Source organism: Sarcophilus harrisii, chromosome 3 (assembly GCF_902635505.1).
Source record: "Sarcophilus harrisii chromosome 3, mSarHar1.11, whole genome shotgun sequence".
Lineage (NCBI taxonomy): Eukaryota > Metazoa > Chordata > Mammalia > Dasyuromorphia > Dasyuridae > Sarcophilus > Sarcophilus harrisii.
In genome coordinates, this window is record NC_045428.1 from 497,478,753 (window position 1) to 497,622,931 (window position 144,179).

The 144,179-nt window shown below is 36.7% G+C and overlaps 1 protein-coding gene across 5 annotated transcripts; it reads right to left on the bottom strand.

Annotated features, from left to right (window-relative positions):
• Positions 1 to 18,791: 18,791 nt before the first annotated feature.
• EMSY (EMSY transcriptional repressor, BRCA2 interacting) lies at positions 18,792 to 105,828 on the bottom strand. Of its 5 annotated transcripts, none has more exons than XM_023499685.2 (22): positions 105,474 to 105,828; positions 102,846 to 102,954; positions 97,610 to 97,709; positions 92,855 to 92,929; positions 91,406 to 91,447; positions 87,294 to 87,469; positions 85,494 to 85,643; positions 83,589 to 83,848; positions 78,587 to 78,863; positions 69,578 to 69,832; positions 67,552 to 67,701; positions 66,074 to 66,247; positions 59,276 to 59,412; positions 52,649 to 52,822; positions 49,507 to 49,705; positions 36,328 to 36,492; positions 33,150 to 33,305; positions 31,887 to 31,928; positions 28,728 to 28,882; positions 25,299 to 25,874; positions 23,835 to 24,332; positions 18,792 to 20,495 (listed from the first exon to the last, which is right to left on the bottom strand). In XM_023499685.2, the coding sequence occupies exons 2-22, from the start codon at positions 102,913 to 102,915 to the stop codon at positions 20,301 to 20,303; spliced, it is 4,026 nt and encodes a 1,341-aa protein (XP_023355453.1). In that variant the 5' UTR covers positions 102,916 to 102,954; positions 105,474 to 105,828; the 3' UTR covers positions 18,792 to 20,300. The 5 variants fall into 5 exon arrangements, with proteins under 5 accessions (XP_023355453.1, XP_012400777.1, XP_023355454.1 ...); XM_012545323.3 differs by having other exon boundaries at positions 85,494 to 85,646; XM_023499686.2 differs by lacking the exon at positions 91,406 to 91,447.
• Positions 105,829 to 144,179: the final 38,351 nt, after the last annotated feature.

The following is a 144,179-nucleotide window of genomic DNA, read 5'->3' on the forward strand; positions in this document are numbered from 1 at the left end:
TTTGGTAGATCGACCTGCCTAAAGTACCCGCTGTCTCCACTTGGCTGCCTCTGTGAGACTCCTAATGCTGCTCTGACCAGGTCACCTGTCCCCATCTCAGTTAAACTCTAGTGACTGCTTGTTACTTCCAGGATCAAATGCCAAAGCCTCTCTTTGTCTTCTAAAGCCCTTCACATCTTGGCCCCTTCCTGGCTTTCCAGACCTCTTCCCTTTCCTTCATGTTCTATGCAATCCAGCGTCACTTGCCTTCTAGCTATTCCTACACAGTTGGGGTGCATGGGGTGTTCAGGGAAGAGTGATGTGAGGGCTTGCCCTTCTCTGCCCTTGAGAGGGCTGCTCTCAGAGCTGCTCACCCACTTTTGGTGTTTAGCTAGCACTCAACTCTCACCTGCGGCTCCAAGAAGCTGTAGCATGTGCAGAGGCCACACCTGGGAAAACGGTCTTTGAAAATGGGCTAAAACAGGTTGAAGGTGACCAAGAGCCCTCAGATCCATTAGTGCATTAGGGGCTGGCTACTCCAAGCATTCAGGGTGGGGGAGGAATGGGTAGATGCAAACAATTTGTTCCAAGGGCCATAAAACAGCTGAAGAAGTCTCTCTTACACTTAGAGCATGGTCAACATTGAAGACTCCAAGGTCATCCACTGCATCTCAGGCTATCACCAGTTGTCTTGTTACTGGATTCTTTTTCAAAAACAAAGGACAAACAACAACAGAGACCGTGTCTTCACTGATATCCCCTTTCTTTTTTCTTTCTCTTTCTTCCTTCCTTCTTGTATCTATCTCTTATATGTACGTGATCTGCATGCTGTCTTCCTCATTAAAATGGAACTCCTTGTGGTCAAGAACTGTGTATTGGTCTTTCCTTGTATGTCCAGTGTTAGCACAGTACCAGACACATAATGCCTGCTGACTGATTGCCTTGAGAGGCAGTGATTTCCCCATCTCTGTGGGCTAGATAACCACTTGTTGGTGATGAAACAAAGGGGATCTTTGCCCAAATATGGGCTAGTCACTACAGTTTCTTTCAATTCTGTGATTCTGGAATTTGGTGACCCTGGATTTCATCTTTGTAGATAATTCCTCTACTTATTCAAAAGCAATGTCTTTGTGCCTTTGTTGGCAGTTTCAGGAATTGCTTTAGCCATAGTTAAAAGATTTATCTGTAGTGACCAGCCTTCTGTGATGAGCCTCTTGAACTTAAGCTAGACTCCCTTCTCTCCATCCCCTCTTAATTAAATTCCTTTACAGTAAAACTTTAATACCTGCTCCACCCCTAGCTTGCTCATAGTAGAAGAATCTTTGTTATCATAAAGACAATAACTACAGTTGACAGGCCACAATGATAGAGCACTTTATAGTTTCCTAAATATTTTACAGAAATGGTCTCATTTGAGCTTCATAAAGAAAATGTGATTATCTTCATTTAATGATGAGGAGACTTAGGTTCAGAGAGGTTAAATGCTACTCCCTGAGTGACTTTGAGCAAATTATTTACCCTTCCCTGGCCTCAGTTTCCTCATCTGCAAAATGAGGAGGTTGGATGAAATGATTTCTAGGGTTACTTCCTAATCTAAATTTATAAAACAATGAAATTTTTCCAAGTTCACACAGTTGCAATAAGTGGTATAGCTGCAACCCCTGGGGCTTCTGACTCCAAATCTGGTGTTCTTTCACGGCATTAACATCACTTTGGCACAAAGTACATTCACTTTCATGAAGTAATTGATCTTCACCACAAGCTTGTAAAAAACAAAACACATGGACTGTTATTTCATTTTACAGATAAGAGAACTGAGACCCAGATAAGGGAAATGGCCCACCTAATGTCCCAGGCCTAATAAGGTCAGAGCCATGACTAGAAACTTAACACAATCTTATGACTGATTGTCTTGTGTGCTTTTCAGTCTACCAAAAATATTAGGATTAGAAAGGATAGTAGAACTCTTAAGGCTCTAGATAGTTTGTGTGAAAAAGATATGGGGTTTCTAGTGGTCTGCAAGCTCCATATGAAGAGACTGATTCAAAATGAATATGATTTTCAACTCTCCTGATAGAACTATACCAACTTCTAAGATATTTTACCTTTATCCCTTCCTTTCCTATCTGAAGAAAAAGGACAATAAAGTCTATCTGGATCCAAAATATGGTTGCTGATAGTTGAGGGTGAAAATTAGAGGGCTGATAGAGAGAAGAGGAAAGCCTATTGGGACAGACAAGGACATAAGGCAGAAAAGTTAAAGGATTCCAAAGAAATTTTGATTCTCATCTTGCAGAAGAGAGATGGCTTAAGCAGATGAGACTAAGCCTCACCTTATCTGAGAACACAGAAGACCTGCTTGCCATGAAGACCAACAGGAAGATACATTTTCTCAACTCTTCTCCAAGACCAAACCTGGTAATTTTGTATGGCGTTTAAATTCATTTCATTGTTGTTGGGTTTTTTTATACTGTTATAGTCATTTTGTATATATGTATTTTTTTAGTTCTTTTAGTTCACACTTGCTCAATTCTGCATCATTTCATATGTCTTCCCATACTTCTCTGAACTCTTCAATTCATTGTTACTGAAGACAGAGTAATTTTCAATAATATACCACAATCTGTTCAATCATTTCAAAATTGATAGACAAATAGCCTCCTAATTCCCTCCCTGCCCTCAACAGAGATGTGAATGAACACTTTTTTACTGTCTCCCTGAGAGTTACATTAGATTGATGCCAGTAATTGAGGGAGGGAAGGAGCTTTACTTGTACACTGACTCTTGTACACTGACTACTAGTTCAAATAAAAGTGCACTCATTAAAGAAAAAACAGACAAAATTAATGGTCAGCTATTTTTTCTAGTTCTCTGCTACCACAAAATTGCTACTATGAATATTTTGGTATATATGTGACCTTTCTATCTTTGATCTAGCAATGGGATGGATCAATGGATATGGACATTTTAGTCACTTTCCCCCTCCCCCAATATCGTGTCAATTTAATAAGCATTTATCAGCTACTTACTTATGTACCTACACTAAGCACTTGGGATACAAAGAAAGGGGAAAAGTTTTTTCCTTCTTTCAGGAAGGATCATTCTAAATTACTTTCCAGAAGTAGTTAGACCAATTCCTACCTCTACTACCAGTGTATTAATGTGCCTGTTTTCACACAATCTCTTACTTCTTGTCAACACCAACTCTTTATGTGCTTATCATCTTTGCCATTTTTCTGGATGAGAAGTTTGCCTGTCTCTTATTAGTGATTTATTTAATCTTTCATATGATTGTTAAATTAGTATATAATTCTTTCATATTATTGTTAAATCATATGATTGTTAAATTAGTATATAATTCTTAGGAAAGAATCTTCTATTTGATGAGAACTGCTCAGAAAAACTAGAACGCAGATTGGCAGAAATTAGGCTAAGACCAACATCTTATGCCATATTCCATAATACTTTCAAATTGTATGCCTTGAAAATTCAAAATCACACCATAAAAAATTAGAAGAGAAGTAGATTCTTTCACAACTATGCATTGGAGATGAAAGCTAAACAAGGGATAGAGATAATTGTAAAAATTGTACAGATTTTGATCACATGAAATCAAAGGGCTTTTGCACAACCAAAATTGACACATTTTGGTTACACATTTGATAACACATTGCAACAGTCACCTGGGAAGAAAGATGTATATAAAATATCTCTGATAAAGTCTTGATATCTGAAATATATGAACAACTAAGAGATATGTGACCTGAAGTCATTTCTTAGTTAAGAAGTGGTCAAAGAATTTGAACAAATAGTTCTCTCTCTCTCTCTCTCTCTCTGCTGAGGCAATTGGAGTTAAGTGACTTGCCCAGGGTCACACACCTAGGAGGTATTAAGTATCTGAGGTCATATTTGAACTCAGGTCCTCCTGACTTCAGGGCTGATGCTCTATCTACTGCACCACCTAATCGTCCCTCCCTCTCTCTCTCTCTCTTTCTTTCTTTTTTCTTTCTTTCTCTCTTTCTTTCTTTCCTTTTTTCTTTCCTTCTTTCTTTTGTGAACAAATGGTTCTCAAAAGAATAACTAAACTTCTGACCACTAAATGAAGAAATGCTACAAATCACTAATAATAAGAGAAATGCAAACCCAAAACAATCCTGGGGGTTCACCTCACACCTTCAAAATGGGAAAAGATGACAAAAAATAGGAACAATCAATATTGGAAAAGTCGTAGAGAGATTGATTCACTAATGAATTATTGATGGAACTGTGAACTGGTATAAGTATTTTGGAAAGCATTTTGAAATGATGAAATTAAAATAAAATTACTAAAATGTCTATAAACCTTTCACTCAGAAATGCCACTACTGGACATGTATCCCAAGGAGGCCACTGACAAAAAGAAAGGCTCCATACATATCAAAAAATTTATAGCAACTATTTTTGTGGTAGCAAAAAAAATGGAAACCACAATGATAGATGACTATCAATTGGGGAGTGGCTAAACAAAATGTAGCACATGAATGTAATGGAATATTACTGTGCTAACCTAAACAATGAATATGGATAAAGAGAAGCATAGAAAGACCTACATGAACTGATGCAAATGAAATAAGGAGGACTAGAAAGCAATACATGCAAAAATTACAACAATGAAAGTAAAAAGAACTACTTACAAACAATAGAGACTGGATGTCACAAAATTATAATGACTATACTTGACCCACAAAGAATGTTATGAAAAGATATCTTCCTAGTTTGGGTGTACCAGATCACAAACTGTATTACAAAATTTTAAGGACAAGAACTCACTATTTGACAAAAACTGCTGGGAAACATGGAAAACAGTTTGGCTGAATGTAGGTACAGGCAACATCTCATACCATATACCAAGCTAAAGTCAAAATGGGTAATGCGATCTAGACAGATGATACCACAAGCAAATTAGGACAGCAGGAAATAATTTAGTCTATAATCAGATCTATGGATAAGAGGAGAGGGAACAAAAGCTAGAAAACATTACAAGGTGTAAAATGGCTAATTTTGATAACATTAAATTTAAAAGATTTTGCACAAGTAAAACCAATGAGAAAGTAGAAATCTGGGGGAAAATATTTACTGCAAGTGACTCCGATAAAGGCTTCATTTCTCAAATATGTAGAGAACTGAGTCAACTTTATAAGATATGAGTCATTCCCCATATAAATGGTCAAAGGATGTGAACATGAAATTTTCAGAAGAAGAATTCAAAGCTATCTATAGCTTTGAAAAAAATTATCTAAACCACTGATCAGAAAAATTCAAATTAAAAAAATTCTAAGGTACTACCTCATACTTATCAACTTGATTAATATGACAGAAAATGACAAAAGTTGGAGAGGATGTGGGAAAATTGGGATATTAATGCACATTTGATAGATAGAGTTGTAAAATGATCTAACCATTCCGGACAGCAATTTGAAACTAATTCCAAAAGGCTATAGTTCTGTGTATACTCTTTAACCCAGTGATACCACTATTAGGTCTGCATCCCCTTCCCCCAAATTTTTTTAAATAAAAAAATTACAAAATGACTTATTTGTACAAATTTATAGCAGTTCTTTTTCATGGGGACAAAGAATTATGAATTGAGGAGATGCCCATCAATTGGAAATGACTGACTGTATAATATATTATATATGATTGTAATGGAATACTATTGTGCTTCATGATATATGATTGTAATGGAATACTATTGTGCTACAAGAAATGATGAACAAGATGCTTTCAGAAAAACCCGAAAAGCCTTACAGAACTGATGCAGAAGTGGGCAGAACAAGGACACTGTATACAATAACAGCTAGAAAGTATTGTATGAGGATAAACTGTGAGTATCTTAGCTGTTTTTAGTAATTCAATGATTCAAAATAATTCCAAAGTACTTATGATGAAAACCATTTTCAAAAAAAAGAATCGATGAGGTCTGAATGCATATTGAGACATACAATTTTTTACTTCTTTACTTTTTTCATGTTTGTTTTGTCTGTTTTCCTTCAAGACTTGACTAATATGGAATTGTTTTGAATGGCTGCATAAATATAATCTATATTAAATCACTTGCCTTCGCAACCAGGTTGGGGGGGGGGGGAGTAAAAGGAAGGAAAGGAGGGAATTTGGAACTCAAAAAAAAAAATCTAAAATTGTTTTTATGTGTAATCATACAAAAATAAAATTTTACTTAAAATAAAAAAGGAAAAAAAACCCCACCTTCCCTTGTTTCTTTGCAGAAGTCAGGGTCCATGGATGAGGAAAACTGCATACCATCAGGTTATTATTATTATTTTTTAATGTACTGGTCAGTTTTAAGTTTTTTTTCTCTCTTAAAAGTTTACATTTTTCTTACTTGCTTGCTTTTCTTTCTCTCCTCTCTCTCCTCCTCCCCAAACCCCGTCTCTGTCTCTCTTTCTTTTTTAAAGAACTTCTTGTTTATCTTATTTTAAAAATTTTTATACTCAGGTGTGTCTTTTGATCTATATATTAATTCCACATAAATATATATATATATATATATCATATATATATATATATGGGGGGGCTTCATACATACATATAGATATACATTTTAGAACTTTACCAGAGTTATTTAAAGATTTTGCCCAAATGATGTTCCCCTTCTTGTCCTAGTTGCATTGGTTTTGTTCATGCAAATGCTTTTAATTTCATTTAATCAAATTTATCTTTTTTCTTATTCTTAATTCTTGTTTAAAGAATTCCTTAGCTTAGATATAATTATGAAGGACATTTCTATCCATTTTCTTCCGAATTTTTTTTTTACTTGGTCAAATTTCCATTTGGAATTTATGATAATATGTAATTTAATATGCTAGTCTAAGTCTGTTTTTTGCCATTCTGTTTTCTAATAATCCCAGTTTTTTCCAGATAAGGATTTCTTCCTCAAGTAGTTTAAGTTCTTGGATTTATCTAACAGTTATTGAGTTCAATTATTTCTAATTCTTGCTTATCTAGTTTGTTCCACTAATTTATTTTTCTATTTTTAACCAGGGCTAAATAGTTTTGATGATTACTACTTTATAATATAATTTGAGATCTAGAAGTGCTAGTCTCTTTTCTGTGTGCTTTTATTTTTCTTTCCATTATTTAAGATTCTAGATCTTTTTCTTTCTTCAAATAAATTTTATTTTTTGTATAACTCTATAAAGTACCTGGTATAAAGTTTAATTGGTATAGTATGAAAATTGTAAATTAATTTACATACTATTATAATTGTTATTATACCAGGTCATATCATAACTAAGGTGGCAATCATTTCAAGGAAGTTTGATTATATCTTTCTAACATTAAAGAAATTTTAACATTAGTTGGGTCAGTGATCTGTGGGATACACCTGTGCACTTTAGAAAAATTTTCCACAAATTCTTCACAATATTTAAAATAAGGTCTTTTGCATACTAGCACTAGGTGTTTTATTTATTAGCAGAAAAGTAGATTGGGAAAAGTTAAAGACAGGAAGATTGAAATTTAAGTCCAACCTCTGACACGATGGATAAGTCTAAGATCCCAAGGACCTCTTTTTAAATTATTGGTAAACTATAATGTTTCACAATGCAGCCATGGTTGACTGTTAAAAAAGACAGAAATGATAGCATTATGTTGGGGTCAAGATACAGGTTGCCCAACTGTGGCTGATCAGACCGATATGAGCTCAGAAGGCTCCACTACAAGTCAGATACAAATAGTTTATAAGAACATTTGGAATGGAGATGTCTCTAAATTTGCACATTTCTCATTTCTTTTGAACTATTACAACTCTGCTTAGCTCATAGAACATAGCACCTTTTTTGATATGGGCACACCATACTGGGTGGTCCTGTGTCAGCGTCTTCCATATTTAATAATCAATTCCACAGTTCTTCAGAGAGACCTTGAAAGTATCTTTGTATCACTTCTGATCTCTATGGGAGTGTTTTCTTTGCATGAATTCTACATAAAATAGTCCTTTAGGCAAACATATGCTTATCATTCAAACAATATGGCCAGCCCCTAAGAGTTGAACTCTCAAACAGTACTCTGAATGCTTGGCAGTTCAACTAAAGAAGGGAGCTCAGTGTTCAGTACCTTACCTTGCTAGGTGATATTCAGAATCTTCCTAAGACAATTCAAATAGAAGTGATTGTTTCTTGGCAAGGCACTGGTAGACTGTCCAGGCCTACAACAAAAAGATCCACACAATAGCTCTGTAGACCTTCAGTTGAGCAGTTAGGCAGTTAATACTTCTCTCCTACATTTTACTTTGGAGCCTCCCAAACACTGTCCTAGCTCTCTCAATAAATGTGCCAACTTCAACATCTATATGTACAACCCTGGAAAGTAAAATGTCAAGATAAGTAAAGTTATTTACAGCATTCAAAATTTCTCCATTTACTGTAATCAATGGTTCCACATATTGTTCATGTGATGGTAGCTGGCAGAGAACCTAATTGTTAGTCCAAAAAAGCATAACCAGCAGAAAGTCAATCCATAGGTTGTTGCATTTTAGTCTCAAGAGGCTGCAAAACCTCTTCTTTAGTTGGAAGGTTGGCTAAAATGATTAATTTCAAACTGAGTTATAGAGTCAATGACTTAAGCATCAATTGAGGATAGTATCAAAATGGTTAGCCCATCTCTCCAGGATCATATTTTTACATCTAATCAATGCAGCTCCATCAGCATTGAGTAGGTCTTTGATCCATAAATATCTTTCAGAGAATCATAAATATGGTTTAGATTGTTACTATCAGTGTAAACTGAATTTCACCTGCTTTCTTATTGAGCCATGAATCCTGCATCTTTCTAATTTTCACTTGCATTTTATTTTTGATGGAATTAAAAGCCTTCTTAGAGACAGATAAACTATCTTGCTAGTTAATTCTGTGAAGTTTTCATTTTTCATTTATCAGCTTTGGAATTTTCCTATCATTTTTATCAAACCAATCTTGATGTTTATGGATATTCTGGTCCAGATAAGTAAATGTGATGCTGTACAAATCTCTTGATAGCTATCTGTTCCTGCTCTTCTGTTGCTAAGCATGTATTGGCTCAGCTTTTTCTCCAAGTTAGCCAAGTCACTCTTGGAAAAGCACTCTAATCTGCAGGTTATTCTAGTAGTAGTCTTACCTTGTGGTCACTGCTTTTGTTGAATGTGAATGTTTGGTTTAGAGAGGATAAGTTTATGATCCATCTAGCATTCTGCACCACACATTGCCTTTGTCACTCTCACATCCTGTTTCTTCTTATGATGACATAGTCCATTAAATGCCAATGTTTGCTGCAAAGGTGTACTCATAAAGTTTTGTTGCATTTTTGTAAACAGAAGACAGTGTTGGTGATGAGGTCATGAGTTGCACAATTCTTCAGTAATAAGTGACTGTTGCTGTTGCTGTCTCTGATTCCATTCCTCCCAAGAACTCCCTCTCATGCCTACTCTGGCATTTAAGTCACTAGAATTGTACACGTGTCCTCGTTTGGCACATCAAGGATAAAGGTGTCCAGATTTTCATAAACATTTTGACTTCCTCAAGGTGCTTCAAGGTGAGAGCATATGTTCTGATGATGGTATAGGCGGTAATTGCAATATTCCTCCTTTTGGTTGGCATACAAGTTTGTTGACTGGATTAGTTTCGATTTCAAACCTATACCACCTTCATGGTGCTTCCTATCACTACAGCCACTCCAGGAAAAATAAATGTATCCAACTCTTGACTTAGGTATGTTAGCCTTCAATTGCCAGCCTTGTTTCACTCAAAACTGCGATTTGGATGCAATACCTCCTGAGTTCTTTCACATCAAGAGCTCTTCAGTTTTCACATCTACCAGATTTCCTGTCCATAATTACAAGCACTCTCCATGTACTGATGGTGAATGGAAATAATCTTCGTTTTGTATGTGTGTGTGTGTGTGCGTTTCTACTACATGGTGGAATCCCTGTGTCACAGTAACAGGCCAGTTGAGTAACAGAGACAATAGAGTAGGTACTTTTTCTAGTCCCTTCCTCATATCAGGACTGAATAGTGCAGTCCTTTAAAAAGTTTGTTCAGAGTTAATTTCAGAAAAGCCTGGAAAGACCTACATGACACTGATTGAAGTGAACAGAACCAGACCATCGTTGTACACAGTAACAAGATTATATGATGATCAACTCTGACGGATGTGGCTCTTCTCAACATGCAGTGATTCAAGGTAATTTCAGTAGACTGGGTGGAAAATGCCAATCACATCCAGAGAGAGAGAGAACTACAAAGACTGAATGGGATTGAAGCACAGTATTTTTACCTTTGGGGCTTTTTCTTCTTCTCACGGGTTTTTTCTTTTGGTCTGATTTTTCTTGCACAACATGATAAAATATAGAAATGTGTTTTTAAAAAAAAGACTGCTTAGATATAGGGGGTTACTGAATCCCAATGCTGCTTCCATCCAGTGAAAAGACAACTCTATGACCTGGGCTGCTTGCGGGCAGGGCTGTGACTATAACTTCCCTGTGTCTGTTGCTTCATTGCTTGCCTATTGATACAGGGCTTTTAAAGATGGGTAAAAATGGTAAAATGGCATGGGGATTGTTTTTTGACTCACAGCACATAAACTGGATTTAAGTGAGGCAAGAGTTGCACAAAGTTGTTGTTTGCACTTTTCCAGAGCCATCAAAGCTCAAGAGTAAGCCAAAAGTCAAGATGCCTGGTGATGACTTGGGATGCAGTGAATGATGTTGGTGACCAAGTCCTAAGCACTCCCTGCATCAACCGCCTTCATGGTCATTGGAAAAAATTGTTCTCATCTGCCCATTCTGCTTGGGAAAGTCTTCATGTTTAGGATAGACACCCCCATAACTCACCAATGGGTTTGAGACTCTCTTAGTTACTTTCAAACCAGTTTAGCTTATCTGCTGAAATGGTTTATTTAGGTGTGGCCACTAAACATGCTATTGCTTCTTAGAGACACAGGTGAGAGTTGAGTGAACCATATGGATATTTTGAGTGGAAAGCAGCCCTGAAAAGGGTTTGACAGTCCTCATTCCACAGGCACTATTCTTTCCTGAACATCTTACACCCTTAATCTTTTGCTTTTAATGCAGTCATATAATAGCACTGGAAAAATATTGGTTTATAAGGATAGGCCCTTGTTTCAAAGAGAAACTCAAGATTATTTTAAAATTTTAGAAATTTCCCAAATATAATCTGACTGAATAGTATTCAATCATCCTTCTCTTCAACTTGGGGTCCAATCCTTTGCCTGCTTTTAGTGTCTAAGATATAATTTCTGATAGAGAAACTTTATAAGCTATCTATTCACCTACTATCATTCCAGATATCATTCTTCATCCACTTGTTTTTTCTTGTATAAATAAGTCAATTTTCAGAATGATTACTGATCTTATTAAGATAAAATGACTACAATTTTGCTTTGAAATGAAAAATCACACTTGAAGTGCTTCAATAACATAAAAACAAGAGTACCTACTTGGCAAAAATGTTTAGTTAAAATAGTGAGCTATCAACCATACTGGGAATTTTCCTGTTTCTTCATTTTCACCCCCAACTCTGTTGAGTGGTGTCCTCAGCAGCATCTCCAATCAAGTATCTTAAGGTCTGTCTCCTCTATAGCTCAATTAAGGGAATATTTTGAGTCACTTACCTGGGGGACAAAAACTCCTAGCTTTCTAGGATATCTTTGACAAGGTATACCTGACATTCTTGCTTCTATATTTCATATGCTTGTAATGATTCCCCCCCTCCATACACACTCCTGTCAGGTGCCAACTATCAATAATAATTCACATTTCTATAGCTATTTAAGAATTATAAAGCACTTTCTCATAGATAACCCTATATAGTAGGAAAAGGGAGGTATTGTCTCCCATTTTCCAGGGGATGAAACTAAGATACTGAGAAGATGAGTCTATGATCACACAGCAATAAAATTTGAATTCAGATCTCCTGACTTCAGGCTGAACACAATGTTACTTGATCCCTCCTTTCTGGCACTTTTTACTCTTTTTTGGGCACTTAGCACATTTCAATTTGAATTTGACCCTGGTAAGTAGGTCGATAATGGGCCATGGAATCAGAAGAAATGAATTCAAATTTTTCACCAGATATTAAATAGTCATATGATGGTTAACAAGTCACTTAACCATATAGGGTCTGTTCTCTCATGTGTTAAATGGGGACAATAATGCTTGTACCACCTCACCTCAACAGGAAAAACACCTCAACACTTCACAAAATTTAGCATTATAGATATGAGTTGTTCTCTCTATCCATGTCTTGTCTTTCTTTCTAAACTACAAGCTTGTTCGAGAACAAGGGCTTAACTAAGTCTAGTCCATTCTTACAACCTCTGCACTTATTCATTTATGCGCTGTCATTTTAAGAGTCGTGGACTTAAAAGAATCAGAAGATATTGGAACCAAAGACTCACTTCCATCTCTCCTCTTTGATTCTTTCTTCTCCCTTGTCCTTTTCCTACCTCCTCTCCAATCAGGTCCCAAATCCAGTCAATTCTACCTCTCCCAGTATCTTTTTTTTTTTTTTTGCTAAGGCAATTGGGGTTAAGTGACTTGCCCAGGGTCACACAGCTAAGAAGTGTCTGAGGTCATATTTGAATTCAGATCCTCCTGACTTCAGGGCTGGTGCTCTATCCACTGCATCACCTAGCTGCCCTCTGGCAGTATCTTTCACAGCCACCCTCTCTCCATTAACCTCAGTACTCATTCATATCCTTATTGTTCCCCTTCTAGACTACCACAGTCAGCCTCTTAGTATCCAGTCTTCCCTCTTCACATTCTGGGCACTTTCCCAAAGACTCACCAAGATTTGTGATCCTGAACAAATATTCTACCTCTTTGGGCCCCACTTGCTCTTTTGTAAAATGCAATTAAAGTATTTTGTAAATCCTAAAGCAGTAGAGAAATGGAAGTTGTATTATCTCCATATTCTGCAGTGTCTAGCATGGGGCTCTCTATATAGTGGGTGCTGCTTAAATACCAAATCAAAGGTGAATATTGTTTAGATGTCAAATTCTCTTTTTGAATAATTACTTGGGAAATCAAAATAACTTCAAAAAAAAATCTCATCAGAATCTTTGTTGTTTCAAACATCTTTTCCCAATTCACTGCTTTTGCAACTTAAGAATCTTTAGAGATTTACTTCCTGATTTAGTAAGGATCACACTCTGAGATGGGTGGATGAAGCAATTAATAAAGCACACTGGACCAGGAGTACAGAAAATCTGAATTCAAATCCAGTTTTAAATACTTGCTATGTGACTTTGAGCAAGTCACTTAACAGTTTGCCTCTGTTTCCTCAATTGTAAAATGGGAACAATACCAGCATGTATCTATCTCGTCAAATTGTTGTAAAGATCTAATGAGATTATATTGGTAAAGCGCTTAGCAGAGTGCCTGGTACATAGTGCTACACAAATGCTTATTCTCTTTCCTTCCAATTCCGAGATTTTCTAAATCTGTGACTTATTTCTATCTGGGTATATTAAGTCACTAGAATTGTACACGTGTCCTCCTTTGGCACATCAAGGATAAAGGTGTCCAGATTTTCATAAACATTTTGACTTCCTCAAGGTGCTTCAAGGTGAGAGCATATGTTCTCATGATGGTATAGGCGGTAATTGCAATATTCCTCCTTTTGGTTGGCATACAAGTTTGTTGACTGGATTAGTTTCGATTTCAAACCTATACCACCTTCATGGTGCTTCCCATCACTACAGCCACTCCAGGAAAAATAAATGTATCCAACTCTTGACTTAGGTATGTTAGCCTTCAATTGCCAGCCTTGTTTCACTCAAAACTGCGATTTGGATGCAATACCTCCTGAGTTCTTTCACATCAAGAGCTCTTCAGCTTTCACATCTACCAGATTTCCTGTCCATAATTACAAGCACTCTCCATGTACTGATGGTGAGTGGAAATAATCTTCGTTTTGTGTGTGTGTGTGTGTGTGTGTGTGTTCTACTACATGGTGGAATCCCTCTGTCACAGTAACAGGCCAGTTGAGTGACAGAGACAATAGAGTAGGTACTTTTTCTAGTCCCTTCCTCATATCAGGACTGAATAGTTCAGTCCTTTAAAAAGTTTGTTCAGAGCTAATTTCAGCTCTGGATCCAGACAACTGGAACAATCATCACTGGGACATAATATATTAAAATTCCAAGTCACAACACACTTATCAGACTAACCCCCATGCCTCTCTCCCTCCTCCATACTAACTACTGACTTTTCCAGCCTCTTTAAATCCCAACTAAATTCCCATCTTCTAAAGTAAGCCTTTTCTGATTCCTCTAAATTCTAGTATCTTCCCTCTGTTAATTATTTTCTATTTATCCTGCACATGGCTTGCCTTGCATATATTTGTTTACAAGTTGTATCCTCCATTAGACTGTAAACTCCTCAAGGGCAAGGACTACCCTCTTTTTGTATTCTGAGCATTTAGCACAGTGCCTTTCCTTACCATACCTATTTTTATTGATGTTTCTGCTGATGGCATTGCCATATTCCCAGGTACACAGACACAGGACTTCCATCTCTCCTCTTTGATTCTTTCTTCTCTCTTGTCCTTTTCCTACCTCCTCTCCAATCAGGTCCCAAATCCAGTCAATTCTACCTCTCCCAGTATCTTTTTTTTTTTTTTTTTTTGCTAAGGCAATTGGGGTTAAGTGACTTGCCCAGGGTCACACAGCTAAGAAGTGTCTGAGGTCATATTTGAATTCAGATCCTCCTGACTTCAGGGCTGGTGCTCTATCCACTGCATCACCTAGCTGCCCTCTGGCAGTATCTTTCACAGCCACCCTCTCTCCATTAACCTCAGTACTCATTCATATCCTTATTGTTCCCCTTCTAGACTACCACAGTCAGCCTCTTAGTATCCAGTCTTCCCTCTTCACATTCTGGGCATACAACTAAGAACACAGCTTAATATATTCATCACAGCACAACCCTAGTCAAATCTCCAAAAGCACCCCCTGGATCCACATATCAAGTCCAAACTCCTTATCCTAGTATTTAAAGCCTTCTCTAAAATAGAAATGATAGGGTGGAGAGATCAATGGACAGAGCAAGGACCTGGTTTGAAGCTTGACTGTCTTCTGGGGTGACCATGTATTTCACTTTCCATCTTCTAAGCCTGTCACACTGAGGGTGGAAGGGGATAAACTAGATCCAAAGGCCCTTTTAGCTCTACATCTTAGGATCTTCACTTTTGTTCTTATCTCATTATTACTCCTTTTCATAAACTCCATCCAAATGTGACTTCTCTACTTTCCAAATAAATCCAGTGTTTTTTAGGTCTCTCAAGCTCATACCATTTCCCATGACTGAACCCCCCCCCCCTCCCCACACACACACACTTCTATCCACCTGCTGAAATCTTACTCCTTCTTCAAAGGCTGGTTTATTCTGTAAGATGAGTATTTTAGATTAGAAGATCTCTTAGCTATCCCCAAGATTTAAACAGATCACAGGATCAGTTAAGAACTGGAAGGAATCTTAACCAACATGCTCATTTTACAACTGAGGAAATTGAAGTCTTGATTAGGTGAACTGACTCACTGAGGTCACACAAGCAATTAAAGTGACAGATTTGGGTTTAGAACTCAGGTTCTTTCTGATAATAAAATCAACACTCTTTCCACTGCATCACTCAATGTGATGATCCTAGAAAAAAAAAAGAATAGGAATAGAAAATAGTGAAAGCAGCACTATTGTGCTAAGTACAAATACCTTTCATAAAAGTTTTCCAGGCAAGTGATGGGGGCTTTATTCTTTCTAAGGACAGACTCAAAGGAGGTCCTTAATTCATAATGGAGAGGAGGAGAAAGTGGTAGGAAAATTGCATGGAGTAAAGAAGAAACAACAATTTTCTAACTTGAAACAACTTTTTAGGCAAAGATTCAGTCAGTCTGATACACTTCTCAGAAAATCCTCAGGCACAATCAGACCCCATTTGAGGTTCTGTTTCTAAATTTTAGGAAAAGCCTTAACAAGATGGGGAATGTTCAGAGGATGACCAGGTTAGGAAGTGGAGATTGTGAAACCACAAGGTTCAGGTAAGTCTAAGAATGATGGGAACAAGATTGTTATCTTCAAACAGAGGAATTAGGAACACCATAGGGGCAGTGAGGTGAGAGGGAAATACAACTCTGCTCTATATAAGGAAAGACTTCCTAATAATCAGAAATGTCCAAATATGGAAGGGGCTGCTTCAGAAAGAAGTTTAAGCTTGCCTTCACTAGACATGGTCAAGACAGAATGACCACTAGTTGGGATGTCACTGAGGAGCCTGATCCGTTGGATAGGAAGTTGGATGAAATGTCCTCTGTTCCAGTATTCTATGGGAAACATGAGACCACACAGGAAAAAAAAATAAATAAATAAATACAAAGCCATACACCCTACACAAAAAAAGGTGGAGGAGGGAAGATTGAATTGTAAGGAAAAAAATAGAAAAGCCAAACTCAAAGTTTAACAAGAAACACTTTTATGACTTAAGCAACTGTTTGTCCATTTATGGGTTGGTAATATAAATAACCTCACTATTTCCTTTTTCATAACCTTGAAAAGGGGAAGAACACTACTTGGTTAAGTCACTTAAGAGTTCGGCTTTTTAAACTGTGATTCGCTACCCCATATGGGGTCTTGTAACAAAATGTGGGGGTCATGAAATCGTGATCAGTATTTGATTTGTATACCTATTTTATAGACCTAGGGACACAAGTAGAAAATTTAAGAAGCCCTGATCTAGAGAATGATCTTAAGTAGGTAATAATAAAGTCATTATTCGTGAATTTGAAGTTTGATATAACCTATCTCACTTATGAGGACTAAGAGAATGTATGTAAAAAGTTATATACATATAATATAATGTACATTACCTACTTTTACAGAAAAGGAGCTATATAAATGTCATATATATGTATACTACACATATATATATATACACAAACATACACACACGTATGTGTATAAGGACCTTTGATTTCATTAGAAAAGGAACTCCCAATGTGTAAACTCCTTCTACCAATGGAAATATTCAACTTTTTCCTAATTTATACTTTTAGTTATTTGAGCTCCTGAGAATATGACTTGTCATTGGTCATATAGCTAATTAAATAACTGAGACAGGATCTAAATATACTCCTGATTCCAAGTCTAGCATTCTGATTTCTATTACACATTACTTCTTTTAACAGCATATTCAAGTAAAAAAAAAAAAAAAAAAAAAACCTGGACTGGGAGTCAGAAAACTTAAGTTTTGGTCCTAACTTTGTTAATGATTCTTATGGGCGTAACCTTATTCCAGACCTCTGTCTCCTTATCTACGAGGTAAGGGGAAGGCATCTTCCAAAGTCACAGAATTTTTGAACTGGAATGGACCTTAGTGGCCAACTAGTACAACCTAAACATGAAAACAAATTCCTTCTATAACACCCCAAACTAGTGATCATCCAATCTTTCATTAAAGATTTTCAGCAAGGGGAATCTGATACAGCTAGAGGAGCTCATTCCATTTTGAGACAATTCTAATTGTTTACAAGTTTTCTCCTTCAAGCCTAAAAATGGCATTGCATTTTCTATTGATTATTCTTTGTTTTAGGGACAGTTAGGTGACACAGTGAATGGAGTGCTTTGGTATGGAGTCAGGAGAACTCAGCTTTGGGAATTCAAATCTGGTATCAGATACTGTGCCATATGATCTCAGGCAAGTTACTTAAGCCTGTTTGCCTCAGTTGTGTCATCTATAAAATGAGCTGGAAAAGAAAATAACAAATCACTCCAGTATCTCTGCCAAGAAAACCCTAAATGGGCTCATGGAGAATATGATTTAATAAAAAGAAAACAATGGTTGTGCCTTCTGAAGTCAAAGAAAACAAATCTAAATCCTTCTTCCATGACTGCCTTTCAAAAAATTCTCATGTCTCTCCTATGCCCAGGCTTCTTTTCTCTAGGATAAAGATCTCTAATTTCTTCAGCCAATACTTGGATGACACAAACTTGAGACCTTTCACCTTCCTGGTTACCCTTTGACTTTATGCCCTTATTTGAATATGATGCTCGGAACTTGAACATAGTGTTTCACTGAGGTCTTAGCAGGGTAAGGAAGCATAGGACTGCTCCTCAGGATCTATAAATAAGCTTTCTTGGATATCACATTCCACTAGGGATTCTTCATCTCATATTTTAAAAACTGGCTTCATAGCTGTAAAGCTTTACATTGATTCTTACTAAATTTCATCTTCAATTCAAATGTTTGAGCCTGCCAAAGTTTTCTTAGATATTGTTGTCTAAGGTTAGCATTCCTGTCTTAATAAAAATACATTCTGTATTCTCTGATCCTTTCTATCCCTGATAATCTTTATCCTAAGGTCTCTTTAAACTTTAAGGTTCTATGATTCTAATCTGAAAATATCAATATTTTTTTTTAAATTTTAATGCCCACAGCAGTTCCATTTGGTATAATGATTTGAAATCAATTAAGGCTAAAGTTGATAAGTAGAAGATAATGTTAGAGTGTATTAATTCTTTAGAATCCCTTATCATATTTCCTATAATTAAAACTCAAACATGGTACAGTATAAATAGCCCTAGATTGGTACTCAGATTTAAATTCTTGTTTCATTGCTACCACTTATTAGAATCAAAGTTTCAAAGATTTTTATGACTAGTGTCAACACATTTAAATGGTATACAACAGCTCCATCTATAGGTTACTAAGTCAAATGATTACTTAATTAGAAATAGCTATAATCATCACCGAAAAACCAACAAAACAGTATATCTTCTGAATTCTTATAATTTGAATCCTCGGTGTTCCTTTAGTTGGAATTTATTAACTACAATATCACAGTTTTAAAAAAACAGACGCAAAAATTAGGAGACTGCTGATGAATTCTACTTACAGTACTTCAGCACCAAAAAATTGGGCAGTTATGCTGATATATGTATATACAGGTCAACAATTTTTCAAAGTCTTAAAATGCTTATTTATAGTGAAATCTATATAAAACCATTAAAAACTTATTTTATTTACATTATTTTAAAAAAATGAAAAGTACTGTTTCCTTTTCCACAACTGGTCAAAACTGACTCTCTAACCCTCCAAGTCCATTTCCTTCCCCCACCCACCCCCTTTCTATCTGTGACATACAGTGATCACAAGACCCAAACATATTGCTTGAAAAGACTGTGCCCTAAGAAGGTAGAACACCTTTAAAACATAGTAAGCTTAGAATAGCAACTGAACGTTTGTACATTCACAAGGGGGTAGACAACCACATGAAAGAGGCGAATGTGTGAGTATACATATGTATGTGTGTTTTCTCAAATCCTTAGTTCAATATAAATGTGCAATTTCACAGTAAGAACTCATCCTGTAAATAATTATGATATTTTCCTAATTTGAATGAACATTTTCTTTAGGCTCAAAGTTTCTTTCCCTCCACATCACAGTGAAACATCCTCTCAGGTATATTCCAAAAATGTGTTCCTAAAGGAATTAAAAGGAGTATGTCAAAAAGGGCAAGGCCTGTTTTGAAATCTTTACATTTAAACAGAAAGTGAATAGTGCTGCCTGTGGCTCTAAGAATATTGTTTTGTAAATAAATTAGCATACAACTTGTGAAAGTATACAAGCCTCAAAGACAGCCATCAAATCCACATGTGACCAACAGTGAATGATCAAACCTCTTTTAAGGATCCCAAAAGAACTTTAGTGCTAATATATTTCTAAGTTTTTAGTAATTCAATATGAATTGGGCCAAGTGCAAAATCGTCACCAGCTCAACATTTCCTGGGGCTTTGCAAAAAATATATATATTTAAAACTGTCCCTGGTGTGCTTTTCTAAAAACACAATGTCCATTCATAGTCCTTTCCAATGGTATTTGTTCAGCAGATGCCAACTGAGAAACAAAAACAGGAAAAGTCTCTCTTCACTGCTGGACAAAGTTTTGTATCTGATTATAGTCCAAGAGAAGTTCAAACATCAGATCTCAAGTTGTTGCAGATTTGAATTTTTTTTTCCTTTTCCCTTTTTTTTTTAAACTTTATTTTATTCTTTTTTTTTTTTTTTAAAAAAAAAGGACATTCCACCCTTGTGAGTTTCAACTCAAGTTTTAAAATGGTGCTTTGGCAGCAACACCTTGGTGAAATGCACCTGTCATTTCAGGATTCCATGGCATAACTAACTGCAAAGTGCTCTCTATACATCAAAATACAAGGGATTCCCTGGACACCTGGGAAGGGAACCCAGCAGGTTTTTAAAGTGCACTCTGGTGTCCAAAACACTAGGACCGTTCGGCTGAATTCTGAGAAGGGCTGGGCTCTGTCCCCTCCTCTGTGCTGCTGTCCAAGTCCTGCTCCAGTACCGTCTCATCTTCATCCAGCTGTTGACTAGTGAAGTTATTGAGTTCAAGAAACCCACTGGGCTCTACCACCACATTGGAGCTGGAGTGACAAGGAATGGAATACTGAGGAATGGTCTGTAACAGAAGACACACATGACAAAGTTTTAACCTCTGCAATAGGCCAGGGGGTAGAATAGGGTGGGGGTCTTGGGGAATAAAGACTAAAGAGATAGTGACCACTAATAGGAGATCATCATGGAGGTTGGATATTGAATGTTTTTCAAAGGCATTTGCTAGAGGAATGGCATAAGATTAGAAGAGAGGAAAAGATCTGGAGATCCAGTTCTGACCTTATAATCACAGAATCTTAGAGCTCAAAGTGATTTTGGAGATTTAGTCTGATGGTCTCATTCTAGAGATGAAGATGAAGAAATTGAGACATACAGGGGGAAAACTCGTCATATAATGAGATGATAGCAGAGATAGACCAGATTAGATATTCTCTAAGATTCCTTACAAGCCAAAATGATATTTTATACTTTATATATGTGGGCATGTGTATGTTATGTCATAAAACTGAGGATGGAGTAACTGTGTTTAACTAAAGAAATATGTAAATAATCTTTTTTAAAAATACTATTATAATAGCATTTACTAAGACTTAACTTAGCTAACTTTCTTAGCTCATTTTTATTGATAAGGGTACATTTAAAGTAAAAAAAAAAAAAAAATCAAACCTGAAATATGCAGACTGCTGTGTGGGGTCAGAGACAGTTCGTGATATAAGAAATTATATATTAGATATAAGTAAATTATTTATTACATCATATCCTGATGGCAAGTGAACACACTCAAGTGCTGGTTCTATTTTGTTAATATCATTCTCCATAGTCAAAGAAAGGGAAAAAATCTAGCACTGGAGAATTACCACCTGCCTGGGAATCAGAGTTCTAGTCATGTCTATCCTACTAACTTGATTATGGAACTTAGAAGAGGGGCTAACGTCCTTTCTCAGGATCTCAGTATCCACATATATAAAATGAGATGATTGTGCTAACTTAATTAGAAAGCCCTTTAAAGTTCTAAAACTATTATTTATGGTCAGACTAACTACATATTTATAAAATGGCAATATGCCCTTTTAAACTTATTAAAATGCTATTCCTCCTAAATATGTAGTAATACCACATATTGTCTGAATAGCACTTTCAAATGAGATTATATATATATAGCATTTTCCAAACCTGAGAATACCATAAAAACACCAATAATTATTATTATTCCCTTAGAGAAATCAAAGTGTTTTTATAAATATCTTTCATTAATCCTTAAGGATCTTTTACTAAATTCTAATTTAGTGATTCTACTGTTTACAGAGACTATGTGTCACCAATATCCCTATGAAAGCTGAAGCCAATTCATGGATTGGTTAAGAACTGGAAGGGACCACAGAGCTCAAAAACCCATTGCTTTTAAAAGGTAAGCAAACAGAGGAGCCAAGTGGGGAAAGGACTTGTCCAGTAGGAGTAGCATGGCTATAACTGTGCCACAACTAAAGTCTTTTTAAGTCTCAACTCCCAGCATAGTCCTTTTTCTGTAACATAAAGCTCCTTAAAACATCTATTACAAAGAGGTAAAAACAATGTGGATAATTCAAATTATTTCTATTTAGTTTTAAAATAAATTATGAGTCTTATTTCCCCCATGGTCCATTTACCTACTTTGTTCCATTTTTCTTGAGCTAACATTAGTATTTTCACAAACTGACTGATGGTGGGCAAGGACCAGAAGAACAATAAGAAGGGAAGGTCTTACAACTGCATCATAGAGCATGACACAGAATGAATAATTATGGCTGACATTATTCTAAAATCTTAATTAACCAGAATTCATTATCCAATCTTTGACTAAATACTCCTAGACTCTTACTATTCTATGTCCTCTGAGAACAATGGTTTTAGAGTCAGAGGAGTTGGACTCAAATATTAATAACTCTGCCACTTAATGGCTGGCTTGCCCTTTATAAAACTTAGTTTCCTCATTTGTAAAATAATCATTAAGGTTTCTTTCAACCTTAAATCCAATGAACCAATGAGCCTTTGGTATTCTAATTTAAGAGCCATAAAGCTACAAATCAAAAGAAAATAAACAGGGTAACATCAAAAATTGAGATTGCTTCCTCCCATCCCCACCTATACACATAGCCCTACATTCTCTCTCACGCAGACACACACCCCTGTATACTTTCAGCCTTTTCTATTTCTCTTAAATCTACAATCACTGTACAATGATAAATAATGCCTAAAGTAAAGGATCAAAGGAACTGCAAGATAGCCATTCAAGAATAATATTCATTAGCCTATGTTTACCAGGCCAAGAAGTAAGATGCAGACACATTAAAAGTTAATATAACAATTAGAATTGAAACAAAAATATTTTATGGCTAGTTCTGGGTATAACAGAAATTTCTGAGTTAAAACTCGGGTCCAACCAAAAGAAGAAGGCCAGAATGAGGAGGGGACTCAAAACTATCTCATGTAGGAAACAACTAAAGGAACTGGGGAATATGCTATAAGGCATCCTGGAGGTGAGCAAAGGAAGTAAAGTAAACAGCCGTCTTCCCATGTCTAATAGATTGTCCTAGGGCAGAGTACATATATCTTGGTAAAAGTCAGAGGCAAAACCATGAGCAAGAGAAGCTGTTCTAGGGAGGTGGGGTTTAGTTCCAGAGAAGGAAGAACATTCTAATGACAGCAGCTAGCCAAAAAATGATTGGCTGCCTTCAGAGGCAGCATCTCTTCACAGATCACATCACAGTCTTTCAACACTGAAGGTCCTCACACTAAGATTAAAGGAGCCATAGTCAAGAAAGTTGTACAAGAATATTCATGCATTGATAACTGATTAGACTAGATAAACCTTGAGACAGTTTGATTCTGGGATTCTAGAATCCTACTCATCTATTCTCCAGATCAGTTAAATGACATTTCTACTGTATAATAAAATGCAAAAAGGCTAAGAATTAAGGTAATGGTACTTAAAAAATGCATGTAATTTAGTTCTCACGGAAAAAAAAGCTGGGGGACCACCTAAAAGGGTCTTAAACACTAGAGCTTTTTTGGCTCATATTAGCATCAACTTGCTGAAACAAGCTGAAATAAGTATGATGGATGGCTAAGTGTCTAATTATATAAACAAAGTCCTCAGTTCCCAAGAGTACTGTGGGAATTGAGTAACAGCTACAAGGTTTTTTGATCTTTTTTTTTTTTTTAAAAAAAAGGGGTTTATAACTAAATGGCATCTTCATTGATATCCTAAAAAGCACTTTCATCACATAATTTTTTTAAAAAACACCCTCTCTTTTCTCCTTGCTGCCACGGATTTAAAAGGTAAGTTTGTAACTTTCTAACAACACACATGCACAACCATTCTTCAAACATCCCCAGACGCTCTCACTTTCCTGCCCACTCTTACCTGGATAATAATTTCTGCAGGGCTTTCTTCAGCTTTCTTTTGGCCTATATTCTGAATACGTATGAATTGGCCTGTTGTAGGTACTCCTGGTGCTTCGATTTTCCGTGTTAAAGATGGGCCAATAGAAGAAGGACTTGAACAGGACTCTCTACATTTCTGTTGCTGAGGAGTAGAAGTCGCCAGCCCTACTGCCACTACCTGGGTAGAGGGTGATGAGTCTGCTTCACCAGGGAGTTTATTAGTGGCAATAGCCTTGTTGGGGGAATCCACTACCAAATGTTCTACATTTGTGTCAATCTGAGCTTCCATCATAGACATTTTCAAAATGTCTGAGACTGCTGTCTTCTCAGATGCCTGCATGGGAGATATGCCTGTCACTGGCACTGCCAGCTTAGGCACAGAATTGCCACCAGTTATCTTTGTAACAGTGGGAGGCTGCCGCCCCTCAAAGGTTATCTTTGTAACAGAGGATCCTTGAGTTATAATTGGCTGCTCCACCTGAAAATCAAATTTGGGTTTTGTGTGTTACAGCTAGGTCTCTTTGATTTAAACCTAATCAATATCACCTGGACAAAATGGCAAAATAAACATTTGTGACACGAGGAAGACAGTCTGAAGCTCAGTGTTTTAAATAAGGATAATATTTTTTAAAAAGAGGCTGGAGAAGGAGGGAAGAGGTTGAAAAACCCCTTAAATAGCCAGCCAAGGCTCCTAACAGGAAAAAGTCATAGCAGCCTCGTTTTCCTTTGGGATTTACATCCCCAAATGGAACACTATTGTCCCCTTTAAAAATAATGTCATATATGTTTATATATGTACACACTTTGGCCTTTTCAATAAAGGTCAAGAGAAGAGTTAATTTTTGATTTTGCCTTTTTTAAAAAAGATATATAGATTTAATCATGCCAAAGTCACTGATTTTTCTCAGTCTAAATTTTTTTTTGATTGCCCATATGTAATATTGCTTCTGCATAATAGGAGACAAATTTACTAGATGGTGATGTAAACTACAAAGGAAGACATACAATGGAGATCCTTAGGAGACTGCAGTGTACTCAGCTTTATTGCCACAGAAATAAAAATTTATGGGCATAGAAATGAATAATATTTTATACCTAAAAAAACAAAAATAAAAATAATTAGGGACATGGATGCCATGCACTGTTGGTCAATGTTGAAGTAATTTCATAAAAAAACAAAAAACAAAACAAAAAAACAAAAACAAAAACTGAAAAAAATCAAGTTCTGTGCGCTACCAATTTTTTTTCTTCCTATATTAATGAGTACATTTCTTTCCTACTTTCAACCTCCAGGCAGGACAAGTATTACCAGCGCAATGAGGTTGTGCGTTTTTTTTCCTCTTGCCAGGAGAAAGCCCCGCTACCATGCTTGGGCCGTGCGTGGTGTTTTCATTTTTTCCTTGAAAGAGCAGGCTAACTTTGCATGCTATCAATATTCCGTTACCTGGCTCGCCGGCTGTTTCTCAGAAGCTGTGGGGAGCTGCAGGGGGCCCTGTGAGGGCGGGGGCTGGGGCTGCACGTAGATTTTTGGCTGATTCGGTGCTTGCTGGAGTTTGGGGAGCTGCTGCTGCTGCTGCTGCTGTGTGGTTTTCACAGCCAGAACTTGTACTACAGTCTGTTGGGGCTGTGCCATTAGTGGGGGTAATTGCCTTTCCTTGACTCCCGGGTGATGCGAGGTGTGCTGTACCTCTGCCTTGATCTGGGCTTGTTCTGGCTGAAGGGGGGTGAGCTTTTGGTGTCTAATGGAAAGCTGGGGCATCTGTGGAAGTTTATGCTGGAGCTGATCAGCCTGCAGGTGGATGGTCTGCTTCTGTTTAGTCTGGAAGCACTGAAGGGTTTTAACTTGCAGTTGAGTCGGCTCCAGTTGGGGCTTCTGTGGTTTGGGGGCTTGTGACTGAGTCAAGGCTGATCTGTAAAACAGACCTGTCTGAGGGTCTAGAGTGTCCATCTCTTCCACCTCGCCTTCTTCAGTTCCAAGTTCCTCACTGTGTTTGGTAAAAGCTGTATGACTGCTTAATGCCTAGGGGGAAGGGAGAGGAACAAATTAGAAGCAATAAAAACACCTGCATTGCCACTTCTTCAGCTTCAAAAGGGCTGTGATTTCATCATTATGGATGTGTCCTCTGCTGATGCAGACAGCAACCCTTTAGAAGTCTTATTGGGCTGTCTTATGAGTTGCTATGGCCAAAAAGATTCATCTTCTGCTGGCGAACCCTCTGATGAAGAGCCTTCTACCCTCAGCTAGGCTTGTTCCTCCAACAAAGACACAGGATGTCACTGGGCTCATAAGCAAAGCTTCTCCAACTTGGTGAGAACTTGCCAGAGCCTGAACACCATTGGCACTATCTCTGAGAGCCCAGGTGCCCCTCTGTTGTACCCTTTTTAGAGACACAGAAGAATCCTTTTGTTCAAGTTGCATTACTACAAAATGTATAAAAGCCCTCAAATTAGTGGGTTAAGAGAGTCACTCAAAATTTGTCCAAGATTTGAAATCTTCAGAAGTCATAAAATGAGCCTTCAAAAAAAGTATGGTTTTAGAAGGAAACTGTCCCACTTATGTCAGAAAAATCATAATTTCTGCTGGGATCAACCTATGTTCTCTTTATTTCAAGGTGCATCCCCTACTGTATTTAACTGAAATGCATATCTTTGCCAGTATGAAATTGGCCAAGTCTTTGGGAGCTGTATTTTAGGACAGTGACAAGCTGGAGACTGTAGATGATCAGGGTGGTGAGGGAACTGGCAATTATGTCCTAGGATCAATTGGAGGAACTGGGGATGTTTAGTATGGAGAAAAGAAAACTAACACAGAGTTATGAGGGCCATCTCCAAGTATTTTAAGGGTTGTCTTGGAAAAGAGGGATTAGATTTGTTCTGTTTGGCCCCAGAGGGCAGAACTAGGAAAAATAAGTAGAAGTTGCAGAGAGATAGAGTTAGAATTCATGTAAGGAAAACCTTACAATAATCAGAGCTATTTTAAAGTGTGACAGGTTGCCTCAAGATATCATGGTTTTCACCATCACCGGAGTCACTCAAGCAGCAGATAACAGCTGGCTAGGAATGCTGTAGAAGGTAGTCAAGCAAGAACTATTCTAGACCATCTCTGAGGCCCCTTCCAACTCTGATTTTCTGATTTTCCCTTCCTGAAGCTGTCTCCTTCCTCTGGAAAAGGGGAGATCTGGATTAGAGGGTTTCTAAGATCCATTTCAGCACTGACATTCTAAGAGTTATATGTTATTATCACTCTGACAATACAGTTTCAAGTCCAAGGCTGCTTCTTTATTTTTTCTAAGGAGTTTATTTTTTTTCCCTTCTGTGATGTAGCTTATTTGCAATTATGATAAGCTACAGCAGGTGATACTATCATTCTGTGATCCTAACAAGAAGACACCTACCAAGCCCTTGCATTCAGGTTAGAATAATAGATGTATATACCACCAATGCTAGGCAGCACAGTGTAGTAGAAAAAGCAGTGAATTTAAAATCAGGAAACTCTGCCTCTCAGTGTTTTCTAAGAGTCCTTAGACAAATCATTCCTCATCTTTGAGCCTCAGTTTCCTTTTCTGAAAGCAGGAATAATTCTTGGAGTATCAACCTCAAGAATCAGCTGTAAACAATAAAGCATCTGTCAATTATTTTCTCAAGAGTTATTATCATTCTGATAAAAAAAAATTGGAAGATTTTATCTGAAAAATACCTTGACGTATCTAATTAGTCCCTGTTTTCCTTGATTTTTGAGTTACTTCTTCCCTGGTGGTCACCAAACCTGACAATGCTTTTTTTTCTTTAAAAAAAAAACAGGGTCTTCCATCTTGTCCAAGTTAGTTTAAGTACCTGTCATGGACTTCAGTCCAGCACCAGTCAGAAACAGTATAAGAGCCCTAAGCCGCTCCAATTCTGATCTAGACTGGTTCATCCCTCTTCATACAACCTTACAGTCACTTGCTCTTGGAAACTCACCATACTGATGCTTGATTTAGTGCAGTGATACAACTGATCAGTTCAGTTTGTGCAGCTCAGAATTCCTAAAGCTAAAGAAATCTACCAGCCTCAACTTCCCTAGTAGCCAGGATGATAGGCACACGCCACCACTGTGGATTAACTACCAAGGATTAACTATCAATTACAAAAAACAGCTAGACTATCAGACAAACCAAATGCTATTATGTTTTAGAACTTTACTCACCTCTAAGCTCCCTTAAGAGTAAAATAAATATAGGTTATCAGATCAAATGTGGGTCATCAGAGTGGACTTCATGATTTATTGAGCAGTAACAGCTCTTTAAAATATGAAAGCTCACTGCTAGGCAGAAAAGACTCTTCAACTACTAAATATTTTCAGGTTATTTATTTTCAAGAAAGTCAACTCTTCTATCGCTCCTCCTCTCTTTTGAAATAAATGAGTTATAGACATCACTGAATCATTTATACTTTCCAAACAGAACAACAGATATAAAGATATAGAAAGGTTGTAGGATCATAGATTTAGAGCTGGAAGGGATCTCAGAGATCATCTTGTTCTGTTTCCCCATCTCCCCAAACACAAGTCCCTAGAACAACATCCCTGACAAGATGCCTCTGATTTGTCAGCTTCAAGTAACAAAATATTGACTACTCCATGAGTCAGCCTATTCCAGTTTTGCACAGCAATGATTAGTTGGAAGTTTTTCCTTACACTGAGCTGCCCTCCAACTTCCACATACTGCTCCTAGTGCTGCTTTCCTTGGCTAAGTAGAGTAAGTTGATTCCTTTTTCAAAACATAACTTCTCAGATACCTGAAGACAGTGATCCTAAAGCAGGATGAAATCTTAAAACAGGGAAGGATTAGTTGCAGATGGTATGGAAGAGAAGGAATAAGGGGGTAGTTACAACCTGCTGCATGATGTGGGTAATGGCGCCTGTAGATGATGCAGGGATGGACTTGACCACCACCGAAGTCTGTGTAGCTGTTTGAGACTGGGCCACATGCTGAAGCAGAGTCCGCTGGGGCTGGGAGGACTGCTGATGGGGCTGGGAACGATGGCTAACTGCAAATACAGTAGGCAATGGTATTTCTTCAGAAATAACCACAGTATCTGAAACCACTAGTAGTTTTAAGCAAATGTACATGAGATTACATGGCAAAGGAAAGAAAGGCCCTTTGTGTTCCTAGCTTGGGAGAATAGATGTTTGAATGATCATTCCTCCAATTTTTTCAATGAGGCTTATTCCATTCACCTTATTGAGAACATCAGTCCCATATTGCTAAATACTTGCTAACCTGAATGTTTCCAAGATTAGTGTGGAGCTACATGGGCTTTAACTTTCTCAACACTCACCCCAAATTTAACTTTGAAATAGTTGGAAGTTTTTCCAAGCTGACTTCAGCATGACAATGCTTGGCATTCTCAGAGCTCTTGAAGAAGTGAGACATCATAGTGTAGTGGAGAGAACAGGGAACTTAAAAGAGTCAGATCTGGTTTCTAGATGTTGGATCAGAGGATTTAAATCTGAAATGGTCCTCAGAGATCATCTAGCCTGAGCCCCTCATTTTACAGAGAGGAGAAACAGAAATACAGAGAAAGGAAGTAATTTGCCCAAGCCACAAAAGGAGTAAGTGAAAGAGCTAGGATTCCAACCCAGACCCTCAGAATCCCAGTCTTGGGTTCTTTCCAGAATTCTGGCTCACCCACTTAATCAATGAAATGGCCTACACCTGTCCCTTAGACTCCTGGAGTCCCAATTTCCTCTTCTAGACAGGACAGGAGTAACGAATGATGCCTGCCCTGATTCCTTTAAAAAGCTATTGTGAGGAGCCAATGAGAAAATGGGTATTAAAAGCACTCTGGAAACTAGAAAGCCATAATACAAACAGGGAAAAATAAATGAGATGTGAAACAGCAGAAAATGAACTGTTCTTTCTTCTGATCCAGACAAAGCTCATTTGAAAATATAGGTTAAAGAAAAGAAGTTTGTTAAAACAGTAGTAGGAATAAGTTAAAAGTTCACATCAAAAGATGTTGATCTATTTTCTTTTATCAACTTTGATTTAAAAGTTTGAAAATAATTGGTAATATCTGATGCTTGCTGTTCTATGGGTTTTAGAAATATTTCATAAGGTATAGAAAAAGTGCTTCTGTACACAAAAAGCCCGTAATTTTTTTTATTTCATCTATATTCTGATGGTAGGAGTGCCCAGATTGCTATATATGTATATGTGTGTGTATGCATGCTTGTGTGTACACACACAGACACATATATACATATATACATACATACACATACACACACAGAGCACAGAGAATTGGTTTTATTCTTAGAAAGGTAATGCTGGGATATCTAGGAGGGAGGCAAACATAGAGGAAATTAATGTAGAAAATACCATTCTTATGACATTAAGATTGAAATCTGAAACCTCTCAAGTATTCCAGCACAATGAGAACAAAGTTAATCTATCCTTATTACACATTCCATATAAATTCAGGTGTATTTTTATATTAGTGGCATACAAAAACTTATACCATATAAAATTGTTAGCCTACATGATTACTGCTTTTATTTTCTTATTTAAATAAACATAGCAGAATTTTACATTTCACTGTGATACACACATATTTTTAAATTTATGCAATTTAACCAAAACTGTCATAGCCTTATGTCCTCAACCCAAAATAAATATCTGGGTTAGAGTTTGCATCAGAACAAGAACTCTTCTAAAATACTACTACAGTCACGCATATATAAAAATAAGCAGCCTACCCTAATGAACATCTCTAATAAAACATCAGGAGACATTAAAAGAAGTGGGGAAAAAAATAGATTATACTTCTGATAAAACCATAAGATAAAATGGAATGCATATTTGTGTCTTCTTTGCAAAATATTATTAACCCCTCTTAAAATAACTTTTAGTACATATGTGGCAGGAGAGACAAAAAGTACCAATGGCTAGGAAGTACACAGAAGGAGATAAAAAAGAGGCAGTTTAGTGTAGTGGTAACAGCACTACATTCAGAGTTAGAAGATTTGGTTTCCCATCCCAGTTTTCATAATTGCTAGCTAGGTGACATGGGCAAATCATTTCCCATCTCTGTGCTTCAGCATCTTCCCTGTATCCAACAGAGTTGTTAAGAAGAAAAGACTCATGTAAACTTTAAATGTTATAGAAACATGAGCTAAGACAAGAAGCCCAGTGGAAAGAATCCGAGATAGAGTCTGCTGACTTGGAGGATTCCAGTCCTTACACTTACAAACGGTATGAAAACAAGAACTAATGCTTCCAGAGTACTCATAAGGTTTGCAGAGCACTTCACAGATGTTAATTTACAGAATCCTCACAACAACTATGGGAGGGAGATGCTGTTATTATTCCTATTTTAGAATTGAGGAAACTGAGGCAGATAGAGGTTAATATTTGCATAGATAGCTTTACTAATAGCTAGTAAATGTTGGAGTCAGAATTTAAATTCAAGTCTTTTTGACCCCAGGCCTAGAATTTTATTCACTACATCACCCAGCTGCCTCAAAAATCTTTTATTAACTTTTCTAAGCCTTAGATGCCACATTTGTGTGCTAATAACCTCACAATATTGTTGTATGGAAAGTTTTTTGCAAATTATTAAACATAACACAAACATGAGCTGATATTATATAAATTTAAACTATTACTATTATCACTGGATGCTTTATTAACAAATCTTTTTTGGCCACGATTGACAAATAAGGGGAAAGTGAGTGTGGAAACAAAGAGAAGAAGAAATGAGAGCGATCTTAATTGAGCCACGTAGAAGGCTTACTCTGTTAATTAACATGCATTTGCTAAATGCCTACTATATCTAAATACTGTGATGATAGCTTCTTTCAAAATGGACAATGTTCATTTTTGAAAATGTCTTCTACTTCTTTACTTACAGTATTTCTTGCTCCCTTTCTTCAGGAGTTTATTCTTCCTCTATCTAATCAAATTAGATAGAATGTATCCATACAAAATATCTATTTTAACACCACCACTTTTCATCTATTATGGGACTAAGAGAAAAGTGTACTACTTACCTAAAAGGGGAAAAGCAACCTCTGTTCCCTCATCAGTGCGTTCTGAAAAAAAAAAAAAAGGAAAAAAAAAACCCACAGGTCATTTTCTATCTTTACTGTTATGTCATTTAGTTCTTCCCCAAGCATTTAGACTGATCCCCAAGCAAGCCTGCTACTGTTTTCTCAATCCTGATGTTAAATGTCTCCAAAGAGAAGGCTTTAAAAAAATTCACCTTTCCCTTTATGATTAGCATACATTCTCTCATTATTAATTTACTTTATTTTTTTTTAAAACAAAGTTTTTACTAGATTTTCTCCTTGGCGTAATTTCAGCCCATTATTCTTAATTATGGGTTCTGGAATAATGCCAAGTAATTCCTTTCCTTCTTTGGTATTAACATCCTTCAAATATTTAGAAGTTTATGTTCTCCCTTAATCATCACTTAAGAAAACCATGCAGACTAGAGTCTTTAAATATTGCCTCATAAGTTATTCCACTTTGCCCCTTAATTATTCACATTGCTATTCTCTGAACACCCTCCAATTTGCACAAACCTTTTGGGCAATGAAGTGTTCAGAACAGAAAACAATATTCCAGGTGTGGTCTCAACAGAGAAGGGGAAAGAGAAGCTATATTATCTTTCCTGTTTAACCTTTCTGTATATGCCATCCAAAAATCTCATTAGCTTTTTTGCTGCTAAAATGCATTTTAATCAAATATTTCATTTGCTTTCCACCATAACCCTTAGGCAGGTAGGGGGATTTGTGGCTATCCAGATTTCTCCTTTATATTAAATAACTGTGCTAGGATTTATTTGTTTTTCAATAGCTATAATAAAATATTTGATTCAAAATACTATTTTTCCCCCTGCATCTACGACCCTAAATATAGGGATTTGTTTATGATCATCTCACAATCTTATATTACTCACAAACTACATTAACATACTATCTGTCCTTTCTAGATGTTAATAACAGGGCATATTCTAAAACTGATACAAACTAGCACTGGAAGTATCCTGGAAGGAATACATGAATATTTATCCTTTCTTTCCTCCAGAATAATCATTAATACCATGAAATCCAAAACACATAGTATTGACTATGTGTATGGCACTGGGGATATAAATGCAGATAGAAGATAGACCCTGCTCTTGAGGAACTTCCAGTTCAATGAGAGCTAAAAACCTATTTCCACAGGTTTATAGTAAAAGGGAACACAAGGCAGGTTCAAACAGAAGAGGTGCTTTTCCAGTCTTAGGGTATGACTTTTCTGTCACTCACCAGTGGTGATATACTCAGTGACAAGTTCTGACTCCACCACAGCAATTGACGGACTCTCAGGAGAGCGCCGCTTTTCTTGGGCCATTTGAATAGGAACTGCCATTTGACTCAAGTCAATAGTGGCTTGTCTTGGTTTGGATTCCAATTTCTCTTTCACTGTTCAAGAGAGTTAGAAGGAATTTCATTTGCAGTTCAGACAAATAACCAAACTAGAGCAGCACCTGGGGATATGGAACAAAAATTTTCTAGAGCAAAGTCCTGGAAACTACTCAGTCAGTGGATAGAATAAAGAAGATCCTGAAGCACAGATATCAGAAACGATTTTTACATGTCACCTTAGCTAACAAGTATCAAAGCTGGGGTTAGAAATCAAGTTTTGTAACTCTGAATCTAGTGCCCCTGCTACTACTACCTATTAAACAATGCATGTTGAAGGAACTGGGCCATTTAGTTTAGAGGAACAACAATTTAAGGAGAATATGAACACTGATTCAAGTATTCAAGCACTGTCATGGGCAAAATAGTACAAGTTTTAAAGAGGCAGATGCAGTCTCAACATAATGAAAAACTTCCTAGCAATCTAAGAGTTATCCAAAAATGTAATAGGTTACTGAGGAAGTAAAGAGGGGTTCCCTCTGATCACAGGGTCATAGATTTAAAGGCAATTTTGTACAATACTCTCATTTTACATATGAGGAAATTGAGGCTCAGAGAAGTTAAGTTAACTGATCAACATCATACAGGTTGTAAGGAATACAGGTAAAGTTTTAACATAGGTTCTTTGATTACAAACAGAATTCTTTTCACTACACTCACACTTAACTCTTCAGGTAGAGGATGGAAGACTATTTGTTAGGGATATTACAGAGTAGATTTCTATTTAAGGTATAGTTTGAAGAAGATAACCTCTGAAACCTAGTCCAACTCTAAGACATTATGGGACTGCTTCTGGTTTTTCAAAAGCACACATCATGGCAAAATCTGGTGTGATTTTTTTCTTCTTTAGCTCTTCCTAGGGTGCCTGCTCCTGATTTTATTTGCCTAAAATCCTGGAGACCATATAAATGAAATTTATGTCTGCCCACAACTTTTTGAATTAGCCTTAACCATTTGTTTTGGTTTGTTTTCCTAAAACATAAAAATTAACCTCAAAAACAAATGAATAACAAGTCAGTTTTTCACATAATAGTATGTGTCAATGAATGAAAACATACAATTAAAAATAGCAAGTTTCTCAGTACTGCCAAGTTTTGTAGATACAGTGGCAGACAGGAAAAAAAAAAAAAGATATAGAAGAAGATCTCAGAAGGAAAAGTTATATTCCCCTTTACCTTGGTCCATCCACTGGACTTTGCATAATAAGAAAGCAAAGCAAGGGCTGGAGTCAGGAGAGCTGCATCTGACTCAGCTCTGCCCTTAAGGAGACTCAGTTTCTCTGGGGATAATGTTGTTCACATTACATCATGAGTTTATGATGAAGATCAGCATATGTAAAGGACACAAGGTTCACTGTGGGTATATAGCACTATACAGACTGTTTTTTATTTTTTAAGTCTGTGCTTATGAATTTGGATTAGGAATGCTGTAGAGCTAAGTGAGATGGGGAGAAATCAATACACTGGTAAAAAGGATTGTGTCAAGCAGGGCAGAATAGATAAGGAGTTGTTGTGTCTTGTTCTAGGCAAAGAATTTGAAGCCAGGCTATACATAGACAATAAACAACAAATAATAAACAATTAAATAATATGCCCATTCTTGGGGTTTCCTCAATTACAACTCTCCTGTGACCCAGAGCATAGCACTCTAAAGCTCAGAAGACAATTTCTGTGAAGTGCTGTGGCCAAATACAAACTCCCCAACATACCTAGTCTATTGTCAGGTTCATGTTCCCAGTCTTTCTAACATGATAGGCCCTGTAAGAACTCGTGGACCATGGCCACAGCCCTCAAAAAGACAGAATGACTGCTGCCACAAGGAGGCATCAAGACATACTGTGGCAGCCCAAGAATACGAGCTACATTAAACTAATCTAATCCCACAGAATTTTAATCCAAAAGACTTGTTGGATGCTTAGGAAAGACAGAAAATTCTCTCTATAATAAAACATTCACCAGACTCAGGTATGAGAGAGAGAGAGAGAGAGAGAGAGAGAGAGAGAGAGAGAGAGAGAGAGAGAGTGTGTGTGTGTGTGTGTGTGTGTAACTTGATGCCACACTAAAAGTAACTGAACTTTAATAACTGAACAAGATTTCACTACTCAAACTACTGGAAGACCTCCTTTGTCAAAGTTCTACTTTATAGATCCAGAAGAGTGTTTATATCAATAATACAATTTCTCTGCCATAATCTGAAAACACAGAGAAACTGGAGTCTAACAACAAGTTACTATGTGCACAGGAGGAATAAGAGTTATTCTGCATTACCTCAGAGGGCAGTCCTAGGACAAATGGGGGAAATCAACAAGTCCTCACAATGCACTGGATGCTGTCCACAAAGACCAAGATGAAACAGTTCCTGCACCCTCAAGGAGTTCATTCTCGACAGGGAAGAGACATGAACATAGATTTCAATTCAATGTAAGGAACAATTTTCTGATAATCAGAACTTTCCAACAAGGGGATGAGTAACCTTGGTAAGAAGGGACGTACCTTATGCTTGCTTGAGATCTCAAGTGGAAACCATCAATCAAACAGGCTTCACACATCTCAAGAAGGGGTAGGACTAACCAAGCTTCTGCAGTGCCTCTCCATCAAGAGCCTAGGCTAGGGGCAGAGGCTGCTATGGACGTAGTTTTAAGACTTCAAAATGGCTCAGATAACATCAGAAGAAAGGGAAGGAGACCCTCCATTCCTATTTCTCTATTCCTCTTGATTAAAAATAACAACTATCTTAAAGCCAATACCCAACAGACAGGCTCCTCAGTGTTTTGGAATATAATAGGGTTGCTCTGTTGAGCAAGAAGAGAAGAGAAGACTTTCATTTTTTTCTTTCTTCTGTCAACAATTTTGTTCTTTGTTCCTTTAGAGAGAACCTGCATGTGTCAGAGACAAACAGGTTGGATCAATGATGACAGGTGAGTACAAAGGAATGAAATATGCCCAAGATGCAACAATGAAAATATGACGAAAACCCATGAAGAGACGATGTGCTTCATTCAAGATAGCATGTGGATTCATACCTGTTGTCTGCTGGAGTTCTAAGAGAGCTTTGATTGTTGAAGTAGCTGACTGTGATTCACTGGATACATCCTGATAAATTATAGTAGGGCTAGTCTCCATTGCAATCTCATGTTCTGACCAATCCTGACGCCGGGAAGCAATTACATGAACTACAGGCTGGGAATCTGTTTTATATTAAGTTATAAAAACAAAACAAAAAAATCTTCATAAACAAAGATTTTTGTATAAAATCACTGGGTTGGTGTTTTTTTAACTTTTTTTTTTGTTTTACCTTGATGTTAGATGCAAATAACACAGAAAAAATAATCAAATTTATAAAGCTAATTTAGGGCTCACTAACTTCATTTCATACTTTATATGTGAGTGTTCACATGGATGTGCCTGCTCATATATACATGAAGACATATGTGTGGATAATAAATTATTTTTTATATTACCAAAATCTCTTTCTATTTCTGAAAACGACTTGTACATGAGAAGCAATGAAAGATGTTATTAAGGATACGCGTAGCCAAATAAGAAGGGCTGATCGTGTAATAACAAAACAATAATTGGCCTAAGTGAGAAAATGGCATCCTGAACATAATAAAAGAACCAGGAGAAGGAATGAAGCAGACTGTGGGACGCTCTACAGAAAACTTAACAATGAAAGTTATCTGGCAGTAAGCATATGGACAAGAGTTGAGAATGAAGTAAAAAGAAAGTGAAAATATAAACTCATAAAAATACTTAAAACATCTATTGAATAATATAGAAATTAATCAAGTTATTAATTGTTTCTTCTAGGGTAGTTGAAAAGACACTGTATTAGGGGTCTAATGCAGAAAAGTGCAATGTATAACTCCTGCCTCTTAGGAATGCAATTTCTCCACAACTGTGCAGCCCTGTGCCCCAAGGGCCACCACACAAGGGCACTGTAAAGTTTTCAATATCTGTCAGATATTATGTGAACAATTAGATGGAAGAAGTTCATCATTTTAACATTAAATCATACTTTGTTCTTTTTAATGATTTTTTGAGTATGTGAGATATGTTTTTGTTTACTTGTACTTTTGGCTATGTCAATAACTTCTCAAATTTTCTTGCTTGCTACATCATCTTTGTGAAATTGGATTTTTACTAAGCTGCTGTGGTTAAAAAGTTAGCACTGCAGGAAAACCAATAAGGAATAGGAAATGAAGGTGACAATGTCCAATATGATTTCAAAGTCTGAGAAGCTGAGCACTGTCCAACAGAAACCCATATATCAGTAGAAATTCTGCTTAAGAAGGAAAGGAAACTGCCCTTTTTTCTTTCACTTTGGGTGCATTATTTTTCAAAGAACTTATATTAGGACACAAAAATTTATTAAGCTGTTTGGCTCAAGTATTTCATAAACAAAATGCTTAGGTATTTCTTTTGATCTAGAGGCACTGTAAAAAATTACTAAGACACCACTAAAGGGTGCCAGAAACCAAGAAAGTTTGGGAACTTACATTAGAGAAGATAAAACATGCACACATAAGGATACCTAAAAATACAAGACATCAAGGGGTAATCATTCAGTGAACATTTATTGAGTACACTCTACTCTAGGAATCATTTCAAGTGCGAGGGACACAAGGGAAGGAAAAAGACAATCCCTAATCTCAAGAAGTTCTGAATCTGATGAGGGCAACAATATGCAATCAACAATGTACAAAAAAGCTATCTACAGATTAAACCGGAGATATCAACAGAAAGAAGGCCCTAGCATTAAAGGGGATGCAGGAAAAGTTTCTCATAGAAGATGTGCTTTTAATTAGGATTCTAAGCAAACCACAGAAGACAGGAAGCAGAGATGAAGAGGGAGAAATTTCAGGCATTCATTCAACCACTAACTGAGGCAGCAAGGTGTCAGTCATATAGTTGCTACAGTGCTGGACTTGGAGTCAGGAAGACCTGAGTTCAAACCTGATTCTAACACTTATTAGCTGTGTGGCTCTGGGCAAGTTACTTAATGTCTCTTAGGCTCAGTTTCCTCATCTGGAAAATAGAGGTAATAATTGTACCTATTCTACCCCTCAGGATTTGGGGATAGAATAACTGATAACATGTATAAAGTGTTTTGAAAATCTTATAGTGCTCTATATAAATGTTTGTTATAGTACTTGTTCCTGTATGCAAAATATTTTATTAGCTCCTGGGGGAATTAAAAAGTTTTGATAAAACATTCCTTGCCTTTCATAGAGTTCATAGTCAAACAAGAAAGAAGACATACAGATAATTAGAACACTGAATATCACATGCTAGATAAATGAAGTTGCAAACAAATTGCCATGTGAAGTCCTAAAAAGAAGGATCCAAAGGAGTCAAGGAAGGCTTCATGTTTTAAAAAAAAACATTTTAGTTGAGCTTGAGTTTGAGAGAATGAGTAGGAATCCTATAAGCAAAGGGAAGGAAGATTTTTCAGAACAGGATAGCCTGAGCAAAGATGAGGGTACTTAAAGTTTGGAGGTCAGAGGAAAGAAGTGAAAGGAAATAGCAAAGAACAGAATGGATCAATGATATTCTATTCAGCACACATAGGTGGGTAAATCCCAAATTGGCAGAGAAGTGTTATTCTGAAATGGAAAATACCATTCTCTGTGATGAAGCCAGAAGTTCTAAATCTCAAAAGCAAAATGAACTGGGTTCAACCCAGAGAGCTGTTGCTAAAGATAATATAGCTTAGAAGCTCTCTCACTCTCTCTTGATCTGTCTCCCTCTCTCCCTCTTTCCTTCTTTCTCTAGAAATATACTCATTGTCTATATTGTATAGAAATTACAGAAGTAAGAAAAGAGGGAAAAGACTTCAGAGTAGGGCATCTGGTTATGATGAAAATAAGAAAAGATGAAAGAACAGGAAATTAAGAACCTGGTACAGCAATTCTCTGAACTCAGGGAGCCAAATCTCAGGGGTCAGAAGAGTTGAGACCTCAGTTTGGAGCTGAGAAATCTGGGAAGATTCAGAAATTAGTAAAAATGAAAGCACTAAGATCTGGGGTAAGGATCTATGATTGGTTCCAAGAAGGAAATGGGATTCTTGGGAAACTAATTACACTATCAAGACCTAAGAGGAATGAGTTGAATGCTTCAGAGAGGTAGGCCTTACAAGGACCTTGAAGGAATCACAGGATTCAGATAAGCAGAGAAGAGACAGATAAATTAGCTCTATCCCACAGGATCTGACTTTAGAATCAAGTCATGGGATGAGATATTTAAAAAAAAAAGAAAGAAAGAAAGAAAACAATGGCAAACTTTCAATCCTCTAAGTATCGTTTATTTCTGAAAGCCAAAAAGTTCCCAAATGAGGCAAAGAGGAGGTAAAAAGACACTGAAAAATTAAACAAAATCAACACATAATAAGGTCTAGAAAATGTAATTATAGTTTGATAGTTCTTTCTTATTTAAAAAAGGTATTTTTTCCCATAACACTCAAATATCACATTCTCCTCTGAGGATACAAAACTTCCCTTTATTTGCAATTCTGAAATAATGTGCCAATATAGGAGATTTGAAATTTACAATCAATGCTAACAGTTCTGAATTCCATGTGCAAAATGTAATACATATCATTTTTTCTAAATTAATTGAACATATAAAATTCAAAGAGAGAACCAATAATACAGGGATCATAGGATTTATATCTAGAATTTAACTCAGAGATTAACTAATCCAATTCTTGAATTTTACAAATGAAAAATTAAACCCTGAGCTTAAGTGACTTGTCTAAGAATATCAATAATATTGAGTCAATATTCAAACCCACATCCTTTTATTTTAAATCTTGGGCCCTTTTTACTACATTATGGCTAATTCTTTTCATATAGTCTAAAATCCCTAACCTCTGGAATGTTCTGACTATTGTACCAAGTATTTAATGGCAGCACAAGGCAATACTGATTGGCAAAGAGTGATATTATGATCTAATTGTAGAAGTTACTATAAATATCCAAACAGAAAGAAATGGAAGGAGAACTAGACCATTAGTGAAACTGTGGGAGAGGAAAAGCATTGGAAATGTCTACATCAAACAATATTTTTTTAAAAGATTATAATGCCAAAATGAAATCTGGCATTCTTTCTCTAGTATATGTTGAATTACATAGTTTACACAGAGAATACTATAAATAATTCAAAAGTCACATGTTAAAAGTCATTATTTTTCTCTTGTTATATGCTATCTTGTCAATGAGAAAGGTAAAGGGATTTGGAACTATGTCAGAAGGGACAATGGATAGTGTCTAAAGAAGAGCACACTGAGAAAAGACAGAATAGCTGCTTTCAAGCATTTTAAGAGTTGTCATGACGAAGAGGAATCAGACTTGTTCTGCTTGGCAGTGGAAGGCAAAAGTGGGAGAAAATGGAGAAGGGGAGAAGTTAGACAGAAATAGATTTCAGCATGATACTTCCCAAGAACTAAAAGCTATCCAAAAATAAAAGGGGTTGCTTCAAAGATGACTTTCCAATCACAAGAAATTTTCACATAACCACTGAAATACTGCTTATCAACAGTATCATAGATAGGACTCATGTTTCAAGTTGGAGTATAACTAGATCACTTGAAGGTTCCATCCAATTCTAGGATTCTATGATCCTCTCTCCCAATGCTCAGTACAGCAGGTGGTTTTATAAGTTAGGAAAGCAAGAACTAAAATATTTCTGGCACTATTCAATTATAAGTTCTATTAGAGTAGAAAAGCAGCTTATTTAATTTTATTCAAGTTCTTCCCAGAGTCTAATATGGAACTTTGTACATAATAGACACTTAATAAATGTCCACTGAATCAACTTGCCAGGAAACAATAAAAAGTCATAAACTCATCTGTCTGGAGAGAATCATATTTTCATTTTTTCCAGATGATCACTTATGGCAAAGCCCAATCAGCATCTCCTGCCTAGCCTATTAGTCAGATTTTTATGCATCTCCTAAAAATGTAGGTAAGTTTGGCACCAATTAAAGTTGGTGGCTACTTGAAAGAGTCCCCTGATTAGAGAGCACAACCTGGACTGTATTCCTAGCTGCCTCTGGTAACATAGCTGTTTCCTATTGAGTGTCTCAAGGGAAACCACTTTCGACATGGTCCTAGTTTAATTACGCTTAACACCTTTCTTCTTTTTATTATTATTATTTTTAAAATTTTAATAATAGCTTTTTATTTTTAATATACATGCAAAGACAGTTTTCAACACTCACTCTTCTGTTGCAAATTTTTCTCCTTCCTTCCCCTCTTCCCTTAAACAGCAAGTAATCCAATATAGAACTCCTTTCTTTATGCTGTTTATTTATCTACAATTATTAGAGTCTTCTTTTGACTTGTCTTCCCAGAGTCACTGACTCTTAGTTTGGCTCTTGACACTAATCAGTCTTCCTTGTCAGGATCCACTGCTTACTACCTTGATGCCGACAACTTCAGCACACCAAACACCTTTGTCTCTAGCATTCCCTGAATTCTATGCTGACCATGATTTTGCTAAATGCTTCACAAATTCTGAATTTTTCTTTCCCTGCTGCTGCCAGGTAATTGATCCTAGATCCAGAAGGATTCCTAAATGCCCCAAAATGCCTAAGTCCACACCCTTGAAGACTCTCAGACACCAGAACAAACTGAATACCACCTAAGTCCTTTCTTCTAGTCTTATCTCCTTTTCTTTCTTTATCCTCTTGCCAGTGGTTCTCAAAATATGATCTAGAGCAGGGGTCCTCAAACTATGGCCTGCAGGCCAGATGTGGTAGCTGAGGATGATTATCCCCCTCACCCAGGGCTATGAAGTTTCTTTATTTAAAGGCCCACAAAACAAAGTTTTTGTTTTTATGAAAGACCGGCCCTCCAACAGTCTGAGGGACAGTGAACTGGCCCCCTATTTAAAAAGTTTGAGGACCCCTGGTCTAGAGAATCCTGGGGATCTCTGAAACCCTTTTAGAAAGTCTACAAATTCAAAAATAGTTTTTATTTCCAATATGCTAAATGTCTATAAATATAATCCATCTGGATATATTTGTTTATCTAAACAAAAACACTTCGGAGAGATCCTCAATAATTTTTAATAGGATAAAGATACTCGAAAACAAAAGTGTGAGAACCACTGCTCCTGACCAAAGGTAGACTCAGGATTTTCTGCATGAGAGAATGGCCTATAATTTAGGGAGCTAAATACATATTTTTTTCCTTACTAGTATGTCAAAAAGGAAGCAGGAGATTTTAGAGATAGAAAGGACCTTAGAAATCATCTTTTTTAATTCCTTCATTTTTATGGATGAGAAAACGGAGGACCCAAGTCAAGGTCATTTTTGGAAGTAATGAAGCCTGGGTCTCTATATTATCTTCTCATTTTTCCTATCTAGCTCAAGGTTAATCTCTCATTATTAAAGTTCACTTATTTTGAGAATATTAAGACTACCTCAGCACCGGAAACTGGAATACTGATAGCAGGTCAACCTAATCTAAGTGCCCACAAGTCATTTCATATGTTTTGCAATATAAAATCTTTTCTTGAATGGAAGATATGAGACACTCACTCTAATCAATAAATGTTCAATAAAAACAAATAATAATAGTAGTAACTCACACTTCTAGAGTGTTTTTGCCAAAATACCATGTTTAATTGGCAAATGAAGTATAACTATCCCCATTCTGCAAATGAGCATAATAAGGTTCAGAGAGATGAAATTACTTTGGCAGAGTCATAAAGTCAGTATCAGAATCAAGATTCAAACTCCAATGACTCCAACTCCAGTATTTTGTGCTTATATCTCAGAGGGCATCTGATGATGCCCTTGCCCATGCCACATAAGAGCACTGGGGTCAACCAAAAGGCCAAGCTAAATGTAACACAATAGCCAGTGAAGAAAAACCAAATGTAGTTTCATACAGAACAGGGGAGTCTTCAGCCTCATTTTGCATCTTTTTTGAAAGTCCCCTACTTCATTGAAGATCCATCTCCTTCCTTGAAAGATAATGTTCAATCTCACTGAGTAGTTTTTTAGTTGTAGTTTTTTAGTTGTAAACCCAGGTCCTTTGCCTTCCAGAAGATGGTATTCCCAGGCCCTTTGATTCTTTAATGAAGAAGCTAGCAAGTCCTGGGAAATCTTGACTGTAGCTTCTCAGTACTTGAATTGCTGTGGATTGTTTTTTTGTTTGTTTGTTTTCTGGTAGTCTGCAGTATTTTGAGATGATAATACTGGAGCTTTGCAGCAATATTTCTTTTTTTTTTTTTTTTATAGCCTTTTATTTACAGGATATATGCATGGGTAACTTTACAGCATTAACAATTGCCAAACCTTTTGTTCCAATTTTTCACCTCTTACCCCCCCCCACCCCCTCCCCCAGATGGCAGGATGACCAGTAGATGTTAAGTACATTAAAATATAAATTAGATACACAATAAGTATACATGACCAAAACGTTATTTTGCTGTACAAAAAGAATCAGACTCTGAAATATTGTACAATTAGCTTGTGAAGGAAATAAAAAATGCAGGTGGGCATAAATATAGGGATTGGGAAGTCAATGTAATGGTTTTTAGTCATCTCCCAGAGTTCTTTCTCTGGGCATAGCTGGTTCAGTTCATTACTGCTCCATTGGAAATGATTTGGTTGATCTCGTTGCAGCAATATTTCTTACAATTTTCCTTGTGGGATCCCTTTTCAGGGGTGATTGATGGATTCTTTCAATGAGAATTGTGCCCTCTGGTCCTAATACTATATCAGGGAAGTTTTTCTTGACAATTTCTTGTGGAATGCTATCCAGACTTTTTTTTTGGTCATAGCCTCAGGTAGTCCAATAATTTTTAAGTTGTCTATCCTAGATCTATTTTCTAGATCAGCTGTTTTTCCAATGAGATGTTTTACATTTTCTTCCATTTTTCATTCCTTTCAGTTTGTCTGACTCTTGATGTCTCATAGAATCATTAGCTTCCATTAGCCCAGTTCTAGTTTTTAATGTATGATTTTCTTCAGTTAACTTTTGTATCTCTTTTTCCATTTGATACTACTTTTAAAGGTGATGTTTTCTTTAGTGGATTTTTTTTTTTTTTTGCATTTGACCAATTGTGTTTTTTAATGAAAATTTTTCCCCCTTTCCAAGCTGTTGACATTCTCTTGCAAACCTTTCATTTCTTTTCCCATTTTTAAAAATCTCTCTGATTTTTTAAAATCCTTGATGAACTCTTCCAAGAAGGCTCTTTGGGCTTAAGACCAATTAATATCCCACTCTGAGGTTTCATATGTAGAAATGTATTTCATCCTCTTCTGAAGGGTATTTTGATCTTCCCTCTCACCATAGCAGCTTTTTATGATTAAGAATGCTTTTCTGTTTCTTGCTCATTTTCTTTCTCTCTTGTTTTTTTTTCCCCCCTATTTCATGACTTTTAAAGTCAATCTTTGCTCCTGGGGCTCAAGGGGCAATGTTTCAAGCTTCTTGTGCTGCTTTCAGCCTTGGCTTTGAGCACAGGGGCCACTTCTGTTTGGTGTCTTACAGTGCTGGGGGTAGCTTGACATAATCCTGCCTGTTGTTTCCTGGTTTTCCAGGCTCACAATTTGTCTTCTGCGCTGGGACTGGAGACTGTTCCAATTGTCTGCTCTGCTACTGTTTTACAGTCAGGACCAAGGATCTCAGTTGCTGATTTATTGTGATTAACCCCCTCCCACTGGCTTTCCTAGGCAATATCTGAGGTATCTGCATACCCCTTTCATCCCAGTGAGACTGACCTTTCTTGAAGTCCTTCCATCCTATCTTGAGCTGGAAAATTGTTTCATTCTGGCTCTTTGTAGGCTCTGTCATTCCAGAGTCTGGGCTTCCTATGTTTTCCAAGGAAAACTGGGAGAGCTTCAGCAGCTTCCTGACTTTACTCTGGCATCTTGGCTCTAACTCCTAATCCTGCATTTGGTTATTCTTTTAACAATAAGGTGCCATTATGGAATCCCAAGAAATCATCAAGGAATGAACTTAAATTCTTCTCTTTGGGGCCATAAGAGCAATTACTGAAATTCCATTTTATATATAAGGGAAATCAAGGGACAGCCAGACATAAGAAAAGGTCTTATCATCTAGGAATAATGCTGAGATCTTTACAAAAGGGAACATCCTGGAGTCTAGAAAACTTGCAAAATAAGAAAATCAGTTCTAATGGAGACTCAACTACTTGGTGAATATAATTCCTGACCAATGTGATTCTGTTGGTATAATATTTAATTTGTCCTCTATGAAACTGCTAGCCATCACAGAATCATATGATTTAAAATTGGACTTTAGAGATCTACCTGACACAATCCTTTTCATTTGACAAAAGAGGAAACTGAAATCCATGGAAAGAAAATTATTTGCTCAGGTTACACAAATGTTAAGTAGCAGAGCCAAGATTTAAACCTTGGTTTCTTGACTTCAGATCTAGTATCTTTTCTATACAGTATCATGTTGTGTCCCTTTCTCAAATCAAAAATATAATCTCCTTCTTACCCTATCCTCTTTGCTCCAAAGAAAAAACAGTAGATTGGACATAGGATTACCAGTCAAAAAACTCTGGTCCTATTTGCCAGAACATACCTACTCCCTATCATTCAGAATGCTTATGCTCTCTTCTACACAGTGAAGAATTAAGCAAAGAAGATTTCAAAAGTGGGAGACATCAGTTATGTTCTAGATAGTTTATGATCAAATGAAAACTGTGGGAAAAACAAACCATTTCAAAGAAATAACCTATTATGGAATCACAATGTCAAGGATAGAAGACACTTCAGAAATCATAGTATAACACATTCAATTTACAGATGGAGAAAAGGAAGCCAAAGGAAAGCTAACACAGGTGCCTAAGATCACATAGCAAGCTAATGGTAAATATAATAAAAAATAACAATAAGAAGAAAAATCAGTAATGCAGAATTCTGAAATGCAATAAATGTAAAAAACATGAGAGATATTTACCCTAAGTGTAGAAGAGTTACCTGCAAATGAAAAATTTATATTTGAAAATCACTGGTTTGAGTATAAAGGCCAAGATTATATACTATGTAGATGCAGAACTTTCAATTCTCCTTTTTATTCTCATGTGGGAAATTTAAAATTAATTTTATCTGCAGAAGAAAAGCTTCTATTACAAAGATTGGTTTCTTACCAAAGATGCTACAGGGAGTTCTGTCTAACTAGAGATCTTTAAGATATCTACTTGCTGGTAAAGCCAACGGGATAGTCATACTCCAAGTGGAGTTTGGATTAACTTGCCTCTAAGATCCCTTTCAATTCTAAAATTTTATAACTATGATCTTCTAATTAAAAAATTAAATATAGGATATAAGTAAAATAGGAAAACAGTTTGCTTGCTAGTCAAACTAACAAGAACTTATTAAATGCCTACTATGTTTCAGGAACTGTACAAAGGGCTGGGAATATAAAGAAAGGAAAAAGATAACCCCTTATCTCAAAGATTTCACAGTCTAATGGGGAAGAGAACATACATACAACTTTGTAAGACAAGATATCTAGAGGATAAGTTGAAGATAATCAAAAGAGAAAGTACTAACATTAAGGGAGATTGAAAAGCCTTCTTACAAAAGGTGGGATTTTAGTTGGGATTTGAAGGAATCCAGGAAAGCCAGAAGGCAGAAATGAGGAGGGAGAGAATTCCAGGCCTGGGAAACAATCAATAAAAATGCAAAGGATCAGAAGATGGAATTAAAGAAACAGCAAGGAGTTCATTATCACCATATTGTATAAAAAGCTGGAAAGGTAGGAAGAAGTCAAGATATTATGTATTTCTAAATACCAGCATATGACAAAATACAGAAGATATTTGCTGGATTATCAATATTCTATCATATGTCGTATAAAATAAGCATATAATCAATTGCAGTTGCGAATAGATGTTATAGTGGAGCCAGGAAGAGAAAATTTTTGAAGACTTCATATTCCAGAAATTACTCAGAAAGGGGTGCGTATGGTTGGGAAAAGAGAAGAGGTGGCAAGACACAATAAGATTTAAAGTGATGTCTCAAAGAGAAATAGGAATGAGTAAAGCAGATTATCTCCCCCAAATTTTTTTTCCCCATTTTCTAGAGTGATTTAAGGTTTGCAAAGTACATTTCTCACAACATAAAAGTAGGCAGTGGAAGGATTTTCTTCTATTTTACAGATGAGGAATGATGCAACTTGCCCATTGAACTAGAAAATGTTAGGACAAAGATTCAATTCCAGTTCTTCTGACTCCACTGCTAGTGCACTTCCCACTAAACCATTAGGATTATTTAATGCAAAGCTAGAAGGGATTTTAGAGAGATCATCTAATCCAGTGGTGTCAAACTTAAATAGAAATTATGGCCATTAATCTGTATATAAAGATCCCTGAAAGCTGCATACTGACTTAGTTTCCACATGGAATATTATCTATATTTGATTGCATTTTGTTAAATATTGTTTCAATTATATTTTAATCTGGTTTGGGGTATGATCAAGAGTATTGAGGGCCATATGTTTGACACTTTTGATCTGGAATACCAAGAGAGTGGAACTGATTGCCCAAAGCAAGTGGCAGAGCTAAGATTCAAATTCAATTGCCAGACTCTAAGCTTAGAATCCTTTTTCTATTACAACATTGCATAAGTGGACCAGAAGATCTAAACATGGGCACAATGGAGCCAGGAGGGCTTTGGTAATTGGCAGACTTGCATAAGGAGTGAGAGACTGCTAAAAGGTTTTAAGATTATGATTAGGAATTTAATTTGATTCAAGAAGCAAGTTGGAGTCAGTATAGACTTCTGACTTTTCAAGATGTATATTTCTGTGTAGCTTAGTCAAACATTTGCCTCTTTCACTCCTCACCCATGGTCAGACTTGTCCCTCTTCAGGTCCAAGAATAATGGCTTCAAATAGCATTCGATTCTCCTCTCAAACAGACAGGAAAATAGATTTAATGCTAATCACTTGTGAATTATGTCTCTAAATAGATAAGAAAAAACCTGTCAAAAATATGGCCTAAAATTTCATAATTCCTTGGTAAGTATTGTCCGGGAAAGGAGAGAAAGTTTCATTAAATTCATTACCCATCACATGGGATCATTTCTAGCTCTGTGACCTTGAGCCAGTCTGTCCCCTTCTCTGGGCTGTAGTTTCTTCATTTGTAATAAGGGGTGGACTAGATGATCTCTTGAGACTCCTTTCCAACTCTTAACATTCAGTGATCTTGCCTCTTATCAAACATTCGAACATGTTGAATAGACTGAGTTCCCCATGCCCTCTAAGAAAACCCCAAGCTTCTAAGAAACAGTTTTAAATACTTAGGTAAAAACCATGACAAGACAACAATAAGATAAAGGCTAAGACCAATTTAGACTGTGAGACAAGAGGCCAGGACTAGGAGACAGGAAACCTGGGTTCTAATCCTGTCTCTGCCCCTAAATAGTAATATTACCTTGAGTAAATCTCTGAGTCTCAGTTTCCCATCTGTAAAATGAAGAGGTTGGACTCAATAAATTACCTCCTAGCTCTATCAATCTATGAATTCAACTCAATTCAGTTAGCTGACTAGAACATGTGAAGGGCTTATCATATGCCAGGCACATTACAGAGAGAAAGACAAAAAACAAACCTGTTCTCATCTCTCCGAAAGACTGTACTCAATGGAAAGGCCAGGCAAGGAAAGCCAAGAGCCAAGTTCTAGTCACAGCTCAAACCTAATGGCTAACACAAACAGCAGCTCATCTGGGCAGTCATTAAAAACTCAAAGGCTTTTTCTCCAAGCAGCTCTAAGGGACAGATCTCATCAGGTTTTCTATCTTTATTGAAGCAGGGGAAAAAAATGAGATTCAGTAAAAGGACAGGACTGGCCCCTGGCCTAGAGCCAGGATCCTGGCAATGTTCTTGATTACCTCCTTTTTCTGAAAGAGAGGCTCATCTCTAAAAGGAGGAAGATGGATTACATGTTTTCTATGGGTTTTTTCCCCCCAGCTTTGATAATGAATGCATTTATTTTGAGTAGGAGAAGCCAATTTTGTTTATCATCTTAACAGCTTAAAAATCTATGCAAGCAGTTTTCATTAGTATGCATAATAGTACTTCATTTTGGTCTTCACAAGCTTTTGAGGTGGGGAGAGAAAAAGCAGTAATCCCACTTCAGAGCTGACAAAGCTGAAGTTCACTAAGACTAATGAAAAAAAAAGGAGAAACTGGAAGTTAAACAGCTCTTACCTTGGGAGCTTTGGGAGGATTCGGTGGAAGAGGAGCTACTGTCTGTATAGTTCTGTGGTTCTTCTTTCACCTCCTGAACAGAGGCAGCTCCAGCCTCAGCAACCCTGGAGGCTTGCTGGAGGGTTTCTGTTACAAGCTGTCTTGTTTGTTCACTAACAACTGTAGCTTGAAATGTCACCGGTTTGGGTTTGATGAGAACCTGTAAAAAAGGTAAAAATCTGTCCAGTTGCAATTTTGGAGTTCTTTAAAGAGCTAAGCATATATTTAGGAAGTCTGAGCTAATCTTGATTTAAAAAAAAAAAATTAAAACAATATAAACTAAGTACCTAATGGGTTTTGTGCATAATTCCTACAAAATTAGGGGAATGTAACTTATTCTGTATTTCAAAGATATAAACCAATATCCAGCTTACCAAATAACACTTCTCATATAAGTAACCAAGATTCCTAATAATATGCTCAAGGAATAAGATTTAATCTTGACCTGCAAAGAATTAACTTTAAGCCTAGCAGGATAGAGAATCAATAAACCATCAGAACCCCAACAAACATTAGAAGAATTATTACAATTTATACCTATCACCCATCTAGTATGAAAACATTCACAGTAAATAGAAAGAGGGTATAAATATTTGGGCTACAGCCAATGTAGTGCAAGGGAGAAGTGAGCAATGAAGTCAGTGAGATGAGAAGTATATTCCTTTAAGCTGAGTCATGATCATTTTCTTGACAAATCTCAGAGTGGTGATGAGGTGGTTTTGTTTTTTCTGAGTTGACACTTCAATGGGATTTTCCCACTAACTGCTATGTGACCAAGAGCTGGTTAGATAATCTCTCTAAATCTGTTTCCTTATATGTCAAATGACAAGTCTGGCCTAGATGATCCCTTATGTTCAATGTTCCAAAATCTCTGCTTGTACCAACACAACATTCACAAGATTCCTTCTAGCTCTAACATCCTTTATTCTAAGGTCCCTTCTAGTTCTAGGCTTCTAATACTCTAGATCACTTTCTAGCTCTAACATTCTGTGTTCTTTTTTCTAAGATTATATATGAATTTATGAATATAAAAATTAAATACTAAAGGGAATAAGTAACTAGGAGACTTTGGAGATAAGGAAGAAAATTTTATATAATTTTGGGAAAATTATGGGATGCTCATAAATTTCATAAAGGGATGGATGTGTCACTTTTTGATTAAAAGAGAAGACAAATGCTTTATGGGAGAGGGAAGGAGTTTAGAAAAATTTTAACTCAAAATTTTATTTTTAAAAAATTGTTAAAAATTGTCATTAAATATAATTGGAAAAAATAAAATATTTTAAAGGAAAAAAATTAATGAGAAGATTAAAAATTAAGTTGGGGGGAGGGAAGTATACAATCTAGCAATATACAAAAAAGCTACAAAACTGAAACTACTCTTTAATCCAGCAATCCTACTTCAAGAACCATAGTCTAAAGATGTTACCATAGGAGGAATTGCCAAAGTATCTGCATTTGCTTTATCTTTAAAAGTAGAAAAATTAAGTCAACCTACATAACTGGTACAAATGGTTGAATAAACTATGGCGCCTGAATGTTAATGGAATACAAAGTGCCTTTTTAAAAAAAAATATGAATAAAAAGAAATATAAGATATATAGACTGATGCAAAGCAAAGCTAGAAGAATTCATACACCCAACTCACATTCCAATCATACCTTTTCAAATAGATTGACAACAGATCTTTACAAATATACAGATGGAAGCAATCAGAAGGGAAACAATCACTCAAGTTGTGATTATGATTTTATTAAATTCTAGGAGAAGTGACTGAATCTATGGTTTCATTGCCATACAGAAGTTCTGATGAAGAAATTCCCTCTACTAATACAAACAGGAACCTTATCTGCCACTTAGGGTCTTAGAGAGGGGCTTAGGGCACTCAGAAGGTTAAGCAATTTCCCCTGGGTCACACAGGAGACAGAACTTGATCCCAACTGTTCCCAGCTTCAAGGCTGGCTCTTTTTCCTGTAAACAGTGTGTGAATGTATATACATGTACAGATCCAAGGGCAAATGCACACATCCATGCATATACATAAATGTACCTTCCCACAAAATAACACTCGTGGGTAAATATTAAGTTACTATGTATACAATGTGTAACATGCGTCCACAAAAACACATTCATATCTACATATACAAATTAAATTATTTTCCTCACATTTTTCAAGCAAAAATGTAAAGAGTTGAGGTTTTATTGAGGTCCATATGCATAATCTATTTTTAAGTGTTGAGAATACCTAGTATTACCTACAGTGTTAAGGTTCAACTGAAATAATATAGAAGTAAAATCTATAAATTGTAGAGTGCCATGTAAATGTCACTTCTATACTTCTCTTGATTCAATTTTGATACCATTCTTTTCATATTTGCCTTTGAAACTTTCCAGATATCTTGAAATCATATTTAGATATTTGGCAAAATTTGTTTTCATTAACATGCCTTTTTTTTTTTTTTAAAGAAAAAAAGTACCATCCTCTAAATGTTCTGAAGGGACTTGCTTCAATTACTGGTCAAGCAATGGATGGTGTGTCTGTGAGGTAAGGACTGGCCTAGTTTTGTGAAGAAAGGAGAACCACTGGTGGGTGAACCAACAATGCATACATCTGTTCTCAGTAAGCAAAGATGATTATCTAAGAAGACTGGGGAGATATGATTAGCATCTATTGAATTCATAATCACATTCACAAAATCATAGTTTTTTTGAGGAAGTAACCAAAGGGAACCAATCTTAAGGGCTGAGACATACTAGCTTTAAGGGAAAAAAATCACATATAAATTTTAGTGGACTCAACCACAACTTAAAGTAATTTGCTTGGATAGAAGATTTAGAACTGGAAAGGATCTTGGACATCATTTAGTTCAATCTCTTCACTTTACAGGTGAGAAACCAGGGTACAGAAAAGTAAATGGCTCAATGACACAAAGCAGCAGATCAAGAATAAGAACTGCAGTATTCTGATGATAAATCCAGAGCTCTTTTCACTGTGATGCAAATGTTGGAATATTGGATATGGTAGAAACTTTTGAATTCTCGGATATCTCTGACCCCAAGAGAGAAAACATAGAAATGAAATTATAATATTTGACTGTTATACCTGTGTTTTGCCTTGCTGCCCATAAACAATTTTTGTTGGGATGATTTTAGCTGCTGGCTGAACTGTAGAGCCTATTCCTTTTGGCTGAGTCACAATCATTTTTGTGATGGGTCTTGTAGCAGTGATGATAGCTGGTTTTGCTCCTGCTGGCACTGCCTGAATGGTCTTTTCCCCCTAAAGCAAAGCCGAAGTTTGCATATTAGATTTGAACCTTTATAGGAGAAGCAAGGGAAAAGACAAAAATGTTATGAAGCACAGCACAGTGTTTTACAATGACATTAAAGTTTTTCCATAATCTAGTCCCAACCTACCTGTTCAGCTTTTACTTCACACAGCTCCTTGCCATGTGCTATACAATATCCAGTGTTACTGATGATAAATCCTCAGGAACAGGATCTGGATCACATATATCTTTCTATATCCAGGCCTAGCATAGGATTTTGTACATACTAGGTGCTCAAAAAATGTTTAATGAGTTGAACTGAATTTGAATTGAACCAGAACTTTTAAGATGTTCACAGAATCAAACCATTAATGGAACAGAGCTCAGAAGGTAACTAGCATCTCTTGCCACCCCCTCAACTTGCACAACCCCTTTCACAGCATCTCCAACAAGTGATGTTCCAGCCTCTGCCTGAAGACCTCTGGTGAGATGAGCCTGCTCCACTTTTGGACAACACTGTTAGGACGTAATTCTTCACATCGAGTCAGTCTTCCTCTCTGTAACACCCACCTAATGCTCCCAGTTCTGTCCTGTGGAGCCAATCAGGGCAACTCTAATTCTTCTTCCACAGGACAGTCCTTCAAATACTTGAAGACAGATACCATGTCACCCTTAAGTTGTTTCTTTGCCAAATCAAATATCCCCAGTTCCTTCAACTGATCCTCCTAAGTTGTGACCTTGAGTATCTTGATGATCCTAGTCACCTTTCTATAGATGTACTCCAGTTATCAATTGTCTTTTCTAAAAGAGTAGGACTGACAATGTTCTACACATACTTTTACAAATTTTGCATCACTTCTAACTCAAACCTTTGATCATGTCGCTCTCTATACCAAATGTCTTAACTCCATTTTAACCTGTTAAAATATTACCCTGCTGGCTTGAACACTAACTCTGCAACGAAGATTTTCCCACTTCTTTTGACAGGAATGCTCACTCTTTCCTAAAGACTTCCTGCATCTTGCCTGAATAGTTGCTATAGATACTATTGAATTGTTATGAATGACAGAAATTTAAATGTATAATCTCATGTACTAGAATGTAAGCAATTTAAGGGCAGAAGCTCTCTCAACTTTACCTTTATATCTTTGCATCTCAGCACCAAGATATACATCTTGCACATAAACAGGCACTCAACCATTTGTTGGAATTTGAATGAATATTTCAGGATAAGAAGATCTTATTAGAAAGGACATTAGTAATAACTACTTCTCACATCTGTAGTGCTCTAGGGCACTGATTAGGGTCATAAGATCTGAGTATAATGCCTAGCTCTGCACTTCCTAAAAATGGAGTGTTGGCCAAATGCCTTCATTCTCTGAGATTTGAGAATCTTCCTATGCAAGGAAAGAATCCTTCAACCTATGATATCTTCCTTTATTTGGATGATAGAATATAGGCTTTAAGATAGGAATAGTTTCATTAGTGTATTTATATCCCTAGTGATTAGCACAATACACAGTAATATACATATACTAAGATATATAAAAATATCTTTGTAGGCCCTTAAAGCACTATACAGGGCATCTTGTATATTATATATTATATATTTTTATATATAAAATCTCATTTGATCTTCACAACAATTTTGTAAATTAGGTGCCATTATCATTCCCATTTTCAAGATGTGTAACCTGAGTCTAAAAGAAGTTAGATGTACTGTCTAGGATCATACAATTTAGTAAGCGTCTGAAGCAGGATTTGAACTTGGCAGATTTCATGCATAGTATACTATCCACTATACCACTTAGCTGCTCATTTTTATGGTACTTAATAAATGCTTGTTGATTGATGGATGAATTTATAATAAGACTATTAATCCCTTATGTTCATATAATACTTGACAGTTTTCAAAATAGTTTTATATACACTGACTTATTGATCCTCACCACAACACTGTTGGGCTAGAAAAGTATTCATATTCCTATTTAACAGATGAAGAAGCTAGAACTGAAAGAGGTTAAGCTATTTGCCCACATTCGAACAGCTAATAAATGGCAAAGCTGGTATGATAACTCAGGTTTTTTGTATCCATTCTATTTCCCCACACTGAAAGAAATCACATCATATAATGTGCCAGACATGTCCAAAATTATCCATTGCTCAATTAACAGACTGAATTTAATATAAAGAAATAAAGCAGAATTTCCTCATGTTCTCATAATTAAAATACATTGTACAATATACTATACAGCATGCCAGTTATAAAATGTATTAGATATAGAACAAATCCTGATTAAATGTTCCCTACTCAAAGGGGAAATACACTGAATATCTAGATAATGTATAGTTACCACTGGAGTGCTACAGAAAGGAAAGGAAGGAAACAAGCATTTATTAAGCACCTATCGTGTCAGGCACTGTACTAAGTGTGAGAGCTAAGAATAATACTCAGAGCTAACATTTAGAGAGAGCGTATTGTGTGTCAGGTGTTTTGCCAAGCACTTCACAATTATTATCTCATATGATCCTAACAACAACCCTGTGAAGTAGGTGTTATTACTACCCCTATTTTATTGGTGAGGAAACTGAGACAGGCAGAGGTGAAGTGACTTGACCAGGCTCACACAGCTAAAAAGGGTCTGAAGTTAGATTTGAAATTCGGGTCTTCTTTTCTCCAGGTCTGGTGTTTTATACACTATGCCATCTAGAGGTTTCTAGTGAACAAATCACTTCACTATACCACTCAAAAGTCTACAGACCTTTTCCTCATAATATTTCTGAAGTAGATAGTCCATTTTTTATTTTTGTAAACTAAGGAATTAACAGAGGCTGGAGCTGGGATCTGGTCCCTCTCTTGTGATTCTACATCAAATGCCCTTTCCACTTTCTAAGTCTCAGGCAATGATAGAAGGATGAGTTCATGAATGGAGAATGATATCCTTCCAGCTCTTTTGTGGTCACATAAAATCATAATGAGCCAAAAGCAGATGGGCCACTGTCCTTTCAGGTTAGAACCCTAGAAGGAGGAGTCCAAGGAAAAACTCAAGATACTTCCTTCCTTTGTGTAGGTATCACCAGGGCATTCTGAGTATGACCACTAAAGAATTTACCACTATTCTCTTGTCACCATTTTTCTCTCCACAGACCAAAGCCAAGTGTATTCCAAAGTTATTCACAGCTTCAGTGACAGTTCATTTAGATTTTAGTACAAGAAAAACCTAACCAAACTATTTTCTTATTTGAAATTTTAAAAACATGGAAAATGTGATGCCACAGATCACTATATCTATCTTGATCTTTACTTTTGCCTTCATTTTTAAAACTTTGCTTCTTCATTTTTAAATTGCAAGGCCAGGAACTAAAACTGCTATTTTGATAAAATTTGAAAGATCTGTAAATAAAGATTTTTTTTAACTGAATAGATGATTTAAAAGTCAGAAGTAACACTAAAAGATCAACTGGTGCAATTATCTAAATTTAAAGAGGGAAAAACCAAGGCCAAGAAAAGTCCTGGAGATTTGCCTAAAGTCACATGAATACTTAGTGGTAAATGTGGAACTAGAACTCCAGTCTCCAAGTTCCCAGTACAGTGTTCTTTCCACTATATCATGCTCCAGAGTTAAAGGTTAACAAAAACAATGTGTTTGACTATGAGGCTAAAAAGCACTAATTAGTTGCTAGTTATTTTTTTAAAGTATCAAAAGTTATTGCCATATATTTCTACCCCCACCCTCAACCTCCAACCTCTCCCTCTCTCTCTGTCAAACATATACATACACAAACAGAGCAATCTTTACTGAAACAGCTTTGGGCATATGTGATATAGCCCATATGTAGGTATCTACTCATTTCCAAAATACACTTACCTATTATTTTGGCCAGGGGGATCTTGTCCAAATACAGACAGCCATTTATATCCACTCAAAGTGAACTTGCAGGATGTTTAGTAGAAAGCCTGTTATACATGGATGCTAGTCTTGTCCCTCCCAAGTCATTTGTTATATGAGTATTCCTAATATGGATATCAAGCGGCTACTACACGTAAGTCTGAAGTCGCAAACTCACCAAGAGCTCTCATATTTTTGCTGCCCCCAATATCCTAGTGGAGTCATGGGATCCAGGGAAAAAGTTTCACATTACAATATGTCTGGATCCATACAATTACAAAAGGGACTTCATATTAGATTATAAGCAACTTATTATCAGGGCCTGTGTCAAACATATCTTCCTAATCCCATAGCACCAATGGGCCCTGTGTGCACACAGTAAGGGCTCAGTCACTATTTGAAGAATGAAGGAATTAGTATTTGATTAAGCATCCCTCCCATATTGCTTTACATTTAAAAAAAAAAAAAAAGGTTGATGCATTTCCTCAAATGCTCAACTGAATCAGAGAAACTCCACAGAGTTCTCCAAGATCTCAGAGGGACATTTAGTGTAATCCCTAGCAGGAGTTTACTCTACATTCTCTATAGTGATTAGTCAGCTTCCACCATAAGGCCCTCCAGGGATGGGGAAACTCACTACCTTTTGAGGCAAGCCATTCCATTTTAGGACAGTTTTAACTGTGAACCAGTTTTTCCTTTTACTATATCAAGTAGAAATCTCTTGGCAACTTCCACCTACTGCTTCTAGTTTTACTTTCCAGAGCCAGGTAGGACAAATCTAACCTTTCTCTTGCATAAAAGCCATCCAACTATTTAATAATGATCATGACTTCCCTAAGTCCTCTCCAGTATAAATATCCTTAATTCCTTCAATGTTTCTCTTACAGTGTTGGTTGTCCAGTCCCCTAACCATCTTGGTCACCTTCCTCTGAATGAAATCTAGATTATCATTGCTATTCCTAAAATGTGAGCCTAGAACTGAACACAATACCCTCTATCCTGGACATTATACTCTTTTAACATATTCTAACATCACATTAGTATAATTTACTAATCAAACTGTTAAATCATTTTGAGCTTTCAGTTCTCTAGAACTAACAAGAATTTCTCATAGAAACTATTATCTATTCATGCCTTCCCTCTCTATTCTATACTAATACAGTTTTTTTTTTTTTTTTAACTCAAGCTTTAGGCATAAGACAAATCAGGTTATCATGAAAATCTGAATGTCCAGAATAAGAAAGAAACTCTAGCAGATAAAATACTAGTTAGATTCTGATTTTCCTTAACTTCTGGGAGACAGACAAATCACAACCTCAGTTTCCTTGGATATAAAATAAAAGTTAATGTTTGACTGCTAGTTGCCTCACTCAAGATTAATGTTATGCCTTAAAAGTTCTTTATTATCCGTTTAAAGAAGCTATTACCTTCTATTTTCTACCCATGACTGATAAGTGCTATCTCAAGGCTAAACCTTTAAGTGTACCTTTTTATACCAAGCCAGATTTAGTCTCTCATTTACTCAACCTTTAGAATTAACCCAGAAAAAGTAAACAATAGGGAGATGGAACCAAATAATTAATTAACTAATTAATTAATTAAATTTTAGAATTATGGACTGTCAGAGTTGATCTGAGAAAACATCTAGTCCAAAACTGAGGAAAAATCTCCTCCAGTATCCCCAATGGTCTTCCAGGAACCTCTGCTTGAAGACCTTTGGTATTAAGGAGTTCAATACCTCCTAAGAAAGCCAATTACATTATCAAAAACTGATCTAATATGGTACCTAGAACTGGACACAATTACTCAGATATGGTCTGATCAGGACAAAGCACTGTAAGGCTATTATCTCCCTTGATCTGGATACTAGCTATCACAAAGCCCAAGTTGCATTGGCTCTTCCAATATTATACACATGAATTACCATGAAACCTATTGGGAATTTAAAGGAATTGTGACTGCTAAAATATAGCCCAGGGAGATCTGAGTCCTGTGCTCAAGAGTCAATGTGGTCTCAGGCCCAGCCAGGGCTGCCTTCTCACAGCTCCCCTCTTTGTGGGACTGTGTCTCTCTCTTTCCTGTATTTCTCTCCTTTCTGAGGCTGTCTTGTCTATCTCTTGGTATCTCTCTGCATCTTTGTCCCTCTTTCACCCCCTGTTTCTGTGTTTCTTCTAGCCTCTATCATTCAAATACTTTATTTTCCCTGCCCAGGCCCTCCTTCCTCCTCCGCCTGGCCTCTGGTCACACCCAGGTACAGAGATGCCCTCTGAGAACAGTTCCTATGCCCATGAGACTCTCCATCTGGAATCAAGCAAAGCCTGTGAAACCAGGGCTCATGCTTCACAATCTAGCAGGCTGCTGCAGGACCACCACAGCAATATTCAATGGGCTTTAGAAATTACTTTGAAAAATGGCATCCGTAGGTGGTGTCTTTATAGTTATTACAGCGCAACAGTAGGGAATCAAAAGTTCAAGCCATCGTGGGATTTTGACTTCTTTAAGCAAATATTTGGATAGCTGGCCCTTTAAGATCCTCGGTGGATTGCGGAGCCTGAAGGTCAAGCTCTTACTTACTCCAGCGTTTAGCAATGTTGTGACAACGTTTTTGCCCGGGAGGCCTTGAATGGTCGTTCCTTTTCCTGTGGTCTTTTGTACAACAATCACATTGGGCTTGGAAGTCATTGGGATGGTGGTGATTTTGGTGGTCGTTCCTTAGAGAAGGGGGAAGAAAAGGAGGCCCAAGTTAAGAGTGATGATGTTGGATCGATCTTAATTAGGTTGCACATAATTCCTACCCTTAATCATATGTCTCCTTTAGATGAAGACAAAGGTTTCAAATATCTTACAGATCCAATTATAGTCATCTAAATTTTTACCCCCAAATTTGGCCCACAAATGATAAACCTGATATGATTTTATTCAATTCCACAAACATTTATTAAGCATTTTTTATATGCAAAGCACTGTGCTGATCTGGGATTGAAAGAAACCAGGGATATTATTCAACCCTTTACAAAAAGAAATGGTGACCCAGAGAGCTTTGTTACTATCACATACAGAGTAAGTGGAAGACCTGAGATATGCACTGAGGTCCTCCAAATGCTCCTATCACTACACCATGCTCCCTATGGCCTACATATTTCAATATTTCCAAAATCCATTATTTTTGTATTCCCACTACTAATTTAGATCCAATCCCTCCATGCCTTAGCAGTCTTCCAGAGCTACTATGAATGAGAACATTCATTAGCATTAACCTTTTGTTAATACTAATCTCTAGATGCAACAGTCATTCAGTCTATTTCTAGGCAAATATAGCCTACAACTGATTTAAGTTTTCAGAGTACAATTAATTATACTTTATTCCTTCAAAGAAATAATAATAGTTTATATTTATATAGTACTTTAAGATTTACAAAACATTTTGTAAACAATCCTGTGGGGAAAGAAGGTAGTCAGTACAAGTATTATTATCCATATTTAAAGATGAGGAAACTGAGGCAGAGAATTAGTGAAAGGAAAGGAAAATGACTACTTTGATCTTTTCATTTCAAGACTTTTTCTATTACAACATGCTGTGTCTTTTTTCTCTAATTTTAGAAACACATCTTAAGTTCAAGAACAGTTTATTTTGAACAATTTAGTATTAAGAAAAAAAATCTTTCCAACATGGCAGGATATGAAAAATTAAATTGTCAAATCAGTCGTGCTGACTGGAGTCAAAAGGCCAAGGCATTTTCTACAGAATCTACAATAATAACTTGAAACTATATATCCCTTTCACCAACAAATTTTTCTTATCATTAAGTGATAAATCCTTACATAAATTCTAATTAGCAAAATTTCATCAAATCTGGTTTGATAGCTATGAAATTTCAGGTGAGGAAAATGCTTTCACTGATGACAATGATGATAACAATAAAATAGCATATACTTACATAGTGTTTTAGAATCAAAAAACATGTTACATATATTCTTTCATTTGTTCACTATAGGAGTCCTGTGAGATAAGTAGTACAAGGACTATTAACCTTTTTGGGCCCTACTTATCTCATTTATAAAATGGGATAAGTGACTCATCCAGGTGTTATAGTTAATAAGAAATAAATCAAACTCAAACTTAGTTTTTCTGACTCTGAGTCCATGAATCTCTTATATAAATCAGTGACACAGGTATTTAAGGAGTTAGCAATATTCTACATACAAAGGATAATATTCTACATCAGGGGTTCATAACCCTTATTATATCATGAACCTTTCTGGCAGTCTAGTATATATATAAGGGATCCCTTCTCTGAATGTTTTTAAATACACAGAATTACAAAGAAAACTTATTATGTTGAAACAGTTTTCAAAATTATTTTTTTTAAAATTTCAACAACTTCAAGATAAACTTGTTCTAGAATAACTCAATTATCTATTTTTTAAAAAGGGACCAAATAGAGAAATCAGTAACTATTTATCTTATCAGCATATCTTGACATGCTGTAAAAGTTTTCTCAAATACCTCACTGAAAAGTGGAAGTGACTCTAGGTTTTCAAAAGTTATTCCAGATTGATTTTGAAAAGCCCTTAAAATTCTAGTTCCCAATTAATTTATTCTACCATATTTCTACTGCACTCTAACATATATTCTTCACTTTCAACAGAATATAAGCATACCATGTTTGTTCCTTCCCTTGCTTATATACTTCCCTGCTTAAAATACCCACTCTTGAACTTCACTTTAACTAATTCTACCTGTACTTCAAAGCTCACCCTAAGTTCTATGAACTGAAACTTTATGAAACATTCTGCACCTCTTCTACTCTTTCCCTGCTCCAAATTCCTAAGCCACAACACAGTTTTGCAATAGAGTTACTATTTCATGTGTCAACGCCATCACTCAATATATGCCTAGCAAAGAGGTGAAACTGCTATGCACATTCCCTTGCTCCCAAAATCCAAAGCTTTGGGACAAGCACAAAGTCCCAGGTCAGTAACTAAAACCTGAGAGTTGAATAAGTAAAATATTTGCAGGTATAAAAAATTATATATATATATATATATATATATATATATATATATGAGAACAGTTCATGGGAAGCACTAATATGACCAAAGACCAAGAGTTTACAAGATTCTGTGACCAGAAGCAACAAAGGCAAAGGAAGAGAATTCCCTGAGAAAGGCCCACAGTGGGAAACTTAGAAGACCTGAAGAGCAACAATGTGGCCAGAAATTAGCAAGACAGTGCTACAGGGCTCAAACTGAGATCAGGATGGGACAGGGGGTCTCAAGGGTTCTAAGTTCTCTAAAACTGAGACACCAGAGAAACCCTAAAGATCTGGTATTCTGAATCTTAAAGATTCAGGCAGGGCAAATGACAGGAGGAACAGGCCATCACAAGGACCTAGAGGATCCAGAGCAAGAACAAACATGGCCAGTTACAACACCCAAAAGTACAACAAACTTTTGGTCCTAACACAAAGTCCCAGGTCAGTAACTAAAATCTGAGAATTGAATAAGTAAAATATTTGCAAGTATCAAAAGTTATTATAAATCCAACTCTACAACAACCAGCAATGGCTCAAAGGAAAAGTAGATTTTCCAGGAAGATGACACAAAAACTTAGAAGAAACATAATAAAGTATTATATAAACATAATAAAGTGGCAAATATTAAAAATCTAATAGCTTAGAAGAGAAAATGGTTTTGTTACAAGGATTGAAGAGAGGGTAAAAAAGAGGAAAGTATTAATACAGAAATGAAGAAGGGGTAGAGCTTGCTATTTCCCAAAATTAGAGTGAGAATAATATACAAACATGGAGAAAGTGGGGGGAAGAGGTATCATATCAGTTGAACTTCCTTCCATTTGTTTTTAATACTGAATCTCTCTTTTACCTAAGCCATATGGAAAATATAGCAGCCATTCACAGGACTGATCCCATTAAGGGTCAGTAAAGAAGTTTTGAATTGTTCCATTTCCAACCTGAGAGTTCAATCCTCAATAGGCAGGCTGTGGACCCACCACTCCTGGAGGCTCACCACATTGGTAAAGGACTTAGTGTGATAATACAATTAATTTTCATCCTACTGCAATTTATAACTCCTGAACACACACACTCTCTGTCTTTTTCCTCCCTCTTTCTCTATGTGTGTGTGTGTGTATATCTCTCTCTGTCATAATCTCTCTCTGCTCTGTCTCTCTTTTCTCTCTCTCTCTCTCTCTCTCTCTCTTTGTGTGTGTGTGTGTGTGTGTGTGTGTGTGTGTGTGTGTGTGTGTGTGTTTCTCAGATTCCAATAAAATACATCAAACTCAACAGGGGGAAAACGCAGAGATGGGGAAAGGGAAGACATTAGAAACAAAATAAACCTTTTGATCCTAAATGGACAGTTAAATGGGGATGAAAAAGAAAAGAACAAGACTAAGGGAATGCCTTAGATTGTCTTTTAGACAAATGGGAAAAGGCTAAACAAATCATGGAATATAAATGAGAAGAGAGATAATTTTAGGTAATCCAGATAGTATAAACTGATGAAAAGTAAAGTGATCAAGAACTAGGAGAACAATTTATACAAGGACAACTTTGTAAAGAAAAATTTTGAAAGATATAAAAAACTGATGCAAACAATGACCAACAACATGTCCAAGAGATCTCTGATGAATCACATCACCAACCTCCTCACAAAGAAGTAGTACACAAATAGTAGGTAAATCTTTTTTTTTTTTTTTGATATGTCTTTGTTTTGTTTAACAGCATTTATTACAAGCTTTCTTTTCCTTCTTTATTTTCTCTCAACTAATGGGGAACAGAAGGTAGTGAGGAAGAAAGGGAATTGGCAATAGTGATGCCAGAAAAAAATTAAACATTTTAAAAATGCACAAAAATGAATAGAAGTTCAGAAGGAAGCACAGACAAGCAAAACAGTTTTGAAAATACCATGTAGAATTTATTACATAGTTTTTTAAAAAGCAACTACTGCAAGTAGAGATCAGTTTCATATAGAATTCTCTTTCATGTTCTAATGTGTATATAGAAATGTTCTTTTTTTTATGTTTAAGTTCAAAATAAAATTTTTAGAAGTAGAAAAGAACAATCTGCACAAATACCACAATGATGTAAAGTAAAACATTAAAAGATATCAGAATTCAGATCAATACAACAGCCAATCTTGATTCCAAAGGCTTGAGGACAAAACATACATATCTCTTCTCATAAGAGAAGTAGTGCAGAATGAGGCATATTATTGATAGAAATTGTCAATGGGTCATTATCTTAGACTATTCTGTTTAACTGTATTCATTTATAACTAAGTGGATTCTCTTCTAAGGGAGGGGCATCAGGACATCATATCAATGTGGGGGGGAAAGCACCAAAAAAAAAAAAAAAAAAAACTAAAGAAAAAAGTATCCTCCATAAAATCTACATCTTTTTGATGTAGATCAAAAAACTTTTGACATAAATGATGATGAGACATGTAATATTACAAAAAGGCTACCTACAACAGTGGATTTTATCAATCATTATTGATCCATGGGCCTAGAACAATTAGAATTGCCTATGTATAAGAAGACTGGCAAGACCCTACTGCTTGCTTCAGTATCTACTATATAAAAATCAGAAATAAGAGAATTTTTTGTTTTATTTTTAAAATAGAAGTGTCAAAAAAAGTTTGGGGCCCAGATAAAATGCATATGCATTATAGTTTATCAATTAGTCTTTTTGTTCTCATGTGCGTGCGCAACTCCCCCCCACACACACACACCTGCTTTATCTTCAATTATCAAGGCCAAGGAAACATACACATGTAAACCACCTCTCTTCCCCTAAGTTTAAAGGTAGTCATTTTACTCTAAAATAGTCAAAGAAAGGCCCTGCCAAAGTTACTAGAGCATTAATACATGTTCCAACAGGTCCTATCAAATTGAAAAGGCCCACGGAGAGACTAGCTAAGGAACAACCTCATTTATGTGCAAAGGTATATATCATAATAAATACCAAGAGGCTGATCATCAAGAGGACTAGCCACTTATTTCAGCTCCAGCAACATGACCATCTAAGGTATGGAGAAATTGTAATTTGCATCAATGGAGGGAATACTAGACCCAAAAAATTAAGTATCCTTGCAGTAAGCAAGAAATTTGGCACACCTGAATCAGGTACAATATGGGAAAAGAAATCTAGTTTACCTCACAATATTTCTTCCACTCTTCTAAGAATTCATATCTCAAAATTTATAAGAATTTATAATTCAAAAAAATAAAAACCTTTAAGATCTTAAAAAATTTCATACAAAAGCAGAAGATGGGACAAGTGTTTTTAAATGAAATAAAATATTGCACTATTTCACGTTTTATTTATATATTTGTGTGTGTGTGTGTGTGTGTATATATATAATATTATAAATTGAATTTTAACAGATTTATAAAATCTTTCCTTAAAAGATAGAATAGGATGATCTGCTTTAAAATCTGACCCTCACCAATTTGACAAAAAGTAAACGTTCTCACAGTTATAATCAGGCCAAAATTCATAGCTCAGATTATGGTGCCTTATGCCACCTTCATGCTTTTTTTTTTTTTTTTCCATTTCTACCCTCCAGTAAATAAAAAAATGTCAATCCAAAGCCAGGAATCATATTTCCTGACTTTACCAGGTTAAAGATACATCAAGATTACAGAAAACACTCCTCATATGCAAAATGAATCAACGGGGATTGCCTGATCAAAGATGGTTTATATCATTTCAATATGATATATTGGATTCAATGGATATGGCTTTCATGAAAACATTCCACTTTAGAGGATATAACTCAAATTTGGTAGTACTTGATAAGCCAAAAGAAACCAGAGACAATTCCAAATTATTTTTTAAAAGTAGAACAAATAGTAATTTTTCTTTTCTTGGTGAATTTCAATTATAAGAAAAAGATCAGCATAAATGGGGGACTGTAAATAGGATTTTCTAATGCTTTAATCTTTAATAATGAGAATTGAACAATGTCCTTTTAGTTCTTAACAAAAAAGATGTAAATATATCTTTTTTAAATCAAGTTTAATATAGATCAAGTACTAAGTGATCCCCATGTCAGAATTAAAGTCAGAAACTTGACTTTAGTCATTCAAATTAGAGACTAAAAACCAAGCTTTGGATTTGTACACTAAAGTATAAGCAGAAGTTTAAAAAATTAGTCAAAGTTAGAATTAGAAGGGTACTTTTTAGCTCATCTAATATAACCTTTCCTTATTTTACAAAGAAGGAAGCTAGGACTCAATGAGAAGGGTCTTGTCCAAGGTCCTATTCTCAATCTCTTCACTTGAAAACAATGTTTTTTAAATCCTGTATGAGGTAATATATACCCATGCCATAATATAGACTATATACCTACCAGAGACTATATTACTGCTAATTATCTTGCCCCCCAGGGTAGCTAATGATTTGGGTACTACTGTAATGATGCTTCCGCTGGTTGTTTTCACATAGGTTGCAGCTCCAGGGGTTGCAGTCATTCGAGCCCCTATTGAAGGACTGACTGTTGGTCGAGTGTAGGTTGCCTGTGTGCCTAAATAAAGAGAAACCAAAATCTGGCATTATTTAAAAGAGTTACAAGTACTAATCAAACACACTAGATTCTAACCAAAGTAAATTAATTTCCTCAAATTTCATCCTTTGATCACATCTCTGTGCATTAGCACAAGGTATCTCTCATAACTTATTTTTCCTATCTCTATCTGCTGCTATTTTACTTTTTTTCTGGGTCTAACTCATAGGCCACTGCCTCCATGAAACCTTCCCTTAAATTTTTCTTTCTACCAAAATTTTGTTAAAGCATTTTGTTTGTATCTTTCTTTTGCTACTATCACTTTCTACTTTTAATTATACAAACCATATTTGCCTCTCCTCCATTAGATTTTAAACATTAACCAGCTATGATTCCAGAGCACTAATGATGAAGCTTGCTATCTACCTCCTAATAGAGTGGAGAAAGACTCAAAGTACAGTAGAAGACATATATTTTTTGACAAGGCGAATGTGGGAATTAATTTTGCTTGTATATGTATTTATTACAAGGGCTTTTCTTGTCTTTCTTTTTTAATGGAGTAAATGCAACAGAAGAGGGTAAGAGTGATAGGACAGCCAAAAAAAGGATATTAACTATAATTAATTTTTAGTTTTAAAAAATAAAATTGGTTAAATGGACCCAATGATAGATTTTACATTTTAAATGTAGGTATCAGGATTAAATGTCATTGAACAATATGACAAATCAAGCACTAAAATGGAAATGAAACATTAAAGCCATGAGAGGATTTAGAGAGGATTTTTTTTTTACTGTATCTCACACTTACTTATATTTCACCACTTAAAATAAACAATGATTTATGATGACTCATGAATTATATCACCCAGAAGGAAATTCAAAAATATTTTATATTGCTTTTTCTAGAAGGGTCATCTGAAAGAAGAGGAGGGTTGTAAGATAAGAGACTGTTCAATACTAAAGATGAAATAACTATAATTTCATGTTGCTTCTACAAAGAGAACCACATGAGCAATGTTTCTATTCCAACACTTAAAGTCAGAAACAGAGAAAGTTAGAGCTTAGAGACTACATAGCCCAAATCCATCATTTTACAAAGAAGGAAGCTGAAGAGCAAAAAGTGAAGTGATTTGGTCAAAGTCACAAATGTAGAAAATGGCAAAGGCAGAGCTGAAACTGATGTCTCCTGACCTTGGATTAGTGCTCCTTTCTTTACCCTAAGCCACCTCTTGCTGCAGTAAAATTTATATAAATTCAATATATTTATTTCCTAATGAGATAAACAATTTATATAAGTGACCTTTGAAGACAGACTCAAGACTTACCAGTAGGAGTTGTAACCAGTTTAGTTGTCATAATTGCTCCATTGCTGCTCACCACCATTATGGGTGAATTGCTACTGGTGGGCAGTGTTGCTGTGACTGGTTTAGGAAGGATTTTACTTGGTTGAACCTGCTGAGTGATGATTTTAACACCTATAAAAGAAGAAATGTTTAAATACATAATATATATATATATATATATATATATATATATATATATCACAGTTTTAAAAAATTCTGAAACATTTCCTTCACATGAAGAGTAGAGCAGTAGTTTCACCTGTTCTAATTTTAATTAAGTATATTGTGTCAGCCTCTTATCACCCCCTAAATGGCTTTTCCAGAGGAATAATCTGTAGACAATTATTTTATGTTACATATTCCATGTAAAAAGTCTGAAATAGGAAAACTGTGATAAGCAGTCAAGAACAAAGTTAAAGAGAAAAAAGGGGCTTGCTTTTACAGATTTCCAAAATAAAAGTGTCTCTTTTACTGAAACACTATCATCAATTTCATCACTGAAATAAACAGCTACTAAGATAAATTTTAAATATTCTATTTTATAGGTGTCAATCTGTCAGTTCCATTAAGAGTAACATTCCTCTTCTATAGTCTGACATTGGGCCATTCTCATGTTACGAAAGTGGCCTCTTCTTCTCCAAGGCTATGTCCACAAAGTACAAACTCTATTCAAGTAGAAAGCTTCAAGCAGAAGCCAAGGGATGGCCTGCCATGTCTGCACTTTAAGGACTCATTTGACTGAGGATTGAGAAAAAGAAGAATACTGGATTTAGGGGGCACACTGCAAATTTTCAGGGAAATTACATAATTTTTGAAGTATCTCAGGAAAATACCCAAGTGTTTATAGGAGATGCTTGAAAAAGACTGAATCTTAAGGCAAATTGCAACCTCTCAATATTTTAGTAGAAGGCCTTAAGAACTGGCTTGAACTGAAAAATTCCTTCCTTTTCAGCCCCCACCTGATAATAAGTCTCCTTGAACTAAGCTTAGTTTAAAAACTAAGTACCACCTCTATGAGAAATACAAGTGGAGAGTTTCAATCACATCAAATTAAAAATTGATTGAAAAGAATCCTATTTGTAATAATATTTATTATAAAATTAATAATTACCAAAAGCAAATGAGAATGAAATTGTTAGGATGTTTCACAGACATCAAAATCATAAAAGGAATATATTGCTGTGGAAAGCTAAGAACTATATTACTTTTTAGGGGAAATGACTTGAATTGACAAAATAGGAAAGAAGGACACTCTGCTTATTTAATAGTATTAAATCATTTCACCACACTGTAAGCAAACAAGGTTAAAATTTTTACACAAAATCTAGAAAATTCCAGATTCAATCTTCTTAACTTGATAGAAAAACTAAAACAATGAAGTTGTGGGAAAGAATTATCTTTTGATATCTCATGGATGTGTTGCAGATGGTTGAGTAAAAATATTCCCAAATCAAATCTTAATAACTGCAAGACCTGCAATTGTTAAACTGTTAAACAATTGTAGAAATATAAAGCATTATTCATTAACCAATCATATGGATAGTAGGATCTCTTCACCAATCAAAAGATAATCATTTCAAATGTGATTTTATACTTTCAAAGATATGAAGGTAAAAACCCTGGTATTATATCTAACTGTTCCATCCAAGGAAGCATGAAAAGTCATTTCTTTTCAAACATTTGAGCCATAGGACACTAGGGCAAAACTAATACTACAAGGAATATTTACAGATCACTCTTTAAAAATGCTAATTTCCCCCCATGAAATTTGTGAAGCATTGCTATGCCCTGCCAAGCTACAGACATTACCAACCTATCTCCACAACTGCAAACCATAAGTTTTCCAGAATATTCTTTAACAGTAAACACCACACATTTTTTGGCAGTAAAATTTAACAACTGCTTTCATTAGAATTTAAAAACTATCACTGGTTTCTAAAACAATAGGGACCAATTTTAAAAGGTAAATTCAAGGTCCTGCCTTGGGTTTGATATATTATCCACTTACCTGATTCCTGTTTGATCTGGATGGTGGGCTTAATGCCAGGTGGCAACTGAGATTGCTGAGGTTGTTGCTGATGAGACACTGGTGTGGGCTGGGCTAACTGCTGTTGGGTCTGTTGCTGCACTTGATGAAGTTGCTGTTTTGGGGACTGTTGATGTTGTTTAGGGAATTGTGCTAGAATTTGGGTGGGAGTGGCCACCAAACTTTTAGGAGAAGGAAGTCTAGTTGATGCCACCTTAATTGCTGATGTGGATACACCTATAAAAGGACAAGAGAGGGGAAAAAAAGGGATTTTTTTTAAAAGGTGAAAATTATAATTGGGTATGATGATAGAAAAAGCATTTACTGTTGATTTCAGTAAATCAAAAAAGAAACAAGCGAAATATATGTTTTAGTCACCTTTTCAAAGTTTTTTTGTGTGTGTATTTGTGATAAAAAGCGAAGAGCAATTAAGAAATTCATAGTATTTCCTTACTAAAAGTTAGATTATATAATTTCTCAGATCCATTTCATCTTCTTCCCTAAATAGAAATCTGATGTCTTATTAAGCATTTAGCATGTGCTAGGCACTATGCTAAGAACCGGGGATACAAAAAGAAGCAAAAGACAGTTTCCATATTCAGACTTCTTATAGTTTAACAGGGTACAAATATGTTCAAACAAGCAATATAAAAAATAAATAGGAAATAATTTAGAAAGAGAAAGTACTAGAATTAGGAGAGGTTGAGGAAGGTTTCCCACAGAAGATAAAATTTCAATCAGGACTTAAAGGAAGCCAGCAAGGAGAGCATTCTAGGCATGGGAAACAACAGAGAAAATGCCTGAGTCTGGAGATAGTGTGTGGCACATAGAATAGCAAGAAAGAGTCACTAGATCAAAGAGTACATGGCAGAGACTAAGATGGAAAAATGGAAAAATGTGGGAGCAACTAGATTATAAAGAGCTTTGAATATAAAAAAAAAAAAAAAGATTTTATTTTAGATCCTGGAGATGACACACACTGGAATTTATTGAGGAAGGGATGACATGTTTGGAGCTAAACTTTAACAAAATCATTTGGGTAAATAAGTGAAGGATGGATTGGAGTAGAGAGAGAATTGAGAGGCAGACCCACCAACAGGCTGTATGTGTGATGTCTTCTCTAACAAGACATACTTACTTCTCCAATGCCTAATACAGTGCCTAGCATATTGTACATGCCCAACAAATGTCTGTGCAATAAATGCAAAAAATTATCTCCCTTTAAAACACACACACAAACACGCAGAGATTTTTCTTCTCCAGGCTTTTTGCTCTTTAGTCATCTCAACTGTATCTGATCATTTGTGACCCCATTTGGGGTTTTCTTGGCAGACATGTGGAGAGGTTTGTCATTGCTTCTTCAGCTCATTTTACAAATAAAGAAACTGAGATAAACAGGATTACGTGACTTGCTCAGAGTCACATAGCTAGGAAATGTCTAAGATTGAATTTGAAGTTAATTAAGATGATGGATCTTCAGGCTCAGCACTCTATCCATTGCACCACCGATGATCCAGGCTAAACAATCCCAAACTTTCATTGGTCATTTGTTTAGATGGTTTCCAGTTTCCCTCACAGACTTCCCGGGATGCATTTCTAGGTATATGTCAATCTCCCTCCTAAAATGTGATCTCCAAAGAACATACCATGAGGCCTCATCACAGTAATATACAATGAAATCAATATCCTCTGCATCTTCTCTGTAATTTAAGAAGGCATTAGCTTTTCTGAATGCCTTTGTCATATTAAGAGCTTATGCTAGGAAGAGGAAAAGAGGAAGGTTTGTACTTTTTATTTCAAAGGCTTAGGACTTTTTTGAGGAAGAAAGTCTCTACCAACACAAAAACTGTCCTGCAACTTACAACCTTGGAGAGTCTCCCCAGAACCCAAAAAGATTAAGTGGCTTGCCCTGCTTCCTGTGGCCAGCACAAGGCAGAAGCAGAACCTAATTCAGGTCATGCTGACTTTAGAGCCAACACTGCACTTGATAAGTCATATTCTTTCTCTTATTATAGTTAATTAACCACTTTATTGGTTGATGTAGGTAGTCTTTTAACAGCAAAAGGAGGAAAAAACAAAATTTAAGGGTTAAAACTGATAAAAATTACATACAATTAAATAATATATAAATTGTGAGATCTTCAAATTGATTACCAACAAACCATAATTGTATTTTTTTTCTTTTTTTCTCAATACAATCTCAAAGTAGACTGCCAAAGTTAAAGCATGATAGAATTGATCTTTGGATCATATTATTATGAATGTATGTTATGAAAAGTTATACCTTTAGGTTTGAAAAAAGCCAATTCATAATCTGTATCAGAAATATAAAGTTCTAATTCTTTAACCCTTGACACTCTAGGAAAATAAGCTCACGAAACTATTCAACATAACAAATACACATTATTGTCAATTCATTTAGTACTACCTTGGTATATGTTGTTTTATCTAATATTTGGTTCCCCCATTTGAATGTTTATTCTAATGTGTTTTCTTTATAGCTCTTAGTTTTAATGAAAAATGTTATTAAAAGCCTTAATCAAATAACAAAAAAGAATGGTTAAATGTATACTTCAAATGTAAAGAAAGAAGGTAGTTAGATAAGCTAATCTAAAATGAACACATAGTATAGAAGAAAAAGTAAGTAAAAACTGAAATTTATAACATTATAAAGTCTAAGTATTAGTCTATACATTAAAAAGCCTAGCAAACAATATAGCTTTAAAATCCTACTAATTTCTCTCCATGTGCTACTAAGGCAAACAGATTCAGTACATGTCTATTGGGATTACACTTTTTGGTAGCGGGATAGCTTTGAATATATTTAAATTTTTTGTTTTGGACTAGTGAGTCTAGAGAAAGAACGTACATGAATGCAGCAAAACAAAACAAAACAAAACCTTTTACATGAAAGTGAATATTAATGGAATTAATGAAATTGGGGAGAGAGAGAAAAATCTATGAACACAGACTATAACTGATAAGAGTTCTTAGTACTTAACTAGTACATAAAATCAAAAAAATCATTACATCACCCAATATCTTGGATTTGACAACAATGCAGATATCCTGATTTAAGAATGCCTACCCATCCTTGAGCTAGAAAAACAAGACAAAGAAAGATTGTCTCAGGGATAGATTGCTAGAAGCAGGGACCAGGGAACAGGAATGAATAAGAGGAAATTAGTCCAAGTAAGCCACAGAATAAAATATAATTGAAAACAGTGTGACAGAAATTAAAAAGAGAGGATAACATGAGATTAGGAAGTTAATAATAAATGCTAGTGCTAAGCTGAAAGAGTAAAATATAGGAAAATCTGGAGGAATATAAGAAATGTGCAGAAACCCAAAAAAAATTTCAAGGAAAAGGATGAAAAAAATAAAATCACAGAGGTGAAAGACAAAGGTAACATGATTTTAATTGAGAACTAAATTTAATAGAGAAGAAAGATTTTTTTGTCATCATGATTAGAAATAACTCAAGAATAGATAACTTTTAATAAAGAACAAGTGAAATAAGTCTTTAGACTTAACAACAGAGTTAAGATATTTAAGACTACATAGTTACATTGCAGAAAAGGGAAGTAATTAAATATCTGTAAAACATATTCTCCAGATACTATGTTGTCTATTTTAATGGCTTACTGTGATTAAGGGATGATACTAAATCATCACTAATGATTGGGAGTTTTTTGAATCCCATCACCACTGGATTTTAAAAGGTTATGCCAACAATGTTGAAGCACAGGAAACTCCTACCAAAGCTAGAAAGGCTTCAGTTATTAACACCCAACTTTGGGTTGTGCATCTGTTGTTTTGGAAGAAGCCAGCTTGGTATGGAAAAATTCATCATCAGAGGTTTGGTTACAAAAGGATGAAAATGTTGATCACAACTACTCGTACACCATATAACTACTCGTACACCATATAACTAGTATAAAAGTAAAAAAGTGAGAATAATTTACAATATGCATGAGTGGAGAATTCTGGCTCCCTGAAATACTGGTGGGCTTATAAAATATGATGCTTTTAAAATGAGGATTAGATCATTTTCCCCCGCATCTTTTCACTATGTAATAGAGTCCAAAGCAATATTTTATGCATCAAAATGTCCCAAATATTAGATATCGTTAGGGTTCACCAAACACACTAAATACCAGGATATGGAAATAAAAATCATTGTGCTTCTCCAAAAACCCGACTTTTCATTTTAAGTTACAACATAATAAACAAGACTGAACATCCAGTCGTTCTAAAGAAAGGTTCATTGAGCTACAGGGATATTTCAAGTAAGAATTAAGAGAAAGACAGTTGATGATTTAGGAATTCCCAGCAGTCTCTAGAGATTTCTGTAGTAATACCTTTTTCCTGGAAAAATACAAATAAAATATATAGACACGGAATGTGCTTTTCTCTGCTGTGAGAGTATCCCATAAGACCCTTATAAAAACCACCTGCTAGAGCCAAAAGAATAGTATCATTCTTGGATAAAGAGTAACACAGACAATGTTTCCTTTCTTTGTAATAGATGGATATAATTTAACAAACCGTGATTTGAACTGGAGAAAGGAAAAATGTCGCAACAGATGACAATTCACATTAAGATAAAACTGATAACCAGGTGGGGAATCAGTTACTTTCTTTCCCCCTCACAATCAATTCTGAAAAAGCAAACTTGAAGTATGGTCATAGCAGAAAACAATGAAAGAATATTTAACTGATGCTCTTTCCTTAAAATAGTTTATAACATGTATCAGGTTGGCTAAGATATCAGGAAAAGAAAATGATAAGTTTTGGAGAGGATGTGGAAAACTGGGATTCTAATGTATTATTGGTGGAGTTGTGAATTAGTCCGCCATTCTGGAGAGCAATTTGGAAGTATGCCTAAAGAACTATAAAACTGTACCTACCCTTTGATCCAGCAGTGACACTAATAGATCTGTACCCCAAAGAGATCATAAAAAAGGGAAAAGGATCCACATGTGCAAAAATGTTTCTAGCAGCTCTTTTTGTGGCAGAAAGGAATTAGAAATTGAGGGGATGGCTATCAACTGGGAAATAAACTGTGGCATATGAATATAATGGAATACTTTTGCTTTACAAGAAATGATGAGCAGGCTGATTTCAGAAAAAACTGGAAAGATTTACATGAAGTGAAGCTAAATGAAGTGAACAGAACCAGGAAAACATTGCACACAGTAAGAATAATATTGTGTGATGATCAACTATGATAGTCTTAGCCCTCCTCAGCAATATAATCTGATCCAAGACAATTTCAATAGATTTGTGATGGAAAATGCCATCCACATCCAGAAAAAGAATTATGGAGACTGAATACAGATCAAAGCATACTATTTTCAATTTTTTTTTTTTTTTGCTTTTTTTCTTTCACATGGTTTCCCCCTTCTATTCTGATTTCTTTCACAACATGACTAATATAGAAATATATTTAAAATGATTATATAGATATAACATACATACACACATATATAGATATAGCTATAGAGATAGATAGAGATAGATAGAGATATATATAGATATATAGATATAACCTATCTGATGATTGCTTGCTGTCTTGGGGAGGAAATAGGAGAAAAAATTTCAAAATCAAAATCTTACAAAAATGAATGTTGGCTACACATCTCTCAGACTGACTAAGATGACAGGAAGGGATAACGATAAATGTTGGAAGGGATATGGGAAAATTGGGATACTAATACATTGTTGGTGAAGTTGTAAACTGATCCAACTATTCTGGAGAGCAATTTGGAGATAGGCCCAAAAGACTATTACACTATACTCTTTGATCCAGCAGTGTCTCTATTGGGTCTGTATCCCAAAGAGATCCTAAAAAGTGTTAAAGAATGCACATGTGCAAAAATGTGTATAGTATTCCTTTTTTGTAGTGGCAAGGAACTGGAAACTGAGGGGATGCCCATGAGTTGGAGAGTGGCTGAATAAGTTATGGCATATGTATGCTATGAAATATTATTGTTCTATAAGAAATGATTAACAGGATTTCAGAAAGGCCTGGAGAGACATGAAGTCAGTAGAACCAAAATAACATTGTACATAGCAACAAGAAGGTTACAAGTTGATCAACTGTGATGGACTTGGCAACTTTCAACAATGAGGTGATTCAGACCAATTTTAATAGACTTGTGATAGAGCCATCTGCACCCAGAGAGAGGACTAGAGGGACTGAATGTGGATCACAACATACTATTTTCACCTTTTTTGTCATTCTTTGCTTGATTTTTTTTTTCTTTATCATTTTTTTCCTTTTTGATTTGATAAATGTGGCAATATGTACATGTTTAACAATATTGGATTACTGGCTATCTAGGGGAGAAAGGTAGAAGGAAGGGAGGTAAAAAAATTTGGAATACAAAATTTTGCTAGAGTGAATGTTGAAAACTATCTTTGTATGTATTTTGAAAATCAAAGCTATAATAAAACAAAAAAATTAATATTGAAAACCATCTTTACTATTAAGTGGAAAAAAATAGGTTATGTAGAATATTATTTTTTTTTAATTATGGGTCAAATTAGCAAGGTATTTGTTTTTCTCCTTTATTTGTTCAGGACATAGAAAGGCTTTTCAAAAGTATTTCAAAAGAATAATTAGGGTCTGCTACTTCTAACATTAATAAAGATATCTGATAGAATTTACAAGCAATTAGTGATAGAGGCCCTCAAAAGAACTTGCCAGAGATTGCAGATGAAGGAAGCATATTATATTATTACTAGTTTCCTTTTTAACACTACTCTGCTAGTCACTGAGTATTAATGAAGCCAATCCCAAACCTTATTTAAAAGCTTTCTTTTGTCTCCCATCAGAGCTCCATGCAGTACAAAGTGTAATATATTTAGAAATGAGGGTCTGCATTCAGATGCTGGAACAGCCACTTTCTAAACATATATAATTCTGGGCAAGTGATAAAACCTCTGTGAACCACAGTTCCTTTATTTGTAAGAGGAAAAGTTGGAATATAGAACCACTAAATTTATGTTCCTATGTCACATATCACTTGTTTTGTAGTTCAATAAAGATTTATTAAGTTCCTACAATGTCCTGGATGCTAAGGACATAACGATTTATTTAAATGGTATTCTTAACCCTTAAGGAGTTACCATTTTATTGGGAGGAAGCACAATATATTATATTATATATATAAAGTATAACATAAAGTTGATTAAGATGGAGGTAAAGGAGAGAGTCCCACAAAAGATTGAAGAAAATGTGAAAAAAGAGAGAACACATTTAGCCAGAAGAATCAGATAATCACAGATGTGGTGGTACCTTGATCAAGCCAGGAAGGATTGTGAAAGCAGAGATGATAAGCAAGTTCTTTACAGGAATATAGAACAGGGACTATGGAGTCTGTTAGAGTCTATATGGATTCTATGGAGTTTTTTCCCTAACAAGAAAAAAAGACTTGAAGGTAGGACAATATATTGTTGAACTGGTTAACTAAGGGAGCACATTTTAGTGTTGAAAGAAATCAGAACACAAGTAATAGATTCGGAACATCTAATATTTTATATTTTCATCTTTTTGTGCTTATTCTTAGCCACACAGTAGACTAGAAGATGAATTAGAGTAAAGAACACAACTAAAGCATATCTACAGCCACACCACTCAAAGTTAATTTGAATGAATTAAAGTTATTAAACTAAATACATGCAGCAGTGTAAGTCAAATGCTAGATCAATAAAAAGTCTCCAATTTAAAAAACAAAAAAAAGACTCAAGTCCTTGCCCACTAATTTCAAACAGTATCTCACAATTTACAAACATGTAAATAAAATTAAAAGTATGTAATTAAAAAATTAATTTAAATTAAATTAATTTAATTAAACAGTAAAGTTTAATTAAATCTAATACTCCTCCAAATAAGTGTTCTTATTCATCAACTCTATAAACCTATACTGAATACCTACTAAATTCACGTCATTGAGTGGAAAAAAAAAAGACAAAAGGTAACTAAACAGTATCTGTCCTAAAGATTCTCATATTCTACTGAAGGGATATAATATAAGCAAAAATAATTAAAAACAAAATGATTTTGAGGACAGAGACAGTACTAACAATTGAGAGAATCAGGGAAGACTTCTCATAGAAAATAAAGTCAAAACCAAAGCCAAAAAGTGAAGCCAGTGAATGCTTCTCATCACCAGATGGGAAGAGGTGGTAGGAAGGCATCAAGGCAAGCCTTCTGATGTAACAAAGGAAAGGGCAAGACCAAAAACTCTTAAAAGGCCCGCTGAGCTGTAACATGGAACTTATGAAGGGCAGTAAGGTTAAATTAGATTGATTACAAGGGATTTTGGTTTTATTTTGCAATGGGAGAAGCAGGAGAGATAAGAGGGGGAAAAAGTGGTTACTAAATGAAACAAAGTAAAAGTCATACTAGGAAAAAAAATTAAGGAGAATTCAAGGGCACAGATAGTAAAGATGATCTTGGTAGGAAAAAGTACTACCCTCTTCTTAGTGACTAGAGAGCAAAAAGGAGAAAATAGGGAAAATGTGAATCAATAGATAACCTTAATTTCTTCTGTAAAGATATGAAATCTTTTATGAAGAGGGAGAAGAGTAGAAAGCTTTGAATAAGGAGACAACTTCTAAATCTCTCCAGGTTAATAGTGCTTGATTGATCCTTTTGTGAATTCTGTATAAAATTCAATCCTAAGCAAAATTTAGTTAAGTTGAAGCTGATTTTTTTCTGTTACTAAATTTAAATGACACTTCCGTTTGGCATCTGCCACCTCTCCCCATATCAAGTATTTCAATAATTCAATTCAGGCAAACTCCCAAATAATCCAATCAGATAAAATACAGAAATAAATAAGAAAATGGGAGATAAAAGGTCAGAGATTAATTAGTCCGTTCTCCAATCCACTATTGAAAAAATACACCCCAAATTCCAAAAAAATATTTCTCCCATTATCATATTCCAGCAGTATAAATGAATGTTTGGTCTCCTCTTACCTTGTGCTACTGTTGACATAACCACAGATGGTGTTGAGGACACCACAACTGTTACGGCAATGGTATTAGGAACAGGGGATGGAGTGGAACTACTGCTGCCACTACTGCTGCTACTGACCAAAGAGGATTGGGAAGCAGTTATGACCACAGGCTGCTTCTGAGTGGTGGAAGCAATGACTGACGTGGGGACAAGTTTAGTGACTGCAGCATAGTTATGAGATTTCGAAAGAATATTGGGTACAAAGGTTGAGCTTGGAGATGTGGTCACAATGATCACCTAAAAAAGGAAAAGAAAATTAGTTTTTTCACATATATATTCAAACTGCATCACAATATGAATTATCAAATACAATTTAAAAATCATAACATTTTATTTTGTAGTGCATATAATTAATGCTGAGCCAATGCAAGAATGTTTGTGTTCCCTTTCAATAGAATGTCTTGTGTCTACTGAAGAAGAGAATCAGAGTAAAATCAAAAGACAGACAGAGAGAGCCAAATTCCTTTTGGCTTTTATAAGCTTATAAAAAGCTTAATTCTATATTTCACTATATCTAAATTTGATGGATATGTTCACATGTTGTTATGGGCCAGAACTTGAAACAAGGTACTAAGTGGAACTGAGGAGACAATGGTTAAATCTAGTTTAGCATTGATTTAATCCTACAACAAATAATGGTTTCCTAGTGATATAATGATTGATTTATACTCAGTGTAGAGCATATAAGCTAGGAGCCTTAGCCAGGATTCATTGGAGAAGCTGGAAGAGGCAGAGAAGGCAAAGGACTGGCAGCAGGAGCTTAAGCTCTCAGAACCAAGGAGAGAGAGATAGGCCTCTAAGAAAACTAGCCGAACCCCAAGTGAAGGAGATAGGACTTTGAAAGAGACAATAAAGGATTTGGACTTTAACACCTGGCTACACTTGTGGTGATTACTGAACTGAAATGAAAGCTGCTCTCAGAGACCCCAAGAAAACCCAATAGGAGAACATTACATTTTGGCGAGAACATTACAACATGTAATAATTCCTATTGGTCAGATAAAATACAGAGAAATATCCAGGAAAAATGAAGATTAAAAAGGCAGGATTTAGAAGTAGCAAGGTTCCCAAAAATTAATTAGTCCAACTCTTCATTTATAAGGAAACAGGTCCATAAGAGTACAAGTGACTTGCCCAAGATCATATCAATTATATAAGCAGCAGAACCAATATTTAATTCCAATCCTACTGACTCCAAATTAGGTCTTCTTTCTACTTCAATAATGTGCCTGTCCAATGGGGCAGTGTAGTGTCACCCCCTTTCCTCTAAACTTCAAAACAATTATTTTTCATAGTTGGCTCAGCTAGGAATAAAATTTTTATGTAACTGTGTATCTAAATTAACTTATTGGGGCCTATCTGCTAACTCTTATGTGGGGTGCAATGTTGCTAATAAAAGGAATTCCTGTACAGAAGCTTCCACATTAGAGAAATCACAGCTTTTCACATACTCATATAAAATTATTATAACAAAGAGAATCTGAACCATTCCCTAGAGTCTTCCGTAATGAAATTTAACAAATAATTCACAAAATCCAACTTCCTGAGAGCTTGTGAATTACATAGAAATGAAAATCTGTTAACAGACTTAACTACCAAAAGTCAGGAAGGTAAGCTGTGACAATTTAATGGGAAGAACATGATGTTCTCCCCATTAAACCACATTGCCTCTAGGGGAAGGTTATATTTCTTCAATCTTTTAAGATTTACAAAGCACTTTAATCCTTGAAAGATGTGGTCACGTCAAATTTCTCTAATTTTTTTTTCTATTTTTTATTTCCAGAATTACAAAATCTGAGACTTGAAAGGGTACTTATGGGCCATACAGCCTAAGCCATACTTGATCAAGCAATCCTCCTATATCATCACTGATAAATAGTTCCTCACTCAGCCTCTGTTTGAAAATCTTTTTCACTGAAAGTTTATTTTATGGTCCCTATCTTTTTTCAAATTATTAAATTACACAATTTTTTTTTAGAAAGCTTCCTTTTTTCACAGGGAACCAGTTATTTGCTTATTTCCATAACTTCTTCCTTCAACCACCCAAAAAAAGCAAACATACCTTTAGACTTTACTTGTAAATATTCCATCTCCAAGAAGCTGAATCCTAAAATTCCCTTTATGGATCCCAATTCTATGTCCTTATCACTGCCTCCCTACTCAGGAACCTGTTCTCTGCCTTTATCACAAGTCATCAGCTCCTTGTACCTATGGTGTTTTGCTAATCCTTTAATCCTGTACTGGTTTCATTTCTCTCCCTTCAAAATCTTGACTATATTGTTAGCCATTTCAACAATGCAACATCCTTCACCTTTAAATCTCTAGCCCTCTTAACCTAAATAGGATGAGGGTTATACAAAAAGCTTCAGTCATTCATATCCTACTTATTCTCACCCTCTATGTTAACCCTGCTATTCTCTTTCTTGTCATTTCTAAGGCACTGATTGCTTAAGTTAAAAACAAACCAACCAAACAAAAACCCATGCTGACTGCATCCGGCACAAATTCAACTATTCTCACTACTGCAGAGCAAGCTTTCTAGTCCTTCCCGGTATATTCACACTCCTCTCCACCACTGTTCCAAACGTTCTGCTTAAACCTCCCCCCAATACTTTACTCTCTCTAAAATGATGGCCACCTGTGGGCTGTCTAACAATGTTTTCTACTGTTGTTCCTTCTCTTTGTCTCTGTTCTTTCTCTGGACTCTTCTCTTGTACCCTAGATAAGAATTTTCTCTCCAAGTCCTCTACTTGGCCCTTTTCTCTTCTTTTTCTGCATTCGTCTATCACTGAAGAGGTTTAAAATCTGGCATCTTTGACTCTTCCCTTTCCCTCAAACTGGGAATCAAACTTATTAAGTCTATAATATTTCAGCAAAATGTAAGCTCTTTGAGACTAAGAATTGTTGTTTTAATCTTTCTAACTCCAGTATCTAGTTCAGTACCTGGCATTTAGTAAGTAGGCTTGATGATAGCCTAATATTCACAAGCTCTCCCATATTGGTCCCCTGTTCTCCATTCAAAGTTTTCAACCCAAGAACAAACATTTACCTTTATTTAGACTACTTTTACAATGTCCTAATTGATTTCCCTGTCTCTTCTAATACATCCTTCATGTTGCTGCCAAAATAATTTTTTAAAAAGCACCAGTTTGAATATGACATTCCCTGCTCAAAATCCTTCAGGGATTTAGTACTACCTATGGGAGTTCCTTAATCTAGCATTTAAGCTCACCACATTCTGGCTTCAACCTTCCCTCCCCAGCTTATTTCACTCTAGCCCCCTTTTCACATTATGCAGTCCAATCAAACTGGATTGCTAGCATCTCTCAGATAGTTCTCTCCCAATTCCATTCAATCACATATATCAGTCCTATCCCTTTCAGATTTCCATTGTTAAAATCCTCCTTATTCATAACTATAAAGTGTGAATGGCTCTAATACCACCCACTTCCCCCTTAAAGTCTTAAAGTTTTTCCTACTACTTCTTATAACACTTTGTCCAGATACTTTATATTCTACCATATCACACTAAATTGTACACATCTTATCCCCATTTAGGTGGTTAGCTGTTTAAAGGAAAGGATTTTTTTTCATCCTTGTATCCTCATAGATGAACATATGATAATTAATAATTGGTAAATCAATAATTAATAAATTAATAAAAGTATAGTAAATTAAAATTAAAGTGCTAAATGAGGAATGTGTCCTGAATAATGATATGCCAAAAATGCAGTTTACTTTTCTAAACGTCTATCTAATGTTTTTTAACTTCAGAACTTATAAATGAAAAAAGTTTTAGAACTTTAAAAAAAAAAAGGATTCTTTTCAGTCACAAGAAAATGTATTTCTAGAAAAACATCATTTTTTGACAATGAGTTGCTGTAAAAAACTCACATGACCCATTAGACTATTATTAGCGGATAAATGGTCTAGCATAGCCTGAGTGGTTATAGCTTTTAAATATGAAGGAAAGTGCCACCATATATGGGCATATGCTGCTCCTAGTACCAGGTTCAAATGCTTATTCTGCCACTTACTACACAGCTCACCATGAACACAATAATAATAACAAATAGCTACCTTGTATATATATTATAAAGTCTGCTAAGCTCTGTACATTTTACCTACCAGAACCTCCCCACAATTCTGTGAAGACAGATTATAGAAGAGGCTGTTTTTTCCCAGAAAGAAATCTCAGACAAGGATAAGAACATAGTCTCCCTGACTCTTAAGTCCAGTCCTGGAGGAAGACACATGCTCCATTTCCCCACATGTAAAATAAGGTGCTTCTCGATTCTTTTGAGCCTATAAGGAAGGCAGTGCGGTCACATGGAAAGTGTACAACTTGAGACTCCTGTGACCAGAGCTTCTGATTCTCCATGAGCACCAGCAAACCTGCTCATCATTCCCTTCCTCCAGACATTAAGCGGCCCTAGGCCAGGCACTGCAGGAGATACAAAGGTTACCTACCTCCTGTCTCTTACCTTTTTGAAACTTGCAAATCAAAGTAGGGGATATGATATGACAAAAGAAGTATGATACAATATAATAGTACATTGGAAAAAGTCAAACTTACAGGATGCCCAAGGCAATTCACTAACAAGTAGGGGGAAATCATGGAAGATTTCATGGAGAAATGGCATGTGAATTGGATTTAAAGGGTTGAGGAGTCATTCAAATGGATGAAGAGGTCAAGATGAAGGAAATAATGGGGATATCCCCAAAACAAAAGCACAGAAAATTCTCCCCTTTCAGGTGCCTGAACTTTTGGTACAACCTATTTCAATCATTCTGAGAAAACAAACACTGAGATTCTCTGGAACAAAGCCAATATCTAAAAATGTGAGACTGAGAAAATAGACACGTATATGTTTCAAATTCATCTTATCCCTACTGCCTAGAAAAGACTGAGGAACAGAAGGCCTAGTGGCAGTACTTGCCGCCTTCCACGTGGGTCCATACCTTTTGTGTTGTGGTGTTGGTCGTCTGAGTGGAGGGCTTCGTGAACGTTATTTTCACAGGAGACATGTGGGGGGGTAAGGAATTGGCGATGCTCTGCATAATGTTGCTCATCTTGGGGCTGCCACTTACAGGCACAGTGATAGTCTTTGAGACAGGAACGACAGCCTTAGGAACTTCCTTTAAAACAACGGGGGATGAGCTTGATGAGTTTGTTCGTCTTCTTTTCCTGGGCTTTTCATCTTCATCTGAACAGCTAACACCTGAAACAGATGCGATTTTGATGTTAATGTTAGCCTGGCCCTAGGTGTAGTCTGTTATTCAGAAACCACTTTAAATGACTCCCACTGACTTTTTTGGGGGGTCTATTATCTCTGCTTTTATTGGTAAAGGTATCTTCCCAGTGAGGAAATTCCTTCTCCCAATCTAGATAAACATCTGTTCTTCAATTTAGAATCTTAACAGAACAACCTGAAGTCCTGAGGGGCTAAAAGGCCTCCTCAGGGTCACACAGCAAGCATGGGCCAGAAGCACAATTCGAACCCAGGCTGACCTGACTCCAAGTCCAGTGCTCTAGACATTACAGCACACTGCCTCTCAATGACTGACACAACGATGCCTCCTAAAAACACAGAGCTCACTCTGAATGATCTAAACTGAACTGGGTCAGTAATCTTTTACTAATTGCCTATTTTGTACAAGTCCTTTGTGTTACCTGTGGGAACATAATACAAAGCAAGGCATATTCCTGTCTGGGGGACAGCTGCATTCCAGCAGGCGAGATGAGGTATGGACAGATATCACTAGAATGTGACCTAGACATTAGAATGTGAACAGCACATAGAGAGGGTTCAAATAAAATACAGTAAGTGACTCAAGGATCTCAAGCTCTATGACTGGACTGTTTCTTCTCTAGATACTAAGAATATTCAACTGGCAACTCAAAAAAAAAAAAAAAAAAAGTCCAAACATAGGTCTTTACATTGAAATAGTCTCAACTATCAGAAAGGATAATATTACTACCACCACACAAAAAAATGAAAACTCAATTTTTGGGCTCTCTTTATTCACTATAATCCATTTACTTTTGCAATGTTTTTTTAAAAATCAAAATAATAACTATTAAACCCACCTAGGGCATTACAGTAATGCAAAGACCAAAAAAAAAAAAAAAAAGTAATTAGCTCAATACAAAAATCCTTTAGATCTCCCCCCAGCTTTCTCCTTTCCATATAACTAAAACTAACCTGGAATCAGATCTAAACACTGTGAGCTTAACTCCTGAAAGGTTGCCAAAGAGTGATATGCATTAGAATCTTAATATTGACAATAGATGACAATTATCTATATCAGTTATCTGAGGCAAAATAACACATAGTAGCAATTAGAAGCAAATACAATTAAAAATCTAACCACCTTACAAACTTATAGTAAATGATGAAAAGATCTTATAAGCAACTGGAAATGTAATGATGAACTAAATAAAAAATTCATTGAATCTTTAAGAATTTATAGAATTTATTATTCTTAGGATAAGAATATCTTAGGATACTAGGAATTACATTAATTGTAGGAAACAACTATTAGGCAAAATAAATATTAAATAATAGGATATTCTTTGTCATTTGTATCAGTCACAATTCCTTACCATAAATGATTAGGCAAATAAATACTTACAATTAAATACTGTTCAAAGGAAGGTTTCCCACAGAGAAAAACCATGAAAAGAAAGTGACTTCTCTAATACCAAGATAGATTGAAAAGTATCACACCTAGTCACATCTCATAAGCATTAACCCTGCTGAACACTGAATAACAAACCAATAATTTACTCCAGGAGGGCCAATCCAACCCAATGCTGTAGTCTGCAGGCACGATGGCCTTAGCAACACAGTGAGTATCACTTACTTTTGACATAAACAGTACTTCCACTTGGCAAAACAACTACATTGGAGGCAGGACTGGCAGGTCTTGGTGACTTTACAGTTGCAACGCTGCCACTTGGAACTGGGGTAGAGGTTGGGGTTGACGTGGTACTCGTGTAGGAATAGCAAACCACTACTAAACAAATAATAAGAAAGCAAATCATGTCAGCTTTCACAGCATCTATTTTCAACAATTTCAACATGACTAAGCTAGAAGTCAATGAAAAGAACTTATCAGCATTAATTGGTACCAAAAGCTATATGGTAATGCCCTGCCCCTCCACAGATGTCTTCTGGCCTAAGAAGTCTCAACCCAGCCCCTATCGCAAGAGGAAATGAAAGGGAAAGTAGAATTCAGTAGCACACTTGGGGACAATATAGACAGTGTGGTACAATATAAAGAACAACGGATTTGAATTCAGGAGAGAACTGCATTCAAATTCTTGCTCTGCCACTTACTAAATGTGACCCTTTGTGTGTCACTTCAATTCTCTGGATCTCAAACTCTTCATCTGTAAAATGGAGAGGATAATTCTTGCACTCTCTACCTCACAAAGTTGTGGTAGCCTTAAGGTATCACATAAATGTGAGCAGTTATTGTTATTGTTATGATTACATTACCTTTTTAGCTTTTTTTAAACTGAATTCCTTTTAGTAATTTTAGTGACCTGCCACTGAAGGTACAATGGACAAAGCTTTGAAATGTCCAACCATCAACTAGCAGGCAATGGCAAATTTTTATCTAACAACTAGTGGAGATCTTGGGCCAACTTCTTTCAGAAGTGCCCATAGTAAATTGATCAGGAAACTCTCAGAACTAGATTAATAGGTTTCTACTTTCAACTGCCTTATCATCTGATGAAGAAAATAAATGGAGGCAGTGACAGCAAATCCCAGAGCTGGTTAGCCAAAGAAATGGATGCAAAAAGCGAGATGTGATATCAGAAAGGTAACATTCCCATAATAAAAAAGAAGAGAAGAAATTGATGGAGGTCTAGTTCAAATGCTAGAAAATATCACTCCCTAAAAATATCTATTTTTGGCCATTAAGCCAAACTCTGACATGAACATAAAAAACCACCCAGTTCTTTTTCTCAGTTCTACTATTAGGCAGGAAAAGACAGCTGCCTCAAGTACGCTAGTAACTGCATTTATTTCTGAGGATCATTCTTACAAGCAAACCATCATACATATCTAAATAGAACACCCAATCTAAGCATCATTATTGGTTATCTAAGAAATATATCTATATAAAATAGTTTATTACAATAAACTAAAAAAGCTTTTTGATCAGAGAGGCCATGTCTTTCTGATACACTCTGAGTAGATATATACACTGGGTGAAACAGAAAAACACATTATTGACTCCAGAAGATTAAGACAGATTCAATTTGCAGGACCAGCAGATTAGCACCTTTTGCCAGTGGCCAAAATGTCCTTGCTATCACTTTTTTTTTTTTTAAACATTCCCCTTGCATTCAATCAAGAAATCAAATAAGTTTCTCACCAGTGTACATCAGTTAAAAACCTCATTACAAACAGGATTTCTGTTATTTGTTAAATAGCAGGTGATTTACCTCTCTTGCCTTTTATTTGGACAAAGTCTCAAATTCTGCAAGATCCTAATTTGAGCATGTTTTCCTAAATCAGAATGGTCAATCTTTCCATCTTGTAACCTTTAAATATCTAGAGCAAAATGCTTAGAAATTCAGATCAAATTTTCATAAAATGAAAAAGAAATTAGTCAAAACCAACTCCCTGGGAGAAACATTTTTCCTCTCACCTTCTTTGCTTCCTGTTTCTGCAGGCACTGGAAGAGATGCGTTGTGCTGTATAGCTGCATTAGCAACAGCATTAGCGGTAACAGTGAAGGCAGTTTGGGGAACTAGCCGGGGCATCAGTGGTACTAATCGACGACCTTCAATAGACCATTCTGAAGAGCTATTGGGTCCAGACATACTAAACAAAAAAGAAGAGGACACTGCAAGTGTTCTCCATTACTAAAAAAGCAACTATACATTTTCAAACCAAATATTACTTTTGAGATAAGACAGTTACCCAATAGCTAAGAGTTGTTCTAGAGAAGCAATACCAAAATCAATGACCATAAGTAAGATTTCAGGTTATTTCATACTTTACTTAGGAAACAACAAATTTTGTTTTTTAAACTAAACCTCAAAATGTCCAGAATTCAAACTATGAATTTTTTTAAAGTTATGTTCCATATTTGTTTAATTTGATTCCAATTATTTTTGTTTTATATTTGATTTCATTAATGATAACTTGTTTTTTCGGAAATTCTTAAAACTTTCTGATATAGTTTAATTTACCAACAAAATGAAAAAAATCAACTTTCAAATCAGATTTATCAGATGTTCATTGATGCTGATAAAAACTAAACTTTCACTAAGCCTTGTCAAAGTAAGCGTTCCACAGCAAAGACTAAGGAAGAAGGTGTCTTAATTTGGTGTCTGCCAATAGATTTAGGGAAAAGAGGAACTAAATGGAAAGAATCTCTATGAACTTGAATAAGAAAAAAATTACATCTTTATTTTCACTAATATCTATTGTGAATAAAACCCCAAAAGGTTGTATTCATAACATAACATAAGAAACTTAAAATCTCTTTCAATTATGAATTTGGTTTTAAAAAAATGGTTTTGATAAGTGATCAAAAGGCATCACTAGACTTTGACACAAATAAAGTGAAGACCTCCTGCCCTAAGGCAGTAACCGAGAGGGCAGGGTTCAGAGGGGCAGAGGACTGCTGTGTCTAGCCATACATATTATATTATCTTTTTCACATTCAAAGCTGACTCTGGATAAACCTAACAGCCCTGAAAATAAGCAGAAATCATAATGAGTTATCCACTAAAGATATTTCTCACAAATGTCTTCCCAATAATACTCAAATTGGGAGAGGAGGTGTCAAATGAAGCTGGGTCACTTTTCTTGAATTAGTTCAACAAAATGATTTTTACTACTGGCTAATTTAAAATTTTAAGGCCCACCCATAATCAATTAATATTGAATTAAGACTTTTCACATACAAGTCTTTCTAGATCGTTTCAAAAATAGACATTTCACAGAATAGCCTAAACAAAATCCAAGTTTTATATTTATATATATGTAATATATACATATATTGTAGATATATATATACACACACACTTTTCTTCGATGCCTGATAAAAATGTATAAACATTGAAGTTTTAGAAATGGATAGTGAAATACTCCCTTCATTTTAAATAGTTCCTCTCCACTAGTGATAGCTTAAAATACAGCTCCCTAATAAAATGAATTACTCTGTACAATCATTAACTAGGAAAGATATATTTTTAAAATATTCACTTAACTTCACTTTCAATTTATTCATATTGATTTGGACATTGCTATTATCTAACTGATATTCACTTTTACAGTGCAAAATGAATAATCATACAACATGAAAAAGGCTGCATTGAAATTAAAATTAAGTTTAGGAAAGTGCTTCTTGAAAGCTGTTCAATATTCACACTGAGAGAAAATGTGCAAATCTCCTCTGGAACATTTTAAAATTAGTCCCATATAGCAAAAATGAAGAAATGAACTTTCAGGTTCATTTCTATGAACCTGAAGCTATACCGATAAAGTCTAATCTCTGTTTGAAGCAAGAGATTTAAAAGAAGGATGGGAGAAGGCAAAGAGGGGTAAGAATAAGCAACAGATTATTTCTAAAGGAAAAAAAAGATGTCTTTCATAAATTATTCCACTTTTTTCCCCTGGTGTTTGAAAAAAAGCTACTATTTAACTATCAATTTTATTGGATATCATCTATTCACTTTATTGTTAAGTGTCAGATAACAAAGATTATTCTTCACTTACCTTTTAAAGCAGGAGGTTTTCATCCTGCTACTTCCTAATTAAATTGTGGCCAATTGCCAAAATTTGTGGAAGATTATGAATTCCAAGAGCATAAATTCAGAGAAACACAGTACAAAGGGCACTATAACTTGAGCATATAAATCTCTAAATATTTCCAACATTGCCAAGGAATGGAGATATAGCCGAAAAAAGTTTTTTCAATGGAGCAGATTTTCGGCAAATGAAATGTTATATACATAACAATACTTAGGCTCATCAAAGAGAAATTCATAATTATTTGGGAAGGAAGTTATATAATCAAGGGTTCTGGAATGAAACATTAATCCTGAGAGAAATACCAGAGAAGGCTGATGGAAATTCCTGACCTCTCTTTGTTATAGAAAAATTTCACAAGAGAGCCTGTCAGCTATGCTCCAGAGGCAGTTTGGTTTAGTGGGCAAAAGAGCTGAATGTGGCAAATCACTTAACCTCGCTAAGTCTCAATTTCTTCCTCTATAAAATGGGATAATAAAAACTATATAGTACCCACCCCATGGAGTCAATAATAGGCATTTATTAAACTCCTACTATGTGCCAGGCTAAGTGTTTAAATTAGGTAATGTAAATAAAATAAATGACTAATCTTAATAATCTAAAATAAGAGTTATTTTAAAAGTCTCTGGCCTGCTGGGCCCTGAAACATTAAGAACATTAGGAAATTGATCTCTAGCTTTGAAAAGTACTTTGTATATATTCTGTGCATGCACAACTCCTGGAGGAAAGAAAAGAAATTTCAGATCCTTCCGCCACCTCCCTGTTATTCCTAGAATCACAACTGAGTGGAACTGACTTTGTTAAAGGATCCTAAATCCTCAGATTCTGAGTTTTCTAATCATACCACTGGGACCAAGCATGGTTCAGTATGATGACTGAATTAAAATACTATCCCTGCTACTGACTAATTATTGTGTGACCCAAAACAAGTATCTACACCCCTCTGGCATTCTTCTCTACTTTATAGAATGAAGAGAATGGACTAAATGATAACTTTAGGCTTCTAGCTCTAACTCCTTTACAGGTTCTAATAGAACCTCTCAATTAAATTCAATCCAAACATTTATAAATGACAAGGAGATAACAATGTCACCTATTTTGGCTCTGCTTAGAAGAACAAATGAAGCTTTTCTTGGATTTTAAGCATCCTGCCCTCTCCCACCTCACCCTCCTCCTAGCCTTCCCTCCTTTTATGCTTAATCTGCTCTGGTTTCTCCTCGCCTCTGCATCATTTCTCCTGACCTAGGGAGAGGAATCTGTGAATGCAAGTCTCCCTGGCTACATTCCTTCTCAGCTCTGGTTGTTTTCTCAGGCTCAGGGAGTACAGAGACCTCCTGCAGGTAATCTCAGGAAGAACTGCAGGAGCTACAGTATACTCTGCTGGCACTTCTAAGGGAAGGGGGAGGAGCTATTGGGGGTGCCATTCATTCCTTCCATTCATTAGACAAGCACATCTGGGCAAGCTGGTATTAAAATATAAAACACTAAATTAAAAGTACTAAACATCCATGGGGTTTATATGTACACACTAAAATAGAAACTTTAAAAAGAAAAAGTCAAATTCATATATAAAAAGAAATCAGAATGGGAGAAAAAAATAAGAAAAAGGAACACAAGGCAGGTAAAAGCCAACTCTCAATTATCCATGCTAATGGAGAGAGGAGGGAAAGGGAGAGGTCAGGCAGATTAAAGAAACCCATGACATTTTGGTAATTAATTTTTTCCTCCTCCACCACACTTTTGCCAGGACTACTGACTAATTTAAATTTCAACTCCTCTCCCTTCCCACCCTCTGACTAAAAATACTACCAAGCAACAAAGTGTCTAAAAAGTGGGCAGCATAAGGAAGGAAGAGAAAAGGGAAAAAAGAAGGAATAGCAAAGACCCTGACTAATTCATACATTGAATAATATGCCTCTGAATAATTGAGAGCTATAATTTTGAATTTTTAAATAAAAACAAGTAAAAACCTGAAATAATAATAACCTATTTGCATACCTGTAACTTGGTCTCTCACCCAAATATAAGGATAAATTCATTCTTTGAGGGGGAAAAAAGGAAAAGGAGACTAAATAAATGTTATCCTTTAAGTATGAAAATGACGCATCAACTTAACGACTAGCTGTCGAAAAACAATGCTACCAAGACTCTCATTTTGAGAGATTTTGAAAGCTATTTTTCTTCACTTTATTAACAATAACATCATCTTCCTATTTTACCCATTCTCAAACTAGAATCTAATTCACTAAACACTGTTTAAAAAACATTCCAATTTTAAAATTTATAGCTTTGAAAGGAATGAATTAGTATATGAATGCTGAAACTAGTAAGCCAAATAAACACAAAATGTCTCTAATGAAAATGTTCAAAATTTCTATACTGGCTACTTTTTATGTATCTTAAAGTGCTAGTAAATCCTCAGAGCATTACTAAATAGGAAAGTAATATCACCACAAAAATCTAAGCCTCAATTTACCTTTCTGTAAAATGTGAATCACCATTACGGTGATGAGAGAGAATATTTCTAAATAACTTAAACCATGTTGTTTAACAACTCACATTATATTGCATAATAATAATTTACTTTTTAATCTTTCTTTTACACTGATATTAATTAAAAATACACAAAATACAAGTATATCAGTAAGCATCCTTTACTCGATAAAACGATATGCCTCTGAAAAGTTGTATGAAAAACAAATGTTTGTATATTACTTCACATTTTTTCCACTGCTTTCAATCACCATGGCCAAGCAGCTCTATCTTTACTCATGACTCATTTTCAGATGGCAGCAGCTCCTACAACACTCTGCCAAACCATGCCCGAGCTCTACCCTTTATTCCTTCATCCACCCCATATCCTCTTAACAACAAGTTCAAAATTCAAAAACATTTAAAAGCACAAGGTTACTTGCTATAACTGTAATTATTCTATGATGTGATTTATCTATTCCACAACTTCTGATGTTCATAACTCCAAGTGCAAATCTCATAAAGAAGAACACCCCACACCTAACAAATAAGAAAATACATTGACTACTCATGAAACAGACATCAGATAATTTGTATTTCCTACTTATTAAATACTATGCAAGTGAAATCCTATTACAGAAAATGAGGAACCATCCAATTTTATAATGCATTGAAATTCTGTTGAATTGAACATTATTCTATATAATTGGGCTGTCAGATTAAGCTTAAAAATCTCAAGTTACATGGAGGTGTTAGTGCAATAGGATTTAACCTGGGTATGTTTATTTTCCTGATAAGATATTGATAAACATACTAGTTAAATAACAGTTAAATACAGTTTTAATTTTGTAGTTAGTTTCTCTGAGTAAGTGAAGACATTACCACAAAGATAAAAGACTCAGGTGCCTACTATATAATGGGAATACTGTTTCCTAGCTATTATGAAAATTATGTGTGATATGACTAATAGCTTACTTATGTGCAATTGTTGTTAATCGTTCATCATTTACTGCTCTCCGTACTTCAGCACGGTGGCGTTCTGTTGAGATGCTGTCAAAAAAAAAAAAAAAAAAGTCATTATGAATTCTGCTAATCTGTTTCTTATTTATATCTATGTTTTAAAGTAACAAGGTATCTTATTGATCAAAACAAATCCCTCCTTCCCTTCCCCTCTGTGAGATTTCTCTGATACAGGCACATTCCTGTATTCCTGCTCACGGCCTGCAATCCCTTCTTGAGATTGTGAATTCATGCAGGCCACCTGGATGCAAGCCCCTCTCAGTAACACTTGTTGAAATCTTTTTACCCTTCAAAGTTCTATTTGGAAATTTCCACAGTTTTCCTTAATCTCTAATTTTCTCTTTCCTTCTCAAATGTCCAGGAGTCCTTTATATGGACCTCTCTTTTAGGTCTCTCACATATTATACTCAATCAACAAACAGTTATTAAACACTGTTTCAAAAATTGAACTAAACAATAAGGATACATCTATACTACAAGTAATTCTGCCTTGAAGAAGTTTACATTCTAATGGAGAAGACATCATCTATATACTAGATAAATACAAAACTGATACAAGGTAACCTTAGAGAAGACAACACTAACTAGCAGCTGGGGGCCCCAAACAGCTAAATCATCCTACAAAAAGTACTACCATGAAAGCTTCTAAAAGAAGCCAGGGATTCTAAGAGATGGAAGAGAGAAAAGAAAGCCTTTAGGCACAAAAAATAGCTAGGGCAAAGGCATGCAGAAGAGAAATAGAGGTAGTGTACAAACGACAATAAGGACTCCAGGATGGCTAGACTATAGTGTGGTGGGAGGGAGAAATGTTTAAGGGTACAGCAGACAGGAAGAGGCCAGGTTGTAAGAAGCTTGAAAATGCCAAAAGATTTTCTATTTGATCCTAGAAGCAATGGGGAGTCACAGGGGCTGATTTGGGAGGGGAAGAAGGAGAAAAGGAGTGGTTACATGATCGTACCTGTGCTTTAGGACAATCATTTTGGCAATTGTGGGAGGGATGAACTGTAGTAAGGAAAAGCTTGAGGCAGGGATACTAATCAGGAGACTGTTAGATTAGTATTCTAAACAAGAAACTATGAGAGCCTGAACAATAGTAGTAGCTGTGTGAGCGGAAACAAGGGAATGTATTTGAGAAACTTATAAACTGAACACATAATATAGAACAAGGATACAGATTGGAGAATGACACCAAAGGAATGAACCTGATGCCATCAACAGTAATTTAAAAGTTCCAGGTGTGGAATATAAGTATAAAATGTTATATCATTCTTATCTGTGTAACTGTATTTACTTTATTAAGTTATAACTTCTAGAGGAAAGGACTGTCATTTTTCCATCTTTCCAACCTTATTACCTAGAACAGTATTTTCCACATAAGAGGTGTTTAATGTTTACTAAAGAGCTGAAAAATAAAAGTGTGTGTGTGTGTGTGTGTTTATACATACACCTCTGTGTGTATATACTGTGAAGAAAAAAGAATATAAGTTCAATTCAGGTTTTAAATCATTCAGATTTGGAGGGAAAAGTATAGACTCTACTCTGACCAAATAAGTAGCTGATGTAAGCACAAAACAAAAGGAGAGTTTAGTCTAAAAAAGAGAAAACTTAGGGGTTACATGAATGTAGTTCTTCAAGCACTTAAAAGGAATTAGAATAAAAAGAAAATAAAGCAAAGCAGATTTCAACTTAAATTAAGGAAAACTTTTTAACAACTTCAGCTTTCCAACAATGGGGTGAGCAGCTTCATCGGATACTGAGCTCCTGATCGGCAGAAATCTGATGGAATTTAAAATGGAAGAAATCTTAGAGACCACTATCTCTGACTCATTTTATAGAGAGGACGCAGAAAGATAAAGGTAGTTTACTATAAAGAGATAAATGTACTAAACTTAAGAATTAGAGACTAGGGCTCTTTACCCACATCTGAAACTCAATAGCTCTGTTACCCTAGGCAAGTCCCTTCATCTTTTGAAATCTCACTTTTCTTTTTGGTAATACTATGTTGTAAAGTTGTGTTTGGGAAGCGCTATAGAAATTAACATATCATCATCATCTTCATCACTACTATCATCCCCATCACTACCACCACCACCCACCACCACCACTACCATATCATCATCCATAGTCCCAGTAGTAGCAACAGAACTCAAGATTTGAACACAGACCCTCCAGATCCAGAAATCCAGTGAGGCTGCCATTATACCATGTTACCTTTTTGTTCAAAGGGAAGGGAGATGATCATTTAGCCGGAAGACTGTGAAGAGGATTCCTATTCTAGGTGGGATGATGGGCCACCAGTTCAGAGAATATTCAGTTCTATGCCCAATGAAACAAAGGATTTGAGAGAGTAAGACATTCTACCTACTTTTAGGGGTAAGAATGTAATCCAAATGTGATTCACTGCTCTGAATACTGACATTAGGACAATAACATCTTACTCAAATCACTGGTTACCTTCTGCATCATATCACATTACTAATAATTTTTAAAGTGTTCTGATCTAAATAAACTAATATGAAATTAATACTGAAAGATTAAACAGATTATATTTCACAAATAGTCTAATAACTAGTCCTAAAACTTTTTTTTTATTGTTGATGATGAAACTAAGGAATGAATTAATAATGTCCTCAAGTTCATGAAAAATACAAATAAGAATTACTCACATTTTCATTGAAGAAACAAGAAAAAATAGTTTTAAATTTCAGGGAGAAATAATAGAAAAGTTTCTGATAAAGAGATTATATCAAGATAGGTTATAATAGAATCATCTTCATTATAAACTATTTAGCTTATCTAAGAATGGTCCAAATGGGATGCAAGTAGACTCTCAGACTCTTAACTAAAGAATCTAACTGGCAGGAGCTGAAGCTCTTTTGTCATATCAATCATTCATCCTCAGTTGGATCCTTTAATAACACCCATTTCACTTCGTGAGGTCTCTATTTCCTCAACTATAAAAGGAGGGGCTGAATTAAATGATATTGAAGATACCTTCACATTCTACATACTGACCATCCTACATTTTACACATTCTACATCCTGAACAAGTATTCATCTAGACCTAGTGTGAACATCTACCTGAGAAGGAACTCAAATCATTACTGCTAATAGCAGCCAATTTGATTTACAGAGAACTCTAAATTGTATGTAAATTCTAGCTTTTATACTATCCCAAAAATCATGAAATTTCCATTGATTAGGTCTAATTCTGCCCCCTAGACACACACAGAAGCAGTTTACTTCCTCTTCTGAATAACAATTCAATTCAACAAATATTTATTAAGTAACTATCCTTCCAAAATTTCACATCACACAGTCTACACTGCAGACAAACATACCATTTCCACCTTTCAGAATTCTAATCATCCTTCCAGGTTCAATTTAGATTCTGCCACCTCTTTTTTGCAGTCTGCTAATACTTCTTTTTCTCCCATTACCACCAATGTCAATGCTTAATGTCTATTCAGGTGAATTCCAACTCTGGAACCATCACTAAATCATACCACAAGTGCTACTAGAGAAAGTATGATCACATGTGGTGACTCATGCTATGGGAGGCTGAGATCTGCTGATCACTTGAAGCTCTGAGCTACACAGGGTTAAAACCAACTGGGTATCTATGCTAGATCAAGCACCAGAATTATGTGCCTACAGGAAGCTAGGATTCACCAGGCTGCTTAAGGAGAGGCAAAGTGGATCAGGTCATAAACAAAGCTGATTAAAACTTCCAAGACAATGAGCAGTGATATTGGACCTGTGAATGGCTGCTGTACTTCTAGCCTGAACAAGATGGAGAAAAGGAAAAAAGTAGAGCAAAAGGAAGATAGGGAAAGAAAGAAAACCTTTGGAACCTCAAGTTTCTTACTTTGTGAAAGAGCTAATAATGCTTGATCTACCTTATAGAATTGCCACAAGGAAAGAACACTGTAAACCACAGGCAAAAAACCTGACTTCCAAAGCATCAATTTCCCACAAGGGGAGTTCGTCTAGGTAACTAAGGTCTGGTCTAGTCCTGAAACTATTATCACATTTTATCCTGATGTTATGTAAGATCTTAATCAAATAGCAACTTCTACCTTTTGCAGCCATCTTCCCCCACTCTTTGTCTAGATCCAAAGACATCTCAACCCACCAAATGTCCTATAGACCTAACAAAAACCTGCCTCAATACAGGCTCTGACTTGGAAGTGATAGCTCCATGATGTAACAAAAAGAGGAGTAAATACAGAATCAGAGGACATAGGCTGGGATCTTGGTGAGTACTGCCTGTCTGATCTTGGATAAGTCACACTCCTTCTCTGGGGGCTTTTATTATCTGTGAGGGGACTAGACTCAATGATCTCCAAGGTCCTTTCCTAGCTTCAAAATCCTATAATCCCATAACTAATCAACATTCCTACTGGAAAACTGGCCACAAACCAAGAATAAAATTTGAGACTCCCTTAGCAACCCCAAGGATGTGAAAATACAAGAATTTGTTTCACAAAGTATTTTAGTGAATATTATAATGTTATAAAGCTTATCTTATATGATCTTATATTACTCTAACTGAACTCCTTAAGAGTAGAATCTGTCTTTTACTTTTTCTTATATCTCCAGCCTTTAACATAGTCCCTGGTACACAATATATGTATTTAATAGATGTTTATTGACCATAACAAAATCTGAAGATGAAAATTTGTTTCACATTTAAAATAAAGATATTACCTAAGAACTTTTGAGAGTTCCCCAAGAAGATCTTTCTTTTCCTTCGTGAGGTCCCCCTGTGCCCGCAAGGCACTGATAACTCCAGCGTATGCCTCCAATTCTAGAAGAAGAAGAAATCAACTTTTATCGTAAACTTTTAATGTGCTTATTTAATTCAGTAATGTGTTCTATAAAAGTTCACTGAAAAAAACATTCAAATCAACTATGAAGTAAAAATAAAAAGGTTCTTTAAAATCCTATTGCTAAAACATCCTAAATAAACACATAATATTTCCAACTTGATGCAAATGACTCTTGTTCAAATATAAGGCAAAAAAAAAAGACACTTTAAAGAGTAAATCTGAAAAGAAACATTCCATTTTATGACATTGGAACCAAGATAACCAAGACTCAAACTCAATGAGTGAATTACCAGAAGACAATTTAATTCAGTGCAAACATTTATCTTTTTTTTTTCCCCTGAGGCAATTGGGGTACACAGCTAGGAAGTGTTAAGTGTCTGAGGTCACATTTGAACTCAGGTCCTCCTGACTTCAGGGCTTGTGCTCTATCCACTGCGCCACCTAGTTGCCCAATACAAAACATCTGCCATGTTTGAGTCTGTACTAGGCACTGGGAATAAAAATTTATAAAAGACAGAAAGACAGATTAAGAAAAGGGAGTGACAGAGAGAGAAAGAGACAAGGAAAAGTGGATAGAGTGATGGGGAAGGGAGAAATTGAGGAGGGGAGGAGAGAAGAAATTACTTTCAGGGATTGGGGGGGTAGGAAGAGAAGGGCTAGAGAAGACTATCTGGCTAAAGTGGCACCTGAGTTAACTTAAAGGAGAAAAGAGATTTCAATAGATGGAAATTGAAAGAAACTATTCTTAACATGAGGACAGAATGATAAAGAAAATCAAAAGAAAATCTGTACAGACAGAACCGAGAAAGGGACTAGTATAAGACAAGGCTAAATGGGGAAACTGAAGCCTGAAGCATGGAGAGTCTTGACGGCCACTTGGTAGGGAGTGGAAACCACTGAAGATTTTCTAATAGAGGAATGAGAGGATGCGCACAGCTCAAATGGATATAAATGAAATGAAGAGGGGATTGGCTGTAAGCAAGAAGTTGAGATGTTAAAACTGTCTAAGCAAGAAATGATGAGGGTCTGATAAGGGTCCACTTGGAATGAAAAACGGTTGAATTCAACAGACATTTCAATAACTAGCCAAATGAATAGCTCTATGGGATGAAGAAAAGGAAAGAATTAGAGAAGAACGTAGACTGATAATCTTGGGAAGATGATTGTGCCATTAAGAGGCTCTATGTCTGATGCTAAAGAATTCCAAAAATGCTCTGATAAAACTATAGGAATCTCACAGAAGCATTCATTCACAAACTGTTTTACCTGCAAATGCTCCTCTAAGTACTCCCTAAAAATGCATTTTCATACAGTGGCAAAAGCCCTTTGTAGGCCTGATTTCTAGCTCTGCTTTTGCCAGTAATCTGTTGTGTGGCTTTCAAGACATTTCTGCTCTCTGGTCCTTAGTCACCCCATTGATAAAATTAGGGGTTGGGTTAGACCATCTATAAAATTCTTTCCAGGTCTAACAGCCTAGGGTTCTAAACAGTTTCATCTTGCTTATTCCCTCTTAGTTGATGGCAAAATGAGCACCAAAGAGAGACTAGGAGGCATCCTCTACTTTCCTCAGATCAAAAGAGCCTGAACAACCCTTCTAGACAACTTCTGCCAAGCCTCAGTGCCAGGCAATTTCATTGTACTCTCCTTCCAGAGAATGAAACAGCATAAATTTTTGTATTCTAATTTCATTTCAAAGATGGAAAGGCATTTAATGATCCCCTACTCCATCCTGTTTATTCCACAAAAGGAGGAATTGAGGCAAAAGGAGATAAAGTAAGATATAAACATAAATAAGATATTGGCTTGGGGCTTGAAGATTTTACATGCTAGTAAGAGAGGTACTCATATACACAAAAAGCAATGCAAATAGGTATATAAGTGCTGTGGGAAAAGGTACAAATAAAAAGAGCAATTGACATGCAATGAGAGAAGAAAACTTCTGGCTGGAGAATTAAATTAGTTTTAGAGGGCAACATTTGGCTAACATTTCAACTACCAATAATATGGAAAAGCATAATCGACATAGAGAGAAATGGAATGTGGAAGGATACAAGCAAAGGTATCCTTAGAGAAAAGCAAGTAGTCCAGTTTTACTGTAGAATAGCATGGCTAATAAATGAGGTTGAAAGGTAGGTTGATTCAAATAGGAGAAGAGTCTGAATGCCAAACTAAAGAGTTTGCATTTTACTCTGTAGTCAACAAGGAGGCCACTGAATGCTGAGCAGGAAAATGACATAATCATAGTAAAAAATTATATAATATCCATATGCAAGATGAACTGGAAGGATGAGTAGAGTCTTGATAGTATGGGGACTAGAAAGAATCTTTGTGAAAAGTAATAAAGGTCTAAACTGCAATGCTAGCACAGAAATAGGAATAAAAAGAGTTGAATTTGAGATATTATGAAGGTTAAAAAAAAAAAGTAGGGACTTGGCAACTGGAAAGTGTTTAAAAAAAAAAAAAAAAACAGGAAGAATCAAAGACAATTCCAAAGATTGAATTCTAGATGATTAAGAGAATTTTGAGACAATTAGCCGAAGTAGAGGAGTCAAAAAGAAGAATTTAGGGAGGACAAATCAATTTAGTTTTGTAATTCTAAGTTTTAGGTGGCTAAAGGGAACAAAAATAATTAAATGCTGCCAATATTTCCGCACAGTTTAATCCTAACTTAATCATCATGCATAGAAGCAGTCCAAGGAAGCTCACACAAAGCCAAAATACTGATTTCAGTTTTGCATTCCAATTCATTCCCTCTTCCTCCTGTGAAAAATTCTAAAAATCCACCTGTACTATAAAGCTTTCTACTGTAACACCATGATTTTTCCCATACTGTTTAGTTATGTCTGATGAGGGCCATTATGGGTACAGCATCCAGGGTACAGTTATCTATTTTCTATTGCTACATGGTTGCCAAACTATCTCAAAGTGTTACCTCCAAAGACATGTAAGTATTAATTGGCTTCTGGAACCACAGCATAAACACATTATAAACTAAATTGTTATTAGTGTTTATATTACATAGCCCTAAACATTTTAATTTATACAAATCATCCATTTAATTATACTGTAGCACTTCCACAATACTAAGTTCTCTCTTAAGCGTGCTTCTTTGGGCATCACTTAAAATACATGTACTGTAGAAAAGGGAGACTTTACAACCTCTACAGGTGCAAAAGAAAGACATTATCTTGCAATTTATTTTTACTGAAGTAAACTTGAATTTATTATCCTGCATTAAACTTAATTTTAATAATAAAAAAAAAAGAAATGAAAGTTTGTTTTAAAATTACTGACCATCGAAACAGTGCTTTTCTCCTAAAATTTCCAATCTCCTAGTGTTTAAAAGCATTGCAAAGGTTTTCATTGTTATGATAATAAGTAGGAGGAAGCTGGGGGTAGAAATGGCTGCAAATTCTTGCCAACCCTCACCCTCCCAAAGTCAAAGATCACTTATTTATAAATGACATTGCACTCCAGGATCTGTTTTCTTTTATTTAGCCCCTGCTCCACTGTAACTTTACTGACACTGCTCTAACTGTGATTAGGGATATGTTTAGAGCTAAAGGTCATACTTTTATATTTAATTTTAATCTCTTGATGAAAAGCCAAAAAATCCTTTAAATATCAATCTGATCTACTGCTGTCGTCTCATATGGCAATGTTTTAGTGTAGCTATTATTTGTTCATTATCATTAAATGAAATAAATAAAAGCATATATTGTGAAATAAAATATGATTTCCTATGTACACCAAATCACCATAACATCAATATAAAGCATTTATTAAGTATCTATGTGCAATAAAGGCTGTTATACTTAGCATTGAGGGTGCAAATATGAAAAGTAACAATGTCTAAACCCTCAAGAGGCATACAGTCTAATGGAGTGTTATACAACATGTACATAAACAAAGATGACATAAACGAGAATATGATGGGGATAAAGGGGAAGTCAGAACAAAGTGCTTTCAAAAGAATCTGAGAAGGCAAATCGCTTTTATCTTGGGAGTGGAGTATACAGAGAGATCAGGAATAATAGAGGTGGTGGAGAGAAGCATTTCAATAATCAAATACAACAATATATTCAAGGCATGAAGGGCAATATAACAAGGCAGTTGTAAAAGAAGGCAAGAGAAGATTAAAGAACATCCACCACGTTCAATTTGGCAAAAAAAGAACCCGTAGGGAGGAAGAAAGTAGAAAGTTTAAACCTAGACTGTGGAAAGTTTTCAATGTCAGACTAAAAAATTTATATATTAGCCTTCAGGCAAGATGAAGCCATTGGAGGCAAAAGAATTGACACACAGGAAGAAAAAGTTAAAGGAGGAACAAAAGTCACTAAAAACGAGTTTAAAACAGTACATTTAGGAGCCTAGAGTCAAGAGAGACTTTAGAAGTTATCAAGTTCAAATCCATCATTTTATAGATGTGAAAACTGAAGGAAAAGGAGTATAAGTGAACTGTCCAAATTCACACTCAAAAGGAAAAATGCAACTGAAGGTCTCAAAATCTGGATGTCATAGAGATCTTCTACACTGCTTTAAACCAAGATTCCAACCCAAGGAATCATTCCAGGCTGACAAAAGTAATAGCTACTGTTAATTTTTAGTTTAATGCTAACTGTTGACATTAAAATGTGATTTTTAAAACCATCACAACAGCAAGTCTAACAAAACAACAAATATAATAAAGTTATGAGAAATAGGCAGAATGCAAAGAGCACATATAAATAAAAGAGCATATATAAATTTCATTATCATTCATTTCCACAATGCTTCATGGGTATTAGATAATTAATTTAGTTAAACTGAACTTAGATTCTAAGTTCCACTGATGTTAGCAGAACAAGCATTAGTGGGTCTTGAGGATTAGAAAACCCAGAATTTCTGACTCAAATAATAAATTTCTCTATGATCCCAGAGAATTCCCATTGGGTTGAATTTACTTATCAAAAAATGAAAATACTATCTACTTCTGCAAGTTGTGAGCAAAATGCTTTGCAAACCTTAAAGCACTCAAGAAAAGGAAGTTGTTATGATTGAAATCATCATTAAATGAATATAATTCCAGAACAACATAGTTCATAAAAATTCAGGGCCCCAAAATGATACCTTACCCAATTTTCGAAGGATCCTTTTGCATTCATCCCTGCTGAGATCCAGAAGGGTTGGCCATACAACAGGCATCCTTGCTCCTGTTTTGTAGCCCCACAGAGCTTATCTTCCCTATAAAAAAGGAAAAAACTTAAGTCACCAAAACGTATCTATTAATTAACCAGAATAGTACACTCCTGTAAAACCACACTTTCCCCACTATAGCAGTTTCCCTGCTGTGGAGGAATAGGCAGACAAGACTTTCAGTAGTTGCAACACATTTTCTCTGTCAATCTGTTTTTTTAAAAAGGATTTAGGTTTCATCTATTTACTCTACTACTATTTACTCTAATGTTGACCACCATTCCTTACCTGGATTCTTTATGAACCCAAATGATCAACAGGCAATTAAAACCAAATAACAGCACAATGACAGATCAGCAAGTTTCAAAAAGGGAGTAGAACCATGAAAAGAAATCAGTTTGCTTAGGCAAAGATTATGGAAGCAGAGGATACAGCCATGCTCCAAAACAAAGGTACACAAAGACTGACAGACCTTACAATCCAGAAGCATCCCCACAGAAACTCAGCTACCTAGTTATGTTAAAGAAAAAACACAGTCCAAATCCATTGTTCCTCCCTCATAAATGCCATCACCTAGTGCTTGCCTCCTGCCTAGCTTGACTCCCTTACTTTTTCCCTCTCTCCCTAAACACAAACATTCTGAAACACAAGATGGACACATCTACCTTTACCCTCTTCCTTCTTTGCTTCTACCTCTCCCAACTCCTACCCTCTAAACACATGCGCACAGAATTATAGGAGGAACATACTAAACCATCCAACTCAAGCTTTCTTCTTTGCTTCCACACCATTGAAAAATCATACAAAAATATCATAAATGGACACCTTTATTTTCCCACCCCGCCTCTTCTATCTCTCCTTTACCTTTTCTCCAAACACAACCACACAAGATCACAAGAGGCCACCCATCCTTTCCCACTTCCCCCCCAACACATACACAGAGAGGCACAAAAGGACCCCCCCCATGCTCTCACCCACCAAACATATGCACATAGCTTTAGCAACAAGAGTTCACCCACCCATCCCCCACTATTTCCAACTTTTCCTATCCTCATCCCTACCTTTCCCACTCCTACACTTTTCAGTCCCTTCTCCTCCAAGCCCTACATTCAGTTTGCCTCCCTTCCCCCAATGTCATGAGGGCCCCAGTGTCACAGCAGGATAGCAAATGACAGGAGTGCTGACCCCAAGGAAACCAACAGTAGCCTCCCTGCCCCCTGCACCTCCATTCAAAGAACGTCAGAGCTGGAAATAACCAGCAAACATGGAATTTAGGAGCCAGGAAGGACTCTAGAACATAAATTGCACAGGATGTTAGAGCTAGAAAGGAGCTATATATAGGGAATACAGAATATTAGAGCTGAAAAGGGCTCTAGAACATGGAGAACATTAGATGTTAGATTTAGGAAGGACCTTAAAACATTGGGAGGACAGAATATTATCAAGCTGAGAATGTTGTGGCTAGAAAGGATCTAGAACATAGACAGCATCAGATGTTAGAGCTGAAAAGGGCTTTGAAATGTTATTGAGTTGAGAAGCATCCTAGAAAATGGAGAATATAGAATGTTAGAGCTGGAAAGGGTCCTAAAACAGGGAGAACCCAGGCAGGACACTGGAACCTAGTGAGCCCAGGATGTTATGGCTGGAAAGGACCTAGGACAAGGACAGCACCAGATGTTATCAATTAGAGAAGGACCCTACAACATGGAGAACAGAGAAACGTTGGAGCCAGAAGGACCCTAAAAAACGGACTGCCCGAGACGGGGGAGCTGGGCAGGACGCCGGGACAGAGAGAGCTCCCGGCGCTGTGCGGCCCGAAAGGGCCCTAGAACATGGGGAGCGGAGGAATGTTGGAGCCGGAAGGACCCTGGGACATGGGGAGCCCGGGTTGTTAGGGCTGCAAGGGAGCCTCCAGCCAGGACAGCAAGAGCTGGGGGAGCTGGGCAGGGCGCTCAGTCACGGAGAACACAGGAGCTCTCGCGCCCACAAGGGCCCTGAGACTCGGGGAGCATGGGAATGTTGGAGCCGGAAGGACCCTAGAATGCCGGGAGCCGGGATGTTAGAGCCGGGGAGGACCTTGGAACCGGGAGCACGGAATGTCAGAGCTGGATGCTAGAACCCAAGATGTCAGAGCCGCGGGGAAGCGGAGAACACGGCGTGTCAGAGCGGGAAGGGGGCTGAAATAACGCCGGACGTCAGACCTGAGAGGGGCCTCGGGGACCGTCTGGTGCAACCCCCCCGAGCTTTGCAGGGAGGGAGGACAGGGAGGCCAGAGAGGGGCAGGGGCAAGCAGAGAGGGGGACAGGAGCAGCAGCCAGAGCCCCTACGCCTCCCGGCCAGCCTCCGACTCCAGTTCCAGGCCGGGCCTCCCTGCCTTCCTCTGCCTTCGGAAGGACCCCAACCCCAGTCCCCGTCCCCCGCCCCCCCCAATCCCGTTAGGAGACAACGGAGGATGGGCACGGCGGAGGAAGGAGGGGGGACACCGCGCTTTCCTCAGTGCTGCCAGGCCCGGGAGGCCAAGGACAGCCTGCCACCCCTTCCCGAAGCCTGGCCCCGGGGCGACCCACCTGCCTGGCCTTTCGCGGCTCATCTAAAAGGTTCCTCCGACGAGACCTGGGCCAGCAGGAATTGGGTTTGTTTTGCGGTTCCTCAGAAGGGGGCAAGATGGCGACGGGCGCCAAGGCGCAGGCGCGACCGCGCGCCGGTGCCTGGGAGTTGTAGTGCCCACGGTATTCCTGTCTTTCGACGGAGAAATGGTGGTGGAGACCTCCATGCCTAGCTTTCCTAACCTGGGACAAAGCAGCCCGGGAAGGGGCATGCTGCGAATACCTGCCCAAACCTTGGTCCACCGCCCTGAAACCTCACATTGCGCGAAGGAGACTGGGACGTGTAGTTTTCTTCTCTCCCTGCCCACCTCCCTCCGCGCTCTTGGCGCGCCTCGCCTCCTTTTCGCTCCGCCCTGCCAATCAATTGCGCTCGCGGCTACGTGTGCCGTCACACGTAGTGGTCGAGATGGCGTAGATGGGTCCGAGCCGGAGGCTTGGCGGTCTACCCTCCAAAGGGGGCGGTGGGTGAAGGAAAGCGGGGCAGTTCGCGGCCGAACGGTCGAATGGATTCGTTTTCCCAGAGGTCTGGACCGGGTCCCGTCAACGGCCAACAGCCTTCCCGCGGCAGGTAGCGGAAGACGACGGTATGGATGCCGGAAAGGAACATGCGCAGTCTCTCATTGATTCCCTTTCCCCAGCGCGCCAGGTTGAGGCCGGCCTGTCCTTCACCTGATAGGCAGGTGTGTGTGAGCGCGAGTGCGTGTGTGTGGGGGTGGGGGGAAGGAAAGAGCCTGGGGCTCCTCATTCTGAGAGTCGGCTTTGCCCCGGCGCTCGCTGCGTGTGAGACTCCTTGGACGGCTCGTTGCGCTGGGGCACCACGGCCTCCTTACCTCGTGGAGTTTTTCGAGGATGGCAGGGCTCACCCCGGTGTCATTAAAGGTCGCCAAAGCCCGGCTATTAAAGGGAGTCCTGGTGGGGTTTGGTGGGAAAAGCGCTGGCTGTCACTGATGGGCTCAAAGAAATCCAAGCTACCATAGCCGTATTGGGGGGGAGGGGAGAGAAGGAAGAATAAATGTCCTGCATCGGTAACAGTTCCAGAAAATGAATTGCAACTGCTCCACCTCACACCTCCTGGATTGGCAGAGTCGAGAAAAATGACAAATGACAAAGGCTGGAGGGATGAGGGGGAACAGACATTAATGTCCTGGTGGAGGAATTGTAAACTGGTCCAACCATTCTGGAAAGCAACTTGGAGCTATGCCCATTAAGCTGCTAACTGATCTGTGAATACCTTCTGACCCAGCCACATCCCTACTGGGGATATTTTGTCAAAGAGATAGATCAAAAAGAAAAGAAAAAAGGATTCATGTTTACAAAAAATTCTGATAACCCCTCTTTTTGCCAGAGTGGTCAGCAAACTAGTTTTTATTCAGCACCTACTAGAAGAATTGGAACATAAATCATAAGGGAGATGGCTGAGCAACTTATCATATGGGAATGTGATGGAATACTAACTTGCAAGACATAATGAAGGGAATGGTTTCAAAGAAACCTGGAAAGAATAAGCAGAATGAGAAAAACAAGTTTTAAAACAATTTCAATAAAGGCAACAACTATCAGAGACTTAGTAACGCTGATCGACACAATGTACCAACTGCAATTCTAGAGCACTCCTGGTATAAACCTACTATCCATATTCTGACAGGATGGATTCAGAGTGCAGTTTGAAACTTTTTTTCTTTCAGCCAGTACAGGAATTTGTTTTGCCTGGCTATTCATATTGGGACGTGGCTTTTATTTTTGCTTTTCTCAAAGAGGGAAGGGAAAATGGGAGGCAAATATACATGAACTTAAAATAAAATGTAAATTTATAAAAAAATTTGTAAAAGAAAAAGCCCAGGACTTAGTAGAAGTGATTGAATTAAACTAGCCATTTTTTCCTCTCTGAGATTCAGTTTCTTTGTAAAGTGGGTGTGAGGAGGGCTAGCTTTGATAATAGCTAACATTTATATGAACTTTAAGATTTGCAAAGCACTTTACATATTATACTCATTTGATCCTTCTAACAACCCTATGATGTAAATATTTACCATCCCCATTTTATATTTTGTCTATAAGGAAACTAAGGCACAAAGACGTTTAAGTAATTTGCCTACTGTCGCATAGCTAATAGGCATTCCTGTTTGGAGAAAAGTAGTCTTCCTCCCCTCTGGAGCTTCTTGAGGATAACAATGTGTGTCAGTAAGTGTGAGACAGGATTTAAACTCGGTTCTCCTGACTTCCAGGTTCTGGGTTTTATCTGCCTAGATACTTCTCTGTGAAAGACTAATATGAAACTGGCTTTCATCACAGTTCTGGTGAAGAGAGCATTATGTAAGTCTTGAAGTACTAATGTGTACTTTACTATTCATCTAGTGCAGGATTTACATAAGCAGGATGGATAAAGAACAGTCTTCCTCCTTGCCAGCTTTGGATGAGTTTGCTAATGAGACCCAGGACACTCCCTGAGATCTGTGGTAGATCTGCTTTTGTAGAGGGAGGTTCCTCATTGTGAACCCCTTGTGCCAATGAAATCACAACTTTCATACAAAAATGAAGTTTTATGAGTCTTGCCCATTACCACAGTCTTGTAGGTTAGACTTTTAATCAACCACCCCTTTTTATGGATGAGAAAAGTAAAAGTCCAAGAAGTAAAAAATAACTCTTCAGTTTATAGAGCTAGTAAATGACGGAAGTAGGGTTCTCACAACAGCCCTATAAAGTAGTTAAGGAAATGGCTTGCCTAGAATTACATAATTGAGGCTAATAAACTAATAATAATAATGTGAACTAATAGCTCACAGTAATAAAGCCCTAGTAAGAGGCAGAAAGAACCAAGACTAGAATCTCAGAATTGGAAAGGATCCTAATCTTCACTTGACAAGTGGACAAATTGAAGCCCAGAAAAGGGAAATGACTTGATCACTACATGCAGTCACAAAGTATTTGAGCCAAGACTCAAAGCTAGATCTGAGTCAGATCTGACTCCAAATCCCTTTGTCATGCCCATCACCCAATGCTTTCTCTCTCTAAGGAGTCAAAGCCATGATTTAAACCCAGGTCTGTGACTGCAATTTATATGGAAATATGGGAGAATTCTTGAACAGGTCCTGGACAAAACTACTAGGTTTATCTGCCAACACTGATCTTCCATAAAGTGTCCCTTTCTTCTGGTCAGTATCCTTACTACGGTATTCACAGGATATATGGTAACAGTTGATGATAGTTGAAGATGTGACTCCCTCCAGGGAAGATTTGATTTTTAAAGCAAGACTCAGCCCAAAGGAATTAAGCTATGAATGGCAGGTCTAGAGCAAGTACACTATGACCTCATCTCCTTCCTTTTGTTCCATCTCCTAACCCTTCTAGCCAAAGATTAACCCTTCCATTTCTAGCCTTAATTCCATATGTTTCCAACCTTTTCGCCCTTTTGCTCTTTGATATCTCCTGCACCACTGACTCTTTTTCTACATAGTTGGGTGTCCCCATCTTAAAAAACAGCATCCTTTACTTTGAGCTTCTATCTGCTGGAACTTTACCCATTTATCTCCTTCTGATTATTCAAAATCTTGAATGAGTTTTAAACCTCTTCAGTTTTTTTCAGCCTAGCCTCTGGGTCTGCTCTCTTAGTGGTTCATGACACCATATGCAGTACTATGTCTTTTGCCTTTTTTCTCCTTGACCTTTCTGAAATATTTGACACTGTTAGATCACCTTTTTTCCTTGATGTGCTTCTCCATTGCCTAACATGACACCTAGATTCTTTTATCTCTTTAACCACTCACTTGTTTTTTATGGATTCTTCCATACTTGATATAAGTGTTCCCCAACACTTTATTATTGGATCATTTCCCTTTAACTTTGTGATCTTGTCCACTCTCATGGCTTCAGTTAACATTTCTGTATGAATGGCTCCCAAATTTTAAACTCCCAGAACTGTCTTTTTATTTTTATTCACTGCTCCCCCTTTTAGAGACTCTTAGGTAGGACAATGGATAGAGGGTTGGGCATAGAATTAGGAAGTCACTTACCTCTGATTGCCTTCAGTTTCTTCAACAGTAAAATAGGGATAATAAAAAAGGATCTTCATCCTAGGGTTCTTATAAGATCAAATGAGAAAATATCTGTAAAGCACTAATGCTTTTTTCTTCCTTTATTTTTGTAATCTATCCAAGATGTACTATTTGTCATCACCCAAACACATTGCATTTCTTCTCATCTCTTGTGCCTTTGTTCACATTGTCTCCTTTGCCCTCTCCTTCAAGCCATTTCTACCTGGTGAAGTCCTATAGATTCTTCGTGGTTCAGATCAGATAACATCCCCTCTGTAAAGCCCCCCAGCTAAATGACCTTCCCCTTTATATTCATATTGAACAATCCAAGAGTTGGGAGAACCCTCTGAAGCCATCTAGTCCAAGGCATATCTAACCAAGAAGGTGTGTAATGAAAGTGAGCATCTAAAGAAGCCCATGTTTCTAATTGTTAGAATGTTTGTTTATTTCTTGCATCAAACCTAAATCTTCTTAATACAACTTGCACTCACTACTCCCAGTTCTGCTCAAGTAGAACAATCTGAGGCTGCTTCCAAATGACAGTTATTCACATACTATAAAACTACTGTTCTTTATGTTATCTCATCTTCTCTCTTCTAGCCTTAGCCTCCCAAATTCCAGTTAATCTCTCAGCCTACCCTTAAGTCCAACCACCATCAAGATTGCTCTTTTCTAAACAATTCATCTGTATCCTCCCCAAAATATGGTATCTGAAACAGAACACATTCAGCAAGCATTTATTCAGCTGTGTAAGGTGCTATGCTAGTGACTAAAGTTACAAAGAAAGATTTAATGCTGGTTCTCTTCCTAAAGAACTTTTAATCTAAGGTAAAAGAAGAAGAGAATACATAAATAACTATTAAGTAATTTGTCGATGACCACACAGCTGCTAAATGCATTTGACAGCATTTGAAAGAGACAGGTACTCAGAAGGCAAGGGGCAAGAAAGCCAAACAAGCCTGGCAGATGAAGGAAGCCCAAACCTACCCATGTGCAGCATCAAGTCTTACCTATCACTGTAGCATTCTGTTCACTGAATATACCTGCTTTCCTCCAAAAGCATTTATCAAAAACTTGATTGTCTAGCCCTATACAGGAAGTTAAATATAAGTAAGAATCATGGCATCATTGATTAACAGTATGTTAGTCTTTGAAAGGACCTTTGAGATTTTCTAGTGCAATTCTCTCTTTTCACAGATAAGTTAAATAAAGCCAAGTGACTTGCCTAAGGTCAGCCAGTTTGATGAAACCAGCACTAGAATTTCCTTGAGATCCAGGGCAGCAACATCATTCTCTGCCCTTCGGTTCCTGCCCTGTGCAAGTTTACAATATAAATCTAAGAATGATATAAATACATATGTATTTTAAGGTTTACCAAATGCTTTAAATTTGTCACCTCATTTGAGCCTTATGATGATTACGACACATGTAGTCCAAATATAAAGATTTTGTAGATGAGGAAATTGAGTCCCAGAGAACGTATATGGGACTTAGTGTACCACACAGCTATTAAATAACAGATCTAGGATTTCCCCAGGCCTTTAACTCCCAGGCTTGCATTCTTTCCATTTCATGCTGACTCTGAAAATAGAAATATTAAACTAAGAATATTGATGATAAGGCAAATAAATCTATCAGTCATAAATCCAGGGTAAGTCTCTTTAAAGGCTGAAGGAGCATGGCACTTGAAGTTAAGAGACCTAGGCTCAGTCTTAGTTCCAGCACATATTTGCTCTATCAAAGCACGGACACTTCTTTCTTCCTTGAGCTTCAGTTTCCACATTTGCAAAATGGAGGCAGTAGTTGTAGTTTTTTTCCTAACAGGATTGTTGTGTGCAGAGTGCTTTGAGACGTGAAGGTAGTTTGGGGTATCCCCCAAGCTATTAAAGCTTAAAATGGCACAAAGACTTAAAATGCCTTCGTTACAATTTTTAATAGTTATTTTCATTATTATATAACTGAGACAAATTGAAGAGGAATTTTTGCATTCCAATATCCAGAGCACACAAGTTAGAGAAATGTACTTGTCTTCTCAGTTATCCAGGTAGACTTCATAGAGGAGGGGAAGTTTCAGGCTATGTTTTACCAATTAATTAAATACAGATAGGGAAGACATACCTAATTCCTTCCCTCCTTTTTTCTCTTCCTTTCTCTTAGGGACTGCTCTTGGGAAAATGAAAGAGGAAGTAGGATGCACATTCTTCTGTAGAATAGAAGCCAGGATTCCAAGGGTGGTGAATAGAAAAAGGGAACTTCCCAAGAAGGAATGATAATAATAGCTAGCATTTAAGCAGCACACTAAGATTTTCAAGACACTTTATAGACCACTCATTTTATCTTCACCATAACTCCAGGAGACAGATGCTATTATTATTTCCATTTTACAGATGAGAAAACTTGAGGCAAACAGGATTAAGTGACTTGCCTAAGGTCATATAGCTAGTTTTGAGGTCATATTTAAGCTCAGGTCTTCCTCTCCAAGCCAAGTGCTTTATCCACCGAGCCACCTGGCTGTCCCAGAATGGCAATTTATACTAAGTTAGGGAGAAAGTGGAATTTAGCATGCTAAAATTAGCAGCTGAATTTATACAGTGCTTTAATGTTAGCAAAATGCCTTCTTCACATGGTGAAACTATTATCCCATTTTATAGATGAGGCATTTGAGGCATAAAGCTGCTGGAATATGAACTCAGCGTCATGCTGCATTTGTTAGAATGGGAGCTCTTGAAAAGCAAGAATCATTTCTTTAATTTGTATCCCCTCTGGTCTGTACATAGTAGACTCTCGATATTTGCTTTGTCCTTCAGTGATTAATTTATTCAAGGCTTGGGGATATGGGGACATTTGTGTCCTGTGCTTGTATGGACTTGAGAAATCAAATCAAGTTTTGTTTTGTTTTGTTTTTTTTCTCCAGAGAACATTGGCACTAGAAGGTTATCTGGTAAAGAAAACTTGACAGAGCAGCTTACTGTCTCCTCCGTTCATTGTACAGATGAGGAAACTGAGGCATTGTTAAGTGACTTGCTCAGGGTCATCCAGTTAGTGAATGTCTGAGGTCAGATTTGACTTGAGGGAATAAGTCTTCTCTCCTGGAGGCCTGGCACTGGGCTAGGCCCCCCTCCTAGCTGCTTTGGGCTTCTTCATTCCCTGTAAGGCTTTTTCTGGAAGATTGAGCTGGCTCCTTTCCTATTCCATAGGGTCTTTTTAGATGTCCCAGGTAGGGTTTGGCCATCCCTCTTTTATCAGGGCCTTCTTTCAGCCACTTAGCTCCCACCGTCACCACCCATACACAGTGTGTTTCTTCCCTCATTCTTCCTGTTTGGGGTTCAGACCTATGATTTCTGAGTTAGACCAGAAACAGGATGCCAGCTGCCTTGAAACTCCAGGAGTCCCCTAGGCTTCGAGAGCCTCCTTGATTTCTCACACGGCCACATGGCATTGCAGATGGGACTCCAGGCCTCTTGATTCCCCAATGCTGACTTGTGGTCCATTTGACTTACTTTTCTAATTTGCTGAGTGACACCTTGGCCAGAATACACAGTTATGGATGGGAGGACAGTCTGATGACAGATCCAGCTAAAAAGAGTACACTTTTTCACATGCACTATGGTGGCAAGAGCATGGGACCTGAAGATCCAGCTTTGACTCAGCTGTGTGATAATGGGCAAGTCACTAGTCCTCCCTGAATCTTGGTTTTCTCAAATGTAGAGTGAAAATATTTTCAATACTGCCCTCATGAGGTTGTTGTGAGGAAGGTGTTTCATAAGTGTTTTATTATCAGATTATAAGAGAAAAGTTGTTGTGAGGAAAGTGTTTTATTATCAGGTTATAAGAGAAAAGTGACTTTAACCTTGGGTTTCATTATCTCTGCTGTTTCCTCAGTTTGTTTCTTCCACTCTCTCACTAGAGCCCATAACAATAACAGTTGTCTCCATTTCTGCTTTTTCTCTTTATAGCATCCTATATCTGCTTTCTCATTATTTCCTTTGCTTCCTCATCTGTTATCAGGATGTTCTACCGTGGATTCATGCTTCTTTTTTCTCTATCATCTGTCATACACTACATATGCAGTGTATCTCCTAAAATGCCATTCTCCCTTTTCACTATTGTTGTTTGTTGCTCCTCTGTTTTTAAACCGGCCTTCAAATTATTTGCCAAACTACTACCACATTATAGAAAGAAAAATAGGGAGAAACTCCTAGACCACTTTCAGTTCTCACACTTTCTTCAGATACTTGTCCCTTTGGGTTACTCTCAAAGGGAGTTGGGGTACATAAATGCTGAGGAAGAACAATCCAAGCTTTGCTATGCTCCCTTATTAGTAAGGTCCACCTCTCAAGAGAGAGAAGTCTGTATGGCTACCTGGCCTGTGCCAGGATCCATAGACACCAAAGAACTGGTACCACACTGGGGTGATGGGATAGTATCAAAACCATTGTGAGCCTGATGCCTTATGGACCTGGAGCAGTAGCAGATTAGGTAGTAATGAGAGGCCTGCAGCCTTAATGAGATAAAAAAGCAAGAGAAATAGCTAGAACCTAGGAGAAGGAGGAAGTGCCCAGATCTCCCTCATCCTTAACATTCTTTCCTTAAACCCTGGAGATACCCCAGGATATCATCCTATATCTCTCCTCCCATTCTCAGCCAAACCCTTTGAAAAGGCTATCTACACTAACTGCCTCCACCTCTTCTCTAGTCACTGGTTCTTTATGCCATCTGACTTTTGATCTCTCCCATCAATTAAAACTTCCCTAATCAAACTTACCAGTGGCCTCTGAATTGCCAGATCTTATGTTCTCTTTTCAGTGATTCTAATTTTCTGATCTGCTTAATTTGATACTCTTGGTAGGCCTCTTTCCTGGATGTTAGATTTCTTTTTGGGGGTTTTGTAACACTTTTCTTTCCTGGCTCTCTTTCTGTCTGACTGCTACTCCTCATTCTCCTTTCCTGGCTCGTCATTCATATCACATCTCCTAACTGAGGTTATTCCCAAACGTTCTCTTAGGCCCTCTTCTCCTTTTTGCCTCCTAATATTTCTCGGTATGTCTCTTTCCATCTGTTTCTCATCTCAGAAGCTCCCATATGCTTAACTATCCCCTCTATACTTACTGATTCACCTTCTGTATTATTAAACCTATAGGGTCTTTTAAGGTAACCAAGAGCATAGAGGGAGAAGAGGAGAGGACCTATGTAGAGGGCCAGTATAGTTTCCCATGTTCATAAATTCAGTTTTTTATTGGACAGAGCACTGACATGAGTCAGTGGATTTTATTTACTTATTTTTAGAAATACAAGCCTGATACTAATATTTCCATTATTCTTCTGTGGCAGGAGTCAAAGGTTTTGTGAGAGAGGTCCCCAAAATTGTGTATCAGGAACACCTTACTAGCTATATGAACCTGGGCAAGTCACTTAACCATTACCTGCCTCGGTTTCCTCATCAGTAAAATGAAGGTAAATAATACCTACTCCCTGGGGTTGCTGTGAGACCTTGAATGAAGTAATATTTGTAAAGCACTCTGCATTTCTTAAAATGCTATCATCATTATTATTATGCTCAATTCCTTATGTTCTCTCACCCCACTTTTCTAATCATTTGTCAGACCTTGATATTTCTTCTTTCATAACATCTCCCACATGTGATCCCTTTCCTTACTCGTACAGCCTCTTCCTCAGCTCAGGCTTTCCTCACCTCTTGTCCAGATTTTTGTAACAGCCTCCTAATTGGCCTCCTTACCTTGAATCTCTCACTACTCTGACTTTCCTGCCAAAGTGATTTTGACCATGTTACTCCCTCCATTGGATTCCTCTTGCCTCAAGGAAGAAATGTAAATTCCATTTGTTTAGTTTGTTTTGTTTTGTAATTGGTCCCTCTTTCTCCCTCAAGCAACTGAGCATTAGCTTGTAAGGGGTCTGAGGGCCCTTTGTGGAAGAGCAGAATGAGCCAAACACTGACATTCTTGGGGATTCTCTGGGTGGAAATATGAGTCAGTGGATTTTATTTACTTATTTTTTTTTTTTAGAAATAAAAGCTTGATACTAATATTTCCATTATTCTTCTGTGGCAGGAGTCAAAGGTTTTGTGAGAGAGGTCCCCAAAATCGTGTCTACCTCCTATCCTACTGTTTATTACCTTGGAAGCTTTGACATGCTGTTTTGGGCCTGAGCTGGTATGCTCTTCCTTAGGTAGCCTCTCCTACTTCCAGCCCTCACAGTAATGGTGCCAAACTTAATCAGATTGCCTGATTGCCTTGGGGCTGCTGTAGCTCATGTCAGAACTCCCAAACTCAGGTGACCTACCTCCCTTCCCAGCTGCAAGAATTTAAGCATGTACCACATCTCTGTTTAGTTTTTAAAACCCTATACAACCTGGCTCCAACCTCATTGGACATTATTCCTTTTCTCACATTCTGCAATCCAACCAAACTTTTCGCTCTTTTCCTCATTCCAGAAGCCCTATCTCCCATCCCTGTAACTGCATTTGCCACTCACTCCCACCTTATCCCTGCCTCATAGTGTGTGCTTTTCTTCTATTAAGGTGCAGCTCAAGCACTATCTGAAGCCTTCCCATATCATTCATCCTGTTTGTTTCCTCCCTTCCAAACTACCTTATATTTAATTACTTTGTATATCATATGACTTATTCACTATGTATTTATATTGTATATATTTGTATACAGTATATACTTGTTGCCTTCTCATGATTTAAATCCCTTACAAGTAAAGATTGTTTCATTTCTTTATACTTATGTTCTCAGTGCTCACTATGATGCTCAGCACAAATAAATACTGATTGCTTGTTTCCTTGATTGATTGACATAACCTTGACTCAGAGAATTAAAAGGGGCAGATGAAGTATTAAACCACAGGCACTGAGGAACAAGAAAGCTTAGAACCACAATGTACAGAATGTTATAGGATCAAAGGGAACAAAACACATCTTCCCTAAAAAACATTAAGCTTTATGAGGGCAAGCATTTCTCAGGTAAGCTGCTTATCTGCTCTGAACATAGCAGGTATTTCTGTGTTTCTTGAATCATATTAAAGTAAACTGAATTTTAAACAACATGAATAGACATCCAATTGGGAATTTTCATTAAAGGGTCAAGGTAAAAGGTCAGAGCTTAAATCAGAGAGACAATTCTAAGGGTAGAAATTTAAAATTCATGAATCAATAATCACAGGCAAAATAATACAACAACCCTTTGAGGTCAGCATTTATTAAATGCCTTCTTTGTACCAGGCACTGTGCTAAGTACTGGAGATACAAAACGAGTCTGAAGGCAGTCTCTTCTTCCAGGAGCACACAATGTAATGGGCAAGATAAACAGGGGCAGCTAGGTGGCGCAGTGGGTAGAACACCAGCCCTGAAGTCAGGAGGACCTGAGTCTAAATCTGGTCTCAGACACTTAACACTTCCTAACTGTGTGACCCTGGGTAAGTCACTTAACCCCAATTCTACCAACAACAACAACAAAAAGACAAACACATTTGAATAACAAGCAATATAAATAGGAAATAATCCAGAGAGGGAAGGCACTAGAATTGAGGGGCTAGGAAAGGCTTCTTATGAAAGACAAGCTTTTATCTGGGACCTAAAGAAAGCCTGAGAAGCCACAAGGAGGGAGAGCATTTTGGGCACAGAAGATAGCCAGAGAAAATGCTGGAGCTAAGAGAGCTCAGCAGAGCCAATATTATCATCCCCATTTTGGAAGGAAGAAACAAGAATTGAGAGGTCATGTGACTTGCCCATTGTTTTATATATATATCTGAATAGGTCAGATTCAAACTCAGATCTCCCAGCTCTATGTCCCTCCTCTCAATCTGTCAGAATTGCTAATTGAAGTGATCATTTAAGATGTAAGTAGTGGTGGAGATTGAAGGCACAGGACTGGTTTCTAAACCTGACACTTCCTGCTGTGTGACATTGGCCAAGTCACATGTTCTTTCTACATCTCAGTTTTCTTCTAAAATGAGGATGTTGTACTAAGTGATATATAAGTATCCCTTCCAGCTTTAAGTCTGTGATATCACTGTATCTTAGAGACCATTCAAAATAATTTTTTTCTTGAAACTCATCTGTGTGTGTGTGTGTGTGTGTGTGTATGAGAGAGAGAGAGAGAATCAGTTTCCCTGTTAAGTAAGTATCCTAGTGAATATAATTGCAGCAGATAAAAATTCTAGACCTGAAGCTTAGAAAGACCTGAATTCAAATACAGCTTCACACACAAGCTGTATGACCCAAAACAAGTCACTTCATCACTGTCTGCCTCATTTCCACATCTGTAAAATGGAGATAATAGCATCTACTGTTATGCCACAGTTCCCTTTTAATGTCCTGACCCAGTTTCCCTTTTTGTCTTATTTAGTTACTCTGCCTCAGGTTATAACCTTTCCCTCTTAATGTTTGATGAGATAAAGATCTATAGTTGCTCTGCCCCAAAACCCCAGACTATAATTATTCCCTCTTAAATGGTTGATGAGATGAATGTTTTATATCTTTAGGTTATAATCATCCTTTTTTTAAAAAATATTAATAAAATTTAATTAAAACAATATTTTACACTTCTTACAAGTATTGGTTTTGTTGTTTGCACGTCAGAATTAAACCATATACAGCACAAAATCCCACAAAATTTTTCATTATACAAATATAAAAGTTTCAACATTATAAAAATTTGATTAAGACTAGGCAGTAGAATCATATCATTATCCAGTTGTGTAGATCAACCTTGAACTTAAAAAGCAAGAATTAGTCCTCTTTGAAACATGATTTTCTCTGCAGTGTTCAGAACCTATAATCATCCTTCTTAATGTTTGACAGGATAAAGTTCTATCCATTTTAGACATCAGTAGACTATCAGTAACCTCTCCAGTACCTCCCTCCATTAGGTTATCCCCATCCAGGTACCTCCCCCATTATGTCATTGTTCTTGTTATCCTATAAAAATCTTACTGTCCCAATACTCAGGGCTGGATTCTTTGAGACGATAGTCTCATCCAGCCCTGGGACCAAACATGGATCCATTTGGTCCCAGTATATCTCTCCATTTCATAAATTATTAAATTGTTCTCTAATCTCTGTCTTGCTCAGTTTCTCTGACATTACACTACCTCCCATGGTTGTTATGAGGATTAAATGAAATAAAATTTGTAAAGTGCTCAGCACAGTGCCCATAGGCACATAATAAATGCTATGTAAATGTTAGCTATTATAACCATTATCTTTAATGACTGATAATCACTAATAGCTCTGGATTATCAATGTCATTTGCTTCTACATAGTCCTGGAAACACAGTCTGCTGGTAAATGTTTAACAAATACCTGGCATGAGGAGTGAGGGTAGATGTATAGATTTATACAGCACATTTTGAGTTTTACAGATTTGCCAATTTCTGAAGTATAAATGCTTCATAATGAAAATGTAATAAATAGCAAGAATTTAATACATTCCTGCTTGGAGATACAGATGTAGTAAGAAAAAGAGACAAGGTCCTGTACTGACCTTAGCATATCTCCTTGAATTGGCTCTAATTTTTTTTTTTTTAAACTAGATTTTCCCATCTTTTTCACACTGAAAGTGCAAGAGCTGAGTCCCATTCTGAACTTTACCATTTCTGTGGGGGACCAACTTGACCTTCCATAGGCCACCTGACCATTTCCCATATTGAAAGCTCACTGTATTGATGCCAAACTTACTTAGTTCACAGCCCATCAGCAAAGCCCCATAGCTTGGAACTCCCAATCCCTATTGATCCACTAGCCTCAGCTTCCCCAGTAACAAGCATTACAGATCTTTACTACCATGTCCATACCTGGAAATTGCTTTGAAAAAGAATTAAAGCCCAACTCTCAGTTTATATAATGTCCTTGTGATTATTCTCCTAAAAATGAAGGGCATTCAAGAGCAGGACCAGGAGATCATTATATACTTCAACAACAATACTATATGATGACCAGTTCTGATGGACCAGGCCATCCTCAGCAACGAGATCAACCAAATCATTTCTAATGGAGCAGTAATGAACTGAACTAGCTATGCCCAGAGAAAGAACTCTGGGAGATGACTAAAAACCATTACATTGAATTCCCAATCCCTATATTTATGCACACCTGCATTTTTTATTTCCTTCACAAGCGAATTGTACAATATTTCAGAGTCTGATTCTTTTTGTACAGCAAAATAACGTTTTGGTCATGTATACTTATTGTGTATCTAAGTTATATTTTAATATATTTAACATCTACTGGTCATCCTGCCATCTAGGGGAGGGGGTGGGGGAGGGGTAAGAGGTGAAAAATTGGAACAAGAGGTTTGGCAATTGTTAATGCTGTAAAGTTACCCATGTATATATCCTGTAAATAAAAGGCTATTAAATTAAAAAAAAAATGAAGGGCATTCAAAATAAATGCATTTATAAAAGTCATATTAAAAAGTACTACTGATGTTGCAAAAATGTTTGTAGTAGCCCTTTTCGTAGTGGCTAGAAACTGGAAATTGAATGGATGCCCACCAATTGGAGAATGGTTGAATAAATTGTGGTATATGAATGTTATGGAATATTATTGTTCTATAAGAAATGACCAGCAGGATGAATACAGAGAGGCTTGGAGAGACATAATAAACTGATGCTAAGTGAAATGAGCAGAACCAGGAGATCATTATACTCTTCAACAACAATACTACATGATGTTCATTTCTGATGGACATGGCTATCTTCCACAATGGGAGGATCCAAATCAGTTCCAATTGCTCTTTAATGAACAGAACCAGCTACACCCAGAGAAAAAACACTGGGAAATGAGTATGGACCACAACATAACATTTCCACTCTTTCTGTTATTGTTTGCTTGCATTTTTGTTTTTTTTCTTCTCAGATTAGTTTTACCTTCTTTCTAAATCCGATCTTTCTTGTGCAACAAGATAAATACATATATTGTATTTAACATATTTAATATGTATGGGATTACCTGCCATCTAGGGGAGGAGGTGGAAGGAAGGAGGGGAAAAGTTTAAACAGGAATTTTTGCAAGGGTCAGTGTTGAAAAATTACCCATTTATATGTTTTGTATATAAAAAGCTATTTTTTTAAAAAGGTAGAAAGGCAAAGAAAAAAAAAAAAGTAGTAGTGATGTTTTCCTTCCTCCTTCCTTTCCTGTCTCCCTAATACTAATAATAGCCTACTGTGTTTTGTTCTAAGCAGCTGTGACTCTTACCGTTGAGGAACCACATAGATTCCAGGAGTCCTCAAACTTTTAAAATAGGGGGCCAGTTCACTGTCCCTCAGACTGTTAAGGGCCGGACTATAGAAAAACAAAAACTTTGTTTTGTGGGCCTTTAAATAAAGAAACTTCATAGCCCTGGGTGAGGGGGATAAACATCCTCAGCTGCTGCATCTGGCCCACTATAAAGAGCAGAGAGGCCACAAAGTTCTCCAGTTGAAGGGACTGCAAAATAAACTGGACAGCATCAAAACATACCTGTGGTCACAGAACAGTAGATTACAACTCATTGAGATAACCAACTAGTGGCTCACTAGCTGGCCCCCAGTACAGAATGACCTTGATCTTAAATTTATATCTCTCATGCTTCCCCATAGGGGTCCTATATGGGACCCTACTTTTACTGCAGAGACCATCCTTTCTCCTTTTGGTGCTCTTTCAGTGCTGTGATTCATTTGCCTCATCCTACCATGAGGGAGGTGATCCTCCCTTACATAGACCAAGTTTGGAGTATTGGGTTTAGTTCTGAGTGAGAAAGAAGATGGAGAAACTGAAGTATCTGTGAAGAGCAACCAGAATCATGCAGGGATGGTACCCATTACACCCATGAATGTGGTAGATGGTATCAGATACTCAAATTGGCAGGGGTTGGGTGGTAGTGTCGCTTAGAAAAGGTAACAAAGGACATGATAGGTGTCTCAAAGGAAAAATCTCTAATAAAAAAGGGATTAGATCACAATGATTCACAAAGATTCAGGATGAGAAATGACTATCCACATCCAGAGTAAGAACTGATAGAATCTGAGGGCAGATGGAAGCAAACTTTTTTTCCACTTGCTTTTTTCCCCTCTTTTGTTCTGTTTCTTCTTTCACAACACTAATAATATGGAAATGTTTATCATGATTGTACATGTACAGGCTATAACATTGCTTACCATCTTGGGGAAGAGAAAGGGAGAAAATTTTTGTTCAAAATCTTTTTTTAAAAAATGAATGTTGAAACCTATCTTTACATGCGGTTTGAAAAAATAAAAAATTATTTACATGAAAAAATAAATAAAAAGAGAATTTGACTTGTCTTATTTGTCCTATCACCTTCCCCTGCAAACACATACTACACAACTAGAAGCAAAAGATGGATCTTACAGAGAGGCAGATTTCAGCTGGATCTACATAAATCACATCTATAAAAGCACTTAACATGGCGCCTGGCCCAGAGTGGGTACTGTATAAATGCTTCTCTCATCCTCTCTCCTTTCTTCTCCTTCCTTTTCTTCTCTTAATGATTAGAGCTGTGGAAAAGAGATGAGCTTCCTCCATCTGGACCCAGAGTCAGGAAGAATTGAGTTCAGACATTTACTAGCTGTGTGATCCTGGACAAGCCACTTAAAATTGTAGTTGCTTCATTTTCCTCTGTAAAATGGAGATAACAATAGCACCTTCTTCCCAGGGTGGTTGTGAGGATCGAATGAGATTATAATTGTAAAACTATTAGTACAGTGCTTGACACATAGTATATATAACATAATAAGTGTTATATGTTAGCTTTTTATAATTATGATGATAATTATGATCAGTTGAATCTCTAGTGATGGAGACTGAATATAAATCAACACATGCTATGTTCACTTCTTTTTTATGGTTTTTTAATCTCCCCTATAGTTTTTTTTCCCTTTTTGCTCTGATTTTTCTCTTCCATGATTCATAAAGCAATATGTATTAAAAACAAATAAATATATACTAAGAGTAAAAAATAAAATAAAATCACAGACCAGCTCCTTCTATGTGCTTGCGCTTCTCTTCCCAAAGGTAGCCAAATGAACAGGATACAGAAGGAGCATTCAATTAACTCCCATTGGCTAAAAAAAGAAAGGATGAAAGGCTCTACTTCCCCTTCTCTGGGCTTCAGTTTCTTCATCTGCAAAATGAGGGTCTTAGGCCAGATGATCTTTTTTTAGCTCTAAAATTCCCTGCTTCTCTGATTACACCAGTACCACAGCAGAGACACCAAAAAGCAAGAATATGCATTAAATAATGGAGCAGTTGACTCCTCCCCCCCCCACAAAAAATGTTTTCCATGAGCTGAACAATGAGTTGGCATTGATGAATTCCATGATTATTAGAAAGCCAAAAAAACCACATTTCAAACAAAAATAAAAGACCCAGTTCCAGGTATGTACAATACTGTACAATACAATAATAGTTATTTATATATGTTAACATCTTTCAGGTTCACTTAAGTGCTAAGAAATCTCAGATGATTAGTTGATGATAATCAGTAATTATTCAAGGTAAGATCCCAGATAATTCCTTAAAGTAGAAGTAATAATGGGAATAAACTCTCTTATGTGGGCATGATGGGGGGAAAAGGGTTGTAAATCCAGACACACTATCTAACTTGTCTTCACCTCCAAGAGTTTCCAGCTATTTGTTAAGTTCTGCTATGATTTGCCAAGTATGAACCCTGATTTCGTTTTGAGTACTATAACATGCTAGTATTAAATACAACAAAATGAACTAGTGGCCTTGCTCACTTTTAATGTGTTGAGCACTTTGGATATTCTTTTCATTTCAAATGAGTGTCCTTTTCCTTAAATCCCCAAAGTGGATTGTTCTCATTTTTGTTTTCATTACTGGCATAATGATGTCCGATCCATGGAGTCCTTCCTTGGGTTAAAAGAGCACATACGGAGAACAAGATGGTGCCCAAGAGCTTTAGTTTGTCACTTCTAGGAAAGCAATTCAGATCTTTGATCTGTTAAAATCAAAAGTAATAACAAGACCACCGCACACATCAAGTATGAGGATGGGATAGCTAGAGAGTATGGGATCATTGGGGAATAATCATGTGGAGAAGTATGTGAAACGATTCTTCTGGAGTACTGATGATCAACATTGTATGGAGGTGAGAAAGACAAGTTTAGAACTTGGCTTTATCAATCAATCAACATATACCTACTGTATCCCAGACACTATACTAGGCTTTAGGTATTTTGGTTGGTTGGTTGATTGGTTTCCTTTGTTCTTGAGGACTCTGATTTTTCCCAAACACCACAATATAGTATCATTCTGTTAACATGAAGTCCTAGTGACATGAAGAAATAGTGGCTTTTGACCAAGGCAGAGGTTCCTCTAATTGTTGCAATTGCCCTGTGGTCAGATTTATTGAGTTCTTGAAAATATAGGAAAAGTAGACATCATTTAGTCCAACCCCCTCATTTTTAACCAAGAAATCTGAAACCCTTGAGAGCTGAAGTAGCATGTGGAAGTCCATACATCCAAAGAGATAGAGAGTCATAACTGAATGAATGCCTTATAATCTTAAAATTCAGGCTTTTCTATTTTAAAAGGTCTGAAAATATGTGGTACTTTAGTGATGGAGTACTGAATTAGAAATAAGAAATTCTAAATTCCATATCCTGGATCTCCATAATGTTAACCTGTGTTAAATCTCTCTCTACCTCTGTTTATTTGGTACAAATATCTTATTTCCAAATATATCTATAAATAATAATCATTAAGTGTCTTCCACTTGTAATCTGTATGACCTTAAGCAAGCCACCTCATCTTTCTGAACATCAGTTTCCATATCTGTACAAGTGGGAATCATTATGATTGTACTTTTTATCTTTCTAGGTCATACATAGGATAAAATGAGATTTAAAAATTAAATAATTGTATACAAAATATACAATTTTTTATAATTTGAAACACTAAAAAAAAAGAAAATACTTTGTAAACCTTACTGAAAACCCAGGACTGGTGAGAAAGGTAGGCACAAAGACTAGGTAGAAACTATTTGTGGTAATCTATATCAGAAGTAGTGGAGGGAGGCAGCATAGTCTAGTGGATAGCTTCCTTTGTAACCTGGAAGAACTGAGTTTAAGTACAACTTTCACAACCTAATGGCTTTTTGAATCTGGGAAAATTTAACCCTTCAGTGTCTCAGGCACTCTTTTAAAATTGTAGGTTGCAGAATAGTTGCATGTATGAATTGTTAGAAGGAATTCTGACCAATGGTTCCCTGAATTGTTGAAATCACAGATCCAGATTTTTTTTTAACGTTAAAGCTAATTAAGGCCCAAACCAGGATAGTGATAGAGGAAATAAGGAGAAAGGGACAGACGTGAGGGACAATTCAGTGAAAGGATGGCATTTAAGGACCGAAAGGACCTTACCTTAAAAGTCCTTTCGGTCCTTAAATCTATAATCTTATGATATAAGGACTAAATGAAGGAAGAGCACAGAAGGAGTGTTGGAATCCTTGCAGTGCTAATTTAGCATGGTACTTAGCAAATCCTTTAGCTCACTAATGTATTTAAGTACTCATTGGAATTCACATGTTTGGGAGATTTCAGAGTTTAGTATGACATATCCAAATTCATACCTCCCTTAATCCCTCGGGAGGAGTCAACCTTTGGGAGATCATATATATATAGAAGCTCTTAGAGCTTCAAGTGAGTTAGTTCCGAACTCCAAACTGCCAAGAGTTGGAGAGGAGCACTCTGGGAGATTGAGAGCCAGGAGCACTCTGGGAGATACAGAAGCCCACAAGCCCTCTCTCGGAGGCAAGACAGATTCATTCCAACTTTCACCTTGGTACTGGCTGGAGACATTTGGAGTTGAGCTAGAGAAGTCAGATCCATTCTATCTTCCACCTTTGTGCTGGCTGGAGGCTGAAGGGAGCAGAGACAAAAGACTAGCAACAAGAGCTCTTGGAACGAAGGAGAGTGAAGGCCTCCAGAAAACTAGCCGAGCCCCAAGTGAAGGAGATAAAAATTTTGGAAGAGACAATAAAAGACTGTAATTTAATTCTTGGTTGCATTTGAGGTGATTATTGATCTGAACTGATACTAGGGCTACCTCCCCAAGAAACCTGCTCCCAGAGAGAACGATTATATTATATTAAAGAAGAAAAACACCACAAAGGAGGATTTAAAGTGACCAAAGGTTCTTAATTAGGGAGTATTGGTAAAATGCTTAACTGACTGGGCTAAGTGGGAATGTATGCAGGACATCCTTAAAGTTTAATCTTCATTATCAGTATTTTTTTACCATTACTTTCTTAAGTCTTGTCAACCAAAAACCCAAAAACAATAAATTGAGCCCTGATTTGTAACCTTAGCCATTTTCCAAAGTTTGGATGGTCCCATGGGTTAGTATGAGCGAGCTCCAGCATAAATCTGGAATCCTGGGAGACATCACCAGTTGGGGAAGAAGGGTAAGAGATCTATTTAAGACATATTGAGTTTGCCCTGTCAGTGGGATATCCTAAGAAAATGACAAACAGAAAGTTGGAAGTTCAGGAGTAGCACTCAGTAAAGAGGTCAGAACTAGAATAGATAACTTCTAGTCTGACATGTCTAGAATGATAAGTCTTCTACTTATCATAATTTTCAATTCAGAGGCAGTTCTTGAGATAATCTAGTCTAAAACTCTGAATTTGCAAATAAAGAACCTGCAGCTATTCCTCCAAGTCTCATTTTTATTATTTTTAAAAATAATAATAGCTTTTTATTTTTAAATCACATGCAAAGATAGTTTTCAACATTCCCCTTGCAAAACCTTGTGTTCCAAAATTTTCTCTCCTTCCCCTTCCTCCCCCTTGATAGTAGCTAGTAATGGCATATAGTTTAAACATGTGCAGTGCTTACATATTTACACAATTATTAGGCTGCACAAGAAAAATCAAATCAAAAAGGGGAAAAAATGAAAAAGGGAAAAAAAAGCAAGCAAACAACAAAAAAAAGGTGAAATACTATGTTATGATCCACATTCAGTCCCTACGATCTAATTTCTGGATGTAAGATGGCTCTCTCTATCATAAATGTATTGAAATTCATCCTCATTTTTACAAAGCCAGAACAAATTCAGTTTTATTTATTAATTTAGAATTCAAATTGGTATTTGAATTTGACTGAATTCAGAATTCAGTCTTTACAGAAGAGGAGAATCTGAGAGTGGGAAAGGACTTCAGGTGTTATCTAGTTTAATCCAGATTATAATAATAAATAATATAAAAATGCAGGGTATTCCAAAAGGCTTAATACAGTCCTAACCTTTTAAGAGCACTAAGATTTGGGGGACAACCTATTTATGTAAAACACTTTGAAAATTTTAACATGCAACTAAAAAGGTCAGTTGTTGTCATGACTCTCCTGCTCACCTGTTCATGTACTTTCTTTTTTAAATTTATTATTTATTTTCAACAGTCTTTTCTTTTTTTTATTTTTTGGGTTCCAAATTCCTTTAATACACCTACAGAGAAGGCACGAAACATGTTATATATGTGAAATCAAGTGAAACATTTCCATGTCAATCATTACACACACAAAAAGCAAAAGAATGTGAGAAAATCACACTTAAGTTTCCACTTAGTTCATCAGTTCTCTCTCTGGATGTGAATATCATTTTTTCATCATGAGTTCTTTGGAACTGTCTTAGATTATTGTATTGATCAGCATAACCAAGTCTTTCACAGTTAATCTTCATTACAACATTGCTGTTATCCACAATAATCCCCCAATTGCTCTCACCTCACTTTGCATCAGTTCATATAGGTATTGCCAGCTTCTTCTGAAACTACCCTGCACATCATTTCTTATGGTGCAATAGTACTCTATCACTATCATATACCACAACTTGTTCATACATTCCCCAATTGATTTCCAATTCTTTGGCATCACAAAAAAAAAAAAAAGCTATAAACATTTTTGTACATATAGGTCCTTTTCCTTTTTCTTTGATCTCTTTGGAATACAGTAAGAGTATTGCAAGATCAAAAGGTATGCACAGATTTATGGTCTTTTGAGCATAGTTCCAACTTGTTCTCCAGAATGGTTGGACCAATTCACAACTCTACCGATGCTTCATTAGTATACCTATTTTTCCATATCACCTCCAGTATTTTTCATTTCTGAAAGGTATGAGGTGATACTTCAGAGGTTTTTTAATCTGCCTTTCTTTAATCAAAAGTAATTTAGTGCATTTTTCATATGACTATAGAGAGCTTCTATTTCTTCTTTTGAAAACTGACTATTCTTGTCTTTGACCAATTTTAATAGTGTTTGTAAAGACAAATTTTAACATTCATTTTTTTAAAAATTTGAGTTCCAAATTCTCCTTCCTTACTTTCCCTCCCCCTCCCTAAGACAGTAAGCAATTTGATATAGATTATATATATGTAATCATATAAAATATATTTCTATATTTGTCACTTTTTGAAATAAGAAACAGAGCAAAAGAAAAAAAGCATGAAAAAATAAAAGTGAAAAATAGTAGGCTTCTGATTTGCATTCAGACTCTATCATTTTTTTCTCTAGATATGAATAGCATTTTCCATTATGAGTCCACTGAGATTGTCATGGATCATTGTATTGCTGAGAAGAGCTAAGTAATTCAGAGTTGATCATTATACAGTGTTATCCTTACTGTGTATAATGTTCTCCTGTTCCTGCTCATTTCATTTTATATCAGTTGATGTTAAGTCTCTTCAGCTTTTTCTGGAATCCACCAACTCATCTTTGATCATTCCAGTGCTTTTGGTCCCAGAAGAAACATGCCTAAAAATGATCTACTAGCTTTGACTTGAGGACCCTCAGGGAGAAGCATCCACTATGGAGGAGAAGGGAAAAGGAAGAAAACAAGCATTTATCTAGCACCTACTATATGCCAATCATTGTGTTAAGCACTTTTTATGAATTTTATCCAATTTGATCTTTCTCTCAAGGCTGCCCATTTCATATTTGGATATTTGTTGCCAAAGCTTTTCCTTACTTTAAGATCAAATCAGTCATTGCAGCTTTTCCCTGTTAGCTCTAATTCTGCCCTTCATGACCAGAAGAGTCTAATTCCTCCATATATAATAATAGTCCTTCAGAGACTTGGAAGACTGCTATGTGGTATGATAGATAAAATACTGAGTCTAGAGTTAAGAAGATTTGAGTTCCAGTGCAGCCTCGGATATTAGCTGAGTGACTGAGCAAGTCATTTAACTCCAAAATTTGATTTGAGACATTCTTTTAAAAAGTTGTTTGACACCTTTCAGATTGGCTAAGATGATAGGAAAAGATAATGATGAATGTTGGAGGGGATATGGATAACAAACAATTAGCAGGATGATTTCAGAGAGGCTTGGAGAGACCTACATGAACTGATGCTAAGTGAATTGAGCAGAACCCGGAGATCATTGTACATGACAACAATAAGATTATGCTATGATCAATTCTGATTTATGTAGGTCTTTTCAACAATAATGTGACTCAGGCCAGTTCCAATAGTCTTGTGATGAAGAGAGCCATCTGCACTCAGAGAGAGGACTGTGGGGTCTCAGTGTGAATCACAGAATAGTATTTTGACTTTTTTGTTATTGTTATTGGCTTGCTTTTTGTTTTCTTTCTCATTTGTTTTCCTTTTTAATTGATTTTTCTGGTGCAGAATGATAATTGAAGAACTATTTACAGAAGAATTGCACATGTTTACCGTATTGGATTACTTTTTGTCTAAGGGAAAGGTGGGGGGAACGGAGGGAAAAACCACTTGGAACACAAGGCTTTGCAAGAATGAATGTTGAAAACTATGCATATATTTTGAAAATAAAAAGCTTAAAAAATAAATTTTTAAAAAGTTGTTTGGAGGGGAATGTTGAAAGAATTCAGCTGAGTGGCTGCCTCTAATCTACTATCCTTATACTTTCATCCAGTGAGATAACATACAGAAAAAAGCTTTGTAAATGCTTGGTGTGGTATAAAAGAACACAAGCCTGGGATCCAGAAAGCCTAGATTCTGGTCCTGACTATAACAACTGCCTCTGGGAGGTCCCACTAGGGCCTCACCTGAAAAAAGAGGGACTTCCCTAGAGAATCTCTAAATATTCTGTGGTCCTTGACAAATGATGAGTCCAATAGTATTATAGAATTACACTCTCAGAGTTGGAGATTACCCCAAAAACCATTTAGTCCAACCTATAGATGAACAAAGATTTCCTCTCCAAGATGATGATGATGATATTGACAATGATGATGATGATGACCAATCTTCTTTTCTCTATAATAAATATTTACAGTTCCTTCCAATGAGCCTCATATCATATGAATTGATAGCCTTTTACCATCCTCATTTATTTCTTCTAGATATTCTCTAACTCATCAATTATCTTACTAAAATTTGGAGTCTAAAAATAGAAATAGGAAAGAATATACATAACAAGACTATCATTTCCCCAATGCTGGATACTCTGCTTCCCTTAATATAAATTAACCTTGTAGTAGCTTCTTTGATTGCCATATCACACTGTTGCTTTTTTTTTCTTTTATCACTTTATATGTACTTTATAATTACTTACTATAACTCTTCCCTCCAGTGTAAGCTCCTTGGATAGTAACTGTTTGATTTTTTTAAAATATCTCTAGTGCTTAGCACAATACCTTGTACATAATAGATGCTTGATACACATTTGTTCAATTAAATTAACCAATAATAATAGCTTTATTATATATGCATATATATGTCACACATATATGCATACACTCATACTATAGCACTTTTTGGTTGATAAAGCACTTTATCCATAATTCACTAGGACTCCCAGATCTTTTTCAAACTGCTTCCATCTTGCCTCTCATATATTTACAAAGTTGATTTTTTGTTTTTGACCCAAGTAGATAATGTCTTTGTTAAGCAACTTTCATTTTTCTTTTTTGGCCAGTGTCTGAAACCTACCTAGTTGTGAAACACTTTCAAAATAACCATTTGTATGAGAAACACACGATATGTGACCTCAGCAGCATGTAAGCCCAATGTTGTAGGAGGCCAACAGAAAGTGTAACAGGTCTTTTCCCAATAAATGCTGAAGGATATTAGTAGCAAGAAGTGAATTAGATGGCTGAGATCTCAGAGCAGTCCAGTCTGGGTAAGCAAACAAACCTGAGCTTCATTAAAATCTTCCAGATGTCTTTGTTTCCACTGTTCTTCTCCCCTGACCATAGCACTAAGGGTAATTGGATATGCTATTTCCATATTCCCTGAACAATTGACTGCAGAGAATGCTTCCTTCTGAAGCAAGACCTTTTTGGTGGGGGAAGGAAAGGGAAGGAAGAGTGAGTAGAGCTCCAGAATAAGAAGAAAAAGAAATGTGCTGCAGCCCAGTATTCAAAAAGAGAATACTGGGAAAGAAGTCAAAGCTCTTAGCACAATACATGACAGAGTAGTTGTGAAATTATTATTATTATTTAGCATTACTTAGTAGGAAAATCATTAGATTTGAGGGTATAACACTTCTCTATTCTGGGGAACAGTTTATCCAATTATCCAATAAAGATGATATTCCAAATAGCAACAATAGCTAGTATTTCTATCCTCATAACAACTTGAGGAGATAGGTGCTATTATTATCCCTATTTTATGAAGTAGGAAAATGAGGCAGACATTTGCCCAGGATCATCTAATAAGTGTCTTAGGTAGAAATTTGAACTTCCATCTTCCAGATTCCAAGTCTCCACCACACTGCCTTAGTTATTTAATGATCCTTATGGTTCCTTCTAGCACTGACATTTTGTATTTTAAGGTTCCATCCTAGCTCTAAAATTCTATGATTCCAATATCTCTGTAGTTGTAAGTGTGACTCCTGTGTCCAAAAATTGGAAAGATGTTACAGGCTTCATACTTCATGAGTGATGCAGTCAGCCACAAAGATTATTTTGTTCCTTCTTAGTCTCTTGTATCCATTTCTTCCATTCCTTTTCACAGTCATTCCCCTCCTCCAGGACTTCCATCCTTCACTTGTAGGATGAGAATTAATAATCTTTTTTAATGTTACCTTATTCCTTCAAACTATGTGCCACCCCACTCTCAGATTAATTTTCCTAAAACAGGATTTCATCGTGACATTTCCTTAGTCAGAAACCTCTAGTGTGTCCAAAATTCTTAGCTGTCTCACCTTAACCAATCCTTCCATTTTCATTTTCCTTTCCTCTAGAGAATAATGGAAAGAGAGTCAGATGCAGATCTAGAAAAAATCTGGTTTTAAATTCTGCTCCAGATACAGTTTTCTCAGCTACAAAATGAGGGGTTAAACTGGATGGTCTCTAATGTTCCTTCCAGAAAAAAAAAAAATCCACGGCCCTGTGAATTTGACTATCCTTCTTTCTTTCTCCCTTCTGCCTTTTGGAGTCTCTCATTCAAGCTCATTTGCCACTTCTTTAATAAAAGCACCTGCCCACCCAAAGGGAGGTTGTACAGTGGATAGAGTACCAGGTCTGAAGTCAGGAAGACTTCTCTTTGAGTTCAAATTCAGCCTCAGACACTTAGCTGTGTGACCCTGAGCAAGTCACTTAATCCTGTTTACATGGGTTTCCTCATCAATGAGCTGGAGAAGGAAATGGCAAACCTCTCCAGTCCCTTGCCAAGAAAACCCCAAATGGGCTCATGAAGAGTTGGACGTAACTAACTGAAAAACGACCTAACAACAAAATCTTCCAAGAGTTGTTATGAGGATCAAATGAGATCAAATAATTGTCTATTTGTAAAGTGCTTTGCAAATCTTAAAGCACCACATCAAAGATAGTCATTAGCTTCTTCCATGAGACTTTTCCTGGATCTCCTCCCACTCAAATAGTTTGATATTTACTTGTTCTATGTTTTGTATTGGTTTATGTGAGTTTATATTATTTCCCTGCAAAATGGTCGATTATAAATTCCTTGAGGGCAGGAATTGTTGCATTTTTTGTCTTTGTAGCCCAGGTATATAGAATGGTGCTAGGTGTACTGTAGGTACTTAATAAATGCTTTTGAATGAAGTGAAGGTGGGCCTGGTTCCTCAAAGTTTGCTAGAAAAGCCCCATGTGAATAAGGAACCAGTGACGGACTATATCTATCTGTCATCCCTATGTTCATCCTAACTAAATCAATTTTAGGCAATGATTGTTTTGATCCCGAGCGACTCATTAAGTGATCTGCTAAGATACAGTTGACTTTTTATTTACATCAGTGAATGATACAACAAGATCACAGAGTTAGAGTTGAAAGAGACTTTAAAAGTTAGTCTAATCCCTTTATTTTATAAGTTAAAAAACTTAAATGACTTGCCCAGGGTCACCCAAGTAATAAGTGAGGCAGGATTTGAACCCAGTCTCCTTGACTGGTGCTCTTTACACCCTGCAGTGCTACTTTCCCTGATGTATTATCCTACTGTAAACTTATAGGGAAAGTACTGTGTCTTAAGTGTATATCCATAATAATAGCTCACATTTATATAGCACTTTACAAAGGCTTTCCTTTAAAAAAAAAATCTCTTTAAAGTACATTATAATATATAAATAGCAGCACTTGTTAGTTGAATATAATATTACAATATGCCCTTTTTGCAGAAATAGCAACTTGGGATTCAAAAAAGTTAAAGTGACTATTATCACATAGCTCATAGGGGATTGAGGCTGGACTCGAATTCAGCTCTTCTGACTTTAAGTTTCCCATACATTTTACTGCACCAGTATGTACTATTTAGCCAAAACCCATATAACAGTGTTACTGCCACAGTGGGACTTAGCAACTGTTCCAAATAAGTTAAAGTATAGCTTCCCTGGGAATGGTAAGAACTGTGCACTCTAAGGTCCAGCTCTTACCCTCCACCAACCCTATTCTGATCTTCAACATACAATACAAACCTTATCCATAAGCTGAAATTTGCCCATTCCCCATTCGCTGTTCCTACAAACTTTAAAGCAGCCATCCTCAGGGGTATATTTGAAGTACAGGTATCCTTTTTTTAATTAATTAATTTTGCTATTTTTGACAGGCAATTGGGTGACTTGCCCAGGATCACACAGGTAGGAAGTATTAAGTGTCTGAGGTCGGATTTGAACTCAGGTCCTCATGACTCAGAGCTGGGGCTCTGTCTACTGCACCATGTAGGTGTCTCAAAGTGCAGATATAAGATTCTAAGCATTAGGGTGGTTGGAATAGACCTTGGAGATCATTCTCCTTACTCCCATAGTTTATTGATAAGGAAACAGAGACCTAGAAAGGTTGAAATTACTTGCCCCAGGTTATATGTGCAGTAAAGGGCAGAGATGGATTAAATCTCCTGACTTCAAAACCACCATCCTTTCCACTTCACTACATATGAGGAGGGTACAGTTAAGTTCATTCTTCATAAGGCTAACCACTCAATTCTGAGCTGCCAAAAAAAATTTCATTTGGTCCTACTATACAAAAAAAGAATAATAATGCAAATGTATGGAAAACTTTGGAGAATTCTCTCTGTTGATCTGCCCTGGCAAAGTGAGTTACTCATTAGTATTTGAGAAATGCTGGACTGACTCTGCCAAAGTGATCATCTGGGGAGTAGTAGTTAACTTCCAAATGTTAGGATTAACATCTGTGGCTGTGTCCTGATACAGCCCCAGCTTTAAGATCCTGTGAAGACCGACTCCAGATTGGCCTGAAATAAACCTGATCTTAATCATGCTTAGCAAACTAACATTCAGAGGCCAGGACCATTTAATCAAAGCAAATCCCAAGGCTGAATGGCTGCCCTTTTAAGTCTAACCTTCCTGATTAGTCTTTCATCATGTCATCTTTCTCCTTCCAAAACACTAACTATGATTAACAGGACACAGTAGATGGATAGCAATCAAAATGAACTAGAAAGTCTAACAGGAGGAGATAAATTTGACTTCATAGTTATGCACTAAGACTCACGAGTATGGGAATCATGCCTTGAACATGTCATTGAAAAGTATGCCTTATTCAAGACAAATAGGATAGACAATGAGGGAAGTGGTAGAATAACAGTATATATTAAGAAGATATAATCATATAAGGAAGTTTGGGATGGGGAAAATTTGGGTAAAGATTAAGGGAAACAGAAATAAAAGTGATGACAGCATCACAATGTACTAGAGACCACTTGGACAGAAAGAATACATGGATAAAGAGTTAAGAAAACAGCCTGTCAGGAAGAGGAGGAACATGTGTTACAACTGGAAGTTTCACTCATACTACAGCCTTATTAGAAGAATTAGCAAAGAATTCAGGGATTAATTATCCATCCTGTACCAAATTATTAAAAATGGAGAAATTGTGAGAAATGGATGGGCATTTGTTTTCCACAGTTATGAAAATTGGAGAAATGAAATTTAAATTAGAAAACTGAAGCCCACAAGGACATCAAGGAATAAGAAAGGATGAAAGTTATGTGAAAGAAAGTTATATGAAAGAAAGGATGTAAGCTTTTTGGGAGCAGGGACTGACTTTTGTAATGAAGGGTGGTGACCTGAGATTTGAAAAGAATCTTTTGTTCTTTACCTTTAATCCTCCTCAGTCACCTCCCCCCACTTCTAGAATGGAAGCTTCTTTGGGGCAGGAACTGGCTATGTAATGAGGGGTGAAGATTCATGTCCTGTAATTTCTGTAACTTTGAATTAATGAGGAATATGGGGAAGGGTTTGTGCTTCAGGATAGGAAATAAAATGCTGCCTTTGGGAGTTTCAAAGGTGTGTCTTACCTACTTAGGCACCCATTCTTGTAAGAAAGAAAAATAAATCTTTCCTGCATTCAAAAGAAAAAAGAAAACAGCTTGTCAGAGACGCATCATTGGTAGTTATGGGTTATTCCAGTCATCCCTAGATGCTCCTTTTCCCAAAGAAGATAATTTCCTTCTCAAAAGGCAGATGACAGACATAAATGGAATTGCTATTCTGGACCTTTTTCTCATTGACAAAGAAGAACTAGTTGCTAAAATAGAAATTATGGAAACTGTAACAATTTCAATTTAGTGTTGTGATAGAGAAGTCTGATAGTCATTATAGATACAGGGTTCAGAGAACAGAGTGGTAGGACACTCTGCTGTCCCACAAGGAATGCTAAATTCTCAAGGATAATTCAATAAGGAGAAAAGGACGAAGTTGTCCAAATAAGTTGGCATAAATAAATCCACAAAGAACTCATCAACCATTGTAGTTTTGTTTGTTTGTTTTAAGAAATGTACAGAAGGAAGCAGGACATGATTTGGTAAGAATATTGCCAGGAAGCTAAAGTCCAGAATGATCAAGGAAAGCCAGAGATAATAAAGAAGGTGTCTTTGAAGCTCTTTGGGGGAAAAAAAGGATCAACAAAGGGATGACTACTACTCAGCATAGATGGAGTTGCATCCCTCAGGGTTCTAGGAGGGATTATTTCCTCCTATTATCCCAATTATCCCATATACCATATCCTATTGGGATAATTTTTCTAATGCTACTGATTTGAATCCCCATTCTTGTGTATTTCCCCCAATTTCAGTTAGTTATCTTTTCCACCTTACTATGAATTTCACTACTTGATATCTCCTCAATATCATTAATTATCTTTGGAAAAAGGATTATTTACTAGGAACAGAAGTATAATAAGGCCCTCGAAAATCAGGGACATACTATCCTTTTTACCACCTTAAGTCTCAGGGATAATGGGCTCAAACTTAATTAGCCAATACTTGATTACCAAGTATTTCCTAACCATCATGTTTCAGATTTGGCAAAGTCCATGGACAGACCTTCTCCTTGGCTTGCGGGACATAGCATGAGAGTTACCAGGTAGATCTATTGCTGAAGTGGGTCAAGTGAAGTGGCACTTCACTTACTTAACTGTGATGACTACAGTCATCTCTATTATGGACTAATGTCACTGGACTCCAGTAGCAACTCTAACCCTCAAGAAATTATTAGAAAGGAATAGTCACAACAAGGATAGAAGTGACATAGACACTGTATGTTTGAGGCAACATGGTAACCAGGTCAGGGAGGGGTTACCCCAACTAGAGATTTCCAGTATTTCTTCCTCTTTACTCAAGGATTAAAGAGGCAATTTAAACAATTAGTGTCTTTTGGTGCACATACTCAATCCTGGCTCAAAAACTAACTAAAAGGCTTTTCTTTTCCCACACAATGAAGGGAATAAGAAACAGTCATAGAAAACACACACGTGTTTTGAGGTGAAGAGCTCCTCTATTCTTCATCATCACACATTTCCAAAAGCAGGCTTGCCAGACATCTAGGGGGGTCACTGGTACATGCTCCCAGAACTGGGCCCTTATTGGCCGGTGCCGTCTTACAATGGAAACATCCATCAAGGAGGCATATGCTTACCAAAAGTGATTGCTACCATCATGGTAAATGATTTGACCAGAATATAAAGTAAGTAGAGGCACAGGTAGGGGTGGACTGTTAATGTGAAATCAGTCAAGAAAGTTAGGTTAGAATTAGATTGTAAAGAACATTAAGTGCTCAAAGTAATCAAAGAACATTATTAAGTACTTACTATATCCCAGAAATAGTTCTAAGTCCTAGAGATAACAAAAAATCAAGATAGTCCTTTCCCTCAAAGAGTTTTATTCACATATGTGGCAATGACACATATAGGGGAATGGTGGCCAAGAAAGGGTGTTGTAGTCTGGGAAGTCATAAGGATGGTGAGCAGTGCAATGTAACAATTAATTAACATTATTTCCATTTGTAGTAGCAATAGTAGTGCTGATGTGGTTCCTAGAACAAGAGATGGAAAGGGAAAGAGAGGTAAGGTATACACCAAATAGCATAATGAAAACATGGCACTAAAACATGGTTGGGTGTCTGGGACCACCTAGAGATGATTAGTTCTCACCAATTAGGCAAGTTCTAGGCTGGAAGCTGTAGTTCTACCTGACAGAGTCTGCATTTTATCCTATAAGCATTAGGGAGTCACTAAAGCTCTTGGACCATGAGAATAACGTCATCAGACCTGTAGTTTAGCCCCTTGGGGATTGATATATACAGCTCAATCTGTGCAACTCTTGTCTGTGTCCTATAAATCCTGAAAAGGGACAGAGAAGAGGACATCCTCTAAGTCTCCTCATTTATTGTCCTTGGGTTGTCCACCTATTATCCCCTACTCTTGCTAGATATGTGGCTCCTTTCCTCTTCTTTTCATGCATTGCATTGAGGATATTTTCCATGTATCATTTTGTACATAGTTACTGGTAATAAGTTGCAGCCTCTTGCCCCCACCATGCATCTCACTGTCTGTAGTCCTTTGGTTTACCCAGCATTTTGATTCTTCAGAGATTATGGTATTCCTTGCTTCAGTCTTAGAGTGTCATTGGAAGAATATTAATATTCAAATGTTCCAAGAAGAAGCTTAGGATCTTTACAGAAGCAATAAGGTCCAGAGGGAATAGCACTGACTCTGGAGTCAGCAGATATCTGCTCAAATTTCACTTGAGATAATTACAACCTGGGTAACCCTGGTCAGTCACTTAACCTACCTTGGCTACAGATTCTTCATCTGTAACATGAAAGAGTTGGACTAAATGACCTGAGATCTTTGATCTTATAATCCTTTTTTTTTAAGTTCTGTACAATTTCACAAATGAAATTCAGTGATTTTTCTCTCATCTGTTTCTTCCATCTGAATTCATCTGCAGTATCTACCCAAGATAAATATGCTGATAAACCAGAAAGTAAACATTCTTTACATTTTTATGTTTACCTTTGTGCATAGTTAGGCCAGACTCTTCTTTAGAAATATAACTTTCATTGAGACATCTCTCTAGTATTACAACAAGAGATATCAATTTCTGTGGGTGAACTCTCCCCCTTTACTGATGTCCATTGGGTTTTAGTGATATCTTGATTTTAAGATCTCTTCCTCTTCAGCATTTCTCCTTCTTAAGATAAAATACATATAAAATACTAAAACTAGCTAGTTCTGAATCTATGCTCCAACCACAAACATGCTCCGGTCTCTAAAACTGTAGTTAACCTTATCCTTGAGAATCAGTTCTTCCTATTCTTTCTCACCCCACCATGTCATCCTCATCAACTGATTTTTTTTCTTCTCCCCATTTCTGCCACTTTTCCTGTCACTTACTCCTTCACCACCACAACAGTTAATACTACCCAATGCATAATCCTGGCCATTTCAGAGATATCAGTTGCTCTAGATGCCTTATGAGACTGTGTCTAGCATAAAATACACACTTCTTCATCTGACATTTCAGTCCTTCCACAGATTGGCTCCCACTTATCTTTTCAGTCTCATGTAATCAAAAAAAATGCCTCCTGCAAACAGGAGCTCTGGAGGACTTTGTCATCTGTAGAGAATTACTATTCCTTTTGGACTCTGCATTGGACATTTACCATGATGGTGGCAATCACTTTTGGTAATCATATGCCTCCTTGATTTATGTCTTGCTTGATATTAATAAACAGAATAATGAAAAACATACTTTCTGCTACAAATATAGTATTTTTATACCTGGAATGCAAAGCCCTTCTTGGAATCCAGAGCACCCTTCAAAGCTCAGCTCAAACATTTACCTCCTTCAGGAGACTTTTCCTAATTCCTCCAGCTCCTAATTTTCTTATTCCTCCTTGGCCCCCCCATCCCATTACTTTGTTTTTAGTTTGTTTATACTTATATGTGTGCATGTTAGAGCAAAAATTGTTAAGCTGCCTAGCACTAATCCAGTTCAAAATGGCTAATAGGTAGTTGGAGAAGCAATACTGGAGGTCATCATAGAGATTAAGGCTGGATAAGTAAATCTGAGAATCATCAGCATAATTCAATTCATGGGAGCTGCTAAGATTACCAAGACAAAAAGAGAAAAAAGAAAAGAAGATCATGACTCCTGTGGGGTGACCACCATTAGCAGGTATTATCTGGGTGAAGATCCAACAAAGAAGACTGAGAAAGAATTTCCTTATAGGAAGGAGGAGAACCAGGAGACACTGCTCTTACAAAAACCTACAGAGAAAAAAATCTCAAGAAGAGGGAGATCTCTTCTCCTTGAACAATGTCCAGTGCTATAGAAGGATCAAGAAAGATGAGAATTGAGAAAAGATTTCAGAATTAATTAGATTTTTAGTAACTCTGGAGAAAGCAGTTTTGACTAAATGATGAGGTTGGAAACCAGATTGTAAAAAGTTAAGACAGAAGAAAAGAAGCCAATTTGGCTAGGCCATGGAGCATATAAAGTAAAATAATACATAGTAAAGGTAGAAAGTTAGATTGGAACCATATTGTCAAGGGAGGTGCTTGTATTTGATCTTGATAATGATAGGGAAACAATTAAGTTGACTAAGCAGAGAAGTGACATTGGTTGACTTAATGCTTTAGAAATATTACTTCAGCAGCTGAGTGAAGAATGTATTGGAAAGGGGAAAAACTTGAGAAAGGGTGACTAAGTAGGAAGCTACCTACCATGCTAGACCAACAAGAATAAAATGGAGACCTTGGCTAGGGTGTTACCTATTGAATGGAGAGAAGGGGATAAGCATGAGAAATACTGGAAAGCTTGAATCTACAATATGCAGCAATTGATTGATTTGTTATATGAAGGACATTGAGCAGTCAAGTTTGACTCTGAATTTGTAAAATTGGGTAAAGGAAAGAAGAGTGATGTCTTCAATAAAAATATGGAGGTTCAGAAGAGGGGTAAGTTTCAGGGAAAGCTAATGAGTTTCATTTTTGATATGTCCAATATGGTTAGAATACAGAATGCATGAAGAAGAAAAATGGGGGTGGGGGGAAATAAGGCTGAAAAGATAAGTAGGGACTAGTCTGAAATGCCAGACTAAGAAGTATGTATTTTAGGCTGTCTCAGAAGGTATCTAGAGCAACTGATATCTCTGAAGGTTTTGAGCAGAGTAATGAAATGGCCAGAATTATGCATTGGTATTAACCATGTGGTAGTAAAAGAGTTAAAACTACAGGAGAAGTGGCAGAAATGGGGAGAAGAAAAAATCAGCTAATGGAGATGAGGGGGTGGGGTGGGAAGGAGTGGGAATGACTGATTCTCAAGACTAAGGCTGACCATAGTTTTAGAGACTGGCCTTTGTAGCTGGAGCATGGCTTCAGAACAAGCTAGCCTTATTTATTTTACATAAGTGTTTTATCTTAAAAAGGAGATATGCTGAAGAGAAGAGATCTTGAAATCAAAATATCATTAAGACCCACTGGACATCAGTGGGGGGGGGGAGCTCTTTCACAGAAATTGATTGGTAGCTCTTGTTTCAGTCATAATTGTAGAGGGATAAAAGAGAGCTTCCCTCAGAGCAGCATGAAGGTACAAAGAAGATTTTGCCTCACTGAATATGAAGCTCTATTGGTCAGTGGTGGAAGTGGGGTTTAGCTGCATGGTGTGCTGTGAGTCTGCCTCCCATAATTGCTAGCTGGAATTAAGTGACTAGTCAAGTCATTAAATAAACTTAAGCCCTTTTGTGTTATTCCTAATCCAAGAAAGCCATGATGAAAACAGAGCATCATAAACAGGAATGTGTTTTCTTTCTACTTCAGTCCTTCAAGTTATCTGTCATCACACACATCCAGGTAGTGCTCCCATGGATATAAATTGTGGCTCATCCATACTTTTTCATTCTATGATATTTTTGCATAGCACTTATGGAATACTTTGCTTATTCAGAGTTGTACCCTTAAGTTAGGTCCCCAGTGGGTGGGTTAATGAGTAATATAATAATATTACGCATTCAGAGTGAAGGCTTAAGGATTTTTTTTATTATTGTCTATTACTGACAAGCCTCGATCTGATGAGTCCCTCCCTTCCTCCCTCCACATCAATCATCATTAATCTCCCAAATATTATTTAAATAATTAGCATGAATTAACTCTGATTAAGAAATATTTACTGAAAAGGTATAGCAAAAAACTAAGAACAATGACCTAAAATATCAAGATCACACTCTCCTTTGCCACCTCTGTTCCTGGGGAGAATGGACTTGACCAGTACAGTAGCTCATCATTTAATGAGATCACTCCCCTAGCCTGGCTGCCACAGATGCTGCCAGTCTTTGCCACCAGTCTCAGCTAGACCTCGGATGGATCTTTTGACCTTTTGAAACTCACACGTTGTTACCTTGTCTTTTTGTCTGTAGATTCTCATTCACTTAAGAGCAGGAGAGAATCAACCTTGACAGACAGCTGAAACAGCAACAATATCCCTTCATGGCCACATTGTCACTGAGTAGAGACAGGCAGCAAGCCACTTCCATGTCTCTCCTGATTCAGAAGGTAATGGATGTTTTTGGCTTGTTTACCACCGAGAAAAAGCGAGATAAGACCCTGTGGACTTATAGAATGGAATAGATAGAGATTTCATCTGAGCTTTTTAAATGTACACTCAGAGCTCAGTAAATAATTAAAAAGCTTTTCTTCTCAATATAATAAGCTAATAGAAAACAGAAAATATCTCTCTCTGCTCTGGAGCAGGGAAAGAAAACCCTTCCATCTCATTCTTAAGCCTCCACATGAATGGACAAACAGAACATAGTGCACAAGATTGAAAGACTGGGCCCTCATTAGCCAGTCCCAGTCCCCATTACATACATACACACACACACACACACACACACACACACACACATACACACACACACACACACACACACACACATACACACAAGATTTGATATAAATCAAATACTAGATAATTGTGAAGAAGAAGAAATTTTGCTAAGAGGTAGCTCAAGGAAGTCCAAAAAAGGTCCTAAAGAAAATGGTGCTTATACTGAGTTTTGAAGGAAATCAGGGATTCCAAGGAAAGATTTTATTGGGGCCAGCCAATAAAAATGCAGACAGACAGGAGATAGGATATATTGTGCTTGAGAAAGAGTGAGTAGTAGTTCTGGTGGCTAAATGAGTGGTGAGAGGAGGAGATGATAGTGGGAAAGTAGATATGATAAGGTTTGCTAACTGATTCCTCTCTCCCTCAAGTTTATAGAAAAAGCGGGAATTTTTTTGACTGTATAGCTTCAAATGGGACTAAGGGTCCCAGTAATTCAGAGTGCTCAATGAGATTCTGTCAGGTAAAGGCTGCTTTGCTTTATACATTGCTCTGATATTCATTAAGCAGAGAAGGGGTAATGATACCTGGAATAAATGCTAAATACTGAGAAGTATGGGCAAGTAGGTGGTGCAGTAGATAGAGTGCCTTAACTGGCATAAAGAAGATTCTCTCTTTCTGAGTTCAAATCTGGTCTCAGACACTTCCTAACTGTGTGACTCTAGGCCGGTCACTTCAACCTACTTGCTTCAGCTCCTCATCTGTCAAATGAACTGGAGAAGGAAATGACAAAGCATTCCAGTATCTTTGCCAAGAAAATCCCAAATGGGACTACAAAGAGTCAGACACAATCAAAAACAACTGAACAAAAACAAAAAAAGGGAAGCTCAACCTCAATGTGTGAATATACACACATATATACATACACATATGTGTGTGTTTTGAACATTTGAGTTTCCTATTCCACTGAAAACACCAGGGACCAGAGGAAATACAAGGAGAAAACAAGGTGTAGAAAGCAGCAGCAGAACAAATGGTGAGTGTCTAGCCAAATTTCATACAAAAAAGAAGTGTCTAGAGTCTTAGTGAAATTAGAAATTGAATTTTAAAAAATTGGAGAAAATAGCAGCTGTGAAAAGCAAGCAGGCAGGAACTGTTCATGAGAGGAAGAAAGGAAAGGAACTGATCCTCCCCCCTACTACCGGCTGATGACCCAGTTGCCCTCTCCAGTTACAGAAAATTGTCCTGGAATCTTCACTGATGAGGTTAATAGATTTCTTTCAGACATTCTTCCTAAACTCTAAACAGACACTATTTCCAACATATGGGTTAGGCCCTCCTGAGTTTTTTCCATATCACCAGGGGCTCTCCTCTTTTATTTTGTATTTTCTCTTCCCTGAGGGCTCAACCTTTCTTGTTCTAAAAAGAGATTGACAAGGTTCACTTTGAAGTTCACTTGATCTCAGTCTTTCTTCAGTTCTCTGTGACTTGGGAAAATTCCACTTCTTTCCATAAAACTGATTTCCATCTTCTTGTCAACACCTCTGCTCTGAGATGAATGAGCAAGGGAAGCCTTCATTTGATGTAGAGCAACTAGTTAGTACATGGTTAGAGCATAGGACCTGCCACAGATTCTTACCAGCTAGATGATCTTGTGCAAGTCACTTTGAATAACTGCCTGCCTCAGTTTACTTCAGCAAGAAAAAATAGAACTAGTAATCCTTCGAGGTTGTTGTGAGGATAAAATGAGATAGCATTTGTTCTGTGTTTTGTAAACCTTAAAGCACTATACAAATGTTCACTATTATTATTAAAAGATATTTTTTAAAAATAAGAATCCAAAAAGATGGATGATTTAGGGAATCCTTATCCCCATTTTACCACTGTGAATTCTAAAGGACAAAGAGTCTGAGTTACCCAGATACTAAATGTCTTTTAGTAATTGGTTTGAGGATGGAAGAATGTTGTTTATAGATGTGGGGGATTCTATCCTCACCTATGCTGGGGAGGAATTGCTACATAATGAGGTTCACACCACATTCAGCCTAATTGTCAGACCAGCCCATCTTTTGTGTGGTCCATAGTGTTACATGTGGAAAAGC

Bases quoted from the DNA above. Each gene is read 5' to 3' on its own strand.
- EMSY (XM_012545323.3), bottom strand. From the start codon at position 102,915: ATGCCTGTTGTATGGCCAACCCTTCTGGATCTCAGCAGGGATGAATGC. The intron at 59,413-66,073 runs GTAGGTATATAG...CCCTTCTCTAAG, and splicing joins TAGCAGTAATATAGTCTCTG to GAACGACCACCAAAATCACC. The intron at 28,883-31,886 runs GTAAGTAGTACA...CTGTATTTGCAG, and splicing joins GGTTGCTTTTCCCCTTTTAG to TTAGCCATCGTTCCCAGCCC.